The following is a 134,261-nucleotide window of genomic DNA, read 5'->3' as shown; positions in this document are numbered from 1 at the left end:
ATCCCAGGTAAACAATGCACATGGTACAGCAGAAGATGGGATTCATCAGACTAAGAGAATTTATTCGCTTGATCCAAGGTGCAGTTCTAATGCTTAGATGCCCATTGCATTGTAGATGCTTTGAATTGTGGACAGGGGATAGCATGGGCACTTTGTCTGGCCTGCAGCTATGCAGCCCCATACACTGTGCGGTTTAATGCACTCTGTGTTGTGACACATTACCCCCATAATCATCATTAAAATTGTGATTTGTGCCACAGTAGACCTTCTGTCGGTTTGTACCAGATGGACAGCCTTAGTAGGATTCATTAATGAATCCTGGTGGTCCAACACCTTGTTAACAGTTCATGGTTTTTCCCACCTTAGACCACTGTCAGTAGGTACTTATAATAACTGACTGTGACCACTCCACAAGCCTTGAAGCTTTGGAGATTCACTGACCCAGTCTTCTAGTCATAAGAATTTGACCCTTATCAAAGTCACACAGGTTTTTATGTACTTCCCATATCTTCTTCATTTAACACGTTGACTATAAGCTCCCAATGTCAGCTTACTGCCTAATATATCCTTGACCTTGACATGTGACATTGTTCTGAAATGTCATTTGCTTCATATGGGATGAGTCATAATGTTTTGGCTCATCAGTGTATATGCATAAATATTACATAGTGGAGATGTGACTTACTTACATAGAGAAGGGTCTTTGTCAAATTTGATAATGATGGATGGATCCCACCTACTACACCTTTGGGCAAATACTCTTTCAACTCTTTCAGGGCTGATGTTGACTTTTGTCAAAATTCAGGGGTAGAGGAAGGTAATGAGCTGTAAACTGCGACAAAACTCGCCCTTACATTTTTTAGTTCAACTCTCTTTGCTTGAAGGAAAGTTACATAGCTTTGTTAATTTGACCATGATTCACTATGTGTGCATGAGTAGTAAGGAGCAAACAGCCTCTAAAATGGCATCAATATCTGGTGAGATTAAAGAAAATGTGCAAAGCAAAATACCCCATTACGTATTATTACTGCATCTGACTTGTTGATGCAAGTGACCTGGAGATAGATATCGAAAACGAAAGTGAAGTACCAGCATCGGCCTATTCGGTCAACTGCTGCTGAACACGTTCATGTAGCTGATACACTTACAGCAGCGTTTGCCTAGGAGGTCAACCACTTGTGACCACAAGAAGTACAAACCATATTGCGTCACACAGTGACTGCCACTGTCGCTCACCCCAAAGCCACCCCTTCGCAGCCACTGCTGCCAACAATGCTGAACACAAGCGCCAAAGCCATTTACGGCACGTAGCAACAGATGACATACAGTATGTTGATCTGTGTGACACCAGTGCTTTGTGTGCTTTTCAGAAAACTGAGTTTTTTGGAAAAAATATTCAGCCCTCAAAGAGTTAAAGAAAGATATTTTTTTATAGTGCTGTATCCATAATGTGGCTCCCACCTGCCCCTCAAAAGGAGCCCAGTTTTGGCACACAGCATTGTATACTGTATTTGTGTTTTATATTCTGCACAATAGGCCCTCGGGGGGATGTGGTAGATAAGGCATTGGACTTCATACCACATAGTTGCTGGTTCAGTTCTTAACTCTGACTCACCATGTGTTCTCAATTGTACATTTAAGCTTCCTGTGCTCCAAGTGTAAAAATATGCAAACAATTGTAATGTATCTTGAGCTCCAAAGGCATATATACAAGCACTTATGTGTTTAAATGTATTGTGTTTTAAATATGAAGCTCTTGGCAAAGTTCACATTCAAACTATAGTAAAACAGCAAGTCTGTAACGTAATAGCTGTAAGAATACAAATGAATTACACTCACATGCTAATCTAGTTATCCTTCAAAGTGAACAATAAAACCACTTAAAATTTTTGTACAACATGCTCAGCCTGCTCGGTAAGATCTACCTAGAATTGCAGGCAATAAAAAGGCTTCCCTCATATGTTTCATTTGTCCATTTTCTGGAACTGCTGAGTATGGTTATTATGCAGTCACATGACAGAACCCGACCTATATGAAGTGCCAATTGCATCAGTGAGCACTCTGACTCAACTCAGAATGAATGGATTATTGTAAATTGCTGTGTTATTCCTGATTCACAGTCAGAAACAAAAAGTATCTTAAACTCACAAAACTGAAATAGACTAACCGGATTAGATAAAGGATGGAGAGACTGAAGTGCCTTATGGCTGACAGACTAGTAGATATTTTAAAAATGGGAGAAACCATTTGAAAAACATAAAGATGAAGCTAACAGAGAAACCCAGGGCCTTTTAGATTCATTTTACTTTGCCTACCAGTCCAATAGAAGTACAGAGGACTCCATTGTCACTTTGCTTCATCTGATCCAATTGGAGGGCACCAAGACTCACCCAAGACTTCTATTTGTAGACTTGTCATCAGCTTTTATTATCATCCAGCCCTTCCTTCTTACAGAGAGACTTATAAAAGATGACTGAAATAGTGAAAGTCAATGGTTGTCTGACATGCTGCCCTCTTCCCCTGGGTCCCCTCAGGGCTGTGTTCTTCCATTTCATTTGTACATCCTCTACACCGGAGGTGGGTAAAATCACTCCTGATGGCCACAGTAGCTGCAGGTTTTCTTTCCAACACAATTTCTTAATTAGAAACCAATCATTGCAAATCCCAGATCTTATTAAATGTTATGGCTTGATAGTCTGCAATGTTAGGTTCTCACATCATAGATGTTTTTCTTTCCAAGGACATCATCCAAATTATTTGAAGCTTAAAATGGTTGAGTGATCTTCAGTCCGTCACAATTTTCTCTTAGGTGTTTTATTAAACCAAATAGTGCAAGACAAATCCACACAAGTGCAAATTTGAACAACGTAGAAGGAGAAGCGCTGGCTTGTTATTATCAATAAAGAGCCATTAAAACAGCAAATGCAGCAGTTTAAAAGTGAAATAAGCAATTCAGGGTGGGGAAACTTAACAAGTAAGACCACTAAAATGAAGCATCAAAATGTCACTTGAGCAAAAAGTGCTTCATCTGCAATAATTGAGTTCTCATTAAGAAACTGGGTTGGAACAACCTGTAGCCACTGCGGCCCTCCAGGACCAACGCAGTGATTGTAAGCCTACTGAACGAAAATGAAACCAGCCATGGTCCAGTGGTAGATAATGTTGTTAACTGGTGTTATGAGACATTTCTATACTTAGACACTACAAAAACTAAGGAACATATCCCTGAATTTAGAAGAAACACTATTGACCCAAAAGAAACAATCATCAAACAGTGAAGATTGTGGCTATATAGTGTATAAATATCATTGGACAATTATAGATTTGAAACTGTCTTTTAAGGAAAACATAAAACCCATCTATGAAAAGGGACAGCAGTGCCTCTGCTCTTTAATGAAGCTGAGTCTTTTTAGTATGAGTCATAGCATTAGGTCACTCTTTTTAGAAATCTTGTTTTGAGTCAGAATTCACTTATATTCTGCTGGCCTGGTTTTGAAATCTTAATCTTAGCAACAAAAACAGAATAAATCAAATTAAAATATGGAGTAAAAAATAACAAGGCCTCAACACTCAAATCTCAAAGACCTTTTGGAAAGCAGAGAGAATTTTGTCAGACAGGACCCATCCACCGTATTCTCAATTTCAGTTGTTGCCATCAGGTCACTAGTTCAAAGTTCCAAGGATAAAAAGCAACCGGCTCAAACAATTGATCATTTCAACTGCTGTGAAATTTCTAAATATGTTCAATTTTAGCAAACATCCAAAGGCTTAAATCATATGGAGGAGTAGTCATCAGTCAAGTCTAAATGTTGGCCTAATTATCGTGTCTAATATGTTTGATCTAATGTAAGTATTATTCTCACAGCTATATTTTTTTTGTTCTATGTTTATATTTGATGGCTGTGTTCTTTGTTGATACAGTTTAATGTTATGTTGTGGTATCCTTATAAAACCTTCTGATAAACCAAATTTCCCTCTTAGGGCAATACAATTAAATTGAATTAAAGTGATTTGAATTGAACTGAATTGCAAAATAACAGATTTCACAATTTTTTTTTCTGATCTAATCTGTCTTCATTTATTACACACTATAAGATTATGTCCACAAAGAACATAACACATTAACAGAATTCTACTCCTGGTTCAAACAGTTCTCACTCTCCAAACCTGGGATCCCACAAAACAAGTCATCGACAAAAATGTGACTTAATTGAACAAAAATTTTGGACTACAATTTAATAGTGAAAAACAAAAAAGAAAAATGTGAATGAATTCATGGCTGGGCTTCCTTCTTCTTGTTTATTCAGGTTCTTCCACTGATTATCTCATGGCTATTGGTTTTTCATGTGCAACATCAAGATTCACAGCATAAAAAACTCAATGTCCCCAGATAATACAGAATTCAGAAAATTCGCAGATTTTGAACATGACCAAATGAACTTGATGGACTGAATGATCTCATCTTGTCTATCAAATTTCTTATGTTCAGGCCCTTTAAATTCTCTATCATCCATCCATCAATCCTCTTCTGCTTATCCGAGGTTGGGTCACGTGGGCAGTAGCTTGAGCAGAGAGGCTCAGACTTCCCTCTCCCCGGCCACTTCTTTTACCTCTTCCGGGAGAATCCCAAGGTGTTCCCAGGCCAGCCGGGAGACATAGTCCCTCAAGCGTGTCCTGGGCCTATCAATGTTTCAAAAGAAATAAATTTAATATAACAGTTGTTAATGATAAAAAAACAAGCAAATCTCATTTAATATGTTACAAACTTTACCTCAATAGGCTTCAATGTAGGCATGGGCTACAGCTAGTAAAACTCAATGTAATGCTAGATCTTCATCTTTCTGCTCCCTTTTCTCAAGGCTGCAATGCAATGGATGACCTAAAATGGTGAAAATGTAAGCAGTAAATTGCCTGAGGTTTAAATTTAAAGTTTAGGTTAGGAAAGACTGAAAACAGGAAACTTCAAAATATTACAAATGGGCCTTCTTCAGAGTACAACTAATAGGTTACCACCTACAAATGTTCTGAAGCAATTAAAGTAAATGAAGCCTTGCAAACAGTTTGTACAGGTGTTTCAAATTCTGTTGATTACTTACAAACCCTTGGTCTGTGTTATAGCAGAGCTGCAACTACACCCTCTGAAGTACTACTTGGATAATATTACACTGGCATAGAATAAATAAACAATGGCAAATAAGAAAAAAAATAAGTCAAGGAATCATTAAGTGTACAAATGTGTATTCGCATTTTTAATTCATCAAAGTAGCTACCTTTTGCTGATATACCAGTCAACTGTGGTAACAATTTTCAGAATGCCAGTCACTCTGTGCAACTCTGCCAACTCTGCCTTTCAGGAAAAGAATCCAGGACCATCACACTTCCTCCTCTATGTTTGACAGTTGGTACCACACACTGCAGAACCATCCTTTCACCAACTCGATGGTGTACAAACACCCTATGTGATGAACTGAAGATTTCAGATTTTGATTCATTGGTCCTTAAGATTTTCTTCCAGTCTGCAGTAGTCCACAGCTGGTATGTCAAGGCCCTATTCTGTCCTTTAAGGAATGGCTTTCTTACTGGCACTCACGCTGCCAAACCAGCAGCACAAAGTATCCTCTTCACAGCAGAAACTGAAACTTACTTTTTTTTCTATCATTTTTAAGCTGTGCTTGAAACTGTTGAATTGTGAGACGCATATCATGTAAGCTGGTGACCTTCAGACACTTGTCTTCTGATTGGGTTGTGACTTTTGTCTGCCAGATCTCTTTCTATCAGAGTTTCTTCAAGTTTCTAATTGCCTTTTGTATTGTGTAGGACACCATACTCACTGACATTTTGATTATTTTTTTTCCAATATAAATTAAAGGCCTACACCTCTAAGGTTAATAATGTTCTGTCTCATTTAATTTGTTAATTGCCATTTTCTTTCCATTATCACTGTAATTTACAACTTTCTATAGTCTAAGTAGAAAGTAACTTTCTGTTGTCCAAGCAGAACTTCAGACAGTGTAGTAACACAGTCTGTTCCAACTCCACTTTAAGACAAACAGAGGGTTTTTAAGTAATCAACATAAGTGAGGACGCCAACTTGCAAGGCTCAATTTACTTTCATTATTGTAGAACATCTGTAGGTTGTAACCTATTAGTTGTTCCCTGAAGAAGGGCCATTTGTAATATTCAGCAATTTCCTTTTGCTAACCTAAAGTTTAAATTTAAACCTCTACTTTTTAAGCATTTTAGATCATGCATTTTATTTCAACTGATTAAATCTGAAGAAAAATTGGAAAAACTGAGGTGTTCTAAAACATTTGACCAGTAGTGTTTGCTAAAGATGCTCTTGAATATTCATATGTATACAGTAAAAGCTTTGTTTGAAGAAAGAATTGTTAGCATATCTGTGATTACAATGTGAGAATAACATCTTACATGGCATGCTCCAGAGGTGTCTTTATTAAATAAATTTCTTATAAACTTGCTGGAGCCCTGAGAGTCTTTGTATTCTATTGACAAAGTGATCAGGCATCAAGAAGAATTTAGGAATAAGAATTTTTCTTTATCACCATATAATAAAAAACATTGAAAGTTTTTGTTTCTACTTAAGCATATTTTTCAAATTAATATTACTGAAAGAGAAAAGTGGAAAAAACAAACATAGAACAGATCCCTGAAATATATCACTGTAAGTGTAAATGCTTAGTGCATGTTTTAATTTAGCTGAGAGAAATACATTTTTCTTTATAATAAATGCAGTATGAGTATCTGATGATTTTTGAAAGGAGAGTATGAATGATCACTTAATTTAGTCACTTGACTTTTGGTACTGGATAATAAATAAAATAGTAAAAAAAATGAAGAAGAGGCTTGAGTTGCCTCGAAAGCTTGCATATTGTAATCTTTTTAGTTAACCAATAAAAGGTGTCATTTTCTTTGACCTTTACCTTGTTTTAAATAACATTACTTTTAAATAGTTTTTTAAATGAGCTCCATTATTGTTATATTCTTCTAAATCACTTTCTAAATTATTTATTTTAATTTAACAATTCAATAAACTGAGTACAAGAAGTTAACTTTGATAGTCAAAGTATTCCTAAAATATTTTTTTCCATGTATTTAATTTTTACAGGTGACATGATAAATCTTGATGAAGAACTTGGTGAACAGTTTGGTTTAAAATATTTAATGCTACTGATTGACCATGTGTTGCACACAGAGGTTTGTGCTCTACAGCCTGTCTCATCCTTTTGTTTATTTATTTATTTTTTTTGTGTTCTTACAGTGCTCAATGGTCCAACAAGCACATCCTTCACACTATCAGTAGATCAAAATGTACATAAACACTTTAAAATAATGTTAAGAAAATGAATTTGGTCTCACTGAGCATGTTAAAGATGTCCTTTAGTGTAGATTCAGTGTATACCCTTACAGAGAAAACAGAATTGGGTATCATCCAGTTGTAGATGACTACTGAAACTGCGTTTAGCATACCACACTGCCATGGAACTATATATACCTCCACCTTGCTATTTCACCTTACACACTACCCCAAAAATAATCATATAGTTGTGTTGCACAGGATATTTTCGTGTTGACTTTTCAAACCAGTGCTGAAGTTCCGTCACTTTGCAATCTTGTTCATGCCATTTCCTCCTCACTCCCACTTTCTTATACCTGTTTTTGCTTGGCAGTCATCACAGTCTGAGTTGGTTTCAAAGGAAATATTAATTAATTAATTAATAATTAGTTTTCATACCACAAAAATGAAAGCTCTCTGTGAGACATCAACAGCATTTTTAATAGGCTACATCTCAGATTGCATGCTATTGCAGCAAAAAGTACGCTAAATAGAGGGTGATATATCACTGGCCACAAATATTGTGCACGGATGAGGTAGGCTAATTTTACGCAATCATATGGTGACTAATCACAAACATGTCCTTTACCATATCTGAGTCATGACCTATGGCTTAACAAACACTGGTCTACAGTAAAGCAGAAATACTGAAACCAGAAATTCTAACTGAGCTTGCCAGTGGAACAAATTGAGGAACAGCAGACTGACAACAGAGGAGCTTTATAAGGACAAGGTTGAAAACGATCAAAACAGTCTGGGCTATTTTGTGGACAGTTATGGTAGAGGGGCATGAAAGAAAAGTTAATAAGTAAAAAAAAAAAAAAGCAGGGAGCAAATTTGTAATTTTTAAATGACTGTAAGATACAAAAATTGATGGACTGAGAGTTGAAGGTGAAGAATATTATGTGCTACTTATATTAGTGCACAACTCAGCATAATCTGTGTTTAGAACTGGCCTGTGGAAAATCCAATTCATACAATCAAAAGCCTTTTTTCATTAAGTGAAAGAAAGGCACTGAGACAGTACAGAGCAAGGACAAGACAGGAAATGTTAACGTCTGCACATAATAAGGATGAAAGAATCCTGTCTGTTTGAAATGTGTGAAAAATTTAAGTGAAATTGGGTTGTAACTATAACAATGAAAGGGTTCTCTTCTTTGCTCTAAGACAAGAGTGATTGTAACTAAATTAATTGAAAAGTTGATTTGAGAAAAGGGCATGATAGCATTGAATATCCAAATAAATAGGACCACTGTTTCCCAAAAGCAGACAATGGTTGAGGAGGATGGACATCAGGGCCTGGGAACCTCTTGTAATACATGGAATCTAAAACCTTTTTAAGTTCAGTCAGTGTGATATGGGAATCCAATAGCAAGGATTCTTCATCAATGAGCCAAGGAAGGAACATGTTCTCTAAAAAGAATTAACTCTAAGGGAGAGGAGTTAGAGTTTCATGAAATAAATAAAAACAAAATGTCAATATTCATAGTTGTATTAGTAAGATGCACTGATTTTTTTCTAATATCTGAGACAGAGGTGAACTTGCTACTCCACTCATAGTCTAAATATCAATAATTAACTCATCTTAGCTCTGGACATGGCTACCCTAATCTTTTTTAGACATAAAGAGTTTTGTTTATATATTTTAAATGGGATTAGCAGCTCATACAATAGATTCAGCAAACGGGGCACGTGCTCACTAAAGTTGAAAGATACAACTTGAGAACAGAGAATTTTCTTTCTAAAAAGAGCAGGTAAGGTTGCTGCTGAAACCAATTATGAAATTATGAATAGTGCCTATGACTGCCAACCACATGTGTGTGTGGTCATCAATACTGTAGAACCAGAATTAATAGCAATCAACTCCTCTAGCTTAGAAGATAGCTTTGCAAAAAATGTGTATTATGGAAAAGAAAGCACTTAAACTTTCAGTTTACCTGGCTTTATGATTAGTGCTGGTAGCAGAGAGCTACAAGGTCTTGGGTTGGAGTGGTGCTGTGCATGTAATCTTCTTTCCATTTTAATGTGGCTTGTCATTTTTCTCCTTATAGCCATTCAAACCTAAACATGAGGTGTTGCTGCTTCAAATTAGCCACTCCATAGCCAATATGTTTTCCTGCACATTGTGTCTTTGCAAAGCTCTCATTTTACTTGACTATTAAACTTTATTGCTGTATTTTGTCAGATAATGATGATGCAAAAGGGTATGATAATTGTGTGATGTCCTTTAAACAGACCAAACATGAGCATCCCATTGTTTGATTGATTTTTTTTGTGATGTAAATGTTGCAAGAACTTAAATTTGCCACTTGTCATTAGCAAATGAGTGGCAGATATTACTGGACAGCTAAGTTAACATTAATGTTAAAGAAGTTTGCATAACATAAAGAAGTCTGGTGTGGCTCCACCAGAATTTTCATGTCAAATATGCCATTGTATTGCACTGCGAATTATTCTAAACACTCAATAGACTTATCAAATTGGTAGAGAAGGAAATGGTATGAAAGAAAAAAAATTCTGAAAATATACTTATAGTGTATGTTTAAATAAATTGAAATGCCGAATGGAAATGTGGAGAGATAAAAAATATTAAAAAAATTAATTAATTCATTAATACACTTACTTCTGCTGAGGAAGCTGGACCTAGGAAGCATTGCACAAAGGTACCAGATTTATTAAAAGCTGCAAGATGACTAGTTAACAATTAAATGTAAGCAAAAGGTATTGTAAGCCCCAGCCTCAACACTTCCTGTGCTTTCAATAAAGAAGAGGACATTACAACAGACAGGAAGTTTGAAAGAGGTGAGCATTGCATGACAATGCTTCTGCTTTAACGCTTGTTTTATTTATTTTTTTTACAGAATTAAAAACTTTGTAAAAGAACTGGTCTGCCATTTAAACTTGTAACAACTAAACAGAAAGTTAGCACTAATGTATGGTCAAAGCAAAATAAACCACCTACTGGCCTACCCCACTTTTCAAACTTGATGTCTTTTTAAAACTGGGCTTAAATAATACTACTTTTATTCTGTAGCATTGGGTTAATGATACGGCATCCACAGAAACGTCCTGGAGGTGATTAGTGGCCCCTTTTCCCTAAACCTGGTTGTACCTTTAATGTTTTTTTGCAGTATGACCATTGTGACCAATCGTGCGGATCCCAAATCAACAATGTGGGTTGCTCTCTCATATGGCCTTTTTTGTTACTGTGTGAATGATAATAATTTTCTACATATCTTCGAGAAACAATATTTTCTCCTTTCACATGTATGATCTCCTGTTCCATGCCGTATACCCTTTAGGAGTCGAAATTAACCTATTAAAAAGAAGAGAAGCCTTGTTCTACAGTACAATGAAAACTGAGACCTAATTAATACTAAAGGTTGACTTGAAGAATGTGCACGGATTCATATTAAAATCAATATTTAAGGCATTTTTATGTACTTTATCATGGAGTTTATGTCTTGTACCCATGGCAGTGAAGTTATTGAAAGATACTGACAATCAACAGTTGCCACTGAAGAAGTGAAGATTGCCGATACCCAAAGTAAAAGGTGAAAAGGTAAGGATTACTAAAAGTTGTTGCCAAAATCAAGACTTAGAAACACATAAACACATGCCGATTTTGCCTTTGTGTTTTGGAAATACCCTGCAGAGCAACACAAAGTAATGCCAAAAAAAACAGAAACATATCGAAATGGTATTTCACTCTCTTATGCCTGAAACAAAGGTATGTTGTAAAAGAATGATTGGTATGGTGCTATGAGTTATATCACTTACCAAAGTGGGAATCATTATGGAGAGTAACAGCATGGGATGATTATTTACAGTAAAGACCAAGAGAAGAGTTTTTAAGGTGACAGAGTATCTGCTTAGATGACATGTTGTGCAGTATATTATTTCTATGAAATGGTTGGAATTAATGATGTCTACCACTCAGGAAATGCACCAAACAGTGTATGGTTTAGCTCAGTTTCAGTAAATATTCATGTACAGTGTAGAAAGTGAACTCATGTCTATGTCATTTATGTAACATAAAACATAAAAAAGAGTTAACTAGAAGTTATGTTAATACATATTGAGATACTAATCTATAAATGTGTTCTTCTTGTCTATGAACAGTGTGAGTGGCATGGAGAACAGAATAGCATCCCAGCTGTAGTGGCACAAACTTCTATCAAGATGGAAGCTTCCAGGGAATGGACATCAGAAGCCATCTCATTTTAAACACCTGCAGTGGTTCAAGGGAACTGGAGTCCAGAAGTGCAAACTGGGTGCCACAAAATGTTTGGGTTCTCAAACAGAAAGGAGGCTTACCTCGGAGAGTTAGGGTCAGGAGGCACCGGGCAGCACTCAACTGTAAGTAGAAGGAGAGGACAAAGTTTCTTTGTTTGTGTGGTTATTTGTTGTGCTTCATTGTACAAAGTGCTGTGTGAATTAAAAAAAATGAATTATTTGAACCTGCGACTTTGTTGGGTATTATTGGGTCTGGGGGTTGGGGCCTTCTGGTTGCAACATTTAAATTTAATGGATTGTGTGTAAATTAGAAATGATCAGCAACTAACATTCTATCTTTGTGAGTTATCTTTACAGGAACATTTGAACCTTAGATAATTTCTACTATTTTTGTAAGTGAATTAAGCAGTTTTAGTGATGTTATGTGATAAGATTCCTGTGTTCTGAACTGTATCAATACTGCCACTCTAACTCTTTGACTTCAGAGTATTTCCTATGTTGTACTGTGATCTCCTCTGGCCCCAAATAAAACCCTCTTGAACCTTTGCCATTGTGGTGTATCCAACTGTGTAATGCTCCAGCAACATTCCAAAACTCATACGTAGGCAGGAATGAAATGTAATCAATATTCAATACATCACTGTGGTCTGAGTATTAAATAAGCATTGCACTCATATATATAAGTTGCTTAGAAATTTTTACTCTTTCACATACAATGTACAACATACTGTATATTGTTTATGGTAATTACTGTATTAATTATTGTTGCATTGCTTGCTTTTCCTTTTATATGTTATATACAGTTTTACTTTTTCCTTTCAATATTATACTGTTTCAGTACTGTTTGAGCCCTGCCAGGAGAATCACAGAGAAAGTTCTTTATTTCCAGAGATTTTTGGCAAAAGAGGAAAATCACTGTAACTTTTCATCCTTGTACATGCTCTACAAGCACCTGAAGGAGAAAATGGCCAGAAACATACATAATATGAAAAATACTGAGGAAATAGGAAAAAAAACAGCAAAATGTCCCATTACAGCCAAGCCATGATGGGACAGAATGAAGTACGACTGTTTCTACAATGCATGCCGAGTTGCTTTTGTTTAGAAGACAGATGAAAGAAAACAACTGATAATGTTGTGTTTGAGTGATTAAAAGCAATCTGTAATTTTTCGTAGACATTTACTCAAATACATTTTATGATGAGGGTGATTTAATTTTAGAGATTGATTCCTCAAGCAGGATACTAGTAGATCAAAAAAGCCTGAACTTAAATTGTGTTATTGTATGCTGTAGTCCTTTTAAAATCACAAATCCATTGGCATTTCACAAATCTGTTATTATCTATACATGGCACTTTATGGAACCTGTTACGGATCTAAATAAATAAAAGTTTATTCTGTAACCTTCATGGGGATGGTGCCTTAGGGAACCAAAACTATTTCCCCAATGGTATTGCCCTGAAGATCAACCTTGGCAACTTTACTCTTTAGAAAGAACATTAAACCTGGTCCATTTGTTGAGATAATGTTCCCTGTTAGAGGCAAGTGACCAAGAACAAGGTGTCATGTCATTTTCTAACCTGCTTAATCCAGACCAGATTTTCTGGAGTTTGGAGGGAGTTTTGGGGTTTGGAGCCTAACCCAGCTAGCATAAGGCACAAGGCAGAAACAACCCCAGGACAGGATGCCAATCCATTGTAGAGGGAACACACACACTCCCATACACCAAGCAAGCACCAATTCACCTAGCTTGCATGTCTTTGAACTGTGGGAGGAAACTGAAGCACCCAGGAAAGTCACTCAGAGACAGGGAGAACATGCAAACTCCCCACATGGAGGACCCAGGATGTGAACCCTGATCCCATTAATGTGCGGTAGCAGCGCTACCACTGCACTAACACCAAGCAGAAAGTGATTCATAGTAACAATATTAGATCATTTCCTTGATGATCCTGAATTTAATTAGAGCACATTTTAAAATTTAACTAAAAGATAATATCATAAAAGTACCTGGGGGTTGACATGGACAACAAATTGGACTGGTCTGACATCACAGTGGCACTGTACAAGAAGGGCCAGAGCAGACTGTACTTGCTAAGGAGACTTGGGTCCTTTGATTTGTGCAGCAAACTGATGGAAATGTTCTCTAAGTCCATAGTAGGTAGTGTGTGTGTTGTTCTACGTCACAATCTCCTGGGGAAGCAACCTCAGCTGAGAAGAAGCATAATGCCTGAACAAACTTAGCAAGAAAGCCTGCTCCATCACACTGACAGCTGTTGAGGAAAAGAGGATGATGGCAAAATTGGATGCCATCATGAAAAATCTTCTCCATCTTCTAATGGAGAAATTTTAGCCATGGGCTTATTCCACTATGGTGTGCTAAGAAATATCTGGGGGTCTTTTCTGCCCACTGCTATTGGGCAATTTAATGCTTCCACCCAATGCACTCATTAAGTTTATTTGTGTTTATTGGTTGATTGATTAACTGTATTATGTGTCCTATGAGTCTGTATCCTTATTTTTTATGTTTCACCTACTGTATGCATCTGAATTTCCCTATGGGATTAATAAAGTTTATCTAATGTAATCTCGTTTGCTTGTAGTTAATTGCTCCAACAAAAAATTCCAGGCTATCCACTTCAATTTATTATACAGTCTAAATTGCACTAACAGATGTGTTAAAATTTCCATTTCTTGTGTTGATGTTTATTTCAATTTAATTAAACTTATATAGCAACTCCCACACACCCTTAAAAATATATCAGTCCATCCATCCATCCATCTGCTTTTCAAACCAAATTCAAAAGGCTCATTATTGCCTGTACGTCTTCAGAAATTTTAGTTCAGCTCAGATTTCTCCATCTCTTCTATAGGTGCAGAGTGGAGTCCACGCGCACTGGCTAATTTATATTCTGGTGTACCTCCCAGCCAACTACAGAACATAAAGCACTACAGATGGAAGTGAGGACAGAGAATATCACCAGCAATGAGCTGCTTTTCCGTTCATGACTTACAGTATACAACACTCACTGTATTAGAAAGGCAAAAAAGTTAATTAAAGACCTTAGCCATACTGCACAACCACTTTTGTCACTCTTGCCATCTGGCAAACAGTATAGGAACATTGGTTTTCATACCATTAGATTTAGTTATAGTTTCTAACCACAAGTCATAAGGTCAATCATAGCAGTCAATCATAAATATTCAAATACCAGTAATGGCACGAATACACTTGACTTGAGCATTCCTATTTTTCATCCTCTTTCTCTGTACGTTTAGCATCTGTTTGCTCAGAGGTTGATGTGCTTGCTGCTTCCTGAGCAGCTCTTCTGCTCTTCTTTCATCGCCATGTTTTCACATTAAAACTGATTAAGTTAGTGTTTGTGTTGTAATTACTTAGTATGTTTTCTTTAATTTTTCACTTAAGCTGGCACTTAAGTCTTCAATCTGCCTCAAGAATGATTTAAGATATGAAGAGGTAGGGGAAGTGAGGGCGAGGATAAGAAAGGTGCCCGTACACATGCATTGCACGGCCGCCCTGCTGGCCACTGCTGAGAGTTGATTCTACTGTACAATAAAGTAAAATAAAAAGAGGAATAACCTTGGAGGTCAATCATCACTCCGAAAGCAGATAGCAGACTTCACGTAGTACATGTGTACCAAATTTCAGGTCAATAGGTCAAACAGTTTGCGAGCTACAGGTGATTTAAAATCCTGGACAGACAAACGGACAGCCTCGGTAGCGTATTATATAAGAAGATTGCGTATATACTCACCACACATACATGCACACACACCCGCACACACACAAAGTATGGGGCTCACTGATTAGTATTGCAAACTTGTAATATCCAATATGCAAGTGTACTATGGCAATGGCTTTTTGAAAAATGTAAGACATTGCTTTGATAAAAAATATAATGTAATATAATGCAATAACTTAATTTCAAATGTATGATCTAATTTACACAGTACAATGACATTTCTATTTGCTTGCAAAACCAACAAGCATGACTCCACCACTGTCCTTGTCCGGTCCAGGAATCTCACTTAATAGGTTATGTAAAATACAACTTTATAAAATATTGTAATGGCACTGACAAGGTGCATCAGCCTGGGCATGATTCACCAACAGAAGAAGCTGCCATTCCACAGTGCAAATGATCAGCTTCAGTGCCAGCTACAGAAGAGTCTAGAAAAGCAAAAGTCTGCCAAAGTCTCAAAAACATTACAACTTGCAAGCGATCCTCCTAAGCAACCTAAAAGAGGGATGTAAAGAGTGAGAAACCATGGGCACTTGATGCAACACTACAAATAAAAAAAGGAGCAAAACAAGTTTGACTTTGCAGATAGTTTTACAAAATTCACGTTAAAATTTGTTTTCCACGCTATTCTGCAATCAATTTAAAGAGTTACTTTTTTCTTCTACAGTTTATTATAAATGTCATTTGGGGGAAAAGAAACATTGCTCCTTAAGGGGTTAGCAATGTTGTTTTCATACTTTTTGGACTTTTCTGTTTTTTCAGAAAAGGTTATATGGATAAAAATAAATGGAGGGACAGTGTTAGACAAATGCTGAAACCTAGCGAGGCAATGAAACTGTTGTACAATGCAGTTGAGCAAAAAAGAGAAAAACTAGCTTGGGTCATCCCAAACTTTGTGTGCATCAGGCTGATCAACCTGAGTCCTGTCAGCCACAGTGCATTCCTGCTGCCTTATGGGAAATGCAATCCTCTCTTCTGCAGAACTATGAAAATACAAGGAGGGAAAAAAAAGTTTAAATATACAGCATATATGAAACACCAGCCTCCCCTGGCTCAATGGTATGATTTTAACTGCCATAATTTTGTGATTGTTTTTGAGAAGTGAAACAAATTTAATTTTGCTTGAATTGCTGGCTTGTCGCTAATATTAGGCTTAAATATATTAGGCCCATTTTTCTCAACCCCCCCATTTCGCGGTCTATGGTATTTTGTGATTTTCATACAGCACATCCTGTACCTACCTGACCTAAACTTAATAGTAACCTTATTGTGTATAACAGTAACCTTATGCCATATAATATTATCACTTTAGTGGCTTTTATGCAGCTTTTCTTTATAGGTTTTACTCGTCCTCTCACACTTGTGCTCAGATTTACTAAGTATACAGAGTCAGTAAGTAGGTTGTACACAGTCCATTTACAGTCACCAACATGCCTAATTGGCTTGGCTTTGCCTTATGGGAGGATACACCAAAAATATGTAAGACATACAGAGTAATTCAGCGGGTCATCTTTTGACCCCAGATCCATGAAACTGTGAGGTGACAGTGCTAAACATCAAGCCAGGGCTGCTCATTTGTCAATTAATTTTAGTTTACTTTAACTAAAACATATGAAGACAAATGCAAAGTGAAGTAGTACATCAACCATACAAGTGCTATATAGGCCTAGTCATGAGTGCAGTTAGGTAGAACTTTTCTGCACAGCTCCCTTCTGCGTGTGACTGTGCCCGGTGATAGACAGGGTACCCCTGTCCAGGGTAGGTTTTGGACACCAGTCTGATTGTGTATGGACTGGTTCAGACTCTTATTCATCTTTAAACAGAAAACACATTCAGAATGTGATATTACTGCTGCATTTAAAAGCGGCAAGGGTCGGATTTTCCCTGGCCAATTCCGTTCTGCTCTGGCTGGACTAGTCAACTTTTCTTTTTTTATGACGTTAATTTTGAAGGCTGCTGAATGTTTCCTGCTAAATTTCCCTTTATGATTCTGCCTGTGATAACAATTTAATTGCGACAGCTTGGGTTAAACTTTTTTTTTCTTAGTAACTGCTAAGCAACAGTAGTGTAGAAAATGTTAGGCCTTTCACTTTAGAAAAATTCCAGCGTTGCAAGCGTTTGATGTGGCGTCGCTCTGATCTTCGGGTCGAGCACAGTTTTCCTTCGCTCCTGAACCAGGCATTGTAAGTTAAATTATGGGTTTTCGTACTTTTTTCTTGCACTTCTTAGCTTAAAAATGCCTATTCTGCCTCCAGCTCTAGCTATGTGTGCCGTACACGCCTAATGTGATGTTGCTCTAGCTCAGCCATTTGGCCAAACGCTTCACGTCCCTGAGCCAGCGGTTTCGGGCTTTGGGTGCGCACGCACATTTTCCCGGCTCCCGACTCCCACACGTGTCGTTTTGAATTGGGTGCATTACCGTTACAAGTTCCGTATTATAAAAAGCAGTAAAAAAAACTTTGTTTTAATTCATCTCTGGTACATTACACCTCTGTAGGTCGTTTCAAGCGAAACAGTTTTTGTGCAAACATGTCGATCGTCAGTGGGGGAGAACTAGGAAATAAACACATTACTTTGTCATAATAAATAAACTAACAATAATAAAGGAGCTGATCTGTGCTTGAAGACACAGAAGGAAAGGGCGGGGTTCCTCTTGCGAACGTAGTTGGGTCACCTCAGGCAGATGACAGCTGCTTAAGCCGTTCAGAGAAGTGTGAATAACAGAGTGCAGCTGCTTGAAATCGCAGCGTAAGGGAGTGGTGGGCCTAAATTGCGGACAACGCCTTCTTCTCGATCCAATGACCATCTTGTGGTGGTATTTGGTAAGCGGGTTGCTGCAGGCGCTGTATGAAATTAAGCATTGCTCGATTTATATGCTGTCGTATACACTTGGTGCTACGAAATGTTTGCCGTTGTAACAGTGCTCCTGGAAATGAAAAGCTCATTTGATACGCTAGCAAAGCAGTGGAGCACTGTTTATAGCTTATTGATCTTAAACCGGCCAATAGGGGTGCGGTGTGTGGGTGTAACTGTACAATGAGATGGGTTGGCAGCCCGACTCTTGTCTTGCGCTTGCAACACGGTTAAGTATGGCTAGATTTACCCAATCAACGTTAAATTTGTAATTTATATCCATCGAGGAATGAAAACAAAATATGACAGATGGAATCATTCACAACATTTTAAAGCGAGTAAGACTGTCACATAATTACTATAACAATCTAGTCTGGAATTATTTGTCCTCAAACGCCACCTCGCGTTTTTGTTCGTTTTTCCAAAGCTCCAAAACTTTTCAAAGTTTCAGCCTTGCACTATCCGAGAATGATTCTATGTACCATTTTTATTTGCACTTTGACATTTCATTTTCAAGTGTTGCTCAAAACGGAAAGGGCGTGGGTTTCTGTGGGATATTCCATTATGAAACTTTTTTCTTTAACCAAACAGAAATCGTCAGCATGTTAGAATATTTCGGACTTGTGCACTTTTTTCCCGTTTGTACAGAACCATACGTAAAATCTAATACTTTCGGTCGTGAATACATATAATGAGACCCCAGACGGGCTTGTCTGGACCACGTGATCGGCGCTTGGCTTGACGATATTTTTTGATTTGGATACTCGACTTGACGTTCGATGCGCCCCATCCCCCACACACTAATAACCACGTTCTGAGATCCATTCGAAAAGGATACTTGGGATGAATCACTTTTAATGTAATCTTCCCTTTTCCGGGTGCTTTCTCATTAACATCATTTCAAAACGGTTCCTCAGCGCAAATCGACCCCGTAGAAACAACAAAGTCAAAACTTGCGAGCGCAAACAAAAAAAAACCGATTGCACTCCTTTTAAAACTATCGTTCGGTATGTTTTATCCCATAAATATTTTTAGCAACGAGTCTTTTTTCTTCTTCTGGGAAAAATTGTCTTTGATCGCCCCCTCCTTTTCTCTCTCTCTCCTCCTCTTTTGTTGCGCTCGCTGAAGCTTCTCTCTCCCCCCCTCTCTCTCTCTGCCAAATCAAGTCTGGAGCAGCAGCTGAGTATGACATCGTGCTTTATTCCTTTCAACTTCCAGTGAGTTTAGATCTGAACTCTTTTCAAAATGTTCATTTTTACTTGGCTTTCCATTGATTAGTGACAAGTCATGCGAAGAGTATTTTTAGGTAATATAAGGGAAAAACCCTTTTCAAGGGGACTGTTTGCAACGTCAAGAATATTTCAGGATCCCGGCCTTTGCTGGTAAGAAGACCGCTTGTCGTGAACTCCTTCATTTTACTTGGATCGAGTGCATTTCTAAGTCAAAAGATCAGCTTCATCCGTGATAAAGAGATGATGGGACCCCGGTCAAGACGCTCGCCGCTTCTTTGGACTCGAATTGCTCTTTGATAACCAGTTTAATAACTGCAGCGCTGGTCGTTTCCATCGAAAAAAGAAATCGCTTCTTACTTTTAAACTTTAAAAACGCAACGTGTTTGTCCACAAGAACAACAACTGGGATCTGTGTGTGTTGAAGGGGCTGTCTCTTGCTGCGGGATCAGCGGAACCCGAGGATGTGGATCAGTGGTTGTGCCTCAGTGCTGATGCTGGGGTGAGTGGTGTCGTAAGCGCAGCCCCCCTCTATGTCTGGAGCAAACGGAGGATCGGAAAGAGCTTAGCTAAAATGGTCGGAGAGTGATGCTATAGCGTTGACTCTAATAGACTCGCTTCTTTTCTCTATTTTTTTTAAAAGAAACAGTGCGTTTTTCCTGGGTAGGGATCAGACATTAAGGCGCACGACCTCCAGCAGACAACCATCTCGGTGGATACTGTGCCCAGCTCAGCTACATGCTGACAATTGCCCGCTCCGCCCGGTAAGTCCTATGTGTACATGTATGTGTCAGTGCTGGACTGTTTTGTCACCAGTAGTGGGGTGCACCATTGACCACAAAATGAATTAAGTTGCATTTTAGTTAACGTATAAATGCTGCATGTTGCCTTTTCTCAGTTTAGTTGCTCTTCTGAGTAAAGCGGAGCTTTGCCGCACAGCGGGATTATCAAGTGCCAACCGCTTTTGAGTTTTTAGATCCGTTTGTTCCCTGGCAGTGTGTCACTTCGGTGTACTTCTACTTTGTTTATCCTTCAATCTAACGTTATTTCAAGAGGGTACGTTCGTGCCAAGATGTCCATGTTGTTGAAATGAGTACGGGCGAGCGCGTGTGTGTATTAGGCGTGCAGATGTATGTAAACGTCAAAGACACTGAACGTGCGAAGACTGCACATGGCATTGAATGAGACTGGCAGATAAGAACAGTACCAATTAGAAAACGGGTACAACACCACACAGGTTAAAAAACATTTTTATTGTTTCAATAAAACCTTCAGGAATTGGCGGAATTAGATTAATGTTATGAAGTGCAACCTGGAGCTGAACTAATCGTATCTTTTAGTTGTAGTCAGCTAGTGGATAAAGACAGCATAATCTGAATCAACACACACATCCTGTTTAGGTATGGGGGCGATCAGAGCATTATGGGGTGCAAGGCAGGAGTCGGCTCAGGACACGGCACTCCTGTATGGCGGGCAAATATACAAACCTTCAACCTGAGATCATTTATGAATCATTGGGATGTGGGAAAGAAACTGTTATGGAGACCAGGCAGGCATTCAAGCTGAGTGTCCTGGAACTGTCGGGTAGCAGCCCTAGCCACTGTATCACTGTGCCCCCATTATTCATTGATTGGCTAGCCTGTATAAATTATATATATGTGTATGTATGTATATTCGTATATGAATACGTGTGTGTATGTATGCGTGTGTCAATGATGTCTATCTTGCTCACATATCTATCTATTACAAACACATCCATGTATTTTATTCTTTTTTAATGACACAATTCAGTGCCCACTGGATTTGTTTTCAGGTATGCATTAGATTCATTAGAACCAAATTTCAGACTTCATCTACACACAAATGTCGTATTTATCACACTTTTCTTGCATATGTCAGGTATAGTTTGTCTGTTGTGAAGTAAAATATAAATAACTTTATTTTTTTTAAGAAGCAGAAAGATTTAGTGCCAGCTTAAAAAGAAAAGTAGAAAGTACAAAATTCTACTTGGTACCTTGCATTATCTGACCAATTCATGTATATGATGCACATTACACATAGGCTGATCCTAGCAATAGAGCAGTATATTAAAAGTATACATTTATTTTTCATTAGTAGACTTACCAGGTCTTCTATAGCATATTTCAATGTTGTCCAAATTCACCACTATGACATAGATTAGCAGTGGACCAACTGGAACAATAAGGAAAAAAAATAAAATTAAAAACAAAAAAAAATTCAGACACCTTCCATTACCTTTTTTTTTTTTTTTAAACAGGGGGCACCTTCAACTGTCTTAATTATCTGTTTCTGTGCCATATGCATCTCAGAGATTGGTCCAACTTAAAATGAACAATGACGTAAAAGCCATTTTTATATTTGTTTTTTCTCTGTAATGGATTAGTCGTCATTGCATAAATTAATGTTAGTCGTTTCAAATGAAATGTAAACAGTTACCAGTCTTTGTAGACCATTACTCAGTGCCTACATGATCTGTCTTTATGGACCACATTAGCCTTGTACTGATGGGATCCAAAATATATAAAAACATTTGAATCAATCAGTTGCAATTTTCAGTGCCAGTATGTTCAGTCTTTAGGGTAATATGGACAGTCCAGACACAAAGAATAAACAGGAAGCAGTCCTAAGTATAGCACCTTTCTGTGCCCACATCTTTTATTTTCATGGTGCAGGTTTGCTGTAGAAGTCCTGTGCATGTCTGAATCCTGCCTGGCACCCAATGCTGCTGGCATAGGTCCAGTCTCCAGTGACCCTGAATTGAATTAAACAGGCATCAGAAAGCTATTTTATTTTAGGTTACCTGTAAACTGGTTATTCATAAATTATAAAACAGTGTAATTTAATCCTTAATTTATATGATGTCCTCATCAAAAAGAAGTATTGTCAAACCAAACATGGCTTGTACTAAAAATGACAATCCCAACAGTTATGTTTGTTATGACATTTCATATGATTTATGCTTTAAAAGTGAACAAATATGCTGTCATCTGGCGGTCCATCCTGTGTTTGTCTACATGTTGTTTCCAGTCCTGTTAGAAACATCTCTGGTCCTCTGTGGCCCTGAACTGAATTAAGCAGATTTATAAATGAATGGATGTTTTCTTCACTATTTGCATTGTTGTGGTAGAAAAATCAGGCCAGCATGTGGCCCCAGTTAACTGAGAGACCGGGTTCAATTGGTAGCTTGGTCATGCCGCCTGAAAGCAATACGTGAGTATGCATTTTACGAAAGAAAAGGGAAGACGCATAGCAGGAACACATGTCTTTCATATCATGCTTTGTGTTCTTCTTTTTACCATTTGTGTTCTTCTTTTTACCAGATTTGATTTGCTCTTCTTATTTTTACACTTGGTTTGGTTGTTGGCAAAAAGCATCACTTTATTTTGTCCCTCACCTTGTTGAGCATTTTGGGAAATTAAACAACCCTTTCCAAGTCCCACACCTAATCCAATTGTTTGTTTTATGTGGAAAGTTTTGTGTAAACGTGTCAGGCAATTTTTGGCTCAGATGGTTATATTCCAGCTAGATCAAGTCTTGGCTCAAAATAGACCGCCTGCTGTGTGTGAGCTGGATTTCCAACTGGGCACCTTCCTGACTAGCAGCTGATGGTTGCACCTAATAGCGATAATACACGTCTCTCACTAGCTAAGCCTATGTCTGAATCGATCCCAGCTTTACTTACCTTTGCTTGCGTGCTGCTTGCCCATAACGTTTAGCGTTCCATCGCTAATTTAGCTTCTTCTTTGGCACTAGTGTAGTTTATCAGCACATGATTTCTGGGTAGCTCTTCATGTTGTAAGATGCTTCTTAAAGGCCATGACCTTAAGCTGATGTTCTTAAAGATGTGACTACTACAAGATATGCAATCCACCAATATTGACTGAACTTGGTGCCAATATATACTGGAATCTTTGCATGGGCTGGGATGCAGAAAATGAACAAAGAACTTTCAAATATAAGACAAGAAGAGCTGAGCTATTTATATTAAAAAAGATTTTAACTAAATGATTGCAGACATCTCTTATAGAAGAGATGATTTGTTTAGCTGTGAACCTCTATTCCTTTGTGTAATTGAATATTGATTTTGAGAATTAACTCAATGATTTGTCATGTCCAAGTAGTTGCTTCTGCCTTATTCGTGCAATGTCCTGGCCTTGACTTCCATGTCTGGTTGTTCTCTGTGTGGAGTTTATATTTTCTTCCCATGTCTACATAGGTTTTCCTCATTGACACTTGAGTGTTTCTCCCACATCACTTAAGGAGTGTACTGTTAGTTGATCGGTGAATAAATTGTCCACATATGAGTTTGGGTGTGTGCTTTAGGATGCTCTGAAATTCACTGGTGCTCTTTCCAGGCCTGGTTTCCTCCCAGAATAAGCTCAGATACTTCCATGACCTTGGCATTGAAGTAAGTGGATTTGAGAGTGCTGTGTTATGTGCAGATTATTTCAGAGTTCTCTGAGTCATCTGTATAGAAGATGCTTGATAACTGATGTTAAATTCAATATGTTAATTAGACTTCCTTTATGGTGCATCTGATAGATGTCTTCTGTTCTGCTTCTTTGTGTATATTCCACATTCAACATCTAATTATTCTGCTCAGATTATTTGGGAATTGGTCTCAAGCGCAGGAGTATAAGAATCCCCTGGATAGTTGATCACCCGCTCTACTGTATTACCTACTCAAGAAACAAGAGTCATCAGTCAACCTAATGGTCAGATGGCATCTATGCATTCAACTTGACACATTGGCTCAAAATGCAAGATAAAAATCCTGACATTAGATTATTGGTTCAGTCATAAGTTATATCAAGGATATTATCAGTGTGCATTATTTTCATCCCAGTCTGTTGATGTTATGTTGCTCAGCTTGAAAGGGAGGTCTTAGAATTCACAAAATAATTTCCCATGTGGCTTGGAGGCCTCAAATGATGCCATGGCTAAAGTCTCCCATTTATAACAAACTAAATAAGGTAATGAGTAATTTTTCATAGGATGGATTCAAAATTGTTACAGTTTAAGGCTTCTGCATGGAACTAATAAGGAATATTGTATCTGTAGTGCTGTAATGTTGTATAGTTTATTATACTAAGTTTCTTTAAAAATACTGTAGATGGTGCATTTTTCTTCATGTGGCTATGTGTGGCATTTTTCTAAGTTCGAAGCCATTTTGACACCTCTATATCATTACCTTGACCAGTCTTTTCCATTAGACAGTTCTAGATCCATATCTTCCTTGCAAGGCATTTGGGAGACGCCATAAGTACACACTGTACCTACACCAACCTCAACTGAGACTGTCTATCTGGAGAATCAGATTTTCTTCTTCCAAGGCCTCCTATGATACTGAGCTCTGCATCACCTAGAGTGAGTCCAGCAACCCTAAGCAGGAGCCTGGTTTTGGTCCCTTATAATTTCATTCTTTGGGTCCTATTTACTCCTAGTTTCATGACCATAGATGAGAATGGGAATAAAGAATTGACCTGTAAAAAGAAGGATTATGCCCAGTTTCAGAAGCACTGACTGTTATGTCCACAATAATAGTTTTTGCTTATCATTCTCATAGTCACCTCTACATTTACTCATGAACAAGAGCCAAGGGTCTTTGTACTCCTCAAATTAAACTAGTTTTCACTTTATGCTTGCTGGGAGCAAGACAGTTTGTTTTTTTTTATGGGAGAGGACCATGACCTTAAGTTTGGAGGTGCTAAATTTCATCCCAGCTATATTAGACTTAGCGTTGAACTGTTTCAAGTGCATGTCAGAGACGCCAGACTGATGAAGCTGAGAGGGCAAATGACAAAGATGCAATACTTAGATTCCTAAACAAGACAGTCAATAATGCTTGGCAGGCCCTTGTCACCCTGCCAGTGAAAATCAGAAACAAGCGAGGAGACAATACACATCCTTGTTGGAGTCTGATGCCCACCCACATTGAATGGACTCATTTTAATGTCAATTATAGTAACACTATTCTTGGTGTGCTACTGCATATAATGAACAGCATTGTAGCAGCAATTGTACAACCTGCAGCTCTAGTATCATCTTCCGCAGGTAATGTGAAGAACTTTTAAACATTTTTTTTTCTTCCTAACCTTTTTCTAAGAAAAGGCAGTGACGTTTAAAAACTCCCTAAAACGATTGTGCTCTACTGATGTAAAGCCACACAACACTGAGGTTGTAAAAAATCCCATTTGGAATTTGTGGAAGAAATCCTGTCTTGTAGGGAGCTGGAGAGAGGTCCATTCAATTAAATGGCATAAAGCCGATTTTTGTTTTTAATATAAGGAAATCTAAAGAAAAGGTGCATAAGTCCAGAGAGCGACTGGGCTAAAGCTTTGTTCACTTGCACAGCTGTGTGACAAGACAATACTGACTACTGTCCTCACTGTTTGTGGTGCCAGTGCATAACATTGCTTATAATTTTTGCAGTAAAATATTGCAGACCAATGATTTATTAGGTGAAGTGCCATTATGAATAATGCTGCACATCCTCTCTCTGCCAGACTAACTAACACTGAGTACTTTCAACCAAGGAATCGTTCAACAGAACCGTGTTAGGAAGCACTACTTTATACCACCAACAGCAATACGCCTGCATAATGCTTTACTGTGACTGCCAAGTCAGATGTTTTCTTTCTTTTTAAAGTTGCCTTGTTTTTAGTCATTCTGGTATGTGTTCAGCCAATATTTTATGTGTGTATGCATTCATCTATCTGTTTATGTATTTATTTAAAGAGCTTCTGTAAAAAGCCAGATCTTCCCCTAGGGACAAATAAAGAGCTATCTGTCTGTCCAAAAATGATAGTATCATATCTTTTTGGCAAAAAAATGCATTCTCATTCCCTAGTTGTGCTGCACTTGGGACACACATGTGTGCAAAGGTTTTATCTCTGTAAAGCAAAATCCACAGAACTGATTATTTAACATCGGTGAGGTCCAAGCACTTTACAGAGCTAGCGACTGTGCCAGGTTTCATTTGGATTGAGTGATGCCTGTCTCACTTATTGCAACACACACACACACACATATTCCACTTCAGAAGTAAGTGAATTTGCTTTTACAGATGCCTTAAATCTGCTGAAAACTTGAAATTAAATCTCTGACTTAATTATTTTTGTTTAGAGTCAAAGGAATACAGATTGCATAACTAAAAAGTAACAAAAATTAAAAGTCTGGAGAATAAAACTTGAATTTAAAACGTGTGGAAAAAAACACTACTGTTTATTCTTATTATTCCTATTATTCTTATTCTATTCTGTTAAGTCTACTTGGCATAAACTTGTGCAACAATCCTCCTCTGCACTTTTCGTTAACCCTGAAGTTCAGCCCATAGCCTTCAGTGAAGAAGCTTCGTTTAGGCAAAAACTTAGTTTTTTGCCTTTGAAGAACTACATTTAATGCAGTTTTACCAAGGCACAGAGGTTTGTACATTGACATATTGTTATGAGTATCAGTGGGCCAACTATATCTCTCTTGTTGATTTCCATGTAGTGGACTTTATAGTTGTTTATTATGAAGAGAAATTCTATTATAAAAAATGGAGCAGCCCCTTGGTTTTATAGAATTAACTCGATTATAATACAGTGCTATTCACAATATTTTACCTAAGAATGCTGCACTTAAACACTTTTCATGCTTATCATCTCCCCACTTTCTAAATCACTTACACAGTCCAGGGTGGCATAAGGCTGGTGCCTACCCCAACATCAAGGTTCATGGCGGGAGCTCTGGCACTGCACATGTCCATTAGGGGTCCACTTATACCCACAATTACCTTGGGCTTGTTATTCAAACCTGAATGTCTTTAGGATGTAGAAGGAAAACTAGGGCACTCTGCACAGGTACAGAGGAAATGTGCAAACAGACAGTGATGAGGCAGGCATTCATGGCCAGGACTCCAGAGGTGTATGGCAGTGTTAACTACTGTTATGGTACATGTTCTCCTTTTGTAGAGTCACAGAATCTCAAGCCTATCTCCAAAGGTACCAGCCTTGGGTGGTGTGCCAGTTAGATGTAGGGCATACTGGTATATACACCCACATACTCACTTTAGAGTAAGCAGTTGTCTTTGCGTGCATATCTTTGATATATAGAAAAAAACTCGAGTAATTGGTTAAAAATCACACACACACAATTACACAGACAAGGGAAGAACATGCAAAGTCTGTAAAGTTAATGATCGAGATAGTTGAATTCAGTTTTCCTGGAGGTGTGAGGCAGCAGTTTAACTATACAATGTTTGAAATTAGTGTATAGAAATTTGCACAAAACTGTATTAAATAAAAATACTTACTTGCTGTCTGTTATTTGTATTACTACTACTTAGTTTCCTAAAGTGTCAAAAACTCTAGTCCCAGATTTCACGTGTCCATGGTCATCCAGCATCTTGGCATCACAGACTGGTCAGATCTTGCTAATGTTGGCTGAATACCATAAATGTCTAATGATGGCTTCATTATTGGTAAAAATGACTCCACTCCGAGGTGTACAGATTGCCAGAACTGGACAAGGACAAAAGAAAAGAATGTGAGAATTACATTGCAGAATCAAATTGTTGGCTCAGTTATTAAAAAGCAATGCTAGAACACTCAGGAAGAAAAGCGGAGACTGAAGTTACCTCTCTGACATTGATGAGTACATAGTTTCAGAGTTAGGTATCTGGTAGTTGAAGGCTTTACTTGCAACATTCAAATGTTATTTATTGTTTAAATCTGAAACAGGATTGGACCTGTAGCTTACAATCTATACCATCCAAATGCCAATTGTAATTCTGCTCAATTTGATCTTTCCATCTTGCTGCCAGTCTGAACACAATGCACATCACACCTCCTTGTGATATTAAAGTTTGCAAAGTTTTGTTTTTTTATGTGGATTATGCCATTGTTTAAAATATTTAAATTGTTAAGATTTTTTTCTTAAACTGCATGGAACGAATTTTTAGATAAGCCGACATGAATGAACCGCCATCAGTCTTCATAGGCTGTGAAGATAATGCAACTTATTAAATAGGTGAAAGATTTACAAAAAGCACAAAAAACACCGGAGTCTACTTAGCATTGTCTGTTGGGCTACAAAAACAGCAAATTAATTTAGATAATTCAGGTATTTTAAAGAGAAAGGAATGGCCTTGCAACTCAAGGGTATCCAACTCCAATACTGGAAGGCTACCATAGCTGCAGATTTTAATTCTAATCGTTTCTCTAATTAGTGACCAGTTTTTGCTGCTAATTATCATTTTTTGTTTTAATTTTAATTGACTTGCTATTTAAGACTCTGGCCCCTTGTTTCTTTTTCATTAATTAGCAGCCATACAATAATGCGATCCAAAATGAGCCAACATCTGATCGGCTAACTTGTCCATCATACAATATCTGAAAATAAAGAAGGGTGAAGGTCTCATTAATGTTGATTGGCTCAGATCCTCAAAAAAAGTTTGAAGGCAATCTTGGAAAAAAAGAAAATGAACAGTTCTGGGAATATCTGCTATGGTAGAATGAAAGCAACAACAAGCCGTGGAGTTAAATAACCGGTTTAACTAACAACAAGAGTCATTCAAATTAAGAAAGTGGTTGGATTTTGTGGCTTTAACTTAACTGGTCATCTGTTGGCTCAGTTTTTGCATTGTTTTTCTTTGGTTGCCATTTGAGGTAAGAAGAACAAGCAATATAAAGGATCAAGTCTTAAAATACAAAGCAATTAAAATAACTGGAAAAAAAAGTCAGTTAACAGCAGAAATTGGTCACCAATGAAGGATGTGGCAGGAAGGAAAACCAGCAGCCAATGCAGCCCTCCAGGATCATAGCTGGACACCCCTGCTGTAGGCACTCAGCCAGTTCTGTTTATTCCTGTAAGCCAGCGGTCTGCAAAGGAGGACCCCTGAAGAGCTGCACTGGCTGCAGGTGTTTGTTACATACCGAATGCTCAATCAGAAACTAATCCTTGCTAATAACAATCTATGGCTTGTTAGAGTTTTCATTCTTCCATGTCAGGTAATTCTTATACAGTATTGCAGATTTTTCTTCTCTCCAAGGATATTATCCAATTAATTTGTTACCTGAAGCACAGAAATTCTTTGTCGTTCACTTTTTTTTTCTTCAGTTCCCTCCAAATATTTTATTGAACTGGATAGTTCATGATGACTATACACAAGTATAAATGGAAAACTGCTGGTTGTTTTGCCAGATGCAATTTATTGCTAAAAAGGAGCAATTAAACAAAGTGAATGCAGCTGTTTAAAGCAAAAGCGAACAGTTAAAAGTGAAGGACTTGAACAAACAAGACAAATAAAATGAAGCATAAAAATGTTGCTGGGAGAAGAAGTGTTTCAGCAAAAAATTATTAAGAAACTGGGACGGAGCAAAACTCTACCGCATTCCAGGACTGATTTCATAGACCCTTGTTATAAGCCAAAGATGCGGTACGACAAATATAATATACGAAAACTGTCATATACTGTTTCCTTCCTGTGTTAAATACCCATTATGGCTGCAAATTTGTGGTATATACACAAATAATTTTAGGTGGGTCTTGTCACCTCAGCATCTTGCTGCTAGAAGAATGTGTCATCCTTTCCGTGCACCACTCGCTTTTTAGATTTTGAATGCAGTTCTAACCATCACTAAAAGAGAATGTGGTGAGAACAGAACCTGCAACATTGCAGTTTACAGTTCAGTCCATTAGCTTCCAGGTACAAGTGGAAGTAGACATGTTAGTTGATGGTACTAGTCTTTAAGTTTTATAACAGAAGAAAGATCTCTGACTGCTCCTGGCCACAATTAACAATGCACTAAATGGCAGCTTCATATGTCCCTTGTGACAGTTGGTGCATGTTAATTGTTTAGCAAGGTCCATTTGCTAAAATTGGAGTTGGTAATAATTTTGGGGTAGATTCATGCAAAAAGTCAACCGATTATAAAATCCACGTAATCCACTTTTTGGGAAGGGCCTGTCTTAAAAGCTTTAGGATCAAAGCAGAGCCAATCCTCTTGGAGCACTGGTCCGTTTTAGGTCACAGTCACTCAAAGAGAAACAATTTAAAGTCACCTAGTGATCCAATGCAAATAAATGGAGAATGTATAAAATCTCAGACAATGACCAGCTTGGGATTTGAACCTTGGCTCTAGGAGTTGCAAGGCAGCAACACTGATCATCTAATTACCTTGCAACTTGATAGATAACAATGAAGACCTCTGCACAAATAATTCAGTCAGTCTCGGTGTAGTGTGCATGGAGGTTTTATAAAATTGGCAAGAGCAGGACTGCATACTTACTGATTAAGAAAATGCTGTTAAAAAATTACAAATGTACAGCATATGCGGCAGGTATTATATAACATGGAGTAAAGAGTAGGTGGAAGATGGCATTCAGTCATGCAAGTCTACAATGGATTCAGAAAGTATTTGGGCTCCTTCATTTTCTGCACACTCTTGCGTTGTAGATTTAGTTTTAAATGGACAAATTTCCAACTTTTGCCCAACAATCTACTCTCAATTATCCACAATTTAAGTAGAAGCATGTTTTCAGAAAAGTTTACACATACACATTTATTAAAAATCTAAAACCCCTCATTCAGACCCATTTCTGTGACAGTCCAAAATGTGGTCAAGTCCATCCTATTTGCTTTAATTATCCTTGAGATGTGTCTAGAACTTGATGAGTCCACCTGTGGGAAATGGAATTGATTGGACATCATTTAGAATGACACACACCAGTGTATATGTGGTCCCACAATTCTCACTTCATATTAGTACAAAAACCAAGCTATGAATTTCCAGGAATTCTCAGTTGACCTCCACTATCAAACTGAGGTGTGACATTGATCAAGACAAGTGCATAAAACCATTTTTGAAGCTTTGATTGTTCCCAGGAGCACAGTGGCCTCAATAATTGTGAAATGGAAGAAGACCAAAATTACCAGGCGTCTTCCTAGAGCTGGCGATCCAGCCAAACTAAGTAATCATGCAAGAAGCACCTTGGAAAGGGAGATGACGAAGAATCCAGTGGTCAGTCTAACAGAGCTCCATAAGTGCTCTGCTGAGATGGGTGAACCTGTTAGAAGGACAACCTTATCAGTAGAACTCCCATCAGTCAATTGTTTGTGGTACTGTGGCTAACTCCTGCTTGGAGTTTGCCAAAGAGTATTCAAAGGAGAGCATGAGGAAGAAGATTCTCTGGTCTAATGAGACAAAAATAGAATTATTTGGGCAGAACTCCAAGCACTTTGTCTGGAGAAGACCAGGCATTTCTCATCATCTGCCCATACTATCCTTACAGTGAAACATGATGGTAGAAACAACCTGGCATGGGTTTTTTTCCTAGCATTGGGGACATGGAAACTGGTTAGATTTCAGAGAGCGATGAATGCAGCCAAATACTGAGACGTTCTTGAAGAAAATCTCCTCCAGAATGGACAGAACCTCAGACTGGGGCAATGGTTGTTCTTTCAGCAAGATAATGATCTGAAACATTCAACCAAGACAACGCTTGAGTTGCTTTGGGACAGGTCTCTGACTGTTCCTGAGCGGCCCAGCCAAAGCCAAGAATTAAATCCCTTAGAATATCTGTGGAGAGACCTAAAATTGGCAGTTTAATGGATTCCTCCAATCCAATTTAATGGAGTCTGATTTGATCTTCCAAAAAGAATAGGATATACTGCCCAAATCTAGGTGTGCAAAGCTTATACGGACTTAACCAAGAAGATTCAAAGATTTAATTGCTGCCAAAGGGACTTTTATAAAGTACTGAGGGTAATGGATACTTCATATGAATATACAGTACAATTTTAGTTTTTGATTTTTAATACATTTTCAAACCTTTCTTAAAACATGTTTTCATTTTGTAGATTGACAGACAGAAACAGCAAATTTATCCACTTAATCTACAACACATTAAAGTGTGCAGACATTGAAGGGGTCTGACTGCTGGGGAGCTAACATGATTTCTTCATGTGCTTGTAGGCTTTTTTCCATTATTCTGTTAGATTTTATTGTACCTCCAAGATACACGTAGGAAATTAATCTGCCTCTCTAAATTAGTTTGGTCTGAGTGTACTGTGATAGACTGGTGTCCCTTTTAGGTATATGTTCCAGCCGTTTTGCCTTAGGCTGGCTCAGACTCTCTGTCTTTATTTAAAAAAAGTTGATACATACAATGAATAGAAAGATCGAGTCTTTGAAGGATTCAAGACAGTAGAGCAGAAGAACAGAAACAGGCCCGAGTTCATGACTTCAGTTCTGGGCCTGAAGGATTTTAGAGGCTGGGCCCCACCAGCTTGGTTACATTCTGTAATAGCTTTTTCCGCCTACTGTATGGTTCATGACTTCTTTCACTTTTTTCTCACAGAGAAGTGTGCATGTGTTAAAAAAGAGGTGTGCTTTATGTTCTGAAAGAAAATGCACTTTTTTATCCTTTTACTTCTGCTTGCTTTCAATTAATTTGATTTACTGCTCTAGTGTGCATGGCACCTGCAGTTAATACTTCCTCTTTTCTGTCTGTATTTAAAAGCCTCAGCTGGCATTTGTAGTCAGAAAAAAAAGCATTTGTTTCCTCAATGTTTCAGATAGAACTACAGCAATGAGATATGGCTTTATTATCCCTCAAAGGAAATATACCTTGGAGTGGTTTCCATATAATAGAGGCATAAAGAAATTTAAAAGACTAACGTAGGAAAAAAAATGAACAGATGACTAATAAATGTGTCACTGTATATAGTCTATGGGAATATGGCAGGAAAACCTGAACAGAATACTTAGAGAACAGGCAGACTGTGCAAAGACAACAACCAGATGTAGGGTTACACTACACAGAGGCAGCTGCCCTAACTACTGTGCCACCATGCTGTTCACAATTAATGTAATTTGTAACTCTAAACTGACTTGGTAAGTGTGAGTGTAGGTTAGTATGTGTATGTCCCCGGGGATTGACTCCTGTTTCTTTCAAGTCTGATTCCGGCTCATTACACAATGTTTCTGGAACTGGCATCAAAAAGAATGACTAAAATAAAGAACTCTCAAACTCTTTAGCTTGGTGGCAAATCCAATCCTGGCAGTATTAGGCACAAGGTAGGAAACACCAAGGGATAGAGTGTCACTCCATCTTAGTACCCACGCATACAGACAACCACACTCACAGTCAGATCAATTTAGAATCGGCAGTCAGCCAAACCCGCTCATCTCTGAAGATGTGGGAGAGATATTAGAATACCTATAGGAAAACCATGCAGACATGTACGATCTTCATAAATTCATCTGGGTGTTGGATCTAAACTTGGGTTGCTGGCTGTCAGAGGCAGCACTGCCATCTGCTTTGTCACTGTGCTGCTTGTCAAATAAAAGTCAAAAAAGTAAAAGAAGAGAGTATACCTAAAAAATGAAAAGAACTGCATTTGTATTTAACGTTATCTGTAAACATTTTTAAATGATTATTTGATTTTTAAGTTCTTATAAACAGAAATACATTTACTATAGGCAAATAATTAGTAGTAACAAATAAAAACAATAGAGAACAGATCTTTATGTTACGGTTGCTGACAATCAATTGATATGACCAACTTGGTAACTGCACCCCATCTTAAAATTGTAGTGTGTACTTACTGCTGCTATACATGTGATAAAATTCTACAAGTGTAGATGTGAACATATGAGCGGGCTTTGTGATGCCCTGATGTGCTGTCCCCACGTTGAGCCTACTCCTCCTGCAATTGGCTCATGTCACACTGCAACTGTGAATTGGACTGAGCAGATTTTCAAATGTTATGTATCTTCTTCTAATAAACCTGTGCCAAAATAGATCCACGTTACTTGTTTATTTCTGGCCTCATGTTGTTACTCACCATGTGCAAGGCATTTGCATGTGTCTTTTTCAGTCATTTTACTGAGATACAGTGGTGTGAAAAACTATTTGCCCCCTTCCTGATTTCTTATTCTTTTGCACGTTTGTCACACAAAATGTTTCTGATCATCAGACACATTTAACCATTAGTCAAATATAACACAAGTAAACACAAAATGCAGTTTTTAAATGATGGTTTTTATTATTTAGGGAGAAAAAAAAATCCAAACCTACATGGCCATGTGTGAAAAAGTAATTGCCCCCTTGTTAAAAAATAACCTAACTGTGGTGTATCACACCTGAGTTCAATTTCCGTAGCCACCCCCAGGCCTGATTACTGCCACACCTGTTTCAATCAAGAAATCACTTAAATGAGGAGCTGCCTGACACAGAGAAGTAGACCAAAAGCACCTCAAAAGCTAGACATCATGCCAAGATCCAAAGAAATTCAGGAACAAATGAGAACAGAAGTAATTGAGATCTATCAGTCTGGTAAAGGTTATAAAGCCATTTCTAAAGCTTTGGGACTCCACGAACCACAGTGAGAGCCATTATCCACAAATGGCAAAAACATGGAACAGTGGTGAACCTTCCCAGGAGTGGCCGGCCGACCAAAATTACCCCAAGAGCGCAGAGACGACTCATCCGAGAGGTCACAAAAGACCCCAGGACAACATCTAAAGAACTGCAGGCCTCACTTGCCTCAATTAAGGTCAGTGTTCACGACTCCACCATAAGAAAGAGACTGGGCAAAATGGCCTGCATGGCAGATTTCCAAGACGCAAACCACTGTTAAGCAAAAGAACATTAGGGCTCGTCTCAATTTTGCTAAGAAACATCTCAATGATTGCCAAGACTTTTGGGAAAATACCTTGTGGACTGATGAGACAAAAGTTGAACTTTTGGAAGGCAAATGTCCGTTACATCTGGCGTAAAAGGAACACAGAATTTCAGAAAAAGAACATCATACCAACAGTAAAATATGGTGGTGGTAGTGTGATGGTCTGGGGTTGTTTTGCTGCTTCAGGACCTGGAAGGCTTGCTGTGATAGATGGAACCATGAATTCTACTGTCTACCAAAAAATCCTGAAGGAGAATGTCCAGCCATCTGTTCGTCAACTCAAGCTGAAGCGATCTTGGGTGCTGCAACAGGACAATGACCCAAAACACACCAGCAAATCCACCTCTGAATGGCTGAAGAAAAACAAAATGAAGACTTTGGAGTGGCCTAGTCAAAGTCCTGACCTGAATCCAATTGAGATGCTATGGCATGACCTTAAAAAGGCAGTTCATGCTAGAAAACCCTCAAATAAAGCTGAATTACAACAATTCTGCAAAGATGAGTGGGCCAAAATTCCTCCAGAGCGCTGTAAAAGACTCATTGCAAGTTATCGCAAACGCTTGATTGCAGTTATTGCTGCTAAGAGTGGCCCAACCAGTTATTAGGTTCAGGGGCAATTACTTTTTCACACAGGGCCATGTAGGTTTGGATTTTTTTTTCTCCCTAAATAATAAAAACCATCATTTAAAAACTGCATTTTGTGTTTACTTGTGTTATATTTGACTAATGGTTAAATGTGTTTGATGATCAGAAACATTTTGTGTGACAAACATGCAAAAGAATAAAAAATCAGGAAGGGGGCAAATAGTTTTTCACACCACTGTATATACAGTAAATGATTGCATTCTGTGTGTAATGAAAGTAACTAAACACACTTTAGCTGCATTTCCTTTGTCTTGTTTAAATGCTGCTTCTTATATAGAAAAGACCAGGGAGAAAAACCATTTTTTAAGGAATCATCAAGATCGTACAACCTGCATTGCAGCGAAGTTAAGTAAAATGTCTGTTTACTGTCAGTTTAATATTAGAGGATAATATTAGTATTAAAGGATAAGTGTTTATAAGTAATACTAATGGAGAAGTGAGCAGTTGTCTGTGTGCTCTGTATGAAGTGACCATGTCATGTCTTTTCCTGTACTTTACCTTCATATGTTTTGTGCTGCTTATCTGAGTCAGTTTAGTATTTCTGTCTTGAAGTTAGACCTGAAATGTATATAGAAAATAATGTTAGGCTATATTTTTATTAAAAGAAACTGCAACAAAGGAGCAGTGAAAGGGAATACAGTGTACATGCGTGATCTCCACGGCACAACCATCTGAATGTGTCATGAAAAAGTATTAATGCTTAGTAGTGAAATGGACTTCCCGGTGTAGAAGGAAAACCTATAATGGATATTGGAAGCAAACCAATCAAGATCATTTTTCAGGGTTTTAATTACAACTGGTTTTATTTTATTTGCATTTATTTGCTATTGTAGATAATGTTGGTAGAAAAGTGCAGAGGTAGCTAAAATACGGGAAAAAATACATCTTCAGAACCAGAATGGATCAGGCAGCACTGTCTAATGAGTAATATCTGTAAAAGTGTGTTTACTGCTTAATTTAATGAAAAACTGCTGTTGTTCTAGGACATTGACTGCTCATCTCAGTATGGGGTACAGCCATTGTTTTCAGTTTTTTGTAGTTTGCCTGCACAAGTTATGTTTTGGAGTTTCAAAGTTAGAGATTGATTTCGATTTGCTCAATTAATCTCTCTGAGTGTAAGCGATTCTGTTTTTCTGTTGTTGTTATATAAATAATCCACAAAAATTGACTGATTGCTGCATGTATCCTCAGTGGTGTACTGACTTATATTGAGGCAGTGAAGGTTTTTATGGGTAAAGTTCTAAAGATGAAACCGAGCCAAAAGTAAAGCTTCCTAAAATAAGAACAGATTTCTAAAGCCAAGACGGTTGTATTCATCAAAAGAGTTGCAAATTAACACAAGGATTATTTGAGATAAATGACTACCAGTGCTGACCTTTAAACCCATTGCATTAAAGACGTAGGACCTTCACAAATATACCTCCAGCAACCCAAAGCCACATCTCATCAAAGAGACATATAAAATGGTGGTGCCCATATACAAAACAAGATGGCATCATGCATAATACTATACTATACATTTTGTACTTTCTCTAAGCCTCTTGTCAGAAGAAATAAATGTTATGTTTGCAATCCTTGGGTTTCAAAGCCACTTAATAGGTATTTACTTATTTAAAACAGCTTACCAACAAAACATTAATAAAAACATGACAGTTGGGTTGCTCAACTGGCTGCTTTAATGTCCATCTGCCTATTTTGCTATACTTTACTGGGTTGTGTGGAACAAGCGTATATTCTGGTTAGGCTTTTGCAGTATAACTAATGTATTATTGATTAATTGTGCACACGTGCATCTCTTATCCATTAAAACCCTTTTTAGTGTCTTGCTAATCAAATAAATTCCATAGCAAGTACTCACTTCTCTGTACTGAAACAACAAAAGTTCTCACCACCAGGACAAGATACGGCTTGTTGGTATCGCATCTCTCTCTTTGTCTCACTGTCAGCTCCGCTTAATACAATGAGGAGGTGCAGGCAGCCAGAGCCATCATTGATGCTGCAATCAGGCAGATGTGGGCAGTGTTGGAAAGTGTGCGGGTATACTTGTCTAGTCAAAAAGGAACCCACTTGGCAATGCTTAGTAGAGTGAAGGACCACAATGGTAACTTCCATGATTTCGTTATTACTTTTTTGTATACGAAGTATAGGAAAAGTATTGTAATCGTCCAAAGATTCGATGTTGAGATTTTGATGAATCTCGATGTTTTAGACCTCTCTGACTTTCTCGTATACAAAGTATAGGGAAAGTTTTGGAATCCTCCAAAAATTCAATTTCGAGATTTTCATAAATCTCAATATTTTAGACCTCCCTGAGTCCAAAAATACCATTTTTGGAATTATGTCTGTGTGGCTGTCTATGTGTCTGTGTGTGTGTGTAAACACAATAACTTGAGTATGCTTTCATTTGGGTCAACCAAAGTTTGCATAAAAGTATTAGGTACAAAACATAGATTTCTATCCACTTTTGGGCTATTTCCGTTAACTGGAAGTGGTACTTTACCTTTTATTCATGCAGTTGCAGATCTAATTTATTCAACTTTACTTTTATCATAATTGTTCGATATATTATTACTTGGATTTGTTGTTAATGGCTCTTTAATGTACATAATATAAACATATAAGCATTGTCTTGCGGTTTACTCCTCAAATACCCATCCCCATATGTATACGAGAAAGTCTAGGGGAGACTACTTCCGATTTTTAATAATGGAATTAGAAGCTAAGGATAACCTTTGTACCTAGTGACACATTTTATCTCATTCAGGCTGAGATTAGTTTATTGGTGGTTTTTATTCTGTGACACATACCCTTTCCAGGCCACATATGACATGTATTAAATTAGAGCTACTGAACTCTGTCTGTAGCATCTGCAAGTTTACACTGTAATCATCTAACCACTGAAAAAGCGGAGGAGCTGTATCTGAAGTTCTTGTTTAATTTGATGACTAAGGGTCAGTGTAATTCTATCAGAGTGCCTTTTAGTTATCAAAGATCTTGTGTTGAAGATTTTATTATATATTTCTGCTTTTTAGCAATTTGATCTTGTTTAGGCCTCTTTTTACTTGAACGTTTTACAAAGCCAGTCCTGAAAAGGAAATTTCGTTTTCATTCCAATCAGTTCCTCAACCAGAAGATCCTAAACTAGCTTATTTAAATTAATAATAAAGCTGCTGTCCATATAAAATAAAACAATTTTTATGAGCCTGCTTAATCTAGTTCTGCATTATGTAGCACTGAGGCTTATACCGGCAGCAGGAATGGGTGTGCCATTCTACTGCAGAACCAGATTGAAACTTCCAATAAATCTTAATATGCATATAGGTGATGTTGGAGGTAAACTAGAGTAACCATTTAAGAACTCGCTCAGAGTGAGAGTGACATTCAAACCCCAGATGTTTAAATTATGAGTCAGCACTGCTGACCGTTGCTCCGCCATCGTGTCCCTTTTTAAATATTAGCTAAAGAAGGATGACTAAATTGTAGAGTGGAAGGAGTTGCAGCTTACTTTTTATATACCAGTGAACTTGAGCAGTTTTCCCTGTGTCTAGGTTTCTCTCTTTGGAGTTCATTCCAAAGATGCATTTGTTTAGTTTATTGGTAATTCTAAATTGAACCATTATTATGGGTGTGTTTATATGCTCACGGTGATTAAATGGTGTCTCATCCATGGTTGTTTCTTGCCTTGTGTCCAATGCTTCCATTATTCCGCTGAATAAGCTACAGCTGTGTCTATTGTGTGTAAAATCTGAACAAGCATAAACATTAAAATAGATAATATCTACAGTAAATGTTTAAAATGAGTCATGGATATACTTTACACACATCTTTTGTTACATTTCATAGACCAGATAAATCACACTCTACAGGTTGTTCGTGAAAAGGAATTCAATTCAAGGTAGCGCTGGCCGTGCTGACCAGTGGACCAAGCCTGAGAACTTCTGGCTTATAATTTTTAGAAAAAAAGCATTTAGCTGTTAAAAATGTCTGCCGTGCCCAGCAGATGAAGTGCATAGTCTGTTTTTTTCACTTCTGTGCTTGTTAATCATTTTGCTTGCTTTTAAATGTTGCTGAGGAAACACAGCCATAGCAAAATACCACATTAGCAGTGGAGCCCAAACAGTATGAAGTCAATTTGGAATACTGAAGATTCATGCTTCATGTGAACGTCTGATTTATTACCCAAGTGCCGTAGCAGCAGTAGCATAACAAGTCAGTTATTTGCCACCTAAAATATTCATACACATGTATTTGTGTATTTATTCAGCCACACTTTTATTCAAAGTTACTTTCAAAACACTGGTGTTTATAGCTGTACTGTCACCCTGGGGACAGCAATACAGTAGTTGTCAAGTTTACTCCTGGGGACCCACAGAGGCGGCAGGTTTTCATTTCAACCAATTTTCAATTGGACTTTTACCCTAATAAAAGAAAGTGTTACTTCCCTTTGTCTTTTTTAGTTTCAATTCACAAATTTCATAACTAAGTTTTCTAAAATATATCGGAACGTACCAAGCATTTAAGTGTGTTACATGGAGATAATTTGATGCTTTTGTTTAATATTGGGGCTTTGAAGAGTTCTTCATCATTATCACAATTTTCATTCCAGTTTTCCACGTACTCTTGTTATTTAAGCCGTTAATAACGAGCATACTAGTTTGTATGACACTGAAGTAACTGCAGGCTTTCAGCATTTGGTGTCATTTGCCCTGTGGTCTGGTTCACTCATGATTGTCATTACTAGGATGCAATTATAGAAAAAACTCTTAAAAAAAAGTTGAATTAACAGGAAAATCATTTAAAAGTTAACCATTTAAAGCTATGGTAAAGATAAAAATATATATGTATGCATTTTTTAAATGTAAATCTTCCCTTGCTGTTTTTATTTCTAAATGCAAAGTAAGAGTAGAAAAAAAAGAGCTAATTAAACAATTATTATATGTCTCTTCTGTCAGTAAACTGGCAGATAAACTTTTGAGCAAAAACCAGGCGATGCACATAAAACAAACAAACAAACAAAAAAACAAAGAAATCAAGTGAAATGAAATCCAATACAAGAGACAATAATTGTGGCCAAAAGAACAAGAGGGTCAAAACTGAACTTTTGAATACTTCAGAGATTTGATGTCCACAGATCAGATAAGGATTTGCACTCATAGCCGTCCTTTTATTCCGTTGTGTTGATTACGCGTGGGGTCCGACTTCAGAGGCCATTGCCCCTACCAATGCTGGAAGTGGACCTAACAATGGAAATAAACACTGGTTTGTAATTGAGGACCCAAAATGACTCCAAAGCATGACAATGTCAGCCAATGTTCCTCACCTGGCTTGTGTTCAAATCTTGGTTTTATGTCTTCTTTGTTTATTTTTGATTATTTGGTTTGTATTAATGTTTATTTTCATTTTTCTTTGTATTTGATTTTGTGTATGTATGAATGCCCTTTTTATGTGACTTGTCTTTTGTGGGTGGTACTCCAAGAGGCAGGACCACCTGCCCATCATCGCCAGGGACTGCCCTTGGCCTTGTTAAGGCGAGAGTTTCTTCTAGTTCCTATCAGTTCATTTTGAATGTGCTAGTGAGTGGTGAATGTTTATTGAGATTTTTCTGTGCGTTATGCTTATTATATTTTGTGGATCTTTGGTTATGTTGCTCTCTGTTTTGACTTTGTTATTTGATTTCTGGTTTGGGACTTGGTTGCTTTTGAAAGCATTATATGCTTTTTGTGCTTTTTGGAGCTTCACCCTGAGCCTTTTTGTGAAGCAAGTCTTTGTTTTTGTAAGTTCCTGTATTTGCCTTTATTCCTTATCAGTCATTGATGGCAAAGCCCCCCTAGTGGGCATTTTTGGAGGTGTTTTTAGCACTCTTTAGAGCTTTAACCTCCGAGTTCTCAAAAGAATTGAGATCAATTAAAGGTAAAAGAACTTGTTTAATTTAAAACTGTTGGAAACAAAAGCCCGCAGTCACAGTGGTCCACCACAACTAAACTTGAGAAGCAAAGAAATAAAACATCCTAGCCTCCAGGCCACTCATCTTGCCAAAACCACCTCTGATGAAGGTACTGGTTGCAACCACTATGGCTATTCAGGCCTAAAATTCTCCAAGCTTGCAAAAAGTGGCTTGAGCAAATGTATGTTTTGTTTTAACTTGTATAAAGGGTGTGGTAGGGGTTGGATGTGTTTTAAAAAGACACAAATGCGAGCTATATTAGAAACTTAGAGTTGAATTACTGAGCCTTGGTCATGTTTAATAGAAAGTTGGAACTAAGATGCCAGAAAAATTACCCAGGACAAGACCTGGTATGAGTCTGTGGTTATCTACCTACTCAGGTTATGTGAGAACAAACTCGTGAAAATATGGACATAAACATGCAAAACATTACTACAGCCTCAAGAAGGACATTAACATGATAATTAGATATTAACATGAGTAAATGAATCACTCACTCATTTCATAACATAATGTGCAAAGAATGTGCATAGACATCTGCCAATTTAAGACTTTTCACAAACAAGCACAGCATTGCTGTTGAGTACACAGGTACTTTCCAATAATTGTGTTGATACAAGTGCTATCTACAGACAGTATTTAATAAATCTGTGTGACTTGTTCCTCTGCATTTTAAATCAGCCATGCAATGAAAGGTGGTGAATGCATAAATGACACATTGCAAAATACAATTAAGAGCTCGGCTACGCAATTGATATTTGTAAGACACATAATGGCAAAAATTCGAAAGAATGAAGAAGGAAACCAGGGGGCGAATAACCAAGGAAGGGAAACACAAAAAAGTAGCCAAAAGATGGGTACAAGTTCAGGAAACCTGAAAAGTCCAAATAATAACCGATTGTCAATGCCCAATACACAAAACTGAAGTTAAGGTCAAAACAGGAAAGCAAAGATCATGAGAGGGCTAATACCCCTAAATATTTAAAAGAAAGGTTGATTTCTTTTTTTAAAATATAATTAGGGGCGACATGGTGGTGCAGTGGTAGCACTGCTGCCTCGCAGTAAGGAGACCTGGATTCGCTTCCTGGGTCCTCCTTGTGTGGAGTTTGCATGTTCTCCCTGTGTCTGCATGGATTTCCTCCGGGTACTCACAGTCCATAGACTTGGTGGATTGGCGATTCTAAATTGTGCTTGGTGTGTAGGTGTGTGTGGGTGTGTGTATGTGTCCTGCAGTGGGTTGGCGCCCTGCCTGGGATTGGCTCCAGCAGACCCCCATGACCCTGTGTTCGGATTCAGCGGGTTGGAAAATGGATGGAAATATAATTAGCAGCACTCCTAAAATTAAGATACCTGACACCGCAGATCATGTATGACATGAGGTCGTTTCTACAAACAGTTTGGCAGTAATTAAACCAGAAAGTGCTTTTACAAAATGGTGAGTTGCTGTCCTCACTGTAGTTAAAATAAAGAGACAAAAAAGAAAGTATGTAACAAAGTATGCAATACAATTCTATTTATAACAAACTGAGATTAATGTTTGATGTTAAGTGCTAAAAGTACATTTCATAAATAAAACTGACAAAAAATATGGAAGAATAATCCACTGAGTGAGTAATTTTTTAGTCATAATTCATAAACCCCACAAGGGAATTTCAAAGATTCAATAAATTATTGTCTTTTGTACAAAAACATCATTTAGTAACAATGTTCAAGTGGCAAGTGAAAGTAACACAATATGATGTTCGAGGCAAGATTACTAACATGAGTCTTGTCATTGTTGGGTAGAAAATGTTACTGAACCTGGAGGTCTGTGCCCAGATGGAAGCGGCAAGGAGAATTTTAAAGTGGCAATGCAGGGTAGCTCGGGTCCTGCCTGTCGCCCAGCCTGATGCTATTCACTTTCCCGAGACAGCGAGTGGTATAGATGTCATGGATTGTAGAGAGCTGTGTGCCCGTGATCTGCTGTGTGGTTTTCACCTGATGATACAGAGCTGTGGAGTCCTGGGATGAGTAGCTGCCACACCAGGAGGCGATGCCTCCTGCAAGGATGGACTCCACAGCACACCTGTAAAACCTGTTCAAAAGTTGTAGGGAACATCTGGAGCTTTGTCAGATCCTGAGGAAGTAGAGGTGTTGGTGGACTTTTGTCAGCTCAGGTGCAATGTGACATGACCGTTTAAGGCCATCAGTGAGGGTGACCCTGAGGAACCTAATGCCACTGACCCACATTTCTTCTGATACTGATATTGTCACCTGCTTGCAGAAGTCAGCAGAGTTACTGAAGTAGTTTGTTTTGAATAGTAAGCTATTTAACAAACGTGTTGAAATCTAGAAGGGATTTACTCACCAACCAATTGAGCAAAGAAATTGTTAAAGAAATTTAAGGAATGTCGAAAGACGATCCAATTGTAATGCTTTGAGCTGCATTTATAAAACTTAGATAGACAGTAGGCTATAAACAGATTGCTCAATTTTTGGGGCCTTTTCTCACTCTACATTTGTGAATTATCGACTCAGGAAATTAACAGAACATTGTTATATGTGTGAATTAATGAATCTTAATTAGTTAAATAGCTAATGTCCTGGGTTCCATGTTTGAGATACTAGATACCCTCAGCTACATGTAAATTTTACCAATATGTGTACTAAATATACAATAACATATTTTGGTTAGTTGTTTAAATTTGCCTCATAATGCATTCACTGAATCAATGTCAATGATTCTTTCATATTCTTGAACTATTATCATTTAGATATTTTTTCTTCTTTTACCCAGAGTGAACATTTGAGCGATTGCTATTTATGTTTTTTTTTTTTTGTCTTAAACAGGTGTTTTGCCAGTTAGACTTGTGCCACAATTATATGATCTCTTAGGAAGAGAAAATGAGTTCAGCTGGTTTACCTGAGTGGAAGGTTCAGCTTCTAGAGAAGAAGAGACGGGAGGAGGAAGAAAGTCGGAGGAAAGAGAAAGAGCAAGAGGAGCGTCTTGCACGTATGCCTGCGTGGAAGAGAGAAATCATTGAAAGGAGAAAAGCGAAACTCAGCAATGCAGGGATAACTGGAAGCAGTGGGTCATTTTCTGAATGTGGGGACCAAGGAGCTGGTGATGCTCAGAATTCTGAAGCTACAAGATACACAGACTTGGGCAAAGAAATGAGTACAGTCTTGAGAGAGACCATCGCCCCTGTACATGAGAATCCCTTTATAAAACTAGAAAAAAAGACCCAGGAACGGAAGAATATTGTACCCCCAAAAACGGAAGAAGCAACTTCAGCTAACCCCTGCAAGGTAAAACAGATCGCCGATATCTATGGTCAACGCATCCCTGGGATTAGAACTATTCGGGCTGAAAACATTATTATTATTGAATCGGATGATGCCGTGCAGACACCCAGACATGACTCCAAAGGTGAGATGGGGAAGGGCCATTATGTGGAGAACCACTTAAGTGAGTTGATAGCTGGAAGGGGCAGCGTGACAGAGATCCATGCATCTGAAGTCCTCATCATCAAGCCAACTCTAAGCAGGAGTGTTGAAGACCTTAACTCTTTGAACAAACCAACAGCTGCTGGCCGGGGTAGGGTTAGCAAGCTCTTGAGTAAGTTTGATGGTCAGGACACAACTCGGTGTCGACCAGTCCGGAGCAGAAGTATAGAAAACATAATTATGGATGGAGATGGTAATGAACAATCTGGACGTCGTTTCCCTGAATTTCACTCCGCAAAGTGTAGTTTTCTTCCTTCCCAAAACTGGGATGGCCAGAAAGTAGAAAAGCAGTCCAGTAAGAGAAGTGAACGGTCAGTAACCCCACCTCCCCTTTCCCAATCTGGCTCTGGCACCTGTCCTACAGACAACAGCAAACGCCTTCAGCATAATGTTGTGGCTGGATACAAGAGTCAGTTTGAAGCAAGATCTTCAGTCAAGAAGCGCCAGCCTTCGCCGAAACGATCATTCAGTTGTCCACCTAGTGGTGAAGAATCGATGAATAACCAAGCAAAACACATACAGAAGGACATTAATGAGGATAGCTTTTGCAATACTAGAGTGACACAACCTAAAAAGTTAAGTGAGGATTCATCACTTCACAGTCACCATCATGGCTCTCTAAATGAGGGTCAAGAAATTATAAAAGAGACATCAATAACTGGTAGCTATGGAAAACGTCAAAATTTGTACCTGTCAGGTTTAGCAAATGCACACTCTCCTCCAGATCTGAATGAGCACGATGATGGCATCATTTACAAACAAGATAACCTTTGTTCCCAGATGAAAGGTGATGGTTTTGAAATCTTGCCTGCCATCTGTCCTGATCCATCGCTTATTCCAGAAAGTGATGTTCAGGCTCGAGCACTGGCCAACCTGAGAGCTCAGTCACGTTATACTTTTGTGGTAGTTCCAAAACGGCAGCAGCAGCAAACTCCCCTTCTAAAGGTATCTAAGGACAATGGAGAAAGTATTAATTCAAATGAAGAGGGAAAGGAAGTTGCAATCAGCTATGAGCCACCGGTTTCACGAGAATATTTGCACGAGACGGATGGTGGACTGAAGCTTGCCATTCAGGATCAGCCTAAGAAAGACCTCCTGTCTTGTATGACGTTGCACCAGCAGGAAGAGAATGAAGTTTGTACAGAAAAGGAAGTAGGCGTCCCCTGCACTCACTTCTCAGCCAAGCTGTTGCAAACGCAGGGTTTGGCTTCCTCTTCCTTGCAATCTACAGCTGAGCCTCTGTCTCACTTTGCACAGGAAGAAGTACAGACTGCAGCAGACCCTGGTGCTGCTGAGAAGCTTGCAAGTACTACAGAGCCGGTTCTGCCATGTCAGGGTGATGGGGAGGCAGTGAAGTCAGGCCTACAACCCAGCTGTGAAGGAGAGGAAGACCAGAGTAGAGGAGCAAGTATGAGCCGCATATACAACCTCAAGCCAGTCATGGCTCGGGATAACAGTGCACCAGCAGCCACCTCCACAGCTGTTAAGGAGGATGTTAGGGCCACATCCTTTCCCGTGAGGAACATTTTGAACAAAACAGCCTTGAGTAACAGGACAGAACGAAATGTGGCTCAGGTGTCGCCTGTCTCTGTACAGGAGAACCAGAGTTTAGAAAGCAGTGGACCTGCTTCTGGCAGAAGCTTAGGCAAGGGGCATGTACGCACTGGGGCAGCCACAATAGAAACAACCCCACTTCAGGATACCGTCTTCAAACCTACACTTTTAGGAAGACCCGGCATGCAGAAGAAAGGCAATACTATAACTATCAATCCTCGCAAAATGACCAGTAACTCCACCAATGGGAATCCTGACACTGCTACAAGCAGTAACACGACCTCCTTAGAAAATGGGGCATCAGACAGTGCAGTGGACAAGAATGATGTCTCAAAGTTGAAGAAGAGATACCCTACTGCTGAAGAAATTGAAGTCATTGGAGGATATCTGTCCCTGGAAAAGTCCTGTTTGGCCAAAAAGGACACCTGCAAGAAAAAAGTGAGTATAGACACTATTTTACCATTCTGTTGATGGTTTAGGGATTTAATTAGTGAGTGTAAAAGTGATTTCCTAATTTTGGATGGGCAGTGTCAGAAAAGGATTTGATGAACGACTGCATGTTTAGGTCCTGATATTTGCATTTAAGAGGCAAAATGTGTCATGTTTTCACATATGCTAACATTGTGAAGTTGATGTTTAGATAAAGGCAGACATAGTATAGACTTTTAAATCTGAATTTTTGCTGTCAAGGTAAATTTTCTCACAACTCTGAAAAGTGCACACACAGTGTAATTTTGCTGATATCAGGGTAAATTGTTTTCAGCCCATTAATAAGAGGAACAAAAAACCTGCATTTTTCATGCACAGTCCTTTTTGGTCATTTAGTGGTTTACACTGACCACAATAACATGTTTGAATAAAAGAAAACCATATGACTATCTGTATATGGTCAGAGAGAGGGACTGATAATCACTGAGTGAAAAGTCTGATGATGGTAAGATGTGGTAGTTAAAGTGTTTACATATTTCAGGTCTGATATGTAAAGTAATTGGCATTGGTGAAGTAAAGTATGCAGCCTTGTGTACACATTTGGTTATGGAGCCTTTAATCATTAAAATGTCTGATTGAACTTTGCAATTTGTAAAGTAATTTGACATACTGTAAATATGAAGCATAGCACCAGGACTTCCTGTGTATTCATGTTTGCATAAAAGCAGCTCTGAGACTGAAATATTGTAGTCCTTCCATCCATCATCCAACCTGCTATATCCTTGTAGTATGGTGACTATTATGTTATGTAAAGGTTACAGAGTTGTTGTAATAAGTAGTTGCTTATTTCAAACAAAACAAGACACCATTTTTCTTCTTAATTACAGTGCACAGCATTTCTTGTCCCCATTTCTGTATAAATAAGTATAAATAACTATAAATAATATAACAGTCTGATACCTGCTAATCCATTCCTGTATCTTGGGCCAGTTCCCAGTCCATTCAAGACCCCAGAATATGAGATTAACACAATAAACATGTTCGGCATGTGCAGGATAACCAGAGTACCTTGAGAAGAGCAAACACTGACAGATGGAGAACAAGCAGACTCCACACAGAGAGTAAAAGAGAGTGGGATCCCAACCTAGGAGACTGGCTCCATAAAGGAGTACAGTGTGTAAGCAAAACAAAACATGGAGTAAACCATATAATGGTGATTTTGGTAGTTTTCATCATTACTGTAACTTATGTGATAGTCGGAACTCTAAAAAACTATTTTAGGCCAGTATAACATTTTGTTGGAGAAAGCTGACCATAGGTACCATGTAACACTGAAGATAGAATGAATTCTAGCTCATTGTATTAATGATAATTAAAAATATGTTCAAATATGAAATCACTAGTCCATCTACCTCATAGCTTGAGGAACATGAGTTTGATTCCAAGCCATAGACCTGTCTTTGTCATTGTGCTTTGTGCCTTTATGTGATTATGTGAGTTCTTTGTTTTTCACTCCAATGATTCCAGTGATGCATTTTTAGGGTAAACTGGTGTGAATTATGATGAGTGAGTGTGTCCAATGCCTTACTGTTGTCTCACTCAGGTTTGGTTCATGCCTCTTTCAATAGACCCTTATGTTCCTGTGATGGTATAAGATGATTAAGGAATGGGTAACTGGGCAGTAGCTTAGTAGCTTGTGAAAAGATACACTGTTGTTGGAAGTATCTTTTAAAATGAAATAAAGAACATAGATGGTTAACCTGACATGCAAATTATTTTTCTGAGTTTTTCTGAGTACTGTTTTGTCTTGCAGAAACATTGAGGTTAAGAATGCCATAACATTTTTGCATAAATGTAGGCTTTCCATATGAAAAGAGTTTTACTGCTCCTCCTCTTTCATTTTGTTACTTGTTCAAGTGTACATGTACAGCAGATTTGGTGATATTCTGGTGTACTCCATGGGATACCCAGGGTAATAGCTGAAGTAATTGTTTTTACTGTACCCTTTTTGGGATGTTGTGTAAGACTAAAATTTGTGATGTACTATAATTGAATGGCTGTTTTTGAAACTAATGAATAGAATTCAAATCAAAGACCTATGTCTATCATAATAATTAATTAAATTTGTGAAAGGAATACGGTCATTATAAAGTGCAGATTGAGTGGGCATCAAGTGACACAGTGGCTAATTCAGGTTCACATTGCCTTGGATGATGAGTGAGTATGAATTCTGAAGCTGTTAGGTGGATGACATAACACAGTGGTATTTAGTGCTGCAATCCTAGAGTTCTAGGGACCAGGGTCGCTATCTGTATATAGTTTGCACTTTCATCTGTGACCATGCGGGTTTTCATTGGTTTGCTTCCAGATTCCAGTTTCATGTTGGTTTAGTTAATGATTATAGGGGGTTAGGTGCTGCTGGGATTGGCTTTGGACCTGCACTACCCATCTGTCTATTCATTTATTTTCCACACTCATTTATCCAGTTTTTAAACCAGCCTTAATCAAACTTATTGGATCACATGGTGCTAGAGGCTGTCCTAGTATCTGTGGCAGAGCGACGGGTACAGAGCAGGCTACTGTCAATAATGGAGAATCCACTGCATCCACTGAACAGTATCATCTCCGGACAGAGGAGTAGCTTCAGCGACAGACTGCTGTCACTGTCCTGCTCCACTGACAGACTGAGGAGATCATTCCTCCCCCCCACTATGCGGCTCTTCAGTTCCACCCATGGTAAACGTTAGTCTTATACAAAGTTATTGTCTGTTATACCTGCATTTTATCACTCAAATCTTTAATTTAATATTGTTTTTTATCAGTGTGTTGCTGCTGGAGAATGTGAATTTCCCCTTGGGATTAATAAAGTATCTATCTGTCTGTCTGTCTGTCTAGTAGCACTGAGCAAAAGGCAGGGTTCAGCCGTGGAAGGTCCGTCAGTCCATCACATGCCACGTCTGCAAGTCCATCACCCATGCAGATACACAGACATGGAGAAAATGTATAGGCTCCACAATGATGGAGACCGAGTTGGAATTCAAGCCCACTTGCTGCCACTGTGCTGCCCTCATTCCACTCTCTTACAGAAAGGCAAAGTATAGTATAGCATAGCTGATGGATGGATACATTTCCGGCTACTGTGTTCAAATTGTGGCTGAGAATAGCAGACGGTTGAGGATAATTGCAGGTTTTTTTTCTTCCCCTTAGACTTGAACTTAACCAAATACAGTTTTATTCTGCCCTGGAGCTCACCTGACTCTACTGGGACATTTTACTGCTTACCCAAGCCAGTACATAGCAGTCTTTTATTTTTATCATTGTGTTCCTTAATAGGGTCTTTATTTCCTTCTTCTCATTTTCTCCAAAGTAGGATCATGACACCAAACATTCAATCATACATTTCTAGGCTCACTTAATCCAGTACGGGTCTATGGGAGCCACTAAAAAGAATTACAAGGAGAAAAGTTGTGATTTTTCATATGCAATTCTTGAAAAAAAAAATTTGGTACTGTATATGATACACATATGAAGTATATCACAATTGTGCATAAATACATAAGGTGTAGAAGGCACATGTGCCTTACGAGCCTTTTAAAGAATTGTGTACCTTGTGTGTGTGTTTTGTGTGTCAAGTAACATGTAAGACAAGCACTTAATCGAAAATGCTGCACTGTACATTTAAAGCGTACAGAAGAAGTTAAGAATGACAAACCAACTCAGCATCCCAGATTAGGACCAGAGTGCAGCCATGCAATGGGTGACACCTCAGCGCCACACTAGTTCAGATGGAATGGAACAGAAAGGAGACATAATATATGTATGAACAAAAATGTATAAAAGTGTCCCTGTATCAGAGAGTGTAACTTTGTGCCCATATTTTCTTTCCTGTGTATTGACACCATGTCAACAGGTAGTATGTATTTTTGAATACTCCTGGGGGGCTCTAAGCAGTCTTTCGACCTTGAAACCCCTAGACATCATCTTGCAAGTTGGAGTGTTTGTTTTTGTCTTCTCTAGCCATCTGACCGTAGCACCAGCCTCTGACTGTTACCATTACGACTAGTAAAGACCTAAAAACTACATATACACTCTTAAAAAATGAAGGTGCCAGAGTGGTATTTCAGAGAGATGCCTTAGGGGAACCATCCCATCCACATGAAGGTTTCAGAAAAACAAACTTTATTTAGATCTGCAACAGGTTCCATACAGTAAATAACCATTAGCAGATGGTAACAAATTTGTGAAATACCAATGACTTATAATTATAAAAGGATACTTGCTACATACAGTAACACAGTCTACAGTAAATTCAGATTTTCTTAATCTGTTAGTGTCCTGCTAAGTAGCCTACTATGTATTAAAGATTTCATTTTTTTGTATACATATTAGGAAGTTTTTCAAAGCACAAAGAACCAACTTCATATACAAAGATCATTTGCCAGAATGAAATGTTGTTTTGTCAAGCAAATGTTCAACAAGGAACCATACAACCCAGTAAAGAACTATAAAGTGCAATTAAAGAGCCAGTATTGTATAGTCAGTCATTTCCGGCGCCGCATCCGAGTGGCAGCCTTTCCAGCAGCTAAAGATAAAAGATATGACTTTATCTTTTTACCTTTTTATCTCTATTTTTCTCTATTTCACTGATCACTACTACCACTTTCTTTTATGTGGAATTGCTCCCTGGACACTTCTTACTATTTTTTACTACTTGACATGGATTTTGTGAATTTCCCCTTTGGGATTAATAAAGTATCTATCTATCTATCTATCTATCTATCTATCTATCTATCTATCTATCTATCTATCTATCTATTCTTAAGAGTGTAGGCAATTGTACAGTTGATTAAGTTTTGTGTAATTTTATTATGGACTCTTCCATTTTTACTTTTTATTTATTTGTTTACTTGTACTGTCTAATTAATAAATTAATATAGATTTGTCTTTCTTCTTTCTAAATTAAATTCTTCCTTTTACGTCTTTGAGCTTCACTTTTTGTATGAACTGGGCATAGAATGCACTCTAAGCTAGTTCAGAAAATGGACAGACTGATGGGTTTCCTAAATAATGGTTTTAAAGTAGAGACAGGGCAGGGTGATTAATTAGTTTCTAGTGAGCACGGTTACGTGTACATCGGGCAAAACCAACCCTCTTAACAAATTTGGTGCAGTAGTTGTTAACTGTTTTTGATAAAGGTAGTTTAGAGCTCCAAATTTACGTACTTATTTGTGGCATACATACGTTAGCACTGCTGCTCTACTGTATTACCTTAACTTTCTTGGTGGAAAGTTCTTGAAAATTGGGGCAGAGCATATAAAGCTCAGTGATTGGCTCCTCGGCATGACCACATTTTTTGTTTTTTGATGTTCATGACCATGTATTGTTTGCTGAAGATCGCATTTTTCCAGCTCCCTTGCACACTACAGGAAGTTGCTTTTATATAATGTTACCTGTATTTACATGATGGTCAAATGCTGAACACTGATATAAAGAAGTGCTGTCAAATGAAAATGCTGGTTATGTTTTCTTTCCGCCCCTACATACCCTAATCTTAAAAAAAAAAAAATGTATAGTTATCGATACATCTGTGATGTAACAGTGGTGCAAATGTTTTGTGACTTCCGGAGCTCTTCAGAATAACTGCATCCAAACACCAAAGCAGTTTCTTTTCTATGTAAAATCCACCTACTTTCTGGGTTAATCCCAGCCCAACCACCACCTTTAGACAGTATGGTATTGTGTGTATTAGCCACTGTTATCAAAATGAAATACTATTTAAGTCTTGAGTTATCATCACTTAATTTCCTATAATTGTACTTGCTCATTTAAAGTTAGCAAGCAGCAGGCTTCCTTTTACTCTAAGCACACAAGACAAATTTTGCTTTTTAGGCAAAACCTTTTATTCCATAATATCAAAGAGCTTTGCTGTCTCTTCAACATTTTTAGTCCTAATGAATCCATGCATTTTATCTGAACCCATTTAATTCAATACATGCTCATTGCACTGGGACATAACTGTAAACCAGCACTCAATGGAATGATAATCCATTGCAGGGAACACTTACTCACATTCACTTCTACTGACTCATTCTGCCTCTCTAATGACTGACTGACTGCTGAAAACAGGCATAACTCTTATGCCATTTTGACACAGAATTAGGCATCCTAGGAAAGCCAAAAACTACTCCATAACGAGCAAACTTGTTTTTAGATGAGCCTATTGTATCAACAAAAAGGTATCTCTCTGCTTCTGTTTTCTGCAATATCTCCAGTGTACATGGAAGAAGAACTGTAGAAAAGTATGAATGCAAGAGATTTGGCCAGATAATACACTATTTGTATATCATCTGTGTGTCGTATGTGAGTCTGCCGATGTACTCTTGTGCTTGATTATCTACAAAGTATGTATGTGAGGAGTGCATGGGTAAATTAATAACTGCCTAGGGTGCCAATATTCTAATATTGCAGCCATTTTGCAGGTATTATTTATGCATATTGCAGTGTAAGGAGTCTCGTACAAAATATGACATCAAAATAGCAAAGTTGGGCAATATTTTAAAATGCAAAGCAGCACTGTTATTTTGTGCATACTCTGTAATTTAAAACTTTCATGCAACAGTTCCATATGCTTAGCAATGAATCGCAACAACAATCCTTCGTCCCAACTTCAATAACTGTGTTAATTACCCAAACTTGAAAATGTGATTTAGACTAAGGAGAAAAAATACCAGAATATCTGCAAAGGTAATGCTGTCGCTAAGCTATGCCGAAAGTAGGGGCCTTCAAGAACTGATAAGCTTTATTAAACTAAAGTGAAAAGTCTCTTCCTGGTAAACCATTGCAGTCTACTCCCCAGATTGTACAGAAGATAGTCAGACTTCAAATAGGACCAGAAGAGGAAACAATACCATAATGGGTCAAGATCATAAACCAGAAAATCTAATACACCAAATAACCACGGCAAAACATTAAAACAAAATCATTTTGGAAAGGAGTAATCACAATAATCTTGTACAGAAATGCTATCATTTTTAGAGATATCTGTAATCTCGGACAACCAGGAAGTGCAAGGAGCTGAAACTTCATACAGTTGCTAAACTGATGTAATGTGCCACACTCTCCTGGCAATCCCTGGACAGTGAGAACTCGACAATAAACAAAATTGTTCAACAAGAAAACAATTGTGACATCACAATAAGATTTGATTTATTTTTGATTACTTTAGTTTAATCCAAAAATGAATGCCAAGGACAAATTTAGCAACACAAAAAAACTTATCAGAGCAAATGAAGTGTCTTTATATAGGTTCAGTAATTTGAGAAAAAAAGTTATGGTAACGCAAAATACATCGATTTTAATTGCAATGGGAAAATGAAGTGTTTCATTTGTTAGAGGTTGGTATCAGGCAATTTGTTTTCCCCTCACAGTTAACCTAAGATCTGTTAATTGAATATCAAAATTAGCCAGAGTCCTCTCGATTTACCTGGCTGTCATTCCAAGATGTCGGTAACTTCACATTATATATGACAGGGAGAGTCTTTTAATCCCTTGAAGGTTTGACAACCTAGATGAAAAGAAGAAGAAGAAGAAAGTTTAAAAGTGGAATCATTATCTTGAAATAGAACCACCAAAATGTTTACTAATTCCTATTTATTTTCTACTTGTTTTCAACAACTGCATGGAACCTTGATGTAAACAAAGTGAGTCTGGGTCTATTTTGCTTATATTTTTTCTCCTCAAAAGTTCTTGTAACCACTCACGAAGCCACTAACTTCTCTGTTTTTCATTCTGTACCCTAAAAACAAGCAGCCCAACATGAGTGAATGACTATGTAGGTTTATTGAGAGCTGATTCCCAATTTGCATTCACAGTGGTTGAAAACCACAAGTAGAGTTTCCAAAACCGGTCCATTCTGTGCATTTATGCATATGGTTTCTGTTTCAATATGGAATAGCAAAAACAGAAAACACTTCTCTGTTTTGTCAGGGAGGTGATTTGAATGCTGGGCTCATGAGAGTGACACTCTGCTCCTGCCTCTTGCTTGCTTTCTGCTGTATTATTGTTAACAGCTGTCAGCATATTTAAGCTGGTACCAAATATTTTTTGGGTAATTAAGTTGAGAAGTTTAATAATGTACCCAATATTCATTTATATCTGATTCTACAAATCCAGTAATCGGAAAGCCCCTAATTCTACATGGGCAATGTGTCTCTCTGTGTGTTCATTTTTCCCCATTTAATCAGCTCCCTGCAACATCCATCCATCCACCCATTATCCAACCCGCTATATCCTAACTACAGGGTCACGGGGGTCTGCTGGAGCCAATCCCAGCCAACACAGGGCGCAAGGCAGGAAACAAACTCCGGGCACACACACACACTCCCACACACACACTAGGGACAATTTAAGATCGCCAATGCACCTAATCTGCACATCTTTGGACTGTGGGAGGAAACCCACGCAGACACGGGGAGAACATGCAAACTCCACACAGAGAGGACCCAGGAAGCGAACCCGGGTCTCCTAACTGCCATACAGCAGCCCACCCCTGCAACATGGCTAACTTATTCAAAATGTATTCTCGCTTTAATTTTGTAGCCATAATAACATGCTGCAGGTTTGAAAAAAGAAAAAAGTCTGTGGGTTCACATGCTTCAGCTCTGCTGTGGTTGAACAGGCAGGAAGTCATTCTTCCATGTCTGTTCCAAGTTATGTGTTGGATGGAATTCACACAATTCAACTTGTTCAAGCCTTCTACCACAGCATTTGTCCAGTTCATGCTGAAGGGCACTGTGTTTGAATGCCCATCTGTTTAAAGTGTTGTGTTGTTCTTAGAGGGAGTGCATGGAGAGAGTAGTCAGTCGTAAAGATTAACTTTTGTTTAACACACATTTAGCAACCTAGTTTTTAATTTATTTTTTTTCCATTATGGAACTCTGAATTCATTTAAATGGCAATTGTAGGGCAAAGGGCACCGGTTAGGTGACACAAAAGCTCTTGGGCCAAAGTTAATGAAGGAGTGGAATGCAGTGCCTGCCGGTAATCTTTCAGTTTCTTTACACCATAAGATACTTTGTTGTTGAACAAAAGTACTGTGAAGTTGTGATTGGAAAATGTTTCCATGTGTGCTTAATAACGTACCTTTAAATGGTTTCCTTAATGTAAGTTACTCACTGATCGTGTTTTTCTAGCTGTATTTAAGAGTGTGTGTGTAAGGCAGTGTCCCAAAATTGTTTTGTAATCACTAAATCCCTTTGTTCAGAGTTGGTTAGAAAACAAAAACAAAAACTGTTTAATAGGGACCTGCTAGTGTCATTAGTCATGCCCGAGGGGTCTGGGTCACAGTGCAGCACAATGACACTTTTGCTTTGCATGCACTTTAATATTTATGTCTAAGTTGCTGTGGATGGGGAAGGGATCATTTTGTTACAATTATGCCTTTCTTTGGTAATGTTTATTTCAATCTGGAATTTTTTGAACTTTTGTTTGGGTTTTACTGCAAGCCAGTTGTTGGATTCTCTGACCTTAGTTTTGCCTTCAGACAGCTCTTCGCATGCCACTAAAAAGGAAACTTCATCTCCCGGTCTTTCCGTTTCTTGCAGTCTTTTGACTTGTCAGTCTTTCATCTGCCCAGTATACAGCAAAACCTGAATGGGACAAGTGCATGGAGAAAATGGGTAGATGGGCCGCTTGTTATCTTTAGGTATAAATATAATGGTTAGCCAGTGTTTCTTAAGAATTGCAGTCACCAATGGCTGATTAATGAGAAAAATAAAATCAAGGACGATTTTTCAAATTTGTAAAATGTAGAATTTTTGCAAAGGCATCAGAAAGATTTTTTTTATTATTATTATTTTATTATTAGGGACTAATGCATTTTTTCCATTTTCTGGGTACTGACTACAATTTATAAGGTTAACCACATGAAAAACAAGAAATCAGTCTTAATATCTGATGCCATAAGTGACTGTCCGTAAGCGTTATTGGTGAACGTTGGCTTTCATGTCAGTAAAATAACCTTACAGAAAATGCTGTAAAGAATAATTTATGTTCACAATAAAAAACAAATCTGGCCTTGGGGTCAAGCGGCACTTTCTGTGCTCTAATTTCACTCATAGACAGCACATCTGTTCCTTTTTGGTCCAAAATTACAATGTTTCTGATGTAGGTTATTACAAATTATTCTTTTATAGTGCTCTATTGCACTTTCACAAATTTACAACTACAGTCTGAAATTGTACAGGAAAAATAAAAAATAGCATGTTGAAACACTTTTACTCATAAAAAGGGCTCTGTGTGTCCACTGTTGCTCCTGAGCTACAAATTCAGTCAAGCACAAGGTCATTGAGGTCAGGAGTGATGGTGTTACATGCGTCAGTAATGCACTCCTGCAAATGTTTAACATTCTGAATTTTCACAAGATAGGCCTGCACCTTCAAGTGACCCCCAGAGAAAACAAATCTAGCGGGTGTGAAATTTGGGATTCTCTATTCTCTGGTTTCTTTTACGTCTGTTCACTCTGTACAATTACACATACTCAGGTACTAAACCTTGCAATATTTGCATATATAAACACACATATCAATAGTTAAACATTATAAAATCATGTCAATATAAAGTGCTGTTATCCTAATATTTGAGATATGACCACTTGACAGCAAAGGAGAAGTAAACAAAAGCTTCTGTTAGCAGCATTCCTGGAAAAATGAAATGTCTAAGCACTGCAGACTATAGGTGAATGGTGTATTGATGAATGAACACAGCAGTTCTTCTTACCGGTGCTGTCAAGATTTCCTCAACGAAAAATGGTTCAGAACCTATTTTTGAACAATTACTGTACACATTACGTTTCTTATTCACATTCATCTCAAAGGCGAAGTCTCAGAAGAACGTTTAGGGTAAACATAAAATGACAGTCTCTAAACGCTTGAAAATATTTATTTTTTTTAATAATGGGAAATTTCGTAACAGTTTTAGTAAAAGAACTGATTTTGCATTCACTAAAATGGAAGTTCCCATCAATTTTATTGTTGAATGAGGATTGTGACCAGGCTGCCCAGTTTGGTCTTGGCCTCTGCTTGCCATAGACGTGCAGCCACACATCACTCTGGATTTGGGCACATCTTAGAATGTATTGTAAAAGGAGACACTACATCGTGAAAGTGTTGGGACACCACCCTGGGTTTACAGAAAAACACAAAGTATGCAATATGTTTTTGAAACGGCTTCAAGTTGGATTCAAGTTCAAAACAGCTGGGGTTATGGTGTCCAGGGTCCAGGATGGTGGGTGACAGAAGTGATGTTGGGGCGGTCAGTCTTCTGTTCTGCAGAGGGAGGAAGATAGAAGTCATTAGCACAGTACCATCACTAGATCCCTTAAGCTGTTTTCCCAAATGCATGTGCGTAACAGTATAAATCTGCTAAATTGAAGACAGTACTTATTTCTGTACTTCAGTAAACATGCAATATTTGAATCTGAAAACAATCTAAAACTTTTTTTTGCTTTATTTAATGGTGAAGCAGACAAGCAGTTTGAAATGTTAATGTAAAATAATGAAAAATGTGTATTGTCAGGTGCTTAGTTGGCTTTTGGTTATATTGACTTCTGTTGGTGAAACAGCAACTCTAATGCAACCATGGTGCTCCACCTTTGGGGGACTGCAGCATTTAGCAGATAACCAAAATCAGTCAAAAGTTCGGATATGTCTGTAATCACAGATTTTATATTGGAAAACTGCTGTACAAAGTTACAGACTTTAGTGAGGATTCATTAGAGAGTTGGTGAAGAACTCTACTGGATACATGAGTGGGTATGTCTGCAGATGGCACTGTGCATTATGTACAGGAGTCACATTGAGGTCTCTATCCTGGTGAAGACTGGACAATTTTTGTCATCAGAAAGCACTCTGTGTTACATAGCTTGCTTAGGCTTACTTGAATATATACAACATTTAAAATACAGTATATTCATCTTTTTGAACTTGCTTATTCCATTACACAGTCTCTGGGAGGTGGGCCTATTCAACGAGCTCATGCATTCACTCTCACTCATTCTTGCTGAGATAGTTTAGAGTCTTCAGTTGACTTAACTGATGTGGGAGGAAAACCAAAGTCCATGTGATCATTGGGAGGATATGTAAGCTCCACGGAAAAAGTGGACTGACACCAGATTCCTGGAGCTGAGCTGTGATAATGTGTACATTCATCCAATCTCTGAGCCAGTTTATTCCAAATCACTTTGTGATAATGTGTACATTCATCCAATCTCTGAGCCGGTTTATTCCAAATCACTGTTGCTACAGTGCATATCCTGGAAGCATTGGGTGCAAAACAGAATCTAAAATTGTGGTGGACTTATGAGCATACCTACTCTTATTTCCGATATAACCTACCTTTGAGATACATCCAAAGACAACCTGTATAGACATGGGGAGAGCCTTTGAGATACATCCAAAGACAACCTGTATAGACATGGGGAGAATGCACAAAGTGCACATAGGCATTTAAAGTGGGCTGTGAGTCACTGTTTGCCCAAAATGCACTTCTTGGTAAGACAGATGCTGTCTCTGGTACATTTATATAGGCCAGAAGTGTGGTAATTATATACTTGCTTGGAACATTTCTTTTATATGTGAAAATGTATAACTCCAAGAACATAGTATTTGGAATACATACACAAGCAAAAAAACATCAATTTCTAGATCCTATCTAATCTAGTTTTAGGAGTGAGAAGTCAGAGTCCATCCACGGAGGCTTTGAGTGCAAAGTATGAACTGAATCTGGACAAGTTGCTTGTCGCAGGGCACTCAAATCTGCATGCCCATGGTTGTTCACACCAGGCCAGTCTTGCTGCTGTATTAACATGGAGACAATGAACTGGTAACCAGTTAATTTGACTCTTTTTTTAATTGGATTTTAATATAAATTACTCACTCACCTACCTAACTGTAACAACATATTTGCTGGATGATGTAGCCTGCATATGTGTCTACTTTCTTTCATAGCTGGCTGTTTCAGTGAGGTTATTACAAATGAAAACAGTCACTCAGAAGCCTAAAAAGACAGCAGGAGTGTGGTGTTGACAGGTTTAGGGACACACGTGAAGGGAGGAGTAATTACTGTGCAAAATGCACACATTTGCAACAAGTCAAATGACTCATCTACTCAGTCCTCCTTATTGCAAGTTCCTGTGGGGCTTAGCTGTGTCAGGTTTATTTTTTTTTTTTCATGAACATTGATTAAATTTACTACAGAACACATTCAGGGCAATTGGGTGAGTTGGTTCAGTTATAGTATAAAAGCAACATGTCTGATTCAGCAGTATTTAATGTGGCGACATTTGATCTGAATCTGTCTAGGTATAAAAGCATCTATTCTGTCAAGGTACATTTGGAATATAAGAATAGTCTATTTTACAGACATTCTGTCTAACTTTGAATAGATCTAAATGGTTTGTTGTCGATGCGAGTCTAAGGAATATTAAAGTCAGCTGGTTGTTCAATACTGCAAAGCTGCATGTTTTTGCAAAATTGTAGCATGAAAGATTTCCATTACTGGGTCAGGCTACTCCTGTATAGAACTTTCACGGTCCCTGTATGTTCATGTGGGTTTCCGTAGGAAATGTTGACATTCTGCTGCATCTCCTATTTGTTTTTGTCTCCTTGAGACTCTTTAACAAGGAAAAAGAAGGCTGAAGAAAATAAATGACAGTAACTAGGTGGAACCTCCTCTGCAGAGGGCATATTTGTTAATGTCTTTAGAAGCCTTTGAATTTATGATCATCACATATTGTGAACATTTGAGCAGTATTTAAAAAGAAGAGTGTTGCTAATAAATGCTAAATACATTCCATAAAAAGGGGCAAAACCAGACTGACTGGGATGAAAACTGGCATTTACAGGGGTTGCCACAGCTGTTGTTGATATTTTCTTGTTTCCATGTAATCCTGAACGCTTGCGTAATGAGGTTGAAACCTGTCTAAACAGCACAAAAGTACAGCGGAAGAGAAATAGAAACCTACCCTGCAATGATAAATTATGCTGTTTCATTTTAACTGTGTCTTCATCCACAGAATGAGTAAAAGAAGATGGTAACAGGAAATCCGGTGTCTTGTTTGGGTTGTTTCTGTTTAGAGATGTTCACAGCTTCACAGAATATTATCATGGGGAGATTACTGCAGGATGGGTAGCTCTTTGTTTGCCCTTTTTTTGATATTTCCTTTATTTCTATATTTTATTGAAATTGGAAAATTGAGTTGTAGGTGAAGGGATTTCAGCTGACTAGATTATTGGGACCATACTAAATGATTCTAGGTTTGATCAGCTAGTTGTTTATTAGACTTTTTGTCAAAGCAAAATTAAAGCTGAATATGGAGATGAGCACAAGTTTGCTATATGAGTAGAATTATAGCCTGTTAGCTAAATCTAAAATTACCATTTTAAGATGCATTCATGGTGTTAATTGATTTATAAAGCATGTATAGTAGCATTGCCAATGAAAGTTAACAATTTAAATAGCTCACAAATTTTAAGTCTTGCAAAATTGTGTAATTTAAAAAAGACGTACATGTAGTGTATGGGGCACTGTTTACTACACCATGGTTCATAGAATAGTGTCGTGGAAGGATAATGGGTAAAAATACAGTATACTGTACTTGTCTGTTGTGTTATATGATGCTCCAGGAACGCATGCTGATTTCAGATTTGGAATCAAGCAGGACTGTGCTTTGAGGCTGAGCTCTGTCATCAAAATGAAAATATTCAAAATACAAGATGATTATCAGCCTATATTTACAGTAATTTATGAAAAGCAAAGAGGGTATATGGGATCGGATTTTAAAGAATGGTGTCAATAATACAGCCTGTTGAACACCTGAATACCGAGAAACATGGGTACACTTACATTCATGTCAGCTTTCCCCATTGCATGTTGTTATGTATTTGTTACCACTTATTTGATTATCGTGGCCCTGAACAGTGGTAATGTGTTGCATATTGGTTAGACATGCTGTGAAAATGTCACTTCATTCTGTATATATGACAGTTTGTAAATTTGTTTTCAGTGTCTCTGTGATTAATGCTGTTGTTGTTGGGATAGGCTTCCATGTCCCTGAGGTGGATTAAGCAAATGTGGAGGTGAATTGAAAATAATGTTACAACTTAATGACCTGGGATTCAGACTATTCTCTGCCTAGAAAAAAGCACGGGTGGAGTAAGTGGATGGATGGAGAATTGATAGGCATTGTAGTCACGAGAAAAGTGGCACTCATTTTCCCAGTCACTCCACTTTACATATCCCGGTCAACCTGATCTTGTCCATGAGTTGATTCCAATCTGCCTATGCTGGCTATCAGATCTTGTAGCACTGACTGTTAGCTGATTTAGTTTAGTTTACTAATTAGATTACCCAGTCAGCATCTGCTCAAGGAATATCTCACTTAGACACTAATGGAAGAAGACAGCAGTAGCTTTTGTGGATTCTGCTTAAAGACCTGTCACCTGCTTGTAAAATTCCCTCAAGTGGTGTAACAGACTGTTTACATATGTTCACTATGCCACACAATTTTGAACAACTCTTACCCTTGATGTTAATTTCCTTTTTTTTTGTTTCTAGTGACTGCTGTTTTATAATGTGTGGAAACTGTCAAGTGTTCAGTTTTCATATATTCATTTGAGGGTCACACGATGGCATAATAGTTGGCAATGGTCCTGCTATAGAGTTTACATGTTCTCCCTCTGTCTGTATGTTGCTGGATACTCCACTTTTCAATCCACATCCCAATAATATGTGTGCTGAGCTGAAATGGACTGTAACTGGGTCTCACATGAGTGCATTGTGGATGTATATAACGTATGAGATTGGCTTGTCATGGGTTGGTGCTCAGCCAAGATCTGATTCCTGCCTTTTACCCAGTGCTGCCAGGATATAAAACTTAAACTCTGAATTGGATTAATCTGGATCAAGAAGTGATAGATGAATGGACATTCCTTTGCTTGAAGTATTTGAGGGAAATGTTAGGAAGCCTCTCAGATTCTGCTTTGGAGACTTCACCATATTTATTACACACAGGAAGTTTAATTTTGGGAAGATATTTATCCTTTCTGCTAGGGTTGTGAAATTCATATCTGCATATAAGATGTATGTAAATGCTTCTTACAGCTTGAATATTTCACATTAAACTGTAAGTGGCAACTGCACTTCACATGTTAGTGAATTTTGACTGGTGTACACAAAATGTTCACAATTCATGTGCCGTTTGAGTGACAATGTTTATGAAAAACGCAAACACAAACAGTGCACATTCAAGAAAAAGATTTGCAAAAAGAGATTAATGACTTGTCCTTATGTCCACATGACTACTTTTTAAATTAAAAATGCAAACATTAGTCTAAGCTTTTGACTTTCATCCACACTACCCAGATGTTTTTAAACCACTGAAAATGGCCACTTTTGAAAACGTTCTCTAAAGCCGTGTATTTCTGAAAATACAGGCCCAGTTTTGCTGTGTGTATGAGTGAAAACAGAGCTTTAAACAACACAGTCTGTAATTATGCTATAATTCGTTCAGGCTTATTATGTGGCCTTTCCCTGATTGGAACTTCTTGGTATATTTTTTTACCTGCTCACCTACACTTTCTCACTTTATACTTGAGCGTTTCTCTCAATAACAATTTCACGTCATCATCAGTCCAAACACAACAATCTTGTTTTCTGTTTTTTGTAATCGCCATTGCTGTTTTCAATGTGTAAATGCAAGATGAAAATGAATGCATCCTCTTTCTGTTTCCACCGATTCCTGCATGCCCAGTGTAAGCGAACAACTACATCATACGTGGTTTCGGTTGTTTTAGTCTGGGCAAAGGTACTTTCATAAAAGATTTAAAAACACTACTATGAACAGAGATAGTTTTTATTTAAAAGCACTGTTTTTAAATAAAATTTTAGTAATGTGGACATAGCCAGTGTAAAATGATTGTCGAATTATTTATGTAGTGTTTGGATTCTACTTTCCCACTTTTTTCCATAGAGTATCACTTAAGATATTGTGTGGGTGTCTACAGTGACAGGTTCACGTACCTTTATTGGAAATTATGTTTTTTCCTTTTCTTAATTAAATGCAATGTGTGTTTACAAATGAAATAAATGAGAAAATATAAAGCCCATAGGAAAAAAATAATATAATGTAATTTTTGTGCAGCCAGAATTTATTTCCATCAGAAGCATAAATAGGCTTTTTGTTACAAGGAGAGTTTAGACAACAAACAAAAACGTTTTGAGGGATGTGGAGAATGACAGATTTTTACCATTTTTTATCATACAGACTTTTTTCAGTCTTAAGAACGAAACAATATTTTGAAAGTATGAACGATTAACATGTTGTTTCTTCAATATTTATTAAAGGTCTTTTTGCTAATGTCATGTACCTCATACAAGAATACATTTGTAGCCTCCACAATCATTATTTTCAATGAAACATTCAAATCTCTATTGAGTCAGGTCATATCCCTGTTAGCCATGCCCTCTTGGCTATATAAGAACTAGGCTTTCGTCCACAGTCAAAAAGTCTTCCTCTTGGTTCGAGTTAGAATGGAGTATGTGCTTTTGTGCATTTATTTTTGCTTACTTTCAGCCATTCCAGGCCAACTTGTTGTTAACGTAATTGCCTTCATGAGTTGTTAAGGCTTCTGGATCTGCGATTGCACTGTTGAACCTGTGTACTGTTTTATTCGTTTCTACCAAGAAAACAAAAATTTTCAGGAACATTACATCAGTACAAAATCAGTGAGTCTTTCCCAACAGAAATATTTCTTCACTCTAAAAAGAACTCATTGCGTCTCTTGTAACACCTTAACTGTGTTCCAATCTCTCTGCTAAAATTGACAGCGAAGGGTGTCCCATTAATGACACCAACTTTATATGTAGTCTTGAGGTATTCCTATAGCAGTTTGTTTTGTTTCCAGATTCAAATCCAAGATCTTGCAATTCCCAGTCCTTCAGACAACTGAAATGTAAAACTAAAAGAAATTTCCTTTTGCTTTGGAAGCTGGTTATGTGACTCCACTTTTTTTGTAACAGGGTCTTACCTTCTGAAAGTTTTGCTATTCTTTCATACTGAAACTAAATTTAAGCATCTTGATTATAGATGGAGGGGTGGTGTTTGCTTGAAGTAATTTACTTTGTTGTTTTTGGATATTACATGTTGGCAAAAATGAAGGTTTATGTTTCCATCACTGATTCATTATGTGAACCTGAGTGAGACACTCCATGAGTTCCAGTTTTACACTAAAATCAGAGTGAGAGGTGTTCAATAAGGAAAGTGCTTTTTAAAACATAGTTAATTGGTTGGTCACATAATATACTTGTATCTTAAATGACTACCATATTCTGTAGTTGCATATAATAAAACCCCTCCCCTTCTACCTGGTGGTCCTTTGTGTGTCTCTAGATGACGACATATATTTAGAGGATAACACAGCAAACACCCCATTTGTGTTTGTGTACTTGAGCAGCCAAGCATGCAGAGGTGTCTGCTATTTATTGCGTTGCTGAATTTCAAGTAATCCATTATGTTATCATCTGCCCAGAGCAAATGCTATTGTTGAGACTGTTTTCAAGATAATTTCTAGTATTAGATTCAGAAATGAACAGGCTGCACTGTGAGGAGTAGTGAGACTGGGCTATGCTTTTATAGGCAATGGAATCTCTCGTCAGTTTTAACAATATGGAACCATTCCGGTGCATGCAGGCTTTGTATTTTTTCTTTTAAAATGAACCTTACCTGTAATCCTAAAAAAATAAGGTGGTCCTTTCTTTTTCTCCCTTGGCTCTAGGTATTAATCTCACATTCAGTTCCAGCAATACTCTTATAATGACAGTAATGGTACTATGGAACTATGTACCATTACTATGGTACTAATGGACTTTGCCCTCCATTCCAGGAATACCCATGTTGATCCCACCTTCACTTCCATAGATACCCATTTTGATCCCAATTCCATCCTGGTTTTAGTTCTCAAGTACTGTACTCAAGATCTAATGTCCGCTTAGAGAAGGCCTGAAACATCTGAAAAAAGACTGTGTTGAATAAAGCAACTGGGTGAATGAATGGATGAACATTTCTTAAGTATTATTTTTATGGATGTTTGTTAATAAAGAGCTTGTTCAGATTTGACCTATGAAAAGAACATACAATAATACATTTCAGAAATAAACATTTTTGAAAGGTTTGTGTGCTTTGCCTGCCTTACTAGCATAAAAGTAAAGATGTGAAGCTTTTGTTTTGCACAGTAAGTTTTATTTTTGCCAACAGATTTCCAGTGAGGTGGGAGCAGGCTGGGTCTGTCCTTCAAGTTTTGTGACTATTATTGCATGTATTCTCCCATGACGTTATTTTCACTGAGTTCAGCAAGACTGTTGAGAAATCTGATGCCACAGTGACTGAAAGCTACTGTTTTTTTGGAAAGCATGCTTCAAATTTTGATTGGCACACACCTTTCTGTAGCCCACGCAGAATACAACTTGGGCATTGTCAGACTTGTAAATTAGTGTTTTGTGTTATAAGTATTTAGAGTTCAATCCATTCACAATAAACACTCTTTTGGGATGCTAGCCTGTCATGTGATTGGAAAGTCAAGTAATCAATCATCGGTTCAGTTCAATCTAATCTTTAGACATGCTTAGAGTGATGTGCATGGGGACAAATGTCCATCCATCCATCCATTTTCCAACCTGCTGAATCCGAACACAGGGTCACGGGGGTCTGCTGGAGCCAATCCCAGCCAACACGGGGCTCAAGGTAGGAAACAATCCTGGGCAGTGCGCCAACCCACTGCAGAACACACACACACACACACCAAGCACACACTAGGGCCAATTTAGAATCGCCAATCCACCTAACCTGCATGTCTTTGGACTGTGGGAGGAAACCAGAGCACCTGGAGGAAACCCACACAGACATGGGGAGAACATGCAAACTCCACGCAGGGAGGACCCGGGAAGCAAACCCTAATGATCTCCTACCTGTGAGGCAGCAGCGCTACCACTGCGCCACCGTGCCGCCCGAGACAAATATATCTAAAATAAAATACATACCATCATGTGTTACATACATAAAAATGAATATTTAAATGCACATGTTTTGCCATGTTTGTAGTACATAATCAATAAATATTCAAATACAGTCTTGAAATATTGTATTGAATGCTCATGCAGAAATGCTGTTTGTCTGTTTTTGACTTTCTTTTAAGTCTTAAAGGAATAGTCTGCCCAGAAATTATGTTTTTTGTATATTATATACCTCATGTACTTTGTAATGATGGCTGACAAAAAAAATGTATTTCACGATTTCATGTAGAACAGAAATGACAACATTTCTGTTATAACAGGTGTCAATGATGGCAAACATGGGGCAACAAACAGCAACAAAAACGTCTATGAAAAAAATCTCACATTAGTTGTGTTGCATAAGCCACATATTGACTTGTCCAGTCATAGATAGATAGATAGATAGATACTTTATTAATCCCAAGGGGAAATTCACATAATCTAGCAGCAGTATACTGATACAAAAAAAAAAAACAATATTAAATTAAATAGTAATAAAAATGAAAAAGAATAAAAATAAAAAAGCAGACAATAACTTTGAGTAATGCTCATATACTCAGCCTCAAACACTTGTGTTTTTACTATAATATATATACAGTATATATACCACTTCTGAAAAACGCTATAGTGAATGAAAGTGGAATGTGCTCAGGCATGAATAAACATTTGAACGGCAGACCTGTCACCCGTTGTTACTTTTATATTCATAGCAGTGAGATGCAACTGGAGTACATCAGGATTATTTAGCATCAGTCTGTTAAACTGCAAAGGTGAATTGATCCTCTCCTTGTTGAAGTATCTCACGTATGTACAAGTATGAGACAAATTCTCTTCATGATAATGTTTTCATTCTCTTCTCTTTAACTTTTATTCTTTAGTTTTACAATACATTTCTCTTACTGCGCACATTTTTGTTGAGATCATATGAAATGCAACGATAGGCAATGAATAAGCAGTTACTGAACTGGATTCCTGACCAATGAAAGACTTGGGAAAGCATTTCTTCAGTTCAGTTGTGTTTGACTGAGCATGTTGTATTTTTGCTCATGATAACATTTTCTAGAAATGGTTTATTTAACAAGATTTTAGTAAAACTGCATGCATTTGGGACATTGTGAATTTAACACAAGAAATACGAGATTTCTTTGTGGACTTTTTGATATTCCTAGACCCCTATTATAACAGAAACACTTTTTTTTTATCTTTGTTCTGCCCAGAAACATGAGATTAAAAATTGTCTGAGCAAATGCTACAGACTACATGGAGTAAGTAACATATACAGTAAGAAAAATATAATTTTTGGGTGGAGCAATTCTTTTGGCTCAAAATTAAGTTATTATTTAATTTGTATTTAATTATGTTACCATGATTATGTTATACATGAATAATTTGATAACAGTCTTGAAAAACAGAGGACAACAGGAAAAAAAAACAGAATCACAGATCATAGGCATTTCATTTAATCTTTTTGATCAATAAAATAGACTTCATGCAGTACCATTTGGGACATTGAGAGAGACAAGTTGTATAGCTACATGTGGAGAAAAGTAGAAATGCCTTTGGATGGGAAAAAAAATTAAAAATGAAGGTGCATTGAACTCTGCGGTGGGTTGGCACCCTGCCTGGGATTGGTTCCTGCCTTGTGCCCTGTGTTGGCTGGGATTGGCTCCAGCAGACCCCCGTGATCCTGTGTTCAGATTCAGCGGGTTGGAAAATGGGTGGATGGATGGATGGTGCATTGAACTTGTAACAGAATTATAGATAACATAAAGCTGTTGAGGAGCACAGGCATGGGTGGCAGGGTTTTATTATCCCATGCCATTTTCCTTTGACAATTCCAATAAATAATATGTTAAGACTTCAAAATTATTTTCCCATCCCTTTTTCTGTAAGTGAGGTTCCTAGCTGTTAGACTTACAATATAATTGAAGCACACTTATTTTAAGAAACACAGTAACGTAAAAGAATGGAAACAAAACTGACAGAGAAATATGTAACAAAGAAAGTTGGATTTGTTTAGTTTCTTCACGGGCTTTCTGAAGTTTATCTTTAATTTTTACAAGCTTTCAGTTTGCCTTTGCTCTGATTCACAACCTTGGGTGAGAGAGGACTAAACTTTTAGACTGTAATTCAAGGCTTTTGTTTCCACTTTTCTTAAAATCTTGTAACAGCTAGAATTTTATCTAACACTGTTATGATGTTGTTGCTGTTTACTAGCTACTTGGTGTTCTAATTAACTTGGCGCAGGTAAACGATTTTATGAAACCAAACCTATAAGGATGATATTTGACGCGATGAGAAGTACACACATTGTGTTTGCCCAATGGACTTTATGCATTGTGCTTGGTTGTCTTCCTTTGCTCACTTTTGAGTGTTAGGCTGTTAGCCATGTCCTCTGCCACGTTGTAGGGCAAAGTTTAACACATTCTGACAAAGAAGTTTAGATACATGAGATACATTTTTTGAAGCAACTTGACTCTTTGAGGGCTGAATATTTTTTCCAAAAAACAGTTTTCTGAAAAGCAATGGCTTCACACAGAAATCAACATAAAACATCTGTTGTTGCATGCTGTGGCTGCCAGTTAGCCAAGAATGTGTGGCAGGCTTGCTGCCAGGCTGTCTTCGCGTGGCTGGGGCGGCAGCAGCAGCAGCAATCACTGTCACAGTGCATTGCAATCTGGTTTCTACCTGTTATCATTGTTAAATGGCAGTCCTACCACAGGAACAGCACCATAGGCATGTCAGCTACTTGAACCTGTTCAGCATCACGAATAGCTGGGGACCAATCAGCTGAAGCCGGAACATCACATTCGCCTTTGATCGCTTGTATCAAAATTGGAGTCTGACAAGTCACAGTCCAGTTCAGAGAAAATAGGCAAAACGTTGTCCCCGGAATATTCTGCTTTACACATCTGCTTTGATATCTCTCCAGGTGTCAGGGCCATTTTTGTCATTGTTTGTGCCTTGCTACTCATGGGAGTGCAGGAAATCTCGGTCAAAACCAACAAAGCTAACTTTTCATCTAGCAACAAGACTCCAACTAAGACATAACGGTTGGTTTTCTCAAAGTTTACAGTTGATTATTATCATCAACTCCTCCTTTTGACAAAAGTTGACATTAGCCCTGAAACAGTTAATAGTGCTTCTTAGTTCATCTCAAAGTCAATCACCGGCACACAGCTTAGACTTAGTGGAATAGATCTTAGAGCTCATTCTGGGCATCCAGCTCCAAGGCTCTACAGATAGTATGTTCCAGTCCCAGAAAAAACCTTTCTTGCTAAAAGGACAGAGTGTTGGCAGTCTACTTCCAAGAGACAGAGGAGGTGCATGTGCCAAGTTTTAATGCAAGCTGTAGCCCTGATGATTTGGACCAAGGTACCTTCCAGTTACAAATGCAGTTTACTGGTTTAATTTGTGTACAAGCTTAAATTAAATTAAAACAAGCTTAATTTGAGTACAAGCTTAAAAGTTCCTTTTTATCTGAATGTGTATCTGCATATGTCCAGCTCACCCTTGATTAATACTTTTGTTATCAAGTGAAGTACAAAGCTGACCGAAGTGTTGGTAGAGCTACAGTTTAGTCATTTATTTTCACTGTGACTTTGCAATGAAAATCTTAGGGGCCATGGTTCTGCTAGCTTTCTGCATCTCGGTTAAGTCTGCTTTCTTAGCAGGCCTTGTGTCCTACTGAAAGCCTATCCAAATGGGACAATGCCCGCATTACCTTACAATACCTGTATTGATCCCATCTTCACTTCCATGAATACCCATTTTGATTTCACCCTCATTTCCAGGGATAACCTATTTTGATCCCACTCTCAATTCTCTGACACCATAACAAATATGGGGAGAGGGGTGAGGAGCTCTTTTAGGTTCTCATGTCTTTGGTTAGTCCTAGTTGCCAAAGTACTCTTTTCCATTTCTTCCACTTTCCTTTAATTGCAGTATCCTTCCTGCATCATCTAGATCAGTGGTTCCCAAACTCAATCCTGGGGACCCACTGTGGCAGGTTTTTGTTCCTATCAGATTTGGTAATAATTATCGATAACAACTCGTCTCATTTAATTAGCTGGTCTTTTTTACTCTTCTCTTATTCTGCATTCAGAAAACTACAGCAGTATGTTTTTTTACATTTATACGACATTTAGAAATATTTCTATTTTTTCTAAAGCTATAAATGCTTAACTCTCTTTTGTTGTTTTCCTATTATTTTCCCCTTTTCCTGTGTAGTTTGCTCCCTTTCATTTAACCCTAATAGTGACAATTAACAACCAGCATAGCAAACACCCAGGATGATGAAAGCAGCAACGACTTCAGTGTCAGACTCGCTAATTAATAAATAATTAAATAACCAGAACACCTGGAAAAGCAGAATGAAAATTAGGTTAAAAATGTTGAAAAACTACACATTTCCCATAAAACTGCTTATCACATTTTAATAAAAATCTACCAGACTTAGTTTGTAATTTCTACATTGACTCAGAAACTGGAAAATAACGACTTACTTAACTAGGCTAAGAGTCCAATGAAAAACAAGTTGGTTGGAACAAAAACCTGCAGCCACAGGGGGTCCCCAGGAATGGAGTTTGGGAACCACTGATCTAGATCAATTTCATTTCTTTCAGCCTTGCATTTGGTTTTCACTTTCCTGTTGAGCTTCTTTAATGTTGTGAAATGGAGAGTCTTGGCTCAGAATGTGTCTCATCCAGTTTTTCTGCCCTGTCTTGATTGTATTGACGGGCAACTTCTTTTCTCCAAGAATCTCCTCAAATACACCCGTACTTGTACTTGTAAAACATTCCATCCAGCTGTCTTCCTCCCTTTTTTGCCATATCTACTGTATATTGTAAAGGTTTTCTGTTTTTCGATGTCTTAATTCCATATTTTCCCAGTGTCTTGATTCTCTTTTCTGTCCTACTTGGACCATGTCTCAATACTTCCATTGTTTATAATTGTCTTCTCCTTTTATTTCTTGGCCACATTTAGAAAATTCTAAGTCGAAGCTTCTACAGTAGCACAAGTGCTTCACCTGTTTTCTATTTTCTCCATAATCTTTTGTTACTGCTTTAATAATACCAGTTTTTCACAATTTTATCATCTTTCCTTTTCTTCATGCGTTTTGCTGCTAGTGGTTGGTTTATCAAGTTTTATATTTTTTGCAACTCAAAGAATAAAACAAGTCTGAACAGAGTCAGAATTGATTTGTTAATATCTCTTATAGTTTCCAGAAAAATATTGGCAACCCCCAAAACTGACAGGTCAACCATGTAAACTTTTATGATGGCCATACTCATTATGATGTTAGGAGGAGTAATCATCCAGGTTTATGTGGAAGCACTACTGTGTTAAGATATTAATGGTTACCTTTATAGTTTTCATGACAAAAGCATGTTTGTTTTATCTGTAAAGTTAGATATTTAGAAACTGGTTGAACTCTGAAATTGGGCTATTACCCATAATTCAAAGGAAGGATGAAACTGTTAGTCTAGAGGACGTGACTTTATGGTTGTTTTTGTGTCACTAAATGAAGAAAACATTTTCCATCAGCTAAGGCAGCAATGCATCTGCCAAGCTATGCTGTAGAAGTGAAAAGAATTGTGTGTGGCTCTCATCAGGTGTTCAAAAGAATTTACGTAACATTATCTTTGGCATTGCATACATTGCATTAGCTGTCTGCAAAATGAGCTGTTTGTTCAAATGTTTTCCTTTAAACTAAAACTAAGCACCTCTGATATTGGTGGTGGTGCCTGTTTTAAGGAACTTCTACCATCCTGCTTCATACATAGAATATTTATATGTGGACATCATGGAAATTGAAAATTAGGGGGGCGTTGTGATATACTGTATGTAAAGAAGCCAGTCTCACCAAATATGGTAAGGAGACCCATGAGTCAACAGCTTTCTGTGCACAAATTCTTTTCTGATCCATCTTAAATTGGATCAAACAGATTAGGGAAATGGATGGATGTTTTATGTACCTTAATTAAAAAGGAACTCAAATCTAAAGCAAGGAGGTACAATGATTTGTATGGTCAGAAATCTAAATTTTTCAGTGAAAATGGTTTCGTGGTATGTAAGGATTATCCAGAACTATAGAAACCTTCAGGTTGTGTACACAAGGAGTCTGTTAAGCTGGCTTCATATCACTTATTTTTTGCAAGACTGTGTGTGTGTGCACATAATTAAATTATCTCGCTAATACAAGCTGCCCCTGACTAGGAAGACATTGCTCTTCTGGGTAATTACATACAGTCTATGGCTGCATTCCACATGATACTGGCGTCATTCATGAAATATTTCATGGCCACGGTTCTTGGCTTCAGTAGTGAAATCCAAAGTAGAGGAGATTGTACAGTTGTTATTATTTTGTAACATTTACAGTAGGCTTCTTTATCTGTGTGATATTTGAATCAAATACCCAGAATTACATTTATCAAGTATATCATGATCTCTGCAGAAAATATCTTGCTTATAAAAGATAAGTCAAAAGTCGATTGTTTCTCATTTTGAAAGATCACGGTATAATTCTACTTTAACGAAGTCGGCTTCGAAATGATTTATTTGGCAAATGTCAAGTTAATGTCAGATAGTAGGAAGGAAAAGTTCAGTAACTCGTTGTACCAAGTCAGTTCCATTGTTTGCCCAGCTGTGATCTTAAAGTGGGAGTGACCACCACATTTTTTTCATTACTGTAGTTCAAGAGGTCTTCCAAGTTTTGCTCAGATCTCAGTCAAATTGGAGAAAGGTATAGGGACATTTTGTGTTGGAAGGCCTGTTGTTCTTTTAAGCATATGTTGTGCAAGACTACCAGAATACTTAGAGATTAAATCCAAGTTATGGCTTAGCTTTTTATCACTGCCTCCATCCCATCAACACTACCATTATAATAAACATTAAAACATAACTGTTTATCCAGAATTCACCTTTGCAAAAGAGTATCTTGAAGTCATTAGTCAATTCATGTTGTGCCTTTTTGACAAAATCACTATATAGCAGTAGTATACAATAGAAAGAAATTGATACAGTGTTCCTCAGTATAACTTTCTCTGGAAACTTTGATGGTATCCTCCATTGCCCAGTTACTTTATCCAGTTCTGACATTGCTATTCCAAATGCATATGGCTAACAATGTAAAGCAGAGAATGGGGGAAACAAAAGAACTGCAGAAATTTTTGGAATACTCCAGGGCAGGAATATTAGAATTGTTTACTAAATCATTTCCTCTTAGATGCCTGTTTGTAAATAAAATATTAAATAGTTTCATATTAAAGACTATGGACCAAGATTTTAGACATTCTTCAATGGGTTTTTAAGTCATTAGTATCAGAACTTCTTTTACATGCGGATGTTTTGCATATTGTGCATTTTCACAAAGATTGTTTGACCAATTTGTTCACACATAGGATTAACTGTTAGCCTCTGTTAGAAGGATATTGCCAGGGTCAGATGTTTGTAAGCAAAGCTGGAATTAGTAGCTTTATTTTGCATATCTGACACTACTTTAGAATGCAACATTTGCAGCAGAAGCTATGGTTGAATGGCGGACATGTTGGCCAGAACTCTCCTGTGGTACACAGCAGAGTAATATGCCCATACCCATGACAGTATGTAAGGGTCAGGGTCATGGGGGCTGGAATCAGAACTAGCAAAAATGGATATACAAAGCAAGAACCTGTCAGTGGAGTGCTGATCTATTGTAGGATGCACTCACACACACCCAGTAGGAGGTTAGTTAGTTAAAAATCACCTGGATCTCTTTTGGATTTGGGTGTTAAATGAAGCAAAATGAAAGATCTCTTCATAGACAATAAACCCCAGGCTGGGGTTGCTGTTGTCTTAATTCATTGTTCAGATCCCATTCCAAGGCCAGTAAGGATAACTCGACCAAATGAGGAATTAGTCAATTTAAAAATATTTCAAATTATATAATAATTATAGACTTCTGGGTACTGAACCTCTAACATTCTTTTTTTTGTTTCTCCTCATATCAGTAGGTGTCGTCTATTATGAAAGGCAAACATTCCGGTAATATTACCACTGTACCATTTTGTATCAGACAAATAGCATCTAAATTATGTTTTTATAATTAAAATTAATAATGAGGGAAATGGTATAGAACATTAAACCCCCAGCTTCACACACCTCATTTTAACTTAGAGAAAACTTGGGGGTTGGTGGCAAGATTGGCACTCCTGCCACCATCAAAAACCTCACATTGTTCTAGTGTGGTGCTGAGGTGTCCCAATCCAGGTAGTTAATTGTATGGTGGGTGTGGCAACGTGCCTTCAGCTCATGCTCCCTGATTATTATAGCAACAGTAGTTAGTCAGAAAGGTGATGGACTACAGTTAAGTTAATTTGGGGAGCAGAGTGCGCGTTAGCCCAGTGAATTCTCTTCTCTCCAATGTAACTAAAACTATTTTTTATGTTATTTTAGCCCTTTTTTTCTAATGTCCAAAGAGATGCCACTGTCTGGATTAATAATAAATGAACTCTATGACTATATGCACTTGGCCTGTGAAAGAAAGCCAAGATCACTAAAATGTAGGTGTGTCTTGTGGCTGCTGTAGCTGAGAGTAACAGGAATGTCCTGCATCTTCTAGTGGGAAGAAATGAGCATTGAGACGGCTGATAGCAGCATATCCAGCCTTACAAGCAAAGTTTTCTGTGTGTCTGCTACAGCCACTGGGCACACTCAGAATGCCAGGGGAGTAGGCCATGATGGCTTACACACACACACTGAGAAGTTTGTATGAGTGAGAATGCTGGCAAGACTGCCAGACAGGAAATGAGTCATCAAAGTAACATGACCATAAAATCCCACTACATTCTGATGGGTTTTCTGTTAACTCTTTATTGCCTAGACTAGGAAATAGACTTGACAATTGAACCTGTGGCTTTTGAGAAGTGCATGACATTTAAGGCATCTTAAAATGTGTATATATTGTTCCTCTTAGGTGCAGTATACAATTGTTTGGATGTATGCATGTTTTTAGGCAGAAATAAAAACTAGAATGTGATCTTTTCGGCTAACATCTCTACAAGATGGCCTTCCTTAGAGGTCAACAGAATTCAGTGTTGAAAAAGGAGCCCAAAGTCACTGAAATCATTAACATAAAAACACCAGTTAAAATAAGTAATGTGGACTGGGTATAAGATTTGCTGCCAAATGACTGGTTACTGGTTGGCATTCACAACTAGACATGACTGAGGTCCGGTACTTTCTCTTCATATTTGTGCCAAACTTTAATGGAACAACATATGTCATTTCTTACATTTCATGAAGAGCCTGTGAATGTAAAAAAAAAAATGCATTTAGACGGGCTTGGCATCATCAACCCACGGTCAGAATCTGTGTTAGGTGATGGCATGGAGAAAATTAACGCTATCACTTGTTGTTTTATTTATAACTAGCCAACCCGCGGCGTACCATACGCTGCATAATCAGGCCGGCTTTTTAATGATTTTTAAGCACAGGGAGAAAATTAACATTTTAAAAATCGGTAATGTAATAAATCAGCAAGAAAAGCAACATTGTAACAATGCACGGAACGAACCAACACACAATCGTCCGTGACTGAAAACTGGCAGACCACCATCGCGCCCTGCCTGCTCATGTACCCCCAACTCCAACTCGTCACTTGAGTCGTTGTCGTCTTTGCACAGTCCAGATGTACCTGTGACTCATGTAGACTTTTCATTGCTCTGTGTGGTTTTGGCTGCTGTTCTATATATAATCCACCAAGACACCTGACCACATTAGTAGCGTAAATTGCTGTATGTAGCGTGTAAAACAGTTTGCTACGATGCACACGGTCGTCCATCGTAACCGAAAACTCGGTTTTTAAAGTCTGCTTTCTTCATTTTGTTTTAACCTCAGTTGTAAAGGATTGTTTTAAGGATCCCATGGGATACCCCTCGCAAACCGTTTTACACGCTGCATATGGCGATTCACCTCCGCGAGAAACATGCCTCTATGAATAGTCAACGTGGCTCGGAGTTGCATGTGGCCTCTACGACAGACGAATATAAATGACGCCATTTTTTCTGTGTCGTCACATCCGAGTTGATGGGCGTGGCTCTGCGAGTTGTCGTCATTTCCAATGGTCTTGGAGTTGGGTGGGCGTGGCTCCTTCCTGCGTGCGCCATAGTTGTCTTACTTGTCGGTGGCTTAGTGAATCCACGCCCCTTCCGGCGTGCTTTCCATGGGTGTCTTGCCTTACTGAATTATATATATAGATCCTCAAGATGTAGTCCCAACCCAACAATCACTGTTTTATCTGTTTGGCACAGCATGATGGAATACAAATCACCAGGAGACTGGGTTTGAACCCCAGATTTGCCACCGTCTTTCTGGATTATTGTTTGTTCTACACTTTTTGGATGATGCCCCCTCAGTACTCCATTTTCCCTTTTATATTGCACAAACACACATGTTAAGTCAATTCGCAATTCTGATTAGGTCCTATAAGCATGTATTGTGAGTGCCTTCTTTAGACAATAAGAACAATGAGAGCATAAGTGATTTGACAAACAAGAGGAGAGCATGCAAGCCATCAAAATTAGTTAACAGCTAAATTATCCCAAGTTTAAACTGGCAGTTCCGTCAATGGATGCATGGAGGTGCCTTCAGTCTACTTAAAAATCAAAAGAATGTGCTGCTGTTTTTAATTTTTTTTTATTTTAATTACCTCCTTTAATATTATAGAAACTGAGTTATAGTTATTATGGATCACTGTCCACATTGCCATCATAGTGCCCAGGTTTTTCATATGATTTCAATAAACAAACTATAATTAAATGACCAAAACCCAAAGCCCCTTTATTGTTTAGCACAATTCGTAACCCTCATATAAAAATGCTGTTTTTGGTGATGGGCTGAGAGCCTTCCTTTCCGACTTCCTACCTACACCGCAGTTTCAGATCTGTTGGGGCAGCACACGTCACAATTTTATGTCAATAACACACCATAAAAGGCTTCAAGTTACTGGGTTTGTTCAACTCTTAACACTTAACCCTTCCCGCCTCCTTTATTTTTGTTTTCTACTGTTCTAGGGAAACAGTGTATATCAGCAATTGTGTCTACAGGAACTAAATGACTTAAGGGGTATGATTTAATCTGATATAATAATCTTTTGCTGTAATCATTTTCATTTCAGTATTTTTTGCTTTGGTTGCCTCGTAAGTGTGATGCACTTTTCTGAACAGACAACGCACAGGCGGTGAAGAGTCAGATTATGGCTACTTCTAGAGTTCTGGCAAAACTACACAAGGATAGATTGGCTGATTTCAAGCTCATTCATATTGATAAACAGCTCTCTATTCTGCTGATAAGTTTTCAACTTCATTTTGAAACTCTTTTCATTATAGCCATACACTTCCGCACACATGCACTCAGGCTTATCAATGAGTCGTGTCTTGAAGTTCTGTGTCAGGCACTCTTGGCTTAAAGCAGTATCTTGTCAGTGATCAGGTAATATTTGTAAAAAGGACTCCCTGCTGGGAAGATAATGGCTGCAGGATGGCCAGCAATTGCACTCTCTATACAAGCTAAGTTTGTTTTAATCTTTTTATTTTTTGCTCCTGCAGGGCCTTAGTCATGCTTCTTTAGGAGGTAAACCATTGCTATTTTGCTGCCTTCACAAATAAGTTGAAATACTTACTGGATCTTCCATTGAAAATAAAACACAAACTTTAATGATGCAGCATGAATACATCTTTGTGTTCTCCCCATCCACACTAAATGTTGTGGGATAAGCCCTATAATATCAAGGTTTCAATTAAACACTTAATAGTGAGTAGTAAAAGTTCAAAAAGTTAACTATTTAACTGCTTACTCACACATTAGGCATTCCTATTTACCAGCTGTGAACAGGAAGGAGAAATGAAAAAGCTTTGGGTTGTTCAGAAAATGTTTATTTTATATTTCACCTTACCCAGCACAAAAACAAAGCAAACAAAGATGCATTCACTCGCCTGCCCATTTCCTTCTTCCTTGCCTCTGGTGGAGTCCTGCTTTGACGTACTTCTCTTGAGTTAAGTGAACTTGAGTATCCAGCCAGACAGTTCTTATGAGTCTACCTTCTGTCTTCAAGGACCTCTTTGCTGAGCATAAACTGGAAAGATCCAGTGTGTAAGATCATATACTGTAGCCTGGGCAATAGAATTCTTAAAATACATACATTTTTTTGTATTCAGTTTTTTTTTTTTTTTAAAGTGTGACCTCTTTTAAAGAATTGCTGGTTTCTGTGATTTGTAGAGCAGAGAAGAAATGTCACCATCCTGAAAAAGTGTAAGGCTAGAAATTCGTGGAAGGACACATTTAATACAGTAATGGACAGGAAAGAGACGCAAGTTAGAGGAGCAAAGAAGAGCTTTGCCTTGTCCAGAAAATGTTAATTTTATATCTCATCATATTTGTGTAATCATTCTATAAAGTTTGTGGTTCTTTTGCCATGTACCTTTCAATGTAATTGTGAAAGATGTTCTGAAAAATATAAAGCTAAAAGCTTCATTGTCTAGGCAGGACATCTGGGTAATGAATGAACAAAAATAATAGATGGTTAAGCAACAAAAGTAAGGTTCATGTACAAGATGAGGACATCAGCATTACAAGAGGACCTCAGAGTTGAACCTTTGCTTCACTAAGTAAAAAAAGAAGACAGTTGAGTTGTTAGGTCATGAGGTAAGGAGACCTCTTGATGGTCACCCACAGTGGGATGTAACAAACTCACCCAAATGGGAGAAGATCCACAACATACTACAGAGATTTCCCTAGAAGGTGTCAGAGACTGTTACAGGGATAATGTGTGACCTGTTTGTCTGCTGCCACCAAACCACTTAGCAGAACACTCAAATGTAAAGATATTTAAAGGGTCATTAAGTAACAGTAGACACCCTGTTTGGGCAAACATCCACAAATATTCCCATTTCGGTAGTCACAGGAATTGTAAAATAAAAAAGTGGTCTGGTTTGTGGAAGAGTGTGTGTCTCCTGTAATGTTCACACTTTCTGTCCTGGTAAGACTTAGTTAAACATCTCTTAGATCCCCCAGAGGGGGTTTACCTAAAATAGATGTTTGTTTGACGCAGTCTCTGTGGAAATAAAACTCTTAACAGTAACAGAAGATAATGGCTACAGGAAACATAAGGTGTCTGGGGTTTTCAGAACAGCCAAGTGTCAGATAGCTTGGTTAGTACCAGCAGCTAGCTTGTTAGGTCTTTGAATGTTTATTCTTTACACATACTGTGTATACATTTCAATGATAAAATAAATTATAGAAATTCTGCCTTCAATGTTCTGCCATGTTCATGTTCTGCCATGTAGATTGCAACCCATCCGTCCATTTTCTGAAGTTGTTTCCTCCATGTTACTTCCTTTGATTAATAGTATCAGGAGGAAGCAACAAATTGGGGAATCAAAAAAAGGGCGAATTGCAATGTACATACACACTCACACTTCAAGAATCTTTGGTATAAAGCCTGGTTTATACTTGACTTGTCCGCATTGTTCGTGAGAGCTACACAGCAAAAATGATGTCAGATGCAGAGTCACACCCCCTCACATGACTTACATGCTGGATTTCTACTGTGGTGTGTATGTAGCTTTTCCTGACTACATAGTAATGCGAACACATCAGTGTATATCCATAATGGCCAATTTTGAGGATAGGTTGGTGTAAGTTGTGATCCTACCAGGCTTAAATGCGTACCAGAAAGATGAATGAAAGTTTGGATAGGATGCATCAGGTCATCAAAGCTCAAGGAAGCCATGCAAAAATATTTAAAGTTTATCTTATCATGTATGTCAGCCACTCAGGAGACTATTATCTTCGCTGCTTTTGGTTATGGGTCTGACAGTTGACCTTCTCCTTTTTTGCTTTTAAAGCTAGTAATAACAGGCACTGTCACTACCTGATCTGCACAACGTACCCACTACCAACTACATCTTTCGCCGAACAGTCATGTAAACAATTCACTTACTCTGCTGTTAGATTGTAAAGTACACAGCATTGACCAAACACTGTCACCTACTGACTATGAGAATATCAACACGCTGATCGATTGGACCGCCACAGGTATAAACACATTACGGTTTGCATGCAAGCTTTACGCAGTAAGTATATAGTAAATAGTGCTTTAGTGGGTAGGTTGCAGGAATTTCTGGAGGAAATTCCTTCAAAGACTTCACTAAAAGTCAGGTGTCATGAACAGGTTGGGGTCCCACACCTTAGCCCCCTCCTTATACAGTACCTGTTTTTTTGCCTCTGGTATTTCCCATCTGTGCCTGTTGCTATACTACACTTATTACATAGCAGCCACATGAAGTGGGCAAAAAAAGGAACTGTTGGAGGATGGTGTCACATTTGCTACCTGGTAGAGTTTCCTTTGTTATTTATTTCTTTTTAATTTTTAGTGTTTTTTTTTTTTTTGGCCTTTCTTTATTTTGTTTACACATTTTGTGTAGTCATTCTATTCTTGTTTGGATTATTAGTATTTTACATTTTCTCTATTTATTGAACTCTGTTTTGTTTTTATTATTTTATATTTTTTCAGTCGATGTTTCTTCTTTTTTGTACACAATCTTCTGCCCGTTCTTGACTTGCTTTAAAAAACAACTTGCTTTTTGCCATTTAATGTACTTGTTTCAATGTTCGCTCACCTTGAGGTACAGAATAGCTTTGGGCCATGTAGCCACTACAGACATTTGGACTGACGTCAGACAATTACAGTTTGGGACTCAGATGTTTAGGCACCACTGCGCTCTGATGCTCTCCTTACACTGAATCTAATAAATGTTTCTTAATAGGATGAAAGACTAGAGGTCAAGGTGCACAGGTGATTTCTGTTTACTGTTGTCTGGTAGAATTTTAATTGAATGTGCTGCTCTTATGCTGGCGCAATGGATTGGGCCATACTGAAAACTGCCAACAGCTTTAGCTGCAGATGTTGACAGGGTTGTTTAAAAAAGACCTTCAAGTTTTGTCAGTATTTTAAAAGTTGTTTATGAGAGCAAAGAAAATAAACGGAGTTGACATTTAGGGCAACATTCAGAAAAGAAAATCAGTGATTCACAACCCTTAAGCAAAGTGGTAACTGAAGTTTTTCTTACACTAATGTAAGACGTGAATATGATATCCTTTTTTCCCCTCTTTATTTAATGCCTACCCACCCCCACGTTAATGTTTTACTGCATTCATCTGCCCAGTTTCCATTGCAGGATGATGAAACCCTTATGCATGATTCAAACCTATCGTTAGTTCAAGAACAAAAAAAGGCCTGATTAAAACTGGCGTATAAACATGACTTTAAGATTTGGAACAAAGTGGAAGTGTCTTTTGAGGCCAATTCCAACCTTTAACAATGTGATGGAAAGTTAAACAGCTAGACAAAAGGAGGAACTGCTCATTCCCTGAAGTATACTGCCTCATCTGTAAAGTATGTCATGGCTTGTGCTTGCTTGTATGACAACCTCTAGAAATGGCTGTTATGTCTTTGTTAGTTGTAGCAGCTGGATGAAATTGGAAAATCCATCTTTTAGTGCAGTAGCAAGTAGCGCTGCTACCTTACAGCTTTGATTCATGGTTGAGAAGTCTTCTGTATGGGGTGTGTGTGTTCTCCCTATGTTATCTTGAGATTGCCCAGGTGGTTTTGGATCTTTGCCTACAAAGACATTCAGTCAAGGTGAGTGTGGCTGTTATTAAGCTTTTTTTTTTAGGATGGACAGACATCCCACTTCAGGACTGGATTCTGCCCAAATTGCTTCAGCTCCCTTGTGTGTCCCTGTACTGGGCAAAGCATATTGCAAAAAAATGAATGGTTTGGTTCTTCACATATGTGTGAGCACACCCAGTGTTCCACTGATGCTGTGTCCTGGCTTGCACACAAAGTTAGGGACCAGTTCCTCATAACCGCAAACTTTATAAAATGGGTAAAATATGGATGGGTCAATTTATTAACATATTTAAGAAACTAAGAAACATTTTAGATACTGTATTTACTTCCTTTCATCATGGGATAGGCTTATAGACAATGTGAAAAGTACAATTGGGAATTATCTGTGCTCATATATTTGGCACAGTAACTAATGGACCCACAATCTGCAGAGCTTCTGACTCTCTGCTTTTGCTCAGTGATGGTCAGAGCAGCCATTGCTGACTTTATGAAGCTGGCATGTGAGAGCAGAGTTTCCTCGACTTTTGTTTTTAAACCAGATCATGACTTTATGTTCATTGTTTTTCATTTAATTTTAGTAAGTTACAAGGCTGCTGTTGTATCTGTGGTCCTGTTTTCCTGGTTGAAATACTTTCACATTTTTTTTTTAACACTTCAGCTTTTGATAAACATCCCTTAGCCTTCGGAAACAAGGGCCTATTCATAAAGCCTCCCCTTTGTTGGTGATGTGCTTTTCCCACTTCCTGTTTCTCTGACTGTTACTTCCTCTGTAGCTGCTCTTCAAGTAGCTTGTTTTAATCTGTTGTGTGTGGACAAGTTATGCATTGTCAGTTGAATCTCCACAATTATCTTTCAGTTACATAAGTGTACTGTAGGAAAGCTTTGAGAGTCGCTGTGCAGCTGAGGCACACTGCCAGGTTCTGTTTTCCTTGCCCGTCTCAGTATCTAGTGGGCACTTGCCAGTCAAATTGAGCTTTTGTGGAACATGCCTTCTGAATTTGGTTCTGTTGGGACTTGTTAGCTCTAGCTTTGACCGACTACATTCATTGACATTTACTTATTTGGCTGACACCTTTATCTTAGGTGGCATAACATTTGAGATACAATTGGTTGCATTTCTTTTGTTTTTCCAATTGGAACACAGGCAGATGAAGTGACTTGCTCATGGTCACACAGTGTCAGTAACAAGATATAAACCAATAACCTTTAGGGTTTGAAGTCCAAAGCCTTAGCCACTATGCCACACCATGCACATTTACTTACTTAGAGGAAATCCATCCATTTTCTACACATACTATTTCTGTTACAGGGAAGACAATATTAAAGAGCAGGAGTCATCACTATATGGGACACTAGGCTGTCATATATTCTGTCATTTAAGACTATAATAGAGTCAATATCCACCAGTCTATTCATTTTCTAACTTGCTTATCCAGTTCATTGTCACCAAGAGCTGTGCATATCCTGATATCATCAGGTGCCTGGTAGGAAACAACCCTGGATGGGGAACCAGTTCATTTTAGGGCACAATCACTCATCCATCCATAGTTACTCATATGTTGCCAATTTAGAGTCAGTAATTAAACTAAAAATTATCAAGTAAAAATGCTTATGAACACATCAGTACCTTATAAGCTCAACACACACAATGACCATCTTGGAAACTGAACCCACATCACTAGAACTGTGAGGCAGAAATGCTAGCCACTGTGCTAGCCATTTTAATTAATATAATAATAATAATTCACTGGATTTTTATAGTGCTTTTTCTCACTATCAAAGCCCTACTACACAGGGGAACCCAGAGTGCAAAGCCATGATCTCTTTACTGCGAGGCAGTAGTGCTACCACTGCGTCACCTGTGTGATATATTTTGTTCAGAAGTAATGCTAAAAGAGGTTCTGTACTCCCATCCATCCATCCATCCATTATTCAACCCGCTATATCCTAACACAGGGTCACGGGAGTTTGCTGGAGCCAATCCCAGCCAGCACAGGGAGCAAGGCAGGAACAAATCCCGGGCAGGGCGCCAGCCCACCGCAGGGAAGAAGTTACTTACCCCATGTAGTTTACACTGATGGCTGAGAAAATGTTGTGTTTTCATGGCAATTTTACATAGAAGGTTAAGTTTCTTATAGATTGGTAATTAGTTCTGCACAACAGAAAACAATATCAAAAGCGTTCAAGAGAAAAATCACATTACTCGTTTCGCATAATCTACACATCAAGTCATTCAGTCATACTCTCAAAACATTAAAAACGCGCATGTAGTTTTTGCTAAAATATTGTCAACAGGGAGCCCCTTCACACAGGGTGGTTCTTTTGAATTGAAGACCCACTTCTCCTTCTCATTTATTAGTCAAAGGTCCTGTCTTCAATTAAAAAAATTCTACCCCACGCACTTTCAGTTTGTGGGCTACTTTCCTTTTTCAGAGTTATTTATTAACAAAATGTTTGCACAAAATACACGTGTTCAGAACATTTTGAGCACACAACTGGATGACTTGACATGTGGATTGTGTGACAAGCGTAACATGAGATTTTTCATGGATGTTTTTGATATTGTTTGCTCTGTTCCAGCATTGGTCACTATTTGGCCCCTTTCTATCAGAAACTGTGTCCTTTGTCACTACAAACTACATGGTGGAAGTAACATAATAAAATATCATTTTGGCTGGAGTATTTCTAAATGAGTTGTTTCAATTACTTTTATAATTATCACACTGTACTGTAGCAACTCATTTGTAAGCATTTGGATCGTAAATCACTGTGGCCTCTCCTGCACTGCCAAGGGGTCATAGCTTCATTTCCTACAACTGGGGATTAATAGGAACAGCATTATTCATTATTCATGTAATTGAAAATGACTAATAGGTAAAGATAGGAGAGGCTCCGGGGTGGAGAGAGTAGCACTGCTGCCTCATAGCAACACAGATGAGGGTTGATTCTCAGCCTGGTCACTATCAGCGTTTATGAAAAAAGGAGGGATGGGTAGTGAGAATCAGTGCATAAACGTACTGTCCAATGGTAGAATGTTGCTTTACTTAATAAGGGAAGGAACATTATCAGAGGTTGCAATGAGCAAAAACATGCAGGGAGATGTTTTTATAATTGCCAGGATTCACATTTGTTCAGGAAGGAGTTTTAGTTTTGTGATATTTTAAACTAGAGTCCCTGTCACAGCCCGGAAGAAGTAACTTTGGCAATCTCAGTCTTTTTAGGCTAAATTTTAACATTCACTTGAGGATTCTAAGGAGGTGAATTGTTGTATGGGATATTAAGTCAATAAACTGAGTGACAGCTTAGGCACAGAATTGAATTTTAGTATTACTAGAGGTAATGCACTGGTCAGAGAGTAGATTTATTGAAGAATATGAGTGTAAGGTAAAAACAGTGTGAGATATGGACTTTGTGCATGTTTTTTGTGCTTGTGTGAACAATGACAAGTAATCAAGGTAACCTCCATGGTTTTGCAGGAGGTGTGGCCTAGTGGTTAACTTAATTTTTTTTTAAAGAATTCAAAATTACAAACATTAAAATAGCATGACCCTGAACATGTGACTTAAACTGTACTTGCAAAGTGCTTCTAAATGGTATTTACCAAAGAATGATGCTATGCACAAGTCAGAGTTCATATGCTTGTAATGAAAAAAGGCATCTACTTGGCTTTCAGACTTATTGTTTTTTATGTTTGCATTCTCCCCATTTTCCCTTCCTTGTATATCACTGCATGACCACCACACATGAAATAAATAATATTGTAGGAAATAAAGTGCTGTATTTTATTTAGACATCAAAATGTCAAGTGTATCATGGTGTCTTGTGAGGAATTCTATCATTGTTTTTATCTGCTTGATTTGTCTTCATCAGTTTCAATATTTGTTTTTATCTGCTTGATTTGTCTTCATCAGTTTCAATTAATAAATTATAACTATAACTATATACTGCAAAAAGGGTTTTGAGATAGGCACTCATGTGCATAGGTTGAGTTCCACACTGAGCTAATGTAGTGGTGGAAAAGATGGTGGCTTTAAAGGGTGATACCGGAAGTGATGTCTTCTGAGACTGGAAACCAGAAGTGACGTCTTTGTTGGCACCAGAATTGACATTCTTTTTGTTAAATCAGGTAGGTTTTCCCATATTTGGCCTGCAGAAACAACAGAAGAAGGTTTAGCGCAACCCGCCATCCCCTGGCCTGGCTTATAATTACCTGCACTTGGTCCACTCACCCTCCTCATAATCGCACATGTGTGACAATATTTACAGTATATATATATATATATATATATATATATATATATATATATATATATATATATATATACTGTATACCACAGTGACTTTTATTGGAGAAATTCGAAAGAAAATCAAGTTCCATCATACCTAGTTGTTGTAGTTATCATTTCAAGCCATAAACAAAAATTAAATCACTTGCCTTAATTGTGTATATAAGAAAATAGCTCATAACTGATTATTTCAACACAATGTGTGACTGAATTTCTTGTAAATCCTCACAGCTTACATTCAAGCAAGTGTTCAGCATGCATATTCTACTCAATATGCCCTATAATGCACTGTAAGTGTTAGATGATGGATGTAGCCCCAAACAATGGGAACATGGACTTGTCAATAAGCGTGGCTGCTTTTGGGCCACCTTTATAGAGGAACAACACTAAAAAAAGAATCTGATGGGTTCATCAAGGAAGAATAGACACATGCCATCAAAACATCATTAGTTTGGGATTAGAATAGGTCGTTGTTGTGAGTGGGACTCACAGAATTAGCTGTAGGGTGTTGAAGCCTCCAAAAAATACCTCGGAAGCAGTCCAGGACCTTCTCTGGTCTGCCGAGAAGAAGCTCACCATAAAGTTCAAAAATAGCAAAATAACCCCTGGAAATATCAGAAATCTTTATAAATGAAGCATTTATTTAAAGGAGACCGAAAAACTAGCCAAAATACCCAGAAGAACAAAGAGGAGTTACCTAAAAAATTTAAGCAGAAATCAGAAAAGAAACCAGTAGTTATAGAGAACTCCAACTAAAATCAATGAAGCATTACTGGGACTCTCCTACTTGCAGCACGTTATAACCAGAGCAAGGATCCAGTTGCAGTGATTTCTGGGTGACACAGCCTCCTGGGGCTCCTCCCACAAAGCACGTGGAACATCAGGACCTTTAAAGAGACCGTCCAAGATGTTTTCACATATAACAAAACAATAAAACATAAAATACATGCAAATCCAGGTATGTGTATAACAGGTGACAGTTGTGTGTCTGGGAAGGAGTCCTACCGCAAGTGATGTCTTCAAACATCTTCATCAGTGGTAGACATTAATCATTTTGCATAGAATGGAAATTTCATGGTGATGTAAAACCAAGAATTCGACTGAAATGTCTTCATATATGTATTGCATCATACTGTTTGTGATAAAAATTTTTTTTAGATAAACAAGAAAGTCAAATTAATTAAAAAAAATAACAGTCAAGATAAGCAGTCAAAATAAACCTACCTCCATTAGGACCCATTAGCCATCTGTCCCACCCAGATTGCCCTGTAAAAAAAGCTCCTAAAGGATCAAGGAGGTTACAACACAACAAGCCCAAATGTAGAGAAGAGATGCATCAAAACGGACAAATTTGAAATTAACTCTGGAACAAAACGCTGACCACTACTAACCAATTTCCAACCAAACCCAACACAGATGATCCAGTGATCTGTATGAATGAAAGTTAAAATCAGGCTAGGTTACAGAAAATAATAATAAAATTAATTAATACTAATTAATGAGTATGCCCAGTTATTGATTGTCTCTATGCCCACAACTAGTTTCTGCCTTCGTGCCTGATATTGTCGGGAAAATGTCAGGCTCACTGTGGTTCTTTAATGAACTAAATGGATATGGAAAATGATTCCATTATTTCGGGATAAGGTCCAGGAACCCATAAGCCTGTATTGGATGGAGCATCCATATATTTTCATATATAATCTCTGTAGAGTTAAACCAACAATATTACAAAAAACATTGATTGAGGGATGTCCATGGCATACAGTGCAATTTCTGTATTTATGTCTCGTGTAACTGCTGTGGCGGACGGCCAGGGTCCATGCCCGGCTGGGACGCCCCTTCGCTATATGTTCAGGGGGAGCAGCCATGGACTGTGCAATACCTCCCCCGGACGCTAGATGGCGGCCCCCCTGGGTTGGAGTGGTGCCTCGGTTTCCCGCAGGGCTCCATGGAAATTGGAGGTGGGTGCAGCCCTGTTGGATTCCGCAGACGCTGCCAGGGGGTGCTGCAGCTGGGACTCCTGAGCCCTTATGGGCAGTGTATTCGCCACACCTGGGAGTGCAGCCGGAACTTGGCAGTCAACCACCTGGAGCACTTCAGAGTGGACTATAAAAAGGGCCAGCAGCCACCACTCAATGGCCAGAGTCAGGAGGAGGAGGACGAAGCTTGGAGGGGGAGTGGTGGTGCCACCAAAGAAGAGTGTGTTTTTGATGTACTGGGGACTGTGTTGTGCCTGTGGAGATCACGAGGAAGACGTGCCCCACAGGTGAAGAAAAATAAAAGTTCTTCGTTTTTAGAAGTGCCTCCGGTGTGAGTCTTTGTCGGGTCAGGCGCCTATATAGCGCCTTTTACACTGCATATGCCATATTTTCTCAAGGTCAATCAAATGGAAGAATTTAATTTATTTTGAAAGAATTAAGTGTATAGGACTGGCAAGATTTGTTGGGCTGAATGGCCTGTTCTCATCTAGATTGCTCTGTTTATCGGCTTGTTCCACATAACTAGGTTTCCTTGAGACACAGCAATGCTAACTTATCCACATTATTCAAAATGTATACATACTGTAAAAATGTAATGGCAGCTACAGCACAACACCAATTTGTACACCTCGCGTGCATCTATGTTTTCTTTACAGAGTGACTCTTGTCACTCCGGGATACATAACTATAAAACACACTAACGTATGCTTAACCTGATCAAAGGCTTAGTGAGAGTCAAAGAGATAATTTCCTAAACCTACCACTTCAGTGAACTAAGTGAGACAATATGTGAAGTCATTATGAGCCAAAGAAAACCCCATGCTGAAAATGTTCCAATCAGCATTTTTGACTGATCTTTTAATTTTTATCTTGGCAGACAGCCCAGTATTCATACAAACAAAACTTAACAGGAATCTCCTTTAACCTGTAGAGTGACTTTAAAAACGTTACAGTGTCAAGGACCAGCCCAGATATTAGTTTCATCAAACTTTTTTTTTTTCTCTGTAAACTGTCAATTTTAACTGAACTCAACGAAAGTTAATACTATTTTCAGAGTTCAAAATATGTACAGAAGAATGACAAAATTGTATCACATCTCTTCAGAATACAAATACACTTATGGAATCAGAAAGTAGAGGCACCAATATCAAAGGCAGTAGTATCTTTAACCATCTTGGCCTGCTGCGTGTAAACCGACTGCCTGGTCCTTAGCTGATAAAGAAAAAGAAGTGTGTTCTAATGATAGATTTATGTCTAAAGGTATTTTTTGCCAAAGCCATATGTGATTTATTTATATTTATGAATTAAATGGGAACCCTTTTGTCTTCAAACTCTAGAATTCCTGTGACCTTGAACATTATGACAGTAAATTGTTTGGTGGTAGGTGGGCTTTTTGTGTCTAGTAGTATTGTTTTTATTGGAATGCTTTATTGTAAGGCTCACTCCAAAGAGCATTATGTAAAGCTAATAATGGCTGATGTGGCGCTGGAACGTAGTTGTCATAGTGGTTGGTTTGTTTTTGAATTCGATCATTGCTGATTTTGAGGTCAGCTACTTGTCTTAAATACAACACTCAAACCCTTACCTGACCTTTAAAATGAAGTCATAGCAGGTCAGCATGGCTGCACAAGGTGGAAAGTAAACTGCAAATCCAATTAACTCTTCTTTGCTGGACATCTTGATCTCTTACTGTACATCTTTAAAACTGACAGCAGCATGTAGTATTACTGCTCACTTCTGACATTAAAATATTTACTTAATTCCTTCATTGTTTTTCTGCAAAAATGATGCTTACGTGGATCTCAGTTAGAGGTTACTAAAATCTGAAATTAGACAAATGGTATTCCTTTCCTTTCAAGATAAGTGTCTGGAAATTCTTTTCTAATGCTTCCATTTCTGTCTGAGGTTGACACCAGATACAGGATTCTTTTTCTGCGTGTAGTCAAGTACCTTAGGAAGCTTTGTCTGTTTACTGCATGTTATGGCTTAAAAGGCTAGCTGTGGGAGCAGAAATTGTATCTTAAAGTTTTGTTTTAGTACTGGAAAAAGACAACATACATTTTAACAAAATATTGCAGAATGAGAATGGTACTGTTTACAAGTCAGCTCAGTGTGTTTTTGTTTCTCTCATGATTAAGTACAGGAAGCTCCAAATGGTCTGTGAGGCAATCCTTCCTTTCACAGCCTATGGTGAATACACCAGCAATTGTCTTTACTTTGCGTTTCATAAGAACACATGCTTACCCTGATTGAGGTTAATCCCGTCTTCTGTCTGCTTTACAGACTAATTCTGCTATGTCTTACGTGGCTGATCAGCCCTTCAGTTTCCAAGGGAGGCCCTGAAGGAATATTTTAGGGGGCCTGGATAACATGAAAAATTGTTGCAGAGCACCCTCATCCTCAGTAGTATAAGAGGTAGAGTCACCAGCAAACTCAACATTTACTGTATATATTTGGGATGAGGAAGGAAACCATTTTCGACGCCAGGAGAAAGAGCAAACTACATACAGAATTAAACACAAGTCTGTCGAGTTGTAAAGGAGCAGCACTAATGTAATTGCTACATTGCTTTACAATCCTGCTAAAATTTTAAATTGGAGATGTAAGACTTTTACATGGCCCCATCTTAACTTCTTTATTGCACTGAATCCAGAAATCACAGAGAATTAGCACATATAATAACATATTCCCTGCAAACCCAAGGTGCATTGTTCCATGATCTTCCATTTGGCCTGCAGTTACACACATACCAGGTTTTGCATCATAATAAAAAAAATCATCTGGAATGACAATCAAAAGATTTTACAATCTGACAATATTTTACACAGATTTGTGTTAGGCATGACGTGATGAATATGTAGTCTAAGTGTAGGAGTTATTTGCATGCCATCTTGTTTTTTGCTTATTTGTTATTATTTCTAGTGTGGTGCCCAATGAGTATGGGAAGTGAACTGGAACTCTGACTAATGCTACTATCTAAGCTTCAAAATCCTGGCTTCTTACCACAGACTGCTCACTGCCTCTAGGGAGTTTGCATGTTCTCCACATGTATTCCTTGGATCACTCCAGTTTCCTTCTACATTTCAGAGACTCGCAAGTCGGGCGTATTACTATCTCTAAATTGAAGTACTATGAGTAAATGTCTGTGTGCTCTTTGATGGACTGGCATCCCATCAAGTGTTAGTTCCTGCCTTGAACCCATGGCAGCAGCTCTCCATGAGTGTCTATTAGAATTGTTCTGATAGAGCAGATATTGGAAAAAAAAATTAAGAAATATAAAGGCAAACTCTTTTGCACTGGTTTGATCCAAAAAATCTAACACATACACAATTTCCTGGCTCCCTAAAATAGTTTGATTGCTAGATAATGTTTTGAAATTCATTTTTTTTTTTACTGAAATTTGGATGCATTGACTAGTGTGCTTCTATCTTAAATAATGTGTGATGATGCCACTTGATGTAACTTCCTGTGGTCTTCCTGCAGCGCACCATTTCCAATAAAAACATAGCCACGATCAAAATATACGTACATTTACAATATGAAAATAAATTAGAGCAGCATTAAAATGAATGAATGACATAATTACAAAAGGAGTACAAAAATGAGATCCACAACATTCAAAGGAATAATCAGATTCAGAAAATTAATGGATTGTGCCACCTTATGTTTGTGTGAATTTTTTTTCTATATTTATTTTCCTGATTACATTAATTAGGTATACACAGTACTATTTTATGTTCTCACCTGCATTTTGAGTAGTGAGTGAGTACAGAAGATTGTAGTAGATTTTTTAATGTTTTTCTTTTATTTTGATGCAAACATTCAAAAGCAGTGAAAGAATAATATTGCATGTGCTACTACAAACATTTTGTTTGCATTGAGAGTTTCAAATAAATGGAAGTTTGGGGATGCGGTCAATATTTCTTCTTGACTTATGGTCCGATTTTTCTCTTCAATGTTCAAAACATTTTAGCGTGACTTTAGCATGATGCCCGTATGTGTGTTTGCGTGTGTGTCTGTGGAAATTCAAAACTGAGTTTCACATTTTAAATTTATAATTCATGTCAGAAACTCTGTTTTTTGCATTGTACAGACTACAACCTAGCATAGAGAAAAATATTTAGAGCAAATGAATTCTGAGCCCTTGTATATTAAAGAAGAATTGCAGCAATTATTATGGACCAGTAACGGCACTACAGTGAATACACTTGACCTGAGCATTTCTAGTTTTCATCCTCTTTCTCTGTATGTTTAGCATTTGTTTGCTCAGAGGTTGATGCGCTTGCTGCTTCCTGAGCAGCTCTTCTTTTTTCCACCCTAGCAGCCTGTGTCTCTTCTTTCGTCAGCATCTTTTCGTGTTTAAACTGATTAAGTCAGTGTTTGTGTTGCAATTACTTAGTATGTTTTCTTTAATTTTTCACTTACACTGGCACTTAAGTATTCAATCTGCCTCAAGAGTAATTTAAGATATGAAGAGGTAGAGGAAGTGATGGCGAAGGTGGTAGGGAATGAGAAAGGCCCTGCTGTCCTCTGCCAAGAGCTGATTCTACAATAAAATCAAATAAAAATAAAAAGAGGAATAACCTTGGAGGTCAATCATCACCCCGAAAGTGGATACTAGACGTCACATAGTATATGTGTACCAAATTTTAGATAAATAGTTCAAACGGTTTTCAAGCTACAGGCGATTTAAATTCCTGGACAGACAAATGAACAGCCACGGTAGCATATGTATATATAAAGATGGCACTGGCTTGGTGAGTGGCTTGGTGATTTTAGTGTGCTGTGTAGCTTTTCTCCATTTTTGATACCACTTCTTTGTATTAGCATCTAAAAACAGTGAAATTTGACATTTTAAAATAAATGTTTGAACTTTTTTGTTTTACTGGTGTTTAGTATCATTTTTAAATTTCTTTATTACCACTTGGTTTTGTCCTTACCATGCTCATAACAATATATATTAAAGTGTCACAAATACAGTGTTGGGTTACTGAGATTTACACTTTACTTATCTTACTACTTTTGTTAGTTTGCTCATCAACCAGTTAGAACTCGAAGAAGTTCGTTTTTCCATGCCTGGCGACAAACATCTTGAACATTTTCCAAGCAGTGACAGTCACATCTGTTTTCAAGTTGTGATTTGTTGACGAGCTAACATGTACATAACCATAATAATCTTAAGTGCAAGCATTTCAATGGAGTACATTTTTTCAATTTAAATGACTTAAGATGTTGGCACTCACAGGGTGAGTTAGAAAGTTGTTTTTCATCCTTTGCTAGAGCTTCCCACTAATCCTAGTCCTGTTTCAGGGCTCTACTTGGAGCACTAAATTCCTTTTCTGAAAGATTTCAGTATATCCATTTGTATTGAGCAGGTTTACTTCTCAGTCACTCCTGGATGCCTCTTTTTCATGCCCCGGATAATGTATTCAGTTTGCAAAGGCAAAAACTCTTTCAAAAAAGTTTTCATAATTCCGTACACAATACTGTGTGTTGCATAACAAGCCCATTTTTCAAGGCTGTGCTGAGCTGAGATGCTGTGTCATGGTACAATGCAATCTGACAAGTTGATCAATTCTGTATGTTAATACAATTCATGAACACTCCTGAAGCCCTTAGTGCCATTGTGATTGATGTGCCTGTTTTTGTTTGTTCAGTAAGCCTCACACTCCCATGTTGTTCTTCAATGGGGTTTCGTCGCAGTGCCGTGCCTTTTCCAGTTTTGTTTCATTGTGTGTAAGGTCTGCGTCACCATATCTGTGGATACGAGTCAGTGCACTATGGATATGAAGGCGTGCTTATATATAAAACAGCATGGCTTTAATATAATTATTATACTTCTCTGCAAATGTGGGTTTTTTTCTGGATGGTCAAAATGACAAAAATAAAATCTTTTAGTCATTTTCCATGGATAAATAAATCAACAGATTTTACTGACTAATTTGAGGAGAACTTTGAATGAGGTATGCTTTCTTCAAAAAGAAAAATCTTGACAAGAAGAGCAAGTTGTCCTTCCGAAGCTCTGTATCTACTTTCCGGGCCAAACTTTTATATCCTTATAAAGGAGCCTTGGCAATGAACCATCCACATGCTGCTTTAAATGAAGGAGAAATGTCTGTCACTATACTACACAAAGATAACTGGCGGCTTGTGTTACCTGTTTAAAATGACGCATGAAAACCTTGAAAGTGATGGTTTAAAGTTGTGTTAAAAAATGTAGACTCCTCAATCGTGATTAATCCATTTCGGCGATGTTCATATTTTTTATATTTATCATTGCAGCCTCAAAGGCTATGCAGGAACAAGCCCAGGACAGAGCGCCACTTCATTGCAAGGCCTATTCATGTAGGCTATGTACCCATGCAGGGCCAAAATACAAAACCCACAACTTTAGGATTGTGGGAGGAAATCGACAGAGAAGAAGGGAAATGTATATACTAAGATGAAGAGGTTAGAACTCAGAGTTCCAGATTTGTTTTAAATGTTTTTATTTCTGTAGCATATTTTCGTATGTAAGAAAGGTAAAACTTTAAAATTAGGTGAGAATAATAATAAATAAATACTGTAATGAAAAATTAATCAGTACGGTCTTGCATAAAATAGATATTTATTTAGTAGAAAGGAAGAGTCATTTACGTTGAAATTTTTTTGCTTGGCAGATGCTTTTCATCCAACGACTTACAAAAGAGGTAAACATAATCGAGTAACATTAGGCTAGGGACTGTTCGTTCAGCAAGTGTAATAGGACAGGTAACAAAAGCTGATTGCCACAAGTGAAAAGATGTAATAACTATTAATTTTAATGTCATAGAATACAATTGATAAAGCAATTCAATTTAATCTAACAACAAATTAACCAACAATATAAAATATCATGGAGCATTTTTGTTTCTTCAATCAATTAAACAGATATTCACAGAACAGATGGGTTTTCAATCACTCCCTAGCAACATTGAAGGAGTCAGCAGTTTGGAAGGAGATGGGCAGCTTGTTCCACCAATTAGGAACTACAGAGGAAAAGAGTGTGGATTAATACTTTCCCTAGCAGATCTGAGTGGGTGAGAAGGAGTATAGCATCTCACTACTATATCCATATACTCAGTAACATGAACTTAATGTGTACTGCTACAGGAAGCAAATACAGCAACCTGAAGAGAAGAATGACACGGGCCACTACATTCTAGACCATCTGCAGTGGCTTGATAGCACATGCAGGTACTCCTGCCAGAAGGGAGTTGCAGTAGTCCAAACGTGACAAGATCAAAGCCTGGACCAGAAGTTGTGCTGCATATTCCATCAGATAAGGTCTGATCTTGCAGATGCTGTACAGTGTGAACCTACATGAACGAGAAACAGTAGAAATGCAGCAAGAAGAATATAGCCAGGATCACAAGAAGCTCAGTTTTTGCCAGATTGAGCTGTAGATGGTGGTCCTTCATTCAGGCTGAGATAGCACTATGACATGCGGAGACTCTAGCTGATACCGTATTGTCCTCCGGGGGAACCACAAGTACAGTTTTGTATCATCAGCATAGCACTGATAAGAGAACCCATGGGATTGGATAAGGGAGCCCAGTGAGTTGATGTACAGAGTGAAAAGTAGGGGGTCCAGCACCGATCCTTGGGCTACCCCTGTGCATGTCTGCTGTACTCTTGACAACACTCCTCACTACGACATGCAGTAGGATCTGCCCGTGTACTTAGATATAACATCTTTAGAGATTAGAATGATGATAAGGTCAGAAGACCAGGGAGTACAGTAAAAGTTTACAAAAAAAACTCCAGAAAAGGCGAAGAAAAAACCTAAACCTACAGAGTTCAATTTTAGACACTGACCGAGAGATCCACTCATTTTCTATGGTGATTTATAAGAATACAATAGAACAAAAAAAGAAAGCTGTCAGAAAAATCTAATTACTGTTCTCACTGATGCTAGGCAGAAGCAGCTGAGCTGATCTGCTCCCCCGATTATTTATTCCTGGGGGTACATGTGTTGTAAGTTGGCACCCTTTTGCTTTATCACTTTATTCTTTACTTTTTCATTCCTATCGGCAATGACTGTGTTGAGGTATTTACAGCTATGCTTCTTAACTCACCATTTAATTAATGGCTTGTTAAAATTCTCAGTAAAATGATATATTTGCACTTTGTTTCCCTTGTAGCTTACTGTACAAATCGAGTGCTCCTGTCTAAAAAACACAGTGCCCTGAAGTGCCATACAGACTCTCTAAACAAATGCACACTTTTATATTTAAATACACCACCTCACATTTTCATAATTCTGGTGCTTATTAGAGGACACTTTGTTCATTCCTAGAGAACATATCACATTTGGGGCAATTTTTTAATATTGATTTAAATACATCAAGACTCCCAAAGCTAACTAAGTTAAAGAATTGCTTTATTGAGATTCTAATAAATACATTGTATAAATGGTAGATTTTCATTTAAGTAAGGCAAATTGCCAAAGACTAAAATCATGATACTTATTATACACGTCTATGTTAATTTTGAGATGACATGGTGGCGCAGTGGTAACACTGCTGCCTTGCAGTAAGGAGACCAGAGTTCACATCTCGCATCCCTGTGGGGAGTTTGCATGCTCTTCCCATACCTATGTGGGTTTTTTCCTCCCCTGTCCAAAGAATAGACAACACTAACTTGGTCCTAGAGTGTGTTTGGTGTATGTGTGAGTGTTCAACCTGGGTTTGTTCCTGTCTTGCACCGTCTGTTAACAGCAATAGGTTCCAGCGTCTGTTAACTGCAATAGGTTCCAGCAACCACACAATCCTAATGTGGATTAAGCAAAATAGAAAATGACATGCTTTGGCGCAAGAATTGCTTTTGCACCTTCTGGATCATGTAACACACCGTCATCATATTGAACGCCACCTTTTGTTCTGTCTGCTGTACCGTCCATTGTTCTACTTTATGTGGTCCTGTGAACAGTGAAATCTTTAAGATCTTTGGTGAATGATTAAAAACTATATTGACTTTTTTTAAACTCTAAATGGAATCACCTAAGCTGAAATGATACTAAGCTCACTGACAGAAAGATTAGAAAATGTAAAATGCTATTAGTAGTCAGTGAACAAATATCCTTCTTGTTAAACAACTTGACTGATTATCAGCATACAATGCCCTCTGTAAAGTATACTTGCCCACATTGGGTCAATTTAGAGTCATCAGACAATATAACCTATGAAACCACTGAGGTGTAGGATGAAACTGGAGCACTTAGGGAAAGCAGTGAATGTGCAACCTCCATGCAGATGAATTATTTGAACGGAATTCTCTTGGCTGTAGCACCTGAATTTTCAGTCATCATGCAGAGTTGGGTAATATGAAGGATCTCTCTCCCTAACTTTATCTCTTTCCAAGTTACTGAATTTTGGCGAAAAATGAAACTTTGAGGGGAACACATTGCATAGCTATGAAAGTTACATGTTAGTTTGGAAAAATCATCTTGACTTTGACAAGCATAATACTATAGGGTGATTCTAATGATTATATGACATTTTCAAATCCCTGTGAACCAATCCATTGTCATGTGTTGAGTGCACTGTGGGAAATAAACCGGAATCAGTTGACTTTCAGTTTAGAATTACTAATGAACCTAACACGCACACATCTTTGGAGACTTGGGAGGAAAACCCATGCAGACATGTTAAAAGCATGCAGATTCTTCAAAGACAGAAAGTGGGCGCAGGCGTCACGCCCAGTATGTTGGACCTATGAAGCACCAATGCTAACCATAGTTACATGTGGAATAAAAACACATTATTTTCAGTATAATTTATTTAAAAATATTTTAAATTGTGTCTTGCTAATACGTAGCCACTGTAGTTAGTCTGCCTTATCGACAATTACTTTTGACACTGGTCTCCTTTAGACCCAGTAGTCTAGTGACTAAGACAGTGGGTTTAAACTGAGAACTCAGTCTAGTCTTTGCAGCCTCAGTGACCAACCTAATAATCGAAATGATGTCTTTTTGAAAATCTTCTGTAAGATCTCAGGGTAGAAAATAATTACTTTTAGGGAGCAATGTTGGCCATCTACTGAAATGAGGGTACCAATCTAGAAATTTAATAGAATGATTAAATAATATTTGCAATCTCTTGCCTTAGATGTACCTTCCGCGCCTTTCCTCCATATTTGCATGTATGTGAACGCCTCTTGACTTTACTGGTGTCCCATCTCTTGAGCACATTCCTGTAAAGCCTGCGTCTGATACTCTTGTTATTTGTGAGGCACCTTTCTCTCCTCCTGTCTGTTTTTTATACTTGCTGTCTTTGCAGGTGACTCTCTCTGTGTGGCTCATACACATTCACTCCTATTTGTGCATCTCACAACCATACGTCCTCTTTCATTGTATCATCAATGCCAAACTATCCAATCAAATTGCTCAGACCTTAGCCTTTTATTTTATAGTAGATTATGGGCCTTTTACCAAATTTAGAAAATAATATTTTACCTTATTAAAATAGTGAATAGCAATTTATTTCATTTCACCAAAAAGCAGAAAAACTAATTCTATTTTTTATTAAAAAAAGGATAAGCAATATAATGATCCAATCAAAATAAAACATACTTCTTTGAAGTTTATAGAAGTAAGTACTCGATTCATGATGGAAGGTCTCATTGTAATTCTGTAAAGGAATAAGGAAAATAATACAGCAGGAAACTTTATTACACCAGCAGCATAGTGGTCACTGCAAGGACTTTTCACAAGGACAGTCCTCTTCATCATTGTCAGCCATGCTAATGCAATGTTTTCACTTAACATTACCCACCCTGTTTTATAGCTAAATGAAACCATTCATAAAACATCATCATGTAAGTGATTATCCATCACTCACATCCATCACACTCGCAGACATATATGATGCTTGGTCGATTGGTGCCGGAAAGCCATGTATTTTTTATGACGCTTATGACTCCACTCTGAGGGAACACTCATCAATAAATCTGGTGTTTTATCAGCTGACATTTCTGTTTTGGGCCAATAGTTTTAGCTTTAATGTGGCTGTTCTGTTTGTGGTGGCATTATTGTCCTTTGTGTTAGCTGCATGTATCACAGTAGTTTGACATAATTCGAAGAGGTTTATTTTACCAATGAGACTATTAACATGATGAGTAAGGTGTTAGTTGTGAGAAGAAAATGGACGATGGAAACAGAGTGTCAGACCTATGTGTTTGTGGAATAGTGCCAGATTACTTATTACTTACTAATCAGATTAATATTATGCCTAAATTTGTGGCCATGTTTTGTCCCCAGTGCGTGTGTTTAAGGAGCAAAATCATTTAATTTAGGGGTATATACCATTGTATATACTAATTTTTGGCAGTTAAATGACTCCCTCAGCTGCTTTACCAGGAGATAGCCTTAAAGCTAATGTTAAATTGAAGCAAAGCTATTTTTGTGATGCAGTGCAGTAGTGACCCCATTGTCTTAACAAGACACCCCAGTCAAAGCAAGTTTAGAATGGTCAAGCAACCCTGTGCTATATGTGAATCTTTGTTGTACACTATGACATTTTAGTTATTGCAGACTTAAAAGGGAGGGTTTAAAAAACACAAGTTCTGCATATTGCTTAATGAACTTAATGTATGCCACAGGAAATTGAAAGATGAAATAAGAATTAGCTCATGTGCAAAGGTAAATGAAGATTATATTTCAACAAGAAGTGGCATATTTATTGGCAGTAATAATAGAAGCGAAATGTTTCCACTAGTTACTCATCAGTCCCTAACATCTGTTTTGCCGAATGTTTGCCCGTTCATCCTTATGAAAGTGTTTAGCGGTGCCACATCTCTTGGCTGTCTTACACGAACAGCCCACTTAACGTCTGGCTATGTTTCAATTGAGATGTGATCTTGAGTTTGACAAGACCATTCTTTTCTCTGGTAAATTTCCATGGATCCTTATTACGTGAAGATCCATTTTTGGCTCATCTTGAACTTGCAGGCGTAAGGCCAGTTGTTTAATTCAAGAATATTTTGGTCTGACTCTGTACATATAATTATTTCATAGATGGTGGGCCATTCGACTACATGGGCAGAAATATAACCATAACTCTGTCATCACTGTGTTTGACTTTTCATCATAAGTATATTTTTTGCGGTAGGCACTATTATACTTTCACCTAATGTGGCCTTTTTACTGTGGTCAAATAAGCTTCAGAATCATTCTCTTAGAAAATACAGAATCATCCATGTGGTCTTTTTTAAGATCAATGGTTCCCTCCTGCTTATACTGTTATGGTTGTTTAGTTTGCATCGTGTTGTTGATGTATGAAGAGCATATTTCCTGGAGAAAGTGTGGCCTGAAAATCTTAAGGGACTCAATCCATCTATTCCACAACTCGCCCCAACAAAATCAAACAAGTTTAAATTTGTCTTAAGTTGTTGGGGTAGGCTCTTTATTTACGAGCTGACAAGAAATTAGTGCCTTCTCAGAATGCAGCAATCATGAATAAGGAACGTAGAAATTTTGGGCCTTACAAACAGAAGCTTGTCTGTTTGATTTTTCATTTGTTGTACCATGACAAGTAAGAAAAAAGAAAAAAGGGCCACAATTGTATCTAAACTTGCTGTAACTGAAAATCCTTAGTACAGCACCGGCTCTGTCAGGCAACAGGTTATTGGCTGTCAGAAAAATACATAAGTCATTATGTATTTAAGTTATTTGACATCTCCAGCAATTTCAGTCATATAAATTGACATAGTTGGACATTGAGATCAGCAACTACAGTATGACATACCCTTGGATTAGAATTTGTTTAGTTTTCATTTTCTATACATTTTTCTAATCGATATCCAATGTATTAAGCTTAGAGTCACGGGAATCCAGTGCCCATTATAGCTGCAATGGGTGCTAACCTCAGGTGAGGCATTACCAGTCCATCAAGGGGCACATTTCTATACACCCACACGCTTGCTCACATGGAGCCTATTTGAGTTTCCAGTTTTAATTCTTCTTAGCTAGTTCCTTTTCTAATTTGTTTATTAATTCTCAAAAACAATTTGTAGTATTTGTGGATATTAACCATTTCCTCCACGGAAGTAATGACTTAATTAATGATTTATGTAGTATGTGTAAGTGTTTTTATGGTAACATTTACAGAGTACATTTATTATTATGCTCTAATCAACATGAAACATATCACTAGTCTCCTGTACCATGATTAGTGAACACCAGTAACTGAATTACCCTTCTGAGTTACACATTTATTAATCCATCCATTCATGTGGATGTCAAAGGAAAAATGGAGAGGGTGTTCAGAGACCGCTGCCTGACTACTTCACGATCATGTGTCCATTAGTAAGATAAGCGTCCATGATAGCAAGGTAGGAAATCTGTAAATTATTTCATCTTCCTGACAACCCTTTGATCAGCTCCTCAGCTGCTTAGTTGAGCCAACTTTCCAGTCATCAGCATATAAGTGAGGGGGATTCTGGGATGAGGGTGGCAGTAGCAACTTCTTTTTCTGAAATAAGGCCCAACTTTTAAATAAACAGAAACTTGGATCTGAGCATTTTGGCTGGAGTATTAAGGGTACTAGTTTTATCCATATTTGGCAAAAGAAAAGAATATGGTGTAGTGGTCAGTGCCTGAGAAAGAGTGGAAAAATGAGAAATTATTTGGAGAAGACAATCAAAGCTTTTGGGGATGACACACACAAAATACACAGAAATGGATAACACAAAGTAAAATAGGACCAGCTTTATTGTAACAAATGTAGTGCGCTCTGAGATGGCGGTCAGATGGAAAAAATTACTTTTATTTTATACTGCTGTTTCTGGTTTATATAAGCTGGAACAGTCTGAGCCAAAAAGCATTTGTTTGTATAAGAAAAAAAAATTCCCAGGGTGGTTTCAGATGACTTCAGTTTCAGAAAAAAAGAGTACCCCTGTGCCTCTGCTCTGCACTTTGACAGGTGGTTCAAGAAGAACACTTGGCTCAGTGGTCCTGGTCAAATCAAGCGGTAAAGGGGATGCTTAAAGCAAAGGGATTGAAGAGGTGGGGAGGGGTTGAAAGAAAAATCCATTGCAGTCACTGCATGCGATTAGAGGATTTGAAACCTACAGCTCTCTAAGTGGCAGGCTAATGATTGCTTATCCTTAAAATTGGTTTAGTGTCCATGGCTACCGGATTTACGGGGAATTCTTCAATCGGGTAGTCAATGCATACTTCTTCCTCCTCAAAAAAAAAAAAAACCCAACAGAACAACTTTAAGACCTTGATTTTGCTGGCTTTTAGATCAACGGAGATAAAGGCTGCATGCGTTGTGCTCCAAATAGGACATAATCATTATTCTTTTCGTTGCTTGTGCTTTTTATTGTTTGTTTATATTATGTAAACATTGGTACTGAGTTTATAGCAAGAAAAAAAAAGATGAGTCAATTTTTAAAAAATTATTTAATATAGCAGTATAAATCGCTTTTTCTTAATTTGCCACAGTTACCGCTAGTGCCTCATGTATCCAAACATTTGAGTTCAAATCCTTTGCTTAGTGAAATTTATTCTGTAGGTTCTGTAGTTTTTTCCCACATTCTAAAAAATTACTGGTTAAGTTAAAAGGTGATCCTGTATTAGTTTGTAAGTCATCAAAAATCCCAGAACATTATAAGTATGTTCGATTGAGGATTAAAAATGTATACAGGAAAAATATTTAAAGTTCTCAAAAGATCTTCAATACTTCATACAGGACTTGCTTCAGTTTACTATGTCCATTCTGCCATTCCCTTTTCATCCGAAAAACATTTTAACAGTAGATCTTGAAAACCACCATACTTTTTCTTATGGTCTGCTATGAATGTGGGAGTTTGCTTGTGTCCAGGGTATTTCCTGCCTTGCCTCTTAAAGCATAATATGAATAATGACTAAAGCATGCAATATTACAGTATAACTAACTTGTAAATAAAAAGAATATTTCTAAAGTTTTCGAGTCAGTATTCCAGTTCTCCATAAAGGTGGGGTTGACTGGCATCAGCTGCCCACAACCCCACATTTGCCTCCTCAGGGAACAGGAAGGTTATGCTGCAAAATCTGCTTGCTGTGGATTTTTAACCTGCTGGAATGTCCGATTTATAAGGAATTACCTCACTGGCCCTGTTGTATGGAACCCTGCTGTGATGGCCAAGGTAATCTTGTTTCAGAAATGGATTAGCTAGCTTCTGAAAGGAGCAAATCAGTTCACTAGAGTGACCTTGCTACTAAAATAAATAATAAATTAACAGCTTTCTGACAAAAAGTATTCAGATACTTCAGAAGTAACTATGAAAGTATTGCAGTCATTTAAAAAACGCGGAAATGCAGTTGTTTATCCTGTACCAATTAGAAATTTGCTTTGAATTTCAAAAACAGCAAAATTTTACTGAATTACAGAATATTCATATAAGAACATGTTTCTCCATGTTCTGTTGCCATTGCATTGGCAGTCATTTCTGAATAGACAGAAGAAACAAAACAGCTTGTCCTCTCCTATGTAGTTAAAATTATTAGTACAGGTTATGTTTCCCTAATCCAAAATTCCAAAACCTAAAACATTTTTAGCACAAACATCACATCATAAGTGGAAACATAAGTGGAAACAGTATAATGATGGTAAGGCAAGCCATTAGAAGATTTAACAGTGCGTAGTGAATGGATGAAGTAAGATGGGAAAAGAGTTCCCAACAAAAAAACCATGGGTCACATTTCTGGAGAGCTATTGAGAAGAGGCAAGTGAAGCATGTTAGGACATTCAATAGGAAAGGACAGAAAGTCAGTCCAACAAAGAGCTCACCTTTCTAAGCTTATTAATTGATGAGATAAATAGGAATTGGTGAATGTGCATCTAATATGTCCAATGCCTAGAGCATGGCATATTCAGAATGTAGAGTAGGTGCGATAAGAACTTGGGAAGTGGCACCGTGAGAAAACAAGATCTAGTTATACTACATTGGATGTTAAAAATGCAGTTTTTTGTGCTTGCATGATAAGAACTATGACCCATGTACATTAACTAACAGCCGTTTACGTAATTAACTTTTGAACTGACTTTGTTTAATACAGGGTTATAAGGAATAAAAGCTTATTTCAAGAGTAACAAACACAAGACAAGAATCAGTACTGAATGGGACACATACTGGTCATTTTTGTGGTTAGCTGCTTGAATTGCTAATTTGTAATTATTTAACTGATCAGCTCATTATATGATAGATTATAACTGAATGAATGACACAAGCATACACTTTTCATGTACTTGGGGACTAATGCTTCACAAATACAAACAAGGCTAACTGGATACTCTAAAGTAGCTCTGATGTCCTGTAATGGACTGGCATCTTGTCTGGCGTTGGTTTAACCTTGGACCATGTGTTACTGGGATATGTACCATGAAACTCTGGGCCGAATAGGCTGGTATTGAAATGTGTATATGTGTAAGATAAGAATATTTATGAAACCTTAGCATTTCATACACTTGTTTTAAAAAACTTGGACAACAAGGTCTCTCCCTTTGTGGAAGCAAACAAAATCACACCCATATGGCATATGCCATATGGCACCTTTTGAGGATTTGAAACAGCGGTTATTAATCCTAAAAATTAATAAACAGGATGAGACAAGCAAAATAAAATTTTAGTACAGACCAATTTCAAAAAGGAAGAAAAAGGCTGTAAAACATTTAGATCAAGTGTGAGTCCATTTCTTATAACACGCCATGGCTCATCATGCTTTAGCACTTTATTCTGTACTGAAGTTAAATAGAATTATATTGTCTTAAACTTGATGGATAAAATTAAAAGCTTTATTAGCAGGAGGTAGAGAAGGATAAATGAATAAACTGATGAAAGAAAATGTTGGTCATTTAGGATGTTCTGTTAGTACTCCAGAAACATCACATTTCTTTTCTGCTCTCATAGTTTCAGAAGCAGCTTTTCCTCACTTTTCCGTTTCTTCTTTAATTACCACAGACGATGCGCTTTGATGAGGATCATCTGGAGACCACATTTGAATATCCCTCTGAGAGCTTCTTACTGGCAGAACTGGGACTGGATGACAAGGAGGTGATACCTCCGCCACCAGCTCGAACTCCCGCAGTGAATGATGATGATGAAGAAGAAGAAGCTACTTTGTTCACTCATAGAGGAGCCCCAGGATCCACTAGTCGTGGTAAACCACTCATTGTTGGTGAGTCTTGTGTTTACTTGTAAACAAATTAAAAAACCTATTTGGCATATGACGTCACAAGATGTGCTGTTGTTGTAGTTTCAACACTTGAATAAGAGTTGATCTGTAAATGCAGTTCAAGTTTCACAAACTTCTTGTTACTCGGTTAGTCCAGATGTGTCATCTTTAGTCTGACATATAGCACATGACCAAATTAGGTGTAAATAGAATTCCGATCACATTCAGAGGTGGCCAGAAACAGACAGTGACCACATGAAATAAAAGTGTAAATGAAAATGCATTTTCTGTCCATATACAACAACTGAACATGAAGCTAATTTGACTTTTGAATTTGGGGTGGTGTGGATCTCTATCTGGTAAGAATGTGGGTAATGGAGACACAATTTAGCACAAAGTTTAAATGTAATCCAGCTAAATTATGCTGGCTACAACAAAGAATAATGCATGTTAATTCAATGTGTAAAAGAGGGCCTTAGTGTAAGAGCCAATTGTGATTAAACAGAATGAATACCAGTCAAAGTTCCATATTAATTTTGAAAAGATGACCGGTAATTTTTACCAAACCAGTTCCCTAAGAGTAAAAAGACATTCTACAGTGTTTTTTCTTTACTTTTAAAAACCTGGTATAATTATCCTTGGCTGCCCAGTATAGAAACGTACAGACTAGAAAATACAGCAAATAAATAATTAAATAAAATCTCAAGTGGCTCAAACGGGATAAAGACGTGTAATCACTACTTTGCCTCATTATTGCATAGCATGTCATGTTTAATAAAACAAAGTAGGATTTAATTGAAAATGACTACATTGTTGAGAAATCTCTGGAACATGTTTTATATATTTCAACTAAAGAACTTTTTGTTTTTCTGAGTAGTTAGAGTATTTTCCTGTTTTATTCAAATGAAAATATCTTGGTGGCTTTAGTCCATTGTCTTCAAGAGAACATGTCCACACATTTCCATAGGCTGCCTTTTTTTCTTCAAACATGCCCACAGTTTCTCTATCAATTTCTACTGTTTATTAGTGTATGACCTTTTGAAAGTCACTGCTTTTGACAGGATTTTATTTATATGGTCCGGCATATATACAGTAATTAATGTATTACTTACTATTACAGTATGTTACAGTGTATGCATTCTAACATGGAAAGGTGTTACCTTTAAAATTCAGACATCCTGAAAACTGTACATTTCACAATGAAGGCCTTGAACGTGTATAGACTGAATTAATCCAGTGCTGCTCATTAAATAGGTAAAAATCATTTTTCCATTTTCTACTTAACACACATATTTTTGGGAAGAAGCGGAAAAAGCAAAATACCTGCCAAAAACTCAGAAGGATAGAAGTAATAACCAAGCAGGGATCTGAAACCAGCCAACATGAGTGGTGAGACAAAATCACTAACAACTATGCCACGGTCAGTAATTTAAGGTGTATCCTTAAAGGAGAGTTTCAAATCAAAGTTATTTATTTACATTCATTGCATATATTAATTGGTCACATGAAATTGTATTCTACAATAACACATATTTTAATAAATTAAAAAAGTAGCCTTTTTTGTATTTTATAATGGAGCTTATGGGTTCCAAGGGCCCAATATGAAATGATCAGAATGCAATTTTGTGTGGCAAATTAATATATACCATGTCTCTCTTAAAATATGTACTGGTAGCTTTTGCAAGTAGCGTGTATTTTATTCATGAACTTCTTTTCTACCCTCTTAGATTCCATTTCTCTTCTGTTCCCATAACCATAATGCTCAATAGAACTGATGTGAAAAGATGTTTATTGTTTCCAATATTAAAATAATAGGGAGGACATACTGTGTTGGGAAAATATGAGAGCTAACCGCTTTGATTAGGGTGGCCCATAAGTTGATGAGCAAATTAAGACAATATTATGGTTCATTTTATTGATTTATTTATTGTTATTATTATTAGTTGTAGCAGTGGTATTGTCATGCATACAGAGTACAAACATCTCTCTTTACCTAATTTTTTTTTTTTGCAATAATGGCTATTTTTTTATACTATAAATACGGTGTCTGGACTGTTTCTTATAAAGCACGTTTTGTATGACTCACCATTAAGAAAATGTTGAAGGCTGCACTGTGTGAGTGTGCTGATGCATACAAGTATTCTACTGTTGTCACCCAAATGCCATTCTAAAGGCATTTGTCTTGTCTTGTGTCTTTGTTTTCTTAGCTAGGATGCGCTTGTTCAGTAGCTGAATACATTAAGAAAATCTTTCAAAAAAAATCTTAAAAAATGGCTTTAAAAATGGTGGAAGAAAATGAAAACAATTTGAAAAGTAGTGCATTTTTTTTTGTTTTTGCATAAGTTTCATAACTACATTTTGCTGTCACACAAATCCACTTTACTGGTCAGCCTAAAAAGCAAACATTCTCTTAGTACAACAGTGGTGAAGGTCCATTTTCTGTCTTGGATCCCAAATGTAGGATAATCTCATTATTATATATCATAATTAATGAATGAACTGTTTAATATCATGGAGAAATCAATGGTTGATGTTTATATAGGTGTTTAAGAGTGTTTTACAGATGCTTGGGAGAACTGGTTGGGTTTTTCTGATAAGCTGGGAGTGCACTATTATTTATAATAAGGAAATAGTTTTTTTGGTATTTTTGCTTTTGGACCTGTTTTTAAGGAATGGATTAGAATTGCATACCAAGGGATGACTGCACAGTGAAATTCATACTGTACATGTCCAACCAACATGCAACATACCGTGATATACAAGAATATGTTAAAATACTGTATATATCATTTCATTTTGTTAAATAAAAAAGAACAAGCAGCATGGTAAGGCAGTGTTTAGAGCCTGATAAGCCACAGACAATTAACTAAATGCCTTCTTCTGGTACCACTGAATACCTGACAGAAACAATCCTTGAACTTGCATACTTCATTATTTTCACTTACACAGGCCCAATTCAGAATCGCCAGTCAACCTAACATTACCTGTATTATAAGGTGTGAGAGAAACAACTACATGCCAAGTAAATCCCACAAAAAGAGCATCAAAGGCTATGGGTGATACTTGTCTTTAACTTCTCAAACTCACTCCAACAGCCCTTCAGTGGTTTTCTAGTGGGCATCCTAATGGAAATTTCTACCTTTGTTAAAACAGCTGTTCACTCAGAAGTGAACATTTTTGAAGTCCACAAGAGAAAGTATGGGAACTTGTGGGTGAAATGTTTTACTGTTAATACTACTGATTTTTAGACTGTCTGGAAAAGCACCGTCGTTCATTCTCTAACAGAATCTCGATTCTTTTTCTTTTCTTTCTTTCAGATGAGTCTTGCAGACGATAACACAAGAATGGATCTTTTTCTCTATTACTATCAAAAAAATCATCAAGCCTTGCATTTCATTAAACAAAATAATCAAGTGGAGACAAAGGAAAACAGAGAGAAAGCCTGAGTGGCTTTAGTCATGGAACAGGAGTGGCAGAACTGAGCGTATGCAGACCAATGCCACATGTCCTTCCTGAGATCTTCTATCTTCTCAGTCTTCCAAAGGTCTTGTTACTGTACCAGTGAATGTTCCTGCAGATGGCTAACTCTCAGAAGTTACCTTGATGGTGTCTGTCATTAGTGTTGCATTTTTGCTTCCAGCAAATACACAATATCTGTTACAACTGGAAGGCAGTTTAGGTCATACTAACATGTATGTTTGAGTTATGCATATACGTTACCCTTTTATGTTCATCGGCTGAGACGTCAATTTATTAATCACTCAGAATCTGGATTAATTTGCAGGTCCACAAACACCTGTGTGAAGACAAAGATGTTTCATCCTGTACTCTGATTGGTTAATAAGCTGCTGTAAGTACGATATAATTGAATGTGTATGTTGCAGACATTTTTTACCGAAACGACATTACATAGAGATGTGATCACTCTTGCTTAATTTGATTTTTCTCTGCTTGGAATGGACTGTTCTCTTACACCTCAGCACGATTTATCATTGCCCCTTTTATATGTGGTTCAAGATTTTCCCAAACTGTATAAACAACAAGTCTCGGAGTGGGGGCATTTTTTAAGTTTCTGTGTTTGCACAAATTTGCGTGTGATTTTTGCTCTCTCTCTCTTTCATTCCTTCTCCGTTTACATTGATGAGTTTTCATTTTTCCAGTTTGCCTTGGAAACATTCAGATGCTGGGCTGGCACCACAGCACTTCAAATGAGTACCAGAATTTGTTTTTCTTTCTTTCGTTTTACTTTTTTTCTTATTAACTGTCAGCAGTAACTGCTGCCAGTCCATGTGGGTCTTTCTTAGATGTTACGTGTTTTTTTAGGATTTTGTCTGTTTTTTCCATTGCGAGAACTGTTACGCTTCCAAAGAAGGTCACACAAACTAGCTGTCAATTTCCAAAATATTACTTTGTTATCTTGCTGTTGCACAAATTGAAAATGAAGTCAACATTGATTGTAATTTAATTTTGTCATTAAATTGAAGAGACAAGCCCAAATTGAGGTAGGGAGGAGGTTATGATAAAGAAGTTGGCCTGGTTACGTTATAATAGAATAATCATAAAAACATTTGGGTGTCGGGAAGAGACAGTCTTGGGACACAAAGTATTGGTTACTTTATACCAGGCTGTTAAGAGCAAGTGAAAAAAACTGGGCCAGGGTATTTTGAATGTGATGTGCTTGTGCGCCATTCTGTACTGTTAGCTCCTCCTTGTGAGGCTTTGTTTTAATGCAGCTGAAGGAAACACATTTTTGTCAAAATGTGGCTGCGTGTAAGCCGGGTATTGATTGGCGCTGCAGTCAGTCCGTAAAGCAGTCAGAATCAGTACTTGTTTATTTAAGCCGACTTGAATAGAATGCAGGGAATCGAGGAAGAAGCCCCTGCGAAGTTTTGCATGTCATCTTCGTGTTTCGTTTAGCTATTGTATGCTGTTGCATTTAAAGCACTCATCTGAAAAAGGACATGAAAGGCCTACAAGGTTAAGGTGTAGTGAAGGATTTCAGCCATGGTAACTGTATTGAGAGAACTTGGAAGTTTTCAATATTTATTAGGTTTATGCCATATAGACTATAAAGAATTAATAAAGGAAGCATTCCGTAAATTTCAGGCATTAGCACTTGTTTTTATCTAATTTAAAAAAGCCTACATTTTGTGTGAAAAAGTACCCATTATAATAATTTTTATTCCTTTTTTTCTTTGGGGGATGCTATCATTCAGTGCATGTATTACACGGCAAGTATTCTGTAAGTAACCTTTCATGTCTAAAAATTTAGAGAAATGTTTTGTCAGTGCAATTTCCTGGAATACGCAATCTTTATTTTTAGACGATTAGCAATATAATTTAAGAGGAGAAATCTGCTGAATCCTTGTGGGATTGTTTCACACAAATACCTGCACTGTTTGTGGCACTTAACGGGGCTGCATTGCCAGCATTTCAGGTTTTACAAAAAATAAATAAATGAGAAAGCAATTAGGAGCACAGAATGTCTGTGTGGAGTCACGTCTTCTGTGGTACTGTACCGCCTTCTGCTGGTTGACTGTGGTATTGTCTGATTTCTTTCTACCTGGACTTCATTTCTTCCTTGAGTGGCAGTAACAGAAAATGCAGTTTCTGAAAGAAATTAAAATATTTCTTTTTGAATCTTTGGTTGCTTTTATTTTCATATAAAAATGTATTTTTTGACAGTATAATTCCATTGACTTTAAACTATTCAATACTTCATTGTGTTTATTAAATTCAAAATAAACAGTCAACAAAATTAAATGACAGTTCGTTTTTAAAAAAGAAAAACTTTTGTAAGCCTGTTTGCTAATATTAATCTGTTAAACATGCATGTGATTAAAGAAGAATTTCGCTTGTGTTACTTTGTTTATGAATGAATGCCGACATATAAAAAATGAATGTCAATAAATTGTTTTGTTTAAAGCATTGTCATTGTTTTCTTTCATTGAAGTGTTTCACTTTTACTCAACTTTTCTTAAATATTTAAAGATATTTATTCGTTTTTTTCACACATTGGGTTAGAAGTGGTAGAACAGGGATGTCAAACTCCAGTCGTGAAGGGTCTCGTTCTAACCATCTTCTTTATTAGTGACCATTTTTTGCTGCTAATTAACTTCTTTATCTTTTAGTTTTAATTACTTTGCTCAGGCCCCTTAGTTGTTTCTTCTTCCTTAATTAGCAGGCAAAACATAATGAGGCACAAAACAAGCCACCACTTGACCAGCTCACTTGTACCCATCACACAATATCTGAAAATAAAGAAAGGTGATGATCTCGGTAAAGTTGATCTCTCAGGTCACCAAAACATTTTGACGGTTTTCTTAGAATAAACAGAAAAATCAACAGTTTTGGAAATGTCTGCTGTGGCAGAATGAGAGCAGCAACAAGCCATGGAATTAAATAACGGGTTTAATTAACAAGAAGAATAAGCTTCTCATTAAGAAACTGGTCAGAGTGAAATTGGTTGGAGTTTGAAGCCCCAATTTGGCTTGTCATCTGTTGGCTCGTTTCCCGTCTCATTTCTGTTTGGCTGTCATTTAATGAAGAAAATAATTCAAAGGACTGAATCCTTAGAAACAGGTCTACTAAAATGAAGAGAAAAGACATTAATTAGCAGTGAAAACTGGTCACTGATTAGGAAAAGGGTTAAAATGAAAACCTGCAGCCACTGCGGTCCTCCAGGCCTGGAGTTTGACACCCCTGTCAGGTAGAACAGATCATTGGTGCACTGGCAGCTTCATGCCACACTACTAATTTGCTGACACACCAATAAGTGTCGACTCCACCTTGGCTCAGAATTTGAGAGCTTAGGGATGTGCTCTGTCATGGACTGGTGTCACATCTAAATTGTCAGGGTATAAGCTGACTCTCCATGACCCTGGGTTACAACGCGTGGGTTTAGGAAAGGCGGATGTACGCTGTGTGAATCTTTCAGCTACTATGATGTCGGGAGCCAGAGTGCCCTGTCACACATAACAACTCATTTGTAGTGATAACCGATCAGAGACAGAAATACACCACTGCTCTATCATGCCACCGCCATTTTCAACAGAATTAAATGAAATATTCCCTTTTTCTTTCCCAGATATTACAATATTGTTAGGTGTAGTACCTTTATAGAACACAAACCCTCGGACAACTGAAACTACTTATTTTCTGACTGAGATGAAATACTTGATGTATTTTAAATAACAGGATGGCAGGTGGCTTAACATATCCAAGCTGTTTTAAGCACAAGGCAGTAATTGGATGCTAGTGAACTGCACAGCACACATGGACATATAGCCCCTTTGAAAGTCCACGTTTACAGGGGGAGAACATGCATACTCTTCATAGACAGTGGTCGCTTGGGAATGGAGCCCATGTCCTTTGATCTGTGAAGTATCAGCACTAACTGCTATGCCATTGTGCTACCAGCTTTTCCCTTTCTATTATTCTTGTCATTTTCCTGGAGATAAGGTATTTGTTCACACTTTTCCTAACTGTTTATATATTTTCTTTCTCCCAACTTCCTGTACTGCAGATTATATTTGTTCTGTGTGTAATCCTTGAACTGCTAAGATAAAGAACAGCAACCATAATAAGAGCGAACTTTTTCTAGCGTGGTTTCTGATAATGGGACCTCTTTGTTGTACAAGCTTGTTCACATTTTTAGCTCCTTGTGTTGAATTTTATGGGTTCTCTCTGTAAAATCTTAAATTGTCTTTGTGTTTCTAAAAGTCCATTCCATTTGTTTCTAACATTTTTCAAGTAATGTATTCAAGGTGACAACAAAGCACTGCTTGTGTTACCAGATATACCAAAGATGAAAAAATGCCATGTACTGTCCTATTAGCTGCTGGCTAAGATGGATTTCTGTCTCTCCTAATAGTTCCTGTTCCCAACCTGGTATTTCAAGTCTACTCTTTCTCTGTCATCATCATCCTGTCTGCACAACACTGCGTTGATGTTCTTCTTAATTTTCACTCTGTTTGAGGACTTGGCCCTCTTACAGGTTAAAGCAGAGTCCAAAGTCCAGTTGCCTCTTTAGGCTATCTAGGTGAGCAGTAGACCTGCTAATTAGCTTAACTATAATGCCATGTATTTATCTCTGCTTTAGATTTGACACAGTAAGTAACAAAAAAGCAAAGCAGTTAGACATCATACTAATTTTATTTAAGAAGTTGTCACATATGTTTTGACATTTATTGTACTTATTTAAATTTTTATTTTAGTGTATATTGCATGTGGCAGGGGACAGGCTGGACAATGACTTCAGTGTCCCCTGTCAAATGACTGATTCCAGCATAGGTGCTATGCGCTTTGGAGTGATAGTTCATGGATATTTGGAGAAGGTGGTTTAGCTTGTGTTATGAGCAGCAGCAAGAGGGTGTGAAATAAACGTGAAAACTGGACATAATTCTATATGTATTCACCAAGACTGTAAATTAATATTAGGGTTATGGTTAGGATTTACTTCATCTGATAATCTATTTGCTCTGATACAGCCACTTCATTGCTATGTCTGGGAAATCCTCCATGGCAACATGAATTATCTGTAAGTAGATTAACAAACTAGGTATTTACTAGGTGTAAAGTGATTAGAATTGTACATACTTAACAGTTACAGTTTCACAGTACTGGGTGTCAGTCATTGGAACAGTATATTGCGCATGGTGTTACTGCCTGCCAAGATGTCTGCTAGACTAGCTTGGCACCATTCAGCATTGAGTGAACAAGACCACCTCAGCCGAGGGGTGACTTATTTAGCCTGATGGCTGAGGTAAAAACAATTCCACATAGCACTTCTTGGAGCAATGCACTTGTCTCTAGTCTAGTCTTCTAATCCTCCTCTTCCCAAACTTTTATTGTTACATTTTTTTATTATTTTAACTAAATTGGCAATTCGTTGATGATCTGCTGCCTAGTCATAGCATTGTAAGTCTTCCTGGTTAACAATTCCACCTACTAAGGCCTGTGTATGTGTTTGTGTGTGTATGTGTGTCCAGTCCCTGTGAACACTCTTAATTGGTCAGTTTGGCTCTGGTGAGGCCATTGAAAGAAGAGCTGTGAGAGTGAGACGTGCATCGGAGGCAGCCTAAGAGCGGTATTCAAATATGGAAAGTGTAAAATTGGACAGGAGGCGAGCAAACCTCCAAAATGACTTGAGTCTGAGAAGCTGGCTTTGTGGGAACCGCTCAAAAGAGGGAGCACCAATGAAGAGAGGTTCAGAGACACACAAACACAAATGAAAGGCACTGAAGGGTAAGAGTGGAGATATTTTTAAATAATTCTATTATCCGTCTTCAGCAGGTAGTGTGGCTAGTATGATATACCAAATAGTAAATGTATTTGCCCAGTAAAATAACTGTAAAATATCCCAAAAAATGTAATTAAAGAGAACCTGTCAACTTAGTAGCATTGCTGTGTGACATCTGAATTTCTTTAAACATAAATTTAGTTACTATGATAGCCAACAAAATGATGTGAATTGTATTAGTAGCAGATATATAAAGCATACAGACCTGCTCATCTGGGGCCTCATGTATAAGGCTGTGTGTAGAATTCACATTAAAACTTGTCGTATGTACAAAAATGGAAATGTGCAGATGCACAAAAAAATCCAGATGCATAAATCTGCATATGCCAAGTTCCACACTCTTCCCCTTAACAAATCCCAACGAACGTGAAATTTAATGCAGCCCCACTCAGACTTCTCACAGAATTTTGCATATTTTAATATGCAATCGAGGAAGAAGCCCCTGCTAAGTTTTGCATATCATCTTCGTGTTTTGTTTAGCTGTTGTATGCTGTTGTATTTAAAGCACTCATCTGAAAAAGGACCTGAAAGGCCTACAAGGTTAAGGTGTAGTGAAGGATTTCAGTCATGGTAACTGTATTGAGAGAACTTGGAAGTTTTCATTGTAAGCAAATATTTATTAGGTTTATGCCATATAGACTATAAAGAATTAATAAAGGAAAAAATCCGTAAATTTCAGGCATTAGCACTTGTTTTTATCTAATTAAAAAAAGCCTACATTTTGTGTGGAAAAGTACCCATTATAATAATTTTTTTCCTTTTTTTCTTTGGGGGATGCTATCATTCAGTGCATGTATTACACGGCAAGTATTCTGTAAGTAACCTTTCAAGTCTAAAAATTTGGAGAAATGTTTTGTCAATTTCTTTATGAATCATAATTCTTAATGTGACACATGAGTTGTAATTGAAATGGTTATGTACAGCCTTAAACCATGATCAGTCTGAGTAAAGTCTGTACTTAGTAAAACCAGTGTAGTAGTAGTACTGTCATGTGTACATTCTACAGTGAAGTTATTATTTCAAAATGACCAATGTACTGGATATTTTAAAATGACTGCTGTTTTTTTGTCTTTTCTGTGAATTACCTTTTGGTAAAATTAAAAATAAGCCTTATATTTTAATTCAACTGTCTATGACTAGAAGCCAAACTCAGATCCTTTCATCTCATTATTGTCTCACTGATGATTAAGGAAAAAAGAAGCAATTGAGGGTTCTGAATCTTAAAAAAAACAAGTCAGTTAAAATTTAGGTGAAATAAGTGCAGGAATTCATTTAGTAGCAGGAACTGATCAGGAATGAAAATGACTGAAAAAAAAATGTGTAGTCCTTGTGAACGCTGGCCCGGACACACACAGACGGACAACATATTGTTCACCCACACACTGTTTACTTACAATATATACAACGTTCTGTGCACTCACGAACCCCAGTGCCTTCAGCACCGATTCCCCCAAGTCCAGGCCACACAGTCCTGTGCCTCTTTTCTCCTGGCCACCTCCAGTCCTTCCTCTCGCTCCGTCCTCTTCCACCCGACTTCCGCTTCTGACTGAATGGAGGCGGCCCCTTATATAATGCTCCTGGATGAGCCCCAGGTGTTCCCGGCATTCCCTCCTTAGCCACGCCCAAGCGTGGCGGAAGTGTCGGCTCTCCTCCTGGCAGCTCTCCGGGCGCCACATAAAGTCTTCCCCCCAGCACTTCCTGGTGTGGCGGAAGTGCTGGGCTCCAGGGACAATTATGGCCACGGGTCCCTACAGGGCTGGGCTTCAAAGCCCCCTACCCGAGGCCCCCTGCATAACCAGGACGGACGCCCCCTCTCGATCTGGAGGAGGCCCATGCCCTCCTCTGGTCCTCCAAGGCGTCCCGGCCGGGCTCCAGCCCCGGCCAAGGACCACACGGGATAAACTGGCATCGGGGCGCCGCCTGGCGGTGGCCACGGGCCCCTATAGGGCTGGGCTTCCAAGCCCTCCACCCGTGGTCCCCAACAGAACCAGGATGGACGCCCCCTTGTGGTCTGGAGGAGGCAGAAGCCTTCCTCACCCAGCCGGGGTCCACATCCTATAAGATCTGAGTTGACACTCCTGTTTTAAAGGCTTACAGAAATATACACAAGCAATACATGGTAAAGGAGAAACTCGATTTGTGTTTTAATTGAGAATTCATATGCACTTGATTATTTATTTATTTTAACAAACAATCGAACACATAAGGGGTGAGTTGCCATGAACTAAAAGTAGTGCACTAATACAAGTTGAAATCCATGTGTTAGTAGTTAATATTCTGTTGGCTGGTATCTGTTCTTCACCTTAGGTTTTTTTCTCAGTAGCAACAAATCCAAAGCTACAGCTGGTGCTCTCTAGGGGTGAAATAAAGCAGCAAAACCTAAAGTTCAACCAAATAAGCACTTGGTGTAATCAGATATCATTAGAAGGGTATGGAGCATAGTGGAAATGATCCCTGCAGTACATACTTATTGCATGCATCTTTTGCTTGGAAAATGTTAGCAGAATTTAACTAAAATTGCTTAATAGTCATATGGTATGTATTGAATATAAGTAATATGTGTATACTAGTTGCAGTGGGCTGGCGCCCCCAGGGTTTTTTCCTGCCTTGCGCCCTGTGTTGGCTGGGATTGGCTCCAGCAGACCCCCCGAGACCCTGTGTTAGGATATAGCGGGTTCGAAAATGACTGTCTGACAGACTGTGTGTACTAGTAAATGTGAAGTCCTTCATAGTCATGTATGCTTAGTACACTGAGATTCTTACTTGCATGTAACCTCAGAACAATAAAAAAAACACACACATATAGTATACAGTATATTACAATTTCATACAATATGTATTTACAAGTAAGTATATATACTGCTGAAGAAAAAGCGGTATCCACAGGCAATTGCTCTCTCCTTATCCTTCTTGACTGATTCTTATGTAGTTTTACATTTTGCTAGTGTCCTTGGGCCTATAAACAGTTCATACATACAAAAATGTTGTGTACGCCTATTTCCACAGTCACTTCAAAATGTATAAAAACTAAACTTGGTGTAAAGCCATGCACATTTTCATGGCAGCCTCATGCTATGCGTACTCACTTTTCTGTTTGGTTTTGCAAACTTCCGGCATCCAGAGTCAAAGCAGTGCTACTGTTTCTGTGGTCTTTCATTTTTAGATTCACACCCATGACATGGGCTGTTTCAAATACACCAAAATTAACTGCATATCATTTACAAATGTAAGGTATTTGATTGTAATCCTTCCGTAACAATATAATGGAGCATGGGATGTCCAAACTATTCCAAATAACATAGTTGCTTTAGCGTTGTTACACTTAGTGAACCACTGAGAGTATATTAATCTGTTTATTGTATTTGTGTGTGGTATTACAGCTTCACAGGTTGTGTCGAGAGCAGAGAGGATTACAGCTTACAGCTGGAAAGCCACCAGCATTTGAATAGATTCCTCTCACCCATGCCACAGTCTATTTGAGCTTCACCCATACAGCAAACACTTCAGAGCTTTTCCTGCGTGGAGGTCGAGGCTCAGAAACAGTTTCATCCCAAGAGCTCTAAACGCGCTCAATCAGTCCATCAAGTGCTTCTGGTAGAACTGTTTATACTTTTAATTCAGTTACTTCAGTGTAAACTTGCACTACAACTGTAATGTTTCACAGCCTGAGCCACTTTATGAACCATTTGCACTATCTACCTGTACACTATATGTACATGTATATTGTACTTATGCTTTTATATTGTATATTTTTCATTATTTTTATTTTGTTATTATTGTTATTTTTTATTATTTTATAGGAAAATAAGTTTATGGGGGAGTTGCATTTTGAATCTCATTGTACCATGCAATGACAATAAAAGAATTCAATTCAATTCAATAGAAGATACCATGTATTTACAGATGATTATGACAATGGCTTCTAAGCTGACTTAGATTTCCAAGACCTATCCTCTTGGAGCTGTGTGCTGTTAGAATACTAGGATATATTGATATCATTTTTATGATGCAATGTATCATAAAATGTATATTACATTGTATATGTAATTGCATGTATATTACATTTTACAGATAAATTCTTAACTTCATTTAAATATCGTATACTGTTAATAACTACACATGTAGGTGGGGTGGGGGCACAGTGGCTCAGTGGTAGCAATGAGCAAGCGCCCTGTCCAGGGATTGTTCCTTCCTTGCACTCAATTCCTGCTGTGACTGGTGCGACCCTGGATGGATGGATGGATGAATAAAACATGTATACTGAAGATTTTTCAATGTTCCTTAAAAGTTTTGAAGAATGTGTAGCTATTTTTTCATTTATCACAGACACTTATTTGGTGGCAATTGGATACATGAAGAAAGAAAACAGAAGAACACGAATTGATACATAGTACTGCTGAAATAAATTATTCCATCCAGTGTCATGCACATCACAGAACAATTCCTAGACAGGGCACCAGTTCATTGCTAACACTGTCCCACTGTGCCTCCACATGTTTAATACATGCTTTAATGCATTTCTTAATGAAAATGATATCAAGTATACATCTTAATATTTTAAAATGCTCCAAGAGCTGTAATATCATGAATATAATGTATTATATGTGGCGATCACTGCTTGTGTGTTCCTTTCGGCATAAGAGAAAGCTTGTTTAGGAAGCAGTTAGCAATTAATGACTGGGTTGGGGACACATAGAATATGAAGTATTTAACGTACTACTTTAGTTACTATGGGATTCTCTAGTAAGTAAAAGATTGATTTTAAAATGAAGGTTACGATGTTCTACTTTAATAACAAAATAAATTATGAGATTAAAGTCGACATTTTGACTTTAATCTCGACATAGACCCTTTTTTTTCTTCACTGTGTCAAAAATTTTTTTTCTTCTCTGTGGCCCTAACATGCTTCTGTATGAGACCCAAACACTCACCTTTTCACATCGTCTTTGACATTTGCCCACATCTTTTTTTGAAATTCTTCTTTTTTTATATATGCTGTTACCATTGTCTTTTAACAAAACACTAAATGGAAGGGGCTATTTATATTGATTTGCATATTCAAGTATACAAAATTTTGAAAGGAGTTGGGGTGGGACTGTAGACATGTGCATGTGCATTAAAATTCACATTGATTAGGATTTATAAAGTGAAAATGTGTAGAACTTTGCTTACACAGTTTTATGCATCTGAATTTTTTTTGTGCATACGCACATTTCTAGTGAATTCTATGCATGGTATTATACAGTCCCGTACACTATTATTGGCACCCCTTCAAAAATTATCATCCAGGGGTTCCTTGGCTTTCTCCCATGTACTCTTGTCTTCATGTCTCTTCACAGGTGTAAGTAGGGTTCAAGTCAGGGGACTGAGATGCTCATGGCAGAACTTTGATTTTGTGGTCAGTTAACCATTGCAGGGTTGACTTGGATGTGTGTTTTGGATCATTATCCTGCTGGAAGATCCAGTGACGACCCAGTTTTAGTTCCCTGGCAGAGGCAGCCAAGGTTTTGATTTAAATTCTTTTGCTATTTTATGGAATCCATGATGCCATGTACCCTAACAATGTTTCCAGGGCCTTTGGACAGAAAACAGCCCCACAACATCACAGAACCTCCTCCGTATTTCACTGTTGGGACAAGGTACTTTTCATTATAGCCATCCTTCTTTCAACACCAAGCCCACTTTGCGTGTTTATTGCCAAAAATGTTTATTTTTGTTTCATCAGACCATAGAACACGGTTCCAGTCAAAGTTGTAGTAACATTTTACAAACTCCAGGTGCTCACGTTTGTGGATAACTGATAGAAAAAGGTTCTTTCTGGTATACCTTCCAAATAATCTGTTGGTATGGAGATGCCATCTGCTGGTGGTTCCGGGGACTTGATAACCCCAGGATTTTGTTTCTTCTTGCAATTCCCCAACAGTGATACTTGGAGATATTATTGCCTCTCTTACCATCCTTCTCACTGTACATATGGGTAAAATAAACGTGGGTCCTCTTCCAGGCAAGTCTGTCACAGTTCCAGTTGATGACCATTTTTTTATTATTAAGGGCAACACACATCTCCCTCATTTAGATTGAGTCTTCTCTTTTCTTTGCTATGATGATGGCTAGCTAAGGAGATCTGGTTCTGTGTCTCCTCACTTTTGTATCCCAGTTCATCAGGAAGTCATTGATTTCAGCTGGAAAGTTCCTATACACTCCAATCATAACAACATCATACAACATCTTGCATCACCTGTGGACGACGAATGTTCTCTTCGTTCCCTTGTACTAATTCATGTCTGAGAAGTAAGCTTTACTAAACCATACATTATGTAAAAGCATGCTTTGCTGAGCAAAACAGAAAAATATTTGTCCAAAGGACTCAAGGTCTAAGCATTCCACACTTGAGTCTGCCTTATCACGTTTTCCCTTAGTTTACATCTGAACGCCATAACAAAAGGGGCCAAGAAATCAAGTTGCACAAGGGGCGTTGAAGGAGCTCAAGGATTGTGTATAATAAACGTGTTGATTGTTACATTTCATGATGATATTAAATCATGCATTCTAGGGGTATAAAAACTTGCCCCACCCAACAGACAGGGTTCAGAAGAGCCCTGACGCTGTCATGTATATTGATTGTCTGCTTTTCTGAAACTCTTCTCACTGTGACTCTGCAAAATAAAGCTGCTTTATAACCACACTTGCTGTCTTGTCTGAAGTCTTCGTCCACACACCCTAGTCCCAAAGGTATCACGTCCTAGTGAGCTGAATGACTTCCGGCCTGTCGCTCTGACAACACATTGATGAAGACCATGGAGCGGCTGCTGCTTCACCACCTGAGGTCACAGGGCCACCACGCCCTCGACCCCCTGCAGTTTGCATACCAGAAGAAGATGGGAGTGGAGGATGCCATCATCTACTGTATATACTACATTGATCCCTCTCCCACTTGGACAGAGGCAGTGGTGCTGTAAGAATGATGTTTCTGGACTTCTCTAGCACCTTCAACACCATTCAACCTCTGCTCCTTAGGGACAAGCTGACAGAGATGGGAGTAGATTCATACCTGGTGGCATGGATCATGGACTATCTTACAGACCGATCTCAGTATGTGCGTCTTGGGAACTGCAGGTCTGACATTGTGGTCAGCAACACAGGAGCGCCGCAGGGGACTGTACTTTCTCTGGTATTGTTCAGCCTATATACATCGGGCTTCCAATACAACTCAGAGTCCTGCCACGTGCAAAAGTTCGCTGACGACACTGCTATCATGGGCTGCATCAGGAGCGGGCAGGAGGAGAAGTATAGGAACCTAATCAAGGACTTTGTTAAATGGTGCGACTCAAACCACCTACAACTGAACACCAGCAAAACCAAGGAGCTGGTGGTGGATTTTAGGAGGACCAGACCCCTCATGGACCCCATGATTATCAGAAGCGACTGTGTGCAGAGGGTGCAGACCTATAAATACCTGGGAGTGCAGCTGGATGATAAAGACGACAGGCACTGGGCAGTCTCCTGTCAATCATGGAGAATCCACTGCATCAACAAAACAGAATCATCTCCAGACAGAAGAGCAGCTTCAGCGACAGACTACTGTCACTCTCCTGCTCCACTGACAGACTGAGATCATTCCTCCCCCACACTATGCGACTCTTCAATTCCACCCGGGGGGGTAAACATTAACATTATTCAAAATTACTGTCTGTTATACCTGCATTTTTATCACTCTTTAATTTAATAATGTTTTTTTATCAGTATGCTGCTGCTGGAGTATGTGAATTTCCCCTTGGGATTAATAAGGTATCTATCTATCTATCTATCTATCTATCTATCTATCTATCTATCTATCTATCTATCTATCTATCTATCTATCTATCTAATCAATGTAACAATGTCCAGTTTAAATGGGAAACATGCTGCAGTTACATTGCTTCACATTAATTTCCAAGGGTGCCAACAATTGTGGCACATGAGGTTTTGTTAAAAATATTTATTTCTTGCTTGATCAGCAAACAGGGATATTTTTCTAACCGTTCTTACTAATTGTTACAAGGGGTGCCAATAATAGTGGAGGGCACTGTGCATAAGGCTCCTTGTCACTGTTGGTAGCATGAGATGGTACCTGCAGCTGATTCAGATTACATAGGTGGTCCAGCTCTTCCATGGTTGCACCTCCATATGTACTGTTGCAAGAAGGTTTGCTGCATCCCCCAGCACAGTCTCAAGAGCATGGAGGCGATACCAGGAGACATGCTGTTTCATTAGGAGAGCAGGACAGGGCCATGGAAGGGCATCAACCCAGCAGCAAGACCAGTATGTGCTCCTTTGTTCAAGGAGGAACAGGAAGAGCAGTGTTAGAGCCCTACCAAATGACCCCAAACTGGCTACTGGTGTGCATGTTTCTGACCAGACTTTTACAAACAGATGCCATGAGGGTGGTATGATAGCCCAATGATCTCTAAGGGGACCTGTGCTCTTAGTCCATCACTGTGCAGGTCGATTGCCATTCGCCATAGAATACTACAATTGGCGGTTCCACCATCCAGCATGATTGTTTTGGCACTGGGTCAGAGATGATCTGGTGAGGCATATCCTTGGAGGGTCCACATGATAGGCAATGATACCCTGACTGCTGTTAGGTACCAGGATGAAATCCTCAGAGCCATTGTCAGACCTTACACTGGTGCAGTGGGTACAGTGTTCCTCCTGGTGCAGGACAATGCCCAGGCTCATGTGGCCAGTGTGTGTAGGCAGTTCCTGGATGGCAGAGGCATTAATGCCATTCCCCAGACCTGACCCAATTAAGAACCTCTGGAACATTAGGGTATTGGTGCATCCAATGCTGCCAAATAGTGCCATAGCCCATCCAGGAGCTCGCTGATACCCTGATCCAGGTCTGGGAGAACATTCCCCAGGACACCATCCGTTGTCTCATCTGGATCATACACAGTTGTTGCTGGGAGTGCAAATAGGCACATGGGTGACATACACACTACTGAGTCACATTATAAGTATCTGTGATGAAATACACATAAATTGGATCAGTCAGATTTTATTAGTGATGTTGAACCCAGCTCTCAGTGGGTTAATGAATTTGGTTTTCATTGACTGTTGTTGCATCATTTTGTTCTCGTTTTCAATTTTTGGAGCAGTGTATATATATATTATATATATATATATATATATATATATATATATATATATATATATATATATATATATATATACACACAGAGAGAGAGAGAGTCCACATTGTTTTGTTAGAATAGTAGTTGTTATTATTGGCTCTTCAGAAACCTTACAACCTGTAGGCAGAAACCATCCCAGAATCTACTGGTGAGAGTGCAAATGGTCCTGTAGTTTTTGCCAGACTTTAGGAGACAGCAAATGTTTTCTTTAATGGTACTTATTCTATTTGGCAGTTGAGTGTTGTATGTGTCATGAATGCAAGGCAGATGGAAGCCAATGATATTCTGTGCTGCCCTCACCAACCTATGCAGTGCTTTACATTCTTGTGCCAAGCAAATGGTGTACCAGCATGTAATGCACCCATTTCAGATGAACTCCACTAAGCACCTGTAGAACTTTCTGTAAAGATTGAGAAATGCAAGCAGCCATCATATGTCTGAGGAAGTAGAGGTGCTTGTGAGCCTTTTTGAGTAGAGTTGAAATGCGTTGTGCCCACTTCAGTGAATAAGTGATAGTCACTCTGGGAAATGTAAAGCTACTTACACTTTTAGCAGCATTCTCTCTGGTGCAAACTGCCATATAAAGACAATGATTACCTCCTTGATTTTGCTTACATTAAGGATGAGATTATTGTCCTGGCATCAGAAGGTAGACCTCTTTTTTGTGGTGTCATCAGCAGATTTAATGATGGAGTTGGAGTTGTGTCTGGCTGAACAGTCAGAGGTAAACAAGGAGTAGAGAGAGGACTCAGCTCCCAACCCTGTGGAGTGCCTGTGTTGATGGTCATCGTGGAGAATGTAATGTTGAAAATCCTTACATAATGAAGTTGATCATTTGGTTAGTAAATCCACATATCCAGTTGCAGACAGCATCATTTTATTAATAATGAAGTTTAATGTAATTCTTCAGCAGCAGCTGTAGATCTGTTAGATAACATAGTAGTAGTTATATAACTGTAGTCTGATCTATAACATATGGCCACAAAATGTATACATTTGTTATATTTTAAATAAATGCAACTTTATTTGTCCCCAGGGGAAATTTGGCTTTTTACAGAAGGTCTTTAAATAAATACAAAAAAAGGTAAGTAAGTAAATAAAATAAATAAACACACACACTTTGGTCTGAACATGATGGATCTCAATATTTGTGGTTATAAGATGAAAGCAGACATAATGAGGAAATAGAAGTATAGAAAATATTGTGTGCAAGCAAAATTTTGTGTATTAAAAAAAAGACTGATACAACATGCACATTCATTAAGACTTTGGCCTTTATTTATTTGATTTGTTTGCTGTGGTTCTGTGTTCAGAAGGTCATTTAAAGGTTTGATAAAGGTTTGATTAAAATGTTAAACAATAGTAACTGTGTACTTTTTTGTAACAAAAAAATGCATAAAAATAAGACTTTTATGAAAACACTAGGTAAAAAATTGCTTACTAACACACAAACCATTCATAATGGCTGAATAAGGCTAAAAATGAAGGCTCCGAGTGACACTAAATAAAGGGCCATTTGGGAGCCGTAAGAGCCGGCTCAGAAGAGCAGAATCTTTAAAAAGAGCCGGACCTCCCATCACTAGTTCACACTAAAGCGACCATAAACACATGTAACATAGCCGTTTGGCTAAACAGAAAAATCTTCCTTGTCGAAGGGATTTTTATGCCACTGGCCATGGGATTTATCTCAAAACTCTAGCAACCGAATACCAAATAAACTATTTACCTTTTGCACATGTATGCAGCATTCAAACTGAACAAAACATAATTTAGATGTATACAGGTAAGAAACACAAGTGCCAATGAAACCAACTCCTCTCAGACCCCCCCAACAGAATTTGGCTACAGACTTCAAGCAGCAGACGATCCTCCAGCCACATGATCATATGACATTATTCACAGGGGTCTGCCACTGGATGTTTGCATCCAGACCCTTCTTTTATGCCCACTACATTGGAATATATCTTTCTTTCGTGAAGGATAACTAATCAGGGAATGTGAGGTTGTAATGAGCAGGATCCAATCAGGAAAGGAACATGTAATAAGCACAAGCCAATCAGAGTTCTTTGTTTTCACTCATCTACAATAAAATACTGAGCAGATATATGGCTCTTGAGAGAATGTTCAAACGTCTCAATTTTCAAGGTTTAAAATGCCAGGGTAGTGTGGGCTAAAGGAGAAAAACTATTTTATTAATGAAAATATAGTTGTGTGGATGTATCCAAAATGAAAATAAAGGAAAATAATTATTTAAAAATAACAAATCTTTAGATTATACATTGATAAAATTAACCTGGTATTGTTCCACTTGTCTTGGTGCGCAGTTTGTCTTAGCCACGGAAGAGATCAAAAATAGATATACAACAAAAGTTTTGTGAACATGATTGTTTATTTCCATCAATTTTCAAAAATATACATTAAAAACACACACACACACACACATACAATAAATCAAGGCTTACATTTGCTTGGGTATCCAGTCCTCAGGTACCACAGCATCTTTCAATTTGTATTTCGGTCCTGGAAAGAAATTACATTCAAATTCCCATCTGTTGTTATTGAATTGTTTTATTATTCTTGTTACACTTGCTGTTCTGTTTTTAAATCCAGATTACTTTTTCCCCAGAAGTGATGTGTTTATAACACACAACGGGTTTGCCTGAGCCAGTTAAGTGTTCCTCCTGCATCTGAAGTTTTAACTACATTAACTGTTAAGCAGAAGCATTCTGTTCACCCAATCAGCTAGCAGTACTTAAAGTTGCCATGTTAGCATTTTACGGCATGTTAAGAAAGATGCACATTATTATAATTTTACTTGAGGGTTTCACTGTGCTGTGCTTGTATTTTATTTGTGTTTTACTACACCTAACTGTATTTATCTTAGTATATTTGGTTTTTTATTTGAAGGTTTTACTCCACAGAATTGCCCCATGTTGTACTATATGTGTATTGTCCCTAAGCTGTTTGCAGTCCTGTATTTTATTTACATTTTATTTAATTTAAAGAATTTACACCACAGAACTCCATTTTATTGCGAATGTTTTTTTCACTAGATGTTACCTGTATTTTATTGCTCTGTGAAAGTGTAATGTATTGTCTTAGCAGATTAATTTATGTGCAGATAGTTTGTCATAAAGCCCATCTAATAAGTTTTTAAAAGCAGCAAAGGCGTGAAAAAGAAACGACAATGCAATTTGTTACGAAAGCCTCAGCACCCTGCCTTATCCTAGTGTCTCAAAAAAATTCAAATTGCAAAGCATTCCAAGTAACACACACTTTCTACCTTGAGTTGTGAAGCAGCATCTCGTCAAAATCATAAAGACTGGAATAAGAACCAAGAGTGACTGATACCTTGATAATCCAGCCATTTGCCCTCTGAGTAAAGAAAAGAAAATGTTTATCATTCAATGCTTCTTTATCACCATAAGATTCTTCTCTTTGGTACTGCTGGTGTAATAATACTTGAGATTCACCCTTCACTGATATTGCGTCTAACACACTCCTGATATTTGAGAAGATGGTATATTTATTTCTTTTGCATTCCCTTTTGATATTATATTTATGATGCCATATCCTCCTCATTTTTTATTTGGCTGCTGCAAACTATGCAAGAATCTAAAGCCCTGCAAGTAATAACTGATGAGGACAAACATAAAATTAACAAGTATGCATTGTGCAAAGTTTCTGAACAATTTAGGGTGCCATTGGTCACTTCATATTGGCTATACATGCTTGGCTACAGTGCCTTTCATGTTTGAAAGGGCTAGTAGAGATGGGACCTGGGAGATCTGGTGGTACAAATTTCAGTACAAATTATGACACCCAATTAAAAATTGGATGGGTTGTTTGTAAAAGAGGACCAGCCACCACAACAAAACACAGGCCATTTTACTATAATATCTGAACTGAGAAAGAAGCCAGAGATTGTTTTGTGTATTTGGTATTAGGCTGGAAACCCACTTATACACTCTGGGAATACAGTTAATTTCAGCCACATGTTCAAGTTTACACCAGGAGACAGCATTTTGGTTTACATATGTAAACTTGGGATTTCAAATTTCAGATGAGGAGGGTCCCTTACATCTTATACCTGGTATGTTTCAAATACTTGATTTCCAATATATAAGTTACAAATGAAATGTAGAGAATGTCATTTAAATCTAAAGTAATGCAAAGGTTTGTCATCTAATGTGAAATTCAATTAACCTACCAAATAATTAAGATTACATTTGCCACTGAGGCCAGGGTCTTATCAGTATCAGAAATTAACTTAAGAGTTAATGTAATGTAAACAAGTAGAAAACAATACTGCTCCACATTAATACAGTAAACCTTCATCTATCTAGTTATCAAATTTCCAAACCTATATTACAGCTTAGGGATGCAGGGTGATATAGTCCCATCCTGCCAGTAATGGGTAATGGGTCCATTGCAGGGCTCACTCACCATTATCAGACCAATTTAGAGTTCCAAATTACCTAAACTAAATGCATTCTAGGAATAGAAAGAAGAACAAAACCCACAGAAATGCGAAAAAAATGTGCAAATGGACTCAAAGCTATTGACCCCAGGGCTTTGATGTAGCAGTACTTACCCCACTGTACTACATTTTCGGTCACAGATAAAAAATATTTTTGCAAGGACGGCTAAAATAAATGCCTACTTACATTGTGGACATTAGAATCTCATTAACATACAATACATACCATGCTGATGTGAAAGTTGGTCTCGGCAGCAAAAAGACACACGCCTAAAGTCCGCTAATGTCCATTTTCTGACTTTGTGCTTCAAGTGTATAAATATGCTCTACCTGCCAAGCTGTGCCATAACGAGAACATAAAAATCATCAACATGTTCTCTTGAATGGAAAAAAGGGATTTGTGATGGTGCTTATGTTTCTCCACAATAACTGCCCCCTTCTTTGTTGAAGCTGTCAATATACTCTTTGTATATGAAAGGGCATAAGATCCAACTAGGTAGCACAAAGAAACAAACATGCCTAAATAGATTTCCAAAACAGATCATCCAAGAGCACCTCTGCAGGGAAGATATAGGACTGAAAGGTCTTGTAGATATATGTATCCTGGAAATAAAACCTTGATGGAAATTAAAATGAGAAAAAGTCATTGTACCTTCAAATTTAGAGAGCTTTACTTTCAGGAGTCTCTTAGAATTTACACTTAAAACATGGCATACGGACAAAACTAGAAATGTGCGTATGCACAAAAAAATTCAGATGCATAAATCACTGTGTAAGCAAAGTTCTACACACTTTCCCTTTATAAACTCAATCAAGAATTTTCAGAATTTTGTCCTATTTAAATATACAAATCAATATAAATAGCCCCTTCTGTGCAGTATTTTGTTCAAAGACAATAGCAAAAGCATGTGTAAAAAAAGAATTCTTTCAGCGAGTGTGAAATGGAGTTCTTGCTCAGTGAAGTGGAGGCGAGGAAAAACATACTGCTTGATGGCTTAAGCAGTGGTATAGGCAAGAAAAGTAAATTGATAGAGTGGAACAGTGTGGTAGAGGCACTCTAAAGTTCAAGTTCAAAAAGTCACACAGTGCCCAAAATAAAAAAGAAGTGGTCAGATATCAAAGTCAACGTGAAAAGGTGAGTCGCAGCCTGCCATCTGAGTTGTCAATACCACTGAAAGAAGTAGTGGAATTCCGGTGCTCACAGCGTTTCAGCAGGGAGCTGCTGCAATTATTGGTGAGACACTTAGACCCAGCATTTTAGCAGCACCCAAGCCAGGAAATTATTATATTGTTGCTCTTGTTCAGTCAGTGATTTGGCGAGTAGGGTGAAAAGCCATGTCTTCAGTGGGTTTCTGCTGTCACCTAAGTAATCATGTTATATGGTTACATCATACAGTACAGATAACTTACAATTTTGACCAAAGGGATAATATAAAATGTCTCATCTTACCGAAAATTCAGCCATCACACGCAACACCAGTTTCAAGTCTGTTCTCAGCACTACTATTTCTCAGAATGAATGAATCATGAGTTGAGGCAGGCTATATAATTTGCACATTAATAGAGTGTAAATACTTTCAATTTACATAAGCAATTGCATTCTCGGAAGGTGCCTTTATAGCAATGTGTGTGCAATCAACAGCTTTGATTATATTTAGAAAAATGAACATTTCTGCAATTTGAGCTTTGATGTTTGCCTGTTCAACTACAGTGGAAGGAAATCTTATATATCTGGATGACAAGCAGATAGTACTATCCCATATGGCTGGCACTGTGTGACTCAGTGATGACTGAAAAATACCCGATCGGTTAGCCAGTTCACACTGAAAAGCTCCTGTGGCAAAAGGTACAGGTAGAGCACAATTCCTCCAAAGTCTGCCTTTGTAAAGCAGACCCCAGTTCTGCACACAGCTCCAAGAGGATAGATCTTGGAAATTGAAATCGTCTTAGAAGCCAGTCATTGTCATCGGACAAGAAATCGGTATGAACTCTAAATATGTTGGTTGACTCTCTTGTAATTCTTCCATTTGCGATGTCACCTAACAATGCAAAAGCAGCCATGATAGTTGGAATAGTTTGGTTATTCCGTGCACCATTATATTATTTGAGATTGATTACAAGTGAATTAAATTTGTAAATGATATGCAATTAATTTTGGTGTATATGACAACGGCCATTTCATGTTTTGTTTACCTAATTATTCAAGGGATACTCAGAACTCAGGAGCACAGGGACAGCATGGGGGTGAACACAGAAGTTTTAGCCTGGCAAACTTGTACCCAGAAATAAAGGCCGCAGACCTTAAGGCTTAATTCAGACCTCATCCTGGTATAGGAATCAAAAGCATAAGACTAGAATCTGGAGTGAAGTGAAGGATCACTGGTAAGAGGAAAAGAAATGTATCTTTAAACTTTACAACACACAGTATTTTGAGGACCTTCACATCTCGATGTAATGACAAGCTATGATTGAATGGCCTATATCTGTCAAAACCTTTCTTGTGTTCCTATATTCTGGAGTGACAAAAATGTGATTTTTTTGTATTTGGAGGAGAAAATGTGGGGAAACTGCCCCACCAGACCTAGATGTACTAGGTAGCTTGCTTAAAAAAGCTCAGCAGCTTCATTATTTGACATACTATATGCTTTAATAATCTGTGATTAATCTGTTATTTTTCTGCTGTTATTCATACCTGAATGTGCATTTTATTTACATGGTATATCTGAGATGGGGGGTTCTTTTTCTCATGATATAAAGTAGAGTTTTACACCTACAGTTTTGGAGTAATATAAGTAGGTTGGTCACACAAAAAATGCGGAACGGTTACCATGAAGAGTTCTAACCAATGTAAAGGAGATAACAACTGGCTAAAAGTGTGGGCAAGAGCATGTCCAGGGCACTGGCATCTTAATGTACCTTCTGGACTCCTAAAAACTATATATTTTTCCCATAATGGGAAGCTATTGGGTTCCTGGTATACAGATGAAGGATGAAAATGCTGGAAAGCAAAACTTTATTTAACTACATATGTTAGCGTAGCTCCAGACCCTCATAGTGATGATTTTTCCATTTAAAGAAACAAACAGAACATTTAACTTAAAGTAATGTTTTCCATATTTAGATAAAAATATATATGAGCAAGTGTTTCATAATGTACTTGAAGGTTGATGGAGGGTATAGCAGATGAGATCTCTGAAGAAAGAAGATCCGATTGAAGTATTAATAACCAAGAGTGACCTATTGCCTTTTATATATGCCTCAGAAACGTGTTTACTAATAAGTACTTCAGCCCTGAACAGATAATTGGCAACACATAGAATATCCTGACCACAATGTCACTCTGAGCATGCAGCAAGAATGACTACATCAGTTCAATTTTTGTTTTTACTCCAAACCAACACCCAGCCCGTAATCCATCATTTAATATTACTACAACCTCTTTGCACCTAAGTCCAAAATATTATTAGAGATGAACTGGGGGGCATGGGGAAAGGGCCTTCTGGTAGCCAGTGGCAGCCCAATGAGGGGGCATTTCAAACTTTTCAGACAAATAAATTTCAAGAAAGCACTTAGTCAACACAGCCAAAAAACTCTGGCCCTGAGATGTATTTATAGTTATAGCAAATACTAAAACTATTGGAAGTTGTCATCTATGCAAGATGAATGATAATCTACTTGCTGAAATATTGCGAGTATCTAACTTAATACATGGATGGAATACAACTTCTCCTGCATGATCACCATAAACGGAATGGTTATGCAGTTTTAAAATTTGCAAGCATGTGTGGTCGAAATGTAACATCTTATTAAAGAAAGGAACACACACACTCTAGCAGGACAAATCAGTAATCAGGCAGGAGAAAAGCTGTTCATTGTATCTTTTAATTACTCTTCATCAAAATGCCTTAGAGGCAGCATTCTCTTAGAGATAGACTTCTTCAAAATCAGTATGGTCAGAGAAAACAAAGAATAGAATTTCATTTTATAAATTGTTGAATTTACATACAGTGTCAATCAATGCATACATTTTACTCTGGTTGGTTCATTGGTTTATACTCAAATGATTTTTATAAAATAAAAGTATGTTATATTATATTCTGGTTCTTCATATATATTTGAGTTGTGCCAATACCCTTGAAATTTCTGTGCATATAGCAAGTGTCCATTCTGTTTGTTTACAGGACATCTGCTGATTATTCTTAGTCATCCTTCAGTACATTTTGTATATTACATCAGCTTTTCTTCTGGAACATTATTATTTCAGTGTACATTTTTTTGTTCACTTGACCTTTATATGGTTTCCTGGTGTGCCTGAACAGGTTTCTAACATTTATTAAGCTTTTGTACTATTTCTTTTAAGAAGAATGCTATTTTACCCTAAAATTATTCTTCCACACATGTGCCATTACAAAAGCTTCATTTGCAGAATGCTAACACACAACTGAACTGTTCTTAGCATAGCAGATGTATAAAAAGTATTTTATTTGATGTACGCATGTTAAATTGGTTGCATTGACTTGAGTGTATCATTCTTGCATTCACCTAATGAAGACAAAAAAATTATATATATATATATATATATATATATATATATATATATATATATATATATATATATATATATATATATATATATATAAACTGCTCAAAAAATAAAGAAACACTTTGAAAACACATCAGATCTCAATGGGAAAAGAAATCCTCCTGGATATCTATACTGATATAGACTGGGTAATGTGTTAGGAACGAAAGGATGCCACATCGTTTGATGGAAATGAAAATGATCAACCTACAGAGCCCTGAATTCAAAGACGCCCCAAAAATCAGAGTGAAAAAATTATGTGGCAGGCTAGTCCATTTTGCCAAAATTTAATTGCAGCAACTCAAAATTGTACGCAG

At 37.8% G+C, this 134,261-nt stretch overlaps 1 protein-coding gene across 2 annotated transcripts; it reads left to right on the top strand.

Moving 5' to 3' along the window:
- The first annotated feature begins 18,765 nt into the window (after positions 1-18,765).
- LOC120539026 (taperin-like) lies at positions 18,766-112,330 on the top strand. Of its 2 annotated transcripts, XM_039768717.1 has the most exons (5): positions 18,766-19,938; positions 20,080-20,200; positions 44,549-47,197; positions 106,192-106,408; positions 109,723-112,330. In XM_039768717.1, exons 3-5 carry the CDS (start codon positions 44,603-44,605, stop codon positions 109,740-109,742), a joined length of 2,832 nt encoding a protein of 943 aa, XP_039624651.1. In that variant the 5' UTR covers positions 18,766-19,938; positions 20,080-20,200; positions 44,549-44,602; the 3' UTR covers positions 109,743-112,330. The 2 variants fall into 2 exon arrangements, with proteins under 2 accessions (XP_039624651.1, XP_039624650.1); XM_039768716.1 differs by having other exon boundaries at positions 18,766-20,200.
- Positions 112,331-134,261: the final 21,931 nt, after the last annotated feature.

The sequence above is a fragment of the Polypterus senegalus genome, chromosome 11 (assembly GCF_016835505.1).
Source record: "Polypterus senegalus isolate Bchr_013 chromosome 11, ASM1683550v1, whole genome shotgun sequence".
NCBI lineage: Eukaryota > Metazoa > Chordata > Cladistia > Polypteriformes > Polypteridae > Polypterus > Polypterus senegalus.
This window is presented reverse-complemented; position numbering and strand designations above follow the sequence as displayed.

Coding starts and splice junctions, on each gene's coding strand:
- LOC120539026 (XM_039768717.1), top strand. CDS start 44,603: ATGAGTTCAGCTGGTTTACCTGAGTGGAAGGTTCAGCTTCTAGAGAAG. Junction 47,198..106,191: donor AGGACACCTGCAAGAAAAAA/GTGAGTATAGAC, acceptor TAATTACCACAG/ACGATGCGCTTTGATGAGGA. Junction 106,409..109,722: donor TGGTAAACCACTCATTGTTG/GTGAGTCTTGTG, acceptor TCTTTCTTTCAG/ATGAGTCTTGCAGACGATAA.